The sequence below is a fragment of the Castanea sativa genome, chromosome 6 (assembly GCF_040712315.1).
Source record: "Castanea sativa cultivar Marrone di Chiusa Pesio chromosome 6, ASM4071231v1".
Classification (NCBI taxonomy): Eukaryota; Viridiplantae; Streptophyta; class Magnoliopsida; order Fagales; family Fagaceae; genus Castanea; species Castanea sativa.
The window spans coordinates 3,233,859-3,355,754 of record NC_134018.1 but is presented as its reverse complement, the minus strand read 5'-3'; the positions used below and the strand labels follow the sequence as shown (position 1 = coordinate 3,355,754).

The 121,896-nt window shown below is 31.5% G+C and overlaps 3 protein-coding genes, 4 long non-coding RNA genes and 1 pseudogene across 10 annotated transcripts; 3 read left to right on the top strand and 5 right to left on the bottom strand.

Annotated features, from left to right (window-relative positions):
• Positions 1 to 1,611: 1,611 nt before the first annotated feature.
• LOC142641035 (farnesyl pyrophosphate synthase-like) lies at positions 1,612 to 6,694 on the top strand. The gene is made up of 12 exons (XM_075815392.1): positions 1,612 to 1,816; positions 3,636 to 3,660; positions 3,758 to 3,873; positions 4,004 to 4,090; positions 4,177 to 4,293; positions 4,385 to 4,473; positions 4,578 to 4,629; positions 5,149 to 5,244; positions 5,478 to 5,522; positions 5,634 to 5,723; positions 5,817 to 5,888; positions 6,132 to 6,694. The coding sequence occupies exons 1-12, from the start codon at positions 1,706 to 1,708 to the stop codon at positions 6,258 to 6,260; spliced, it is 1,029 nt and encodes a 342-aa protein (XP_075671507.1). The 5' UTR covers positions 1,612 to 1,705; the 3' UTR covers positions 6,261 to 6,694.
• A 6,829-nt stretch (positions 6,695 to 13,523) lies between these two features.
• On the bottom strand, positions 13,524 to 36,089 carry LOC142640622 (disease resistance protein RPM1-like). 3 transcript variants are annotated; one of them, XM_075814798.1, is made up of 6 exons: positions 35,720 to 36,089; positions 27,000 to 27,076; positions 17,404 to 17,537; positions 14,411 to 17,293; positions 13,956 to 14,003; positions 13,524 to 13,853 (listed from the first exon to the last, which is right to left on the bottom strand). In XM_075814798.1, exon 4 carries the CDS (start codon positions 17,270 to 17,272, stop codon positions 14,456 to 14,458), a length of 2,817 nt encoding a protein of 938 aa, XP_075670913.1. In that variant the 5' UTR covers positions 17,273 to 17,293; positions 17,404 to 17,537; positions 27,000 to 27,076; positions 35,720 to 36,089; the 3' UTR covers positions 13,524 to 13,853; positions 13,956 to 14,003; positions 14,411 to 14,455. The 3 variants fall into 3 exon arrangements, with proteins under 3 accessions (XP_075670913.1, XP_075670914.1, XP_075670912.1); XM_075814799.1 differs by having other exon boundaries at positions 13,956 to 14,021; positions 17,404 to 17,497; XM_075814797.1 differs by having other exon boundaries at positions 17,404 to 17,497.
• A 16,063-nt stretch (positions 36,090 to 52,152) lies between these two features.
• On the bottom strand, positions 52,153 to 63,667 carry LOC142640623 (disease resistance protein RPM1-like). 2 transcript variants are annotated; one of them, XM_075814801.1, is made up of 5 exons: positions 63,588 to 63,667; positions 56,016 to 56,111; positions 53,029 to 55,911; positions 52,576 to 52,641; positions 52,153 to 52,474 (listed from the first exon to the last, which is right to left on the bottom strand). In XM_075814801.1, exon 3 carries the CDS (start codon positions 55,888 to 55,890, stop codon positions 53,074 to 53,076), a length of 2,817 nt encoding a protein of 938 aa, XP_075670916.1. In that variant the 5' UTR covers positions 55,891 to 55,911; positions 56,016 to 56,111; positions 63,588 to 63,667; the 3' UTR covers positions 52,153 to 52,474; positions 52,576 to 52,641; positions 53,029 to 53,073. The 2 variants fall into 2 exon arrangements, with proteins under 2 accessions (XP_075670916.1, XP_075670915.1); XM_075814800.1 differs by having other exon boundaries at positions 52,576 to 52,623.
• A 9,245-nt stretch (positions 63,668 to 72,912) lies between these two features.
• On the top strand, positions 72,913 to 80,600 carry LOC142640625 (uncharacterized). The gene is made up of 2 exons (XR_012845211.1): positions 72,913 to 75,549; positions 80,153 to 80,600. It is a non-coding gene; the product is annotated as an uncharacterized LOC142640625 (long non-coding RNA).
• On the bottom strand, positions 79,043 to 81,451 carry LOC142640626 (uncharacterized). The gene is made up of 2 exons (XR_012845212.1): positions 81,315 to 81,451; positions 79,043 to 81,212 (listed from the first exon to the last, which is right to left on the bottom strand). It is a non-coding gene; the product is annotated as an uncharacterized LOC142640626 (long non-coding RNA).
• Positions 81,452 to 88,694: 7,243 nt separating this feature from the next.
• On the bottom strand, positions 88,695 to 112,387 carry LOC142640620 (uncharacterized). Its single transcript, XR_012845210.1, has 5 exons — positions 112,270 to 112,387; positions 100,835 to 100,919; positions 100,671 to 100,748; positions 89,232 to 89,279; positions 88,695 to 89,129 (listed from the first exon to the last, which is right to left on the bottom strand). It is a non-coding gene; the product is annotated as an uncharacterized LOC142640620 (long non-coding RNA).
• On the bottom strand, positions 89,722 to 115,539 carry LOC142640615 (disease resistance protein RPM1-like; annotated as a pseudogene).
• Positions 115,540 to 117,007: 1,468 nt separating this feature from the next.
• LOC142639403 (uncharacterized) lies at positions 117,008 to 119,080 on the top strand. The gene is made up of 3 exons (XR_012845154.1): positions 117,008 to 117,017; positions 118,752 to 118,831; positions 119,031 to 119,080. It is a non-coding gene; the product is annotated as an uncharacterized LOC142639403 (long non-coding RNA).
• Positions 119,081 to 121,896: the final 2,816 nt, after the last annotated feature.

The window sequence follows — 121,896 nt, the reverse complement described above, 5'->3', positions numbered from 1 at the left end:
TTTAAAATGTGGATTAAGATTGCGTTTGACATTGACTGAAAAATGCAGTTTTTTTTTTTAAATTTGTTTTTACTATTTAACTTATTTTTGCAACTATTCATGGGTCCTATTGCATTTTTTGGTATTATTAATGAGTCTCACTGTACTACTTTAACTAGTTTTTAACTTTATCGATAGTGCTTTCAACAAAAAGTTAATAGTTTTAGCTAAATAAGCTATTTCCAAACCGATTATGTGGTGTAAATGTACTTAATATGCTTAAATTTAAATAAATAAAATTTTTGATATTCAATCCCCAGTTAACTCCACTTGATCTAACTTTGACTTACCCAACTCCTGATTAGATAAAGCGAGCTTAGGGAGGAGACAAATAATATCTATATTCAATCTTATTTTAACTTAATTTAACCTAACTTATTGTTAGATAGAAGAGGGGAAAGTGAGATTTGAAGGCCGGACATCGAACATCATGGAGGTGTCAATACTATTTGGCTTTCACTCGAAATCTCCGTACAACTAGAGATTGTAAGTTATATGGGCAAATTATATTTTCTGCTCATGAGACACCTTTAAAATTCTATGAACTAGTGTGGTGGATTGAATTTGGGAACTTTAGGTTTACGTTATGTCTCAAATCAATAAGCTCACCACCTAAATACTCTCAAAGGAGTCACATATCCACCTTTATGTGAGAGAAATATGTAATACATCGTGCTTATAATAAATTCATAACTCTTTGATAATTTGTTTTCCCAAAGATTACATCAAAAAATTTAGGGTAAATTCCACTAATATACCATGAGATTTTGAATAATATCAATTAGGTCCAAAACTTTTTAAAATTAGTAAATTTAGTTCTTAAACAGTTAGTTATTTTTTCTCAACTGTTTTAGGAATTAAACTAGCTTTAGGGATTAAATTAGTTAGTTTTGAAAAGTCTTGAATTTAGTTGGTATTAGTCCAAATTTGAAAGGGATGTAAATGAAATTTACTCAAAAATTTATTATTGAGTAGAAACACAATATCTCTTATAACATTACAAACTTTAATTTAAAATTTTTTAAAAGTATTTCAAACCAACTGTAATTACTTAATGATTGTTTTTTATTGTGGTAAAAAACATCATCTCCTTTTTAGTGTAGGGGTCCCAAAACCCATGCAGTATTGGATGTTACATTGATCGCAATTTTTTTTTGTAGGACACTGATCACAATTTGACGGTTTTTTGTTTTTTTTTTTTTTTTTTTAGTAAAATTTTTACTTTAATATAATCCAAGTGCATATGTATGAAGTTTATTTTTAAAGACTTGAACTCTAATCTTTACTGTCCATATCTCACAAATATTTATTACTTATGTAGTGACTATCACATCAAAAGTACACTGTAAAATTTGACAATTCAAATTCAAACAGTTGAGAAAAAAATTGTGTGAAATTTATTGTCCATAACATTGTACCATGATGAGATTAAGGTAATCCCAGACGAGCACTGGTGCACAATTCCGTGTGAACTAATTAGATACTGTTGTCCTATCAAAAAAAAAAAAAGAAAAAAGATACTGTTGAAAACTCGGTAATAACAACAACAACGACACGCGTCTCGACCGCACCATCCTTCTGTTTTTAACAAACACAAACACAAAAAAAATCTTCCTCAGTCTCTCACTCTCTCTGTACTTGTTTGTGAAAAAAGAAGAAAGCAACAATGAGCGATATAAGGTCGAAATTCTTGGAGGTATACTCTGTGTTGAAGTCAGAGCTCCTCAATGACCCGGCTTTCGAATTCAGTCACGATTCTCGTCAATGGGTCGAGCGGGTAATCTTCCAATTCTCTCTCTGTTTTCTCTCTCTCACACACATGCATATGCATGTGTATGCGTTATATTTGTATATATGTATGTATGTATAAGTGGGTGTTTCGTTATCTGTGATTGAGAATTTGGTTTGAGGCTAATTGGGTTTCAGGCAATATGGTGTATTTTGTTCGCTTTGTTTGTGAGTTTGAGCTTTTGGGTTTTGAGAAAAAAGCTTCATTTTTTTTCATTTACAGGGAAAAAAAAAGTTGGATTTTGTTAATTCTTTTCTTTGTCACTTTGCTGAGCAAAGGATATGGTTGTAGAATTTGGTGAGATTTTTTTTCTTTTTCTTCATTGTCTATATGATTGGTAATAGAGAGTAGGACTTCGGATAGGATACTATGGTGGAAAAGAATACATGTGACCGACCCTGATCAGTTTGTTGAGATCTATAGCCGACCCCAAGCTTTTGGGACTGAAGCTTGGTTGTTTTTGTCTATGTGATTGAGGGCTTTGGTTTCAGGCTATTGTGTTTCAGGTGAGGTGTTGTTTTGCTGTTTTGTTTGAATTTGAGCATTTAGGATGTGAATTTTGGGGTCTCTTCTGTGTGATTTTGATCCCTTTTGGGATAAAGCTTAGTTTCTTTCATGAAAAGAAAAGGTTCAATTTTTGTTGCTACTTTTGCAGGTTTTTATTATTTTATTTGTCCATTTAGTCACTGAGTTGATGGATTTAGAATAGGGTGCTGGTTTCTGGTTGGCCTTAGATTTTGAAATTTTTTTGAAAAGAAATTACAAGTCAAGTGAATATAATATGTTGTCAAAGAATTTGGCTGAAGAATCTAGATGTATATTAGTTTTTAACTAAGTTGGTGAGATTTTTTCTGCTGAGTTTGTAAAATATAGTAATATTTTGGGTTGTCCCATCTGGGCTGAGAACTTGGTGTTACTGTCAAAGTCAGACAACATTGTTTTGGACAATGGAAATTGCTGTTATTGAGTTTCAAATTCATTTTTTTAAGACAATATTTGTCTTATTGTGAAAATTAATGGTCTAAGAAGAAAAGAAAGGACTGTGGTATGTGGAACTACTTAGATAAGAAGTTTGATTTATCAAGCATGATACCAAAAATGAGCCATGGATGAGCAACCAATAATTAGCATGTTAAGATGGGATAAAGTTGCAAGATTCAAAGACCATAAAGCTCTTTTTTTCTTCTTCTTGTGGATAAATTAATGGAACTGCATTTAAGTGAAAAAATATTTGAGTATTGCACAAGTATTACTCCCCTGTTCTAGACAAAAATATTCATGCCAAATATGGGGTGAATACAGAAGGTTTTCTGACTGCGTTGAGACCTGGTATGACACATTGTTCCTTCCTGCAAGGTTTTTTTAATGCTCAGAAAATGATAATCATAACTTCAATAAATTCTGAACGGTATGGCCTTGGTGTAGTCTATTATAGTTGTGTGGATGCAAAAATGATCTTTCCTGTTTTGTTTTTGGGCATGTCAAAGTGCAGCCATCATAGAAGCTGTAAATGAAGACAAAGCCTGTACAACATGTGTGTGAGGATGTGTTTTTGCTGTGAGGCCATGCATGCACATGTATGCCCATGCGTTTTATTTTAATGTACTTAAAACTTGGGCTTAGACTGTGTTGCTTACTCATGTTCCTGTGGGCTTATGCATATCTGCTTATCTGTTCCAATGTATTATGTAATGGCATAGGCTTCTACTGAAACGTGCTCTTTAGCTGTTTACCAGTTCTTCCCACCCTTTAAAATATGTGTAGATTTTTACTATTCCTGATTGACTGTTTGCCCCCATTCTTGCAGATGCTGGACTACAATGTACCAGGAGGTGTGTGTAGAAATATGATATATAATCAATTGTCTACTTTGTTTAATTTAACTCTTTGTGCTAAAGCTTTTTCTCTCTTGGATTGGATTGTTGGCAGGAAAGCTGAACCGAGGACTATCTGTCATTGACAGCTACAAGTTACTGAAAGAAGGAAAAGAACTAACAAATGATGAGGTTTTTCTCACATGCGTACTTGGTTGGTGCATTGAATGGGTATGGCTACAGAATACTTCTTTTCTCTTTTGGGTGATCCTGATTTTATCACTCATGATAATTACTACAACAGTTGTTTCACTTTTGTTGCATCATAATTTTTGTCCCATCTTAACCATGAGTCTTGCAGCTTCAAGCATATTTTCTTGTTCTTGACGACATTATGGACAATTCTGTTACACGCCGTGGTCAACCTTGCTGGTTCAGGCAACCTAAGGTGCTTTAGTGAAAGTGAACACTTTCCTTCTTACTAAGAACAGCATGTTGATCATTTTTTCTGACTTCTGTAAATACTAATCCTAGGTCGGTATGATTGCTGTAAATGATGGCTTAATTCTTCGTAACCACATCCCAAGAATTCTCAAAAATCACTTTAGAGAAAAGCCTTATTATGTGGATCTACTGGATTTATTTAATGAGGTAGGATTATCGTTGCATATATTGTAAAGCAGGACCAGTGATTTTTCTTTCTAACCAAAGACCCATCATGCTATTTTTTATCTGTATACAGGTGGAATTCCAAACAACATCAGGACAAATGATAGATTTAATTACCACACTTGTAGGAGAGAAAGATCTATCCAAGTACTCATTGACTTTGTATGTCAAAATTTGAGATGGCTGTGATTTCAATATGATTTAACTTTGAATCATGTGTTGCTTTTTGTATTTTTGACATATCAATTATTTGTCTTGTAATGCAGGCACCGCCGCATTGTGCAGTACAAAACAGCTTATTATTCATTCTACCTTCCAGTGAGTAATTTTCTCATTTTTATGTTGACACCTGTTGTTGTTTATCTGATTGCTATTTTGTCTTTATTGTTAAACTCATTCAGAGAGGGTTTTCCATTAAAATCCATTTAAAAAGGTTGTTTACTGATGTTTCTTCAGAGTAAATCTGAAAATCTGTCAATTGTTTTCCTTTGAACTTGCTGAGATATGGTTAAAGTTTATTTCAACATGAACGTCATCACTTATGGAGCTTTTGGATGTTGATGCTCATATTTTCTAACAGTTGGTTATGGCCCGCTGAAGAAGTGATGTTGGTAGTGCTCCCCCCCTTGGGAGTGTTTTGAGTCCCAATAAATAGTTTGACTCAATAGTTTATATGAATATTGCTAAGTTTATTGATTTATGTTATTAAAGGATAAAACCATACAGCCCTTTTATAATTTTAGTATTTGCTCTTCTCTCTAAGAAATTCCTGATTTATCTCCAAATTTGTGAATCTTCTTAGATGTTTCATCCTTTATGATCACTTTGCATATACAGGTTGCTTGTGCATTGCTTATGGCAGGTGAAAGTCTTGAAAATCATATTATTGTGAAGGACATTCTTGTCGAAATGGGGACATATTTTCAAGTACAGGTAATTGTCTATTGCACATGAAAATCCTTAATTTCATTTGGTTACTGAAGAATAGCATAAAGATAATAGTATTTGTCAGAAGCATTACAGAGATGCTGTTCCACTCTTAACTATTATATCCAATGATTTCTTTCTTTTCATATCTTGTCAGTCATCTAACATCTTTTGTATTTTTCTGATAATTTGTTGGAGGTTCTCTAGCCGTGTTGATGATATTTAAACTTGTTATGTAGGACGATTATCTGGATTGTTTTGGTGATCCTGAAGTGATTGGAAAGGTATGTTATAGTCTATTCTTGTATGACTCCTGGTAATGCAATTTTCCTGAATATTCACCTATCTGTTACGAACGAATTAGAGACCTGACTGGTGGTCCTTTGAACTATTAGGTTGGAACAGATATTGAAGATTTTAAGTGCTCTTGGTTGGTTGTGAAAGCACTTGAACGTTGTAATGAGGAACAGAAGAAACTATTATATGTAAGACAACAGCATCATCCAACTTAAAATGTATGATATTTTGGGATTATATTTACCAGACTTATGTATGGTTTTTTTTTTTTTGGTTACCAGGAGAACTATGGGAAAGCAGATCAAGCACGTGTGGAAAAAGTAAAAGAGCTATATAAAGTTCTTGATCTTCAGGTTTCTCTCCCTGCCTTTTCTTAATTCCTTACATCTTTCTGAATCATTTAAAATAAAGAAAAGAAAAGGGAGGCTCTGTTTCTGAATACCCCTCAAATGAAAAGAAGAGATTTTTCGATTCCCTGATAACACATCGGAAAATATATTGAATTTTAAGACCTGCCATTTCTTTGTTACAGTGCATATACTGGAACTTAGAACCTGTCTTTTCTCATTCATGGTTTACGTGAGGTTATCTTGTAGGGTATCTTTGTGGAGTATGAGAATGAGACTTATGAAAGGCTTCTAAATTCCATTGAATCTCATCCAAGTAAAGCAGTACAAGCAGTGTTGAAATCATTCTTGTCAAAGATTTACAATAGGCAGAAGTAGAAACTGAGACAGAAGGTTCTACAGAGTTGATATCCTGTTCTCAGTTCTCACCATTAGCATTTGTTCTCTCCCTTTGGAGGAAGTGTTGGTATCTCCTATCTTTAAACATTTACTCTCTTTGTTCTGTTTTGGCTTCTAAAATCCTCTTTCTCTCTCTCGGAGTGGAAAATCAATTGCCTAATGGGTAGGAATCTCTGAATTCAGGAAGTTGTACAAGGATCTTAAAAAAAAAAAAAAATGCTATTAACAGTGTAGTTAAATTGTTATCAGTTTAACTTGTGGATTGCCTTTCTTATGTACTAGGTTCTAAATATATAGTTCTATTTCAAGTTCAAGCACTGGCTACTCGCTACCCTTTGGGACTATATATACTCTGTATGTTTATCAAAAGAAGAAGATATATGTATGTATGTATGTATGTATGTATGCTCACACACTATCTGTATTCTTCTGTCTTTGCTTGTCGTATCAGGCAAGTCAAAGTAGCTTGATGCTAAAAATTTAGCTGAAAACACACAAAAAGCTTATACATCATACTCAATAAACTAAAAGCATTTGCATTAGTTAATGCAAAATAGAAAAAATGCTCAATTTTACAAATTTAAGCTCCACAATCACACACATAATCAAGCTAAAGATGTGTAAATTTGTAAAGTTCTTACAGTAATTATGTAAATTTACACAGGCATTATTTATTTTGTATTCATTTATTTATTTATTTTTCTTTAGTTATTCTGAGAATGAAAGAAGAGAGTAAATGGTAGTTGTTGTGTGTGAAGAAAGAGAAATAATTAAAAAAAATCAACAAAAATTGTTATTTTAATGAAATGTAGCGTAAAATAGATAATATGATGTGGGGTGTTTGGAAAAGTGGGTGTAAAATAGGAAAAGTAGGTTCTTATGTTAAAATAGACAGAAATTTTTGTACGAAGTGATGCAAATGCTCTCTCTCTCTCTCTCTCTCCACCTTCAACCACCACAATACCAAATTATTTATTTGTTATTGACTTGATGTCGTTGGGTGGGAAGATATAAAAAAGTTATTTATTTATTTTTAGAGAGAGAAAAACATTTAAATAGGGTAGAGAAATAAATATTGAGTCTAATGTATGTGTCTATTTGTTAAAATAGCAAAAGTGAAGTTTTTGGAGTTAGTTTAGCTAAAATTTTGGAAAGGTTGATGTGAATGCTCTTAATCTTAATTAAGCATTTAGTATTTTTCTCACTTTGGATAAAATATACAATTACAACAATGAAATTTTAGGGTATGTTTGGTAATTGTTTTTTCCCCTTATTTTTTGTTGTCAAAAATAATTTTATATTTTTGAGACTAAAAAACTTGTTTAGCAACTCAAAATAGGCAAAAAAACAAAAACTGTTTTCAAAACTCAATTTAGGAAGGAAATTGAAAACATGCAAAAGGCAATTTTCAGCTTTTAATTTTTAAAAGTCAATGAAAACACGTATTTAATTTAATGAATTTATCTCATTTAATAAGTTAACATTAAAGTTCAAATTCTAATAACAACATAATTTAGTATTTTTTATTTTTTTATTCAAAAAACTATCTTTTTTAATTTCAACTAACCAAACATGTTTTTGATTTCAAAAATATAAGAAAATTGTTTTTTCTTTATATTCCTAAAAACAAGTTTTTGAAAATAAAAAACAAAAACTGTTACCAAACATAACCTTAGTCTCAAAATTTTGAGGTGAGTTTGGATAGAATCTAATGATGGGGAAAAAAATACATAATAATTCAAGTTGATTGCAAAATTTTAGGACTATAGCTTTGTTGTTGAGTTGAATTGGATTCTGACTAATTCAAATCCAATACAAAGTAAACTGTTAGATTTGGATAAAATCTTAGTATTTCTATCTGCTTATAAAAATAGAAAATGGATTAGGATAAAATCTTAGTATTCCTTTTTCTTGATGAAGAATCTTATCTTCTTATAAAAATGATAATGAATTTCAATTGGGAAGAAGATGATATACTAGTATAAGTGCAACGGTCACAAATAAGTATAAGTGTTTATGGGGTGTGGGGGGCAAAAATCGAGGTTCAAGTCTCCAGGAGGGAGCTTCACACACATGTACACTTAGATTAGGTTAGAGTAGAATTTCTATCTTGTAAGCAAAAAAAAAATTAAGTTAAGCCATTAATTGACATAATTTTTTTTTTCTTTAGAGAGTTATCCACATTAAAGTTTGTTGGCTATTTCACCTCAATGGCTAATACTATGGGGGAACATTTGGGTAAATCAAGGCAGCACAAAATAACTTACTCCATTCAATTCCTTACAAAACCTTATTCTATATTTTTGTAGGCATTAAAAAAAAAAGAAAAAAAAGCAAGGGTGACAATAATGAGCAAAAGAAAAAGAGTAGCATAAGTATAACTATTTGTAATATGATAAGTATACTTATCATGCATGTAAAATTTTAGGTCAATCTTGCTTTATTTACCAGCCAATTCAAAATTCATTTGTATTCAGAATCCAAAATAATAATAATTTGTATGCCAGATATTTTTAAGTTATATAAAAGACCTATAATTCTGTACATTGTTGGCTAAGGTAGTTCTTAATTTCCAAATTTCTTTATATCTAACAAGTATATGGTTTGTAGGGACCAATAGTTCCTTTTTTTTTTTTGCCTATATACAATTGAGATTTTCTAAGTTATAACTGTATCAAATATCAATTGAAATAGAGATTGTTTAACTGGTGAGCGTAACATATTCACATAGTATTACATTTCAATTGTACAAAGAGTATATACTTACCATAAAAAAATAAAATAAAAAAGAGTATATATGTACCCAAGGAAAAAGAAGATCGATGACAAAGCTTTGTACAAAAAGATATGACCAAACACTAAACACCTCTTCCCCGTTATAACTATTAAATTGATTTTTTTTTTAAAAGACCTAACAAATATAAGGTAATTAAGACCATAATTATGTAATAATACGTTTATTATATGAAGCAAGTCTTCAACATTATTTATTTGTTACTGAATTTTCCAAATTATCTTTGTGAGAAAAACATTTCTTATCTTTTCATGACTTATTTACATACTCTTGTGTTGTGTATCATTACATATATTAAAAAAAAAGTCATATATTTTAGAAGGTTTTGTTTCTTGGGTTACCGAAAGTATACTGAGTTTAAGATTACACAAGAGATAGAATTCTCCGTTCCTTCAAACTTTTTTATTTGGTACAAACAAGTGACATTCAATTTTAAATACTTATTGGACCGCAAGAAATTGTATTAGTTGTGTCAATTGGTACATCGCGTATTTAAATAGTAATAGTGCTTGAATAATAATAAAAATTAAGTAAAAAATTCACTCACATCAGTCTATGCAAAGTTGTGTAAAAATACATGATTGGTTGCTACAGCATCCCTATAAATTTACACTGACACTATTCATTTTGCAATTAGTTTGTTATGCTTTCTTTACGTATCCCGAAAATAATGGAAGATAATGAATGGTGGTTGTTGTGTCTGAAGAAAGAGAAATAATTAAAAAATCAAGAAAATTTGATACTTTAATGAAATATGGTATAAAATAGATAATCCGATGTAGGGTTTTTTAAAAAGCGAGTGTGTAAAATAGAAAAAAGTAGGTTTTTATGCTAAAATAGACAAAAAAAAAAAATTGCATAACTCATGTGAGTGCTCTAATTTAACTTATACAAACAAATGTATGGGCCGCAATGAGAGCAAGGTGTAATGAATGCCAGTATTGTTATAAAAAAAAAGTAATGAATGCCAGTATAGCAAAAGATAGTACCTAATAAACTGCCTTATATTTGTTTTTCTCCGTGGAGTAATGAAAATTAGTGGCTACAAATTGTTGCTTAGGTGTAAACCACAAATTTGTAACAACAAAATATAGGCAGTTAGAAGCAAAATTTTAGGCATCAAAAAGTATCATCTAATTTTATTCCATATTTCTCATGTGTAATTGTTCACTTCCTCATTGCGGGAGAAAGATCAATAGAAATTAAATATAGGTGAACTTTTCCTTTCTCACCCAGAAAGCAATTGATAGCAGCCAAGGGAGAAGAAAACTAGTAATTTTCAGGTAAGCTAGTAGTTACTCTAATCATTCACAATGTCAATTGCTCTTAACCAAGAATTTCTTTAATTTTTACTTTTATCTTTGGAAATCTCATAAGAATTAAGCTCGTGATCCTCCTTCATTGTCCCTTTAACTGCTATAGACCAATAATTTGGTTTTATCTTTGAAATTGATATTTGATGTAATATAACGCAAATTGTTTAAAAATGTAATATAATGCATATTACATATCACATTGTTATGATTAATGTTGGGATTACTGTCTTAATCATATTGTTATGATTCTCCAACTACCAATTTCTTTAGGGTACTTTTTCAAGACCATTTAAGCATTTCTCATTACTTGTTGGAAAAGTGCATATATATAGCCTGCATATTATAGAGAACTTATATACAAATTTTATTTGAACTATCCATTCACCAAACCAATCAAAACATATTATTCTGTTTCTTCTACAAGTCAAATTAGTAACACAGTCTTGCCACAAAGAAATAATTTTTGTGATACTATTGAAAATTGCAGCTTGTGAAATGCCATGTAAATGTAATATAGGAATTCAAATTCAACAACTTTTGTGATTGTTCATTTGATTTGTAATGTCTTATATTTTTCTCAAGGTTGCAATATACATAATATGGATGAAATTGTGGAGCAAAAGCCTCCAAAGATCAACATAAAGCAGATGGACCGGAAGATAAAGATGGCAGAATTTAGTTTGGAAGATTTGAAGCACTCTCATTTACTTGTGTCACCAACTTCACAAGGGAGCTCAGGCAAACAAAGTGCAAGGTGGAAGAACTGTCTTTGCTCGCCGACAACACATCCCGGATCCTTCCGGTGTCGACACCACCGGAATTCTAGCCTGCCCCGAGGAGGTTCCATTGGTTCCAACCTCTCTGCATTGGCTGCTAAATCAGGACCCATCAGTGACTCACTCCAAGCTCAGTAACTCTCTATCAAACATGAGGATAAAACCAACGACACAGTGATTTTATATTCATAATTCTCCTAATTTTTACTATGAGAATGTACTCACATGCGAACTTCATTCATTACTGTTAATGTTTGATTTGACTTTGTAAGAAAATCACATTGTGTCTTAATACTATTATAATGCAATATATATTCTATGATAACCAGCAATCCAGTAGCATTTACACTTTCATGGCTAAGAGCATATAGGAAAACATCCAAAATCATTTGGTAAATACTTGCATAGAGTCAGCCGTCAAGATGTTCACAGTGATAAGTAAATTTTTAGCAGAACTACAACTTTACGTTTCACATATTTGGTAAGGACAACAGATAAATTTCATTCAATACCCTTTAGTGGCAATGACAAGTTAATTTATGAACTCACACATTGACAAGTATTGAGAAAGAAACAAGGAAGATATAGTATATAAACCTCTAGGATTTGCAATGTGAAGTTAGGATTTCCTTGCCAAAAAGTCAGGTTGTCAGATTTTAAAGCTCTTTTATGGAGACACTTATCATTAACTGAATCCATAGTGATTTATACTAATTTAACCTATGTTGAGTTTATTAGTTTGAAGTGGACTAACGTTTTTATCATTGTGAATGGCATATATGGTAAAAAATTTCTTGTATGTTTTTTGAGATGAATGAGTTAAATTTACTGAAACAAGATCACAATACAAGAGGTTCAAAATAAGCAGCACAAGCTGAATCAACTGAGCAAACTAACAATACTTACCAAACATCAAAGCTAAACCTGCAAGGCTGCAACAAACTAGGCAGCAACAGAGAAAACTACTCAAAACAGAAAAGACAACACCAGATTGGTATGACATTTTAGTCTTTAAAGATAGTTGAGGACATTTCCCAATCCGAAAAAATAATCCTGTTCATTACAGTTTTCTAATTTCTTCTTTGGATGAATATAGAAAACATACACATACGATTTACTCTTTCACAAATTATAAGCAAATGTCTTTTCTGTAATTGTGATTATCCTTAATAACTTTACAAATTTGATCTCCTACAAGCCCATCAGGGCACCTTTGTAAATTGCATTTTCCTTGAGAAAGCGTGTGAAAGCTTTTATCTTTTATTCATAGCAGATTATTGGACAGTGCTCTAATGTTAGGGGGAATGCTTACACATTGTTGGTAGCTATGGACAAAACCGATTGGTTACTAGGAGTGAATGTACTAATAAACTTCTGCCAATGAGTTTCAACTTGCTATAGACTTTTTAAACTAAGTTCTTTATCAGCTAAATTAATCAAAACTAATCTTTCATTATTAGATTTCATAAAGTTCCTTTACTGATATCAAATGGTGATCCTGCTATCTGTTAATTAAAATAATCAAGTTATGACCTAGATGCTCTCCTCTTTTTTCTTCCTTTCTAAAGTGCCCCCAATGCTTCATTTTGTATGGTTGACCCCCCCCCCCCTGCCCTCCCCCAAAAAGAAAAAGGTAAAAAAGAAGAGGCTCATAATTCTAACATCATAAAAAGATCACACTGTGAATAAGGCAAAAACAAATTCTAGTTCAATTATTATTATTATTATTATTTATGAATGAGTTAAATTTACTGAAACAAGATCACAGTGTCAGTACAAGAGGTTTCGTTCAGAAAATTCTGAAACAACAAAGTCTTTTAGGGGAAATATAGTCTAACCTCCAAGTTAGGATTCCTACCAAAAATCAGGACTTAAGATGTCAAAATCTTTTGTGGGAGACACTCATCAGTAACTAAATTCATAATGTTTAATACTAATTGAACCTTTTTCAATTTTGTTGTTTAGAAGTGGACTTCATTTTTATCAATATGAATGAATGTTGCATATGGTAAAAAAATATCTAGTTTTTTTTCCTCAAATGAATGAGTAAAATTTCTTGAAACAAGAAAAACCATACAAGAAGTTCAAAAAGAAGCAACAACAGCTGAATTTATATATCAAATTAATAACACCTAACATACGTCAAAACAAAATCTGCAACAAACTAGGCAACAACACTACAGCAGCACAGAAAATTACTCAAAGTCAAAATGGCAGCACCACACCATACACAATATCTTAGTCTTTAGAAATAGTTGAGGACACTCCATAATCAGAACAAGAAGCCTGTTCGATACAGTTTCTATTTATTTATTTTCGATGAATAAAGAAAGAAAACATATACATCTAGTTACTCTTTCACAAATTATAAGCAAATGTCATTATATAGAATTTTTAGCTATTATATCAAAGCCATTACATGCCGTCATACCAATGAAACAGTTAAACCATTCTAAAGACAACAAATACAATTCAACTAAAACATCACTCTTTTGCGTAGCATAAGTTTGATACAGAAAAGATTACAAATTGTAACAATCTTGATACAGAAACAATAACACATTACAACAATATAATGACAAAGGCAACAATGAACTACTTATGTTTTGGCTGGTTGAGAAAGGAGCAGTATCTTGTTTGATCTGGCTCATGAAAATCCTTGAAACATTGGCATTTGAAGCTAAGCCTACAGTATTAACAAGAGCAATATAAATAAAAAGTTAAATGTAATAAAAATGCAAAAAAGAAAAAGGTCTATAATATGTGAAAGGAGGAAATTCAGGCTTACCAACTATAATTCATAGGCAAGTAAAACTTAAGCACTCAATCATCTTTCCTATCCACAATAAACAAACTTGGTAATGTGAATACTAACATTAGTAAAAGAGTTGTCTACAAATTAGAATTTGAACAATGCTTGTTGTCCAATTATTGCTTCATGCTACTCACAGTGATATCTATAAAATTCTTGATTAGTTTCAAGCTAATTGTCATAATAGAAGCAATTTATTTGTTAAAAGCAGTAGTATAAGAAAGAGGAAAAAACAGGGAAGGGGAACCATTAAATTTTCAATATGTTTCCAACCGGAAACATTGTTTATGATCATTTTCTGGGTTGAAACTGGTTAACAAAATGGAGAAGTGGCTTATAAAAAATGGTGCTTGTAATTGTTTGCGTGAAAGACTTTGGTAATTTACAGTAAATTTAATAGTCTAATAATGAATAAGTGGGTGGGCACATACTTGTAATTTTCTGAAAGTGGTGTGGGCACTTCAGTCCTCCACGAATCAACTTCTTAGACGCTTTAACAATTCTGAATCACCAAGCTTGTACCATTTGTAGTGATCTCCACTAGTCCTATAACTGAAATTGACAGAGGAAATATGCTTGACTTTCCCAAAATCAGGGCCTTCATCTGGTTGCAGACTAAGAACGAATTCGGTCGGCAGTTCTGTAAAAGACAGTTTTTTGAGGCTTTTCAGATGGTGGATGCCAGAGGGCACCTCCTTCAGCTGTGGGCAATCTCCAATTCCAAGTAATTCAAGAAAAGGCAGGGCACCTTCATCTATTATCATCCTATTTAATCCTCCAAAATTTCGAAACCTTAGCTCCTTGAGTTTCTGGAAGCTTCTTCCCTCAATATGTAATTGCTCACCTCCGTATCCATCGTGAAGCGAAAGACTCATCAAATTAGGCAGAGCTTGAAGGACCTTTAATGGATCTTCCATTAATTTTGACCAGTTTAAATCAATTCGAACTATACTCTTGAGTTTGGGAATCCATTCTGGCAACTTTTCTAGTCGCCCATATAGGGAAAGAGTTTGTAGGAGGAGAGGAGGAGAAGGCAGTGATTGCAAATTAAGAACTTCTTCCTCACTTGTTGCAGAAATTTCCAATGATCGAAGGTGGCTCATTTTTTGTATTGCAGTGCACAAATCCATCCCATTCTCTCTCTTCAATTTAGATATCGACAACTTCCTCAACTGTGCCAAACTTCCCAATTCTGTTATAAGTGCAGCGCTCGTGGCTTTAATTTCATAAAGCTTCTGTAAGGACTCTAAATGCCTAATTCCCTTCGGTATCTTTATTCCACGTCGAGTATCCATATTGTATTTAGTATCTCCGTTATAATTGTAGGCCACAAGATATCGTAGCTTACGAAGCCCACTAATCTCCACTGGAAGTTCAGACACAAGGGAACGTTTCAAATCCAACGTCTCTAGGTGGTGCAATTTACCTATGGACTTTGGAAGGATTTGCACTTTTGTATCTCTTAGGCTTAAATATCTTAGATGAAATAGGTTTCCCACTTCTTTAGGAATGTAATCTATAGGAGCACCTTCACAATCCATTATTTTCATTAACTTGAAGTTTGCAAAACAAGTAGAGAGAAAAGAATTAGGCACCTCATCTACCCCCAAAATGAGAATAGAACGAGTTTGAGAAGTAGTAATATTCTGCAAACGAGTGTTCACATTGTTCTGAATTGAGAGGCGTCGAGCTGATCTCTCAAAATTTGAGTATTTCGACATTGACATCAGATCAAAACTCAATTCCTCTGACCTTGAAAGAATTACCTCGTGCATCATATCATGAACTCGACACTTTCTAATTCTCCCAATAAAATCTTCCTTATCCACTTGAACCAAGCTTCTATGAATAAGCTGGTTCAAGTAGTCTTGTGCAACATCTTCCAATGCCATCCCTTTCTTTTTTTTTACAAAACCTTCAGCTATCCATAGCCGAGTTAGTCTTGCACAATTAATAGCACAATCCTCTGGAAACATTCCAAAATATAGAAAACATGCCTTGAGGTTGTAAGGAAGATCATGATAACTGAATGACAGAATTCTTCTAATACTTCTAAGATGGGAATTAATTTCAAACTCTGAACTAAGACTATCAAGAACTTTGCGCCACTCAGAGACTACCTTGGCTTTGGTTGAAAAAAGGCCACCTATAGCTACAATTGCTAGCGGTAACCCTCCGCATCTCCCAACTATGTCATGAGAAAACTTAGCCAAATCAGGAGGACATTGCCCCTCTTCACGTTGGAAGGCCTTCTTGCAAAAGAGCTCCAAGGCATTTTCAAATGGTAGAGATGGTAGCTTGTACACATAATAATCTAGAGATTCATTGTTGGAAGGTGCAACATCCTCATTTCGGGTTGTGATTATTATTCTATTGCCTTTGACATTATCTGGGAAAGCAAATTTTATATGGTCCCAAAATCCTGTATCCCATATATCATCAAAAATTACTAAATACCTTTGTTCACATAAATAGGTCTTCAATTCTTCAATTAGTGATGGCACTTTCATTATGTCAATTTCCCTAGGAGCAAACTCCCTCCTTGCCTTGTAGAATTGCTTGATCACCTCCCTTAATATCTCATCCATCTTGTATGGTTGAGACACAGTGATCCAAGCACGACAATCAAAGTGTGGTACCACCTTATTATTGTCGTATACTTTCTTGACAAGAGTGGTCTTCCCAAGGCCACCAATGCCGACCACTGAATACACCATGCGATTAGATGGTCCTTCTATCATCCAGTTTATCAATTTATCTCTATGAGACTCAATGCCCACAACCTCAGCTTCCTCAATGAAAAGAGATGCAATTCGAGGATCATTCCATGTGTCATTTATAGCATCATTGCTGGATGTGCTTTGCTCTATGGCATTAAAGCCATATCTTTCACCACTTTTTTTGATGTCGTCGAGTATCTTCTTGATACCTTGAATCTCAGAAGCTATCACATGTCGAGCTTTTAGGTTTGTGGTAATGTGAAAAATCTTCTGGAGGAAATAAAATCGTTGTCTTCGCTTGAGACCTTGTTTTGCAAAATGAAGTATGTATTTATCAATGACATCTTCTATGTGATAAGCTTCTTCCCTCACCTGTTTTACCCATGTCTTTGCTACATTGCTCTTGTCATCCTTCTCGGCCTTTATATCTGCATCCTTGAGAAAAGACTGAATCATTTCCATTTCACGTCTAATGCTTGTAACTTCTTCATGGACACCCTTAAGCGAATTCGCTTCTTCGATTAACAACGGAATCAAATTTTGTATAACTAGGCTTACTGCACTTTCTGCCATTTTCCCTTCTTTCTTGAATCACTGCCCATAGTTAATTGCATATAAACCAATAAGTTACCAATGTTACAGAAATAAAATCATATTCAACAGTAAATGGGGGAAAATTGGCTTTGTTTCACAATTAATATTACCTTGTGAGCAGGAAGGTCAAGGTCCTTGCTCTCAATAACTGTCCAAATTTGGTGCTCACTAAAAGAAAAACCGTGCAAGACCACAGCTGCTGCGCTGCAATAGAATCAAAGAATTGTTGCCTCAAGCTAGCATCCTACTTTTATAACAATAAGTCAATACGAAACACAAACACTACACACTACACACGAAAATATGTCAAATGATTGTAGTAAGCTAAATGGTCCAGCTCTTCGTATGCTTTGAATTGAAACCCAAATCAATATATATATAAAAGCAGAGACCTCATGTGAGAGTGCATGAAATTCTGCCACGTGGCACTCTAATATTGCATTTAACCTTTATTTACCTTTTTTCATTAAGTTTTTTTAACCATTACCCAGTAGATCATAGTAATTTCTTTTTACCATTATATAAATTTAGCATTTTTTTCCTCTTTTTATTAAGTTTTTTTTACTGTTACCAAATAGATTATAGTAACTTCTTTTTACTATAATGTGAGTGCATGAGGTTTTGCCACGTGGCGCTTTAATATTGCATTTAACCTTCTTTCTTTTTTTTTTACCTTTTTTCATTAAGTTTTTTTTAACTATTACCCAATAGATCATAGTAACTTATTTTTACCATTATATAAATTTAGTATTTTTTACCTCTTTTTATTAAGTTTCTTTTACTGTTATCCAATAAATTATAGTAACTTCTTTTTACTATTATATAAAATATGGGTTGTTCTTAACAATTAGACCCATTAGACCAAAATTTGTTCACTATAAAATGGACTACCATTTAAAAGTAGACCAAACCTTATGAAAAACTCAAGCATGGTTCTTACCTCACATATTATGACCCAAGTTTGACCATTCCCCCGTGTAAATCAAAGCAAAAACTCTTACCCTCTTACAAACTCTCTTCTTCCTCCCCCATGTATAGATGATACTTTTAGAAAATCTCATTCTCATGAAATCATGTCTTCATTTTTCCCCAATTTCAATTCAAGATGTTTTTGTCTATTAATAATGTTTTATGCAATTTATGCAGGCAAATTTCTGTCATTGACCAGTGCAACAAAAATATATATAAATCTTAAGATCCCTGAGGTTGTTGAAATAATTGACAAATGCATATTTCTAAAATTTATAATAACAAAAAAGTCTAATAAATATCATATACTATCTCACAAAATGCCATTAACTTAATATTTTCTTTTAAAAAATTCAATGATAGGAATGGTAAAAAACATGATCCTATACAAGAAAAACCAAAAATACATGCAAAACAATTTTCATAGAAGGATTTATCTTTAAATAATATGAAGACAATAGTAAAGATAAAATGTATTGAATGAGATCCTAAGAAACAAGTTTGTTAATCATTTCTAATTATACTCATCATTTATGTAAAAAAATAATAATACATCATATTATTTACATTAAAAAAATAATGCATATTAATTTCAAAGTTCTTTGCAAGATGTGAATTGCTAAGGTAATGCAATAATAAGTAATATTGATACAACAATAGATTGATATTACATTTTGTGCGTACTTTATGAAAGGAATGTCAAATTACAAGCAAAATCATTTTGGTATGCAAAATATGAAACAAAAATAAATCTTTTTATCCCAAAGTTAGAGGCACTCACATTAACTACATACTCTCCAAATATTTATAATATATTTATCTCACTATAACTACTATATATATACAATTGCAAATTACTTCAGATACATGATTTAAATTGAAGTTTTTGATGCAACTAACAAAACAAATTTTGTGATATTTGATCGAGATGCCGAGAAAATCCTAAATGAATCCACAAGAGATCTTGTTGAAAAATAAAATGAGGTATTACTTATTTAAATTATTGTAAAAATATTGATATTGGAGAACGAATCCCATGTGATTTGAAAAAAAATTAGGAAAAAATGGATTTCTCTACTTCATTTGAATGAATTCAATCTAAATGATGGTTTTGAATATTATATAGTTGCTAAGATTTTTTATGCACCTTCAAATGATAAAAGGTATGGAAGAAAAAAAAAAATACACTATTCAATATGCTATATTAATTTTTTTTGCTGCACTATTCCAAAATTAACAAAAATAAAAAAAATAAAAAAATTTACAAAAAATTGTAATATCATTGAAATTTAATATAAAAGCAAATATTATGAAAAATCTTAGTGACAAAATCCAAATTTTGTAAGATCCAATCAAGAGTCTCTCGATGCCAATTCATTAGTGATTAACACAAATGATGCAACGTTCAAAAGGAAAAAAAAAAAATGATGAAAGCTCAAAAATTGAACAAATATTGATGAACTAAACTTCAAACATTGAAGATGGAAAAACTGATGATGATAACAAGCATACCATACCGCAATAACAAAGATTGAAGGAAAAAAAAAAAAAAAGATTTCGTAATGAAGCTTTTTATTACATCATATAATAAAAATCAGTAATTAATATGCTTTTATCAACTTTTATTATACAATATTACTCTAAGTTGTTTTAATTATTGCTCATTACTTGAACAAAATAATTATAATAGATATATGTGTGCAATTTATAATTGTTACTTTTTATGATAAACTCATTACTAACAAAGTTTTATAATAAATATGCTATAATATATGTATAATATTTTCCAAAAAAAATTTACATAAAATATTGCAACGGTATCCGTACATCGCACGGGAAACTTACTAGTTCTTTGTAATGGGCAAAGAAATGTATATCATTATAAATAGTGGTACTTTCAAGAAATCTCTTCTTTCTCATATTAATTTAGATTTTTTTTTTTTGCTTATTCATATTAATTTAGATGTTAATTAGTGGGATTGGAATGAACCTAGTGCTTGGAGCGTTGTAATCTTTTACTTTTTTTGTGGCTAAGTTAAGGGTAATTGCCCCCTAGATCTTTCTAGCCATACAAGTTTTGGTCACGTTGGTTGTGCATTTAAATTGTAAGGTTTAAAGGCAAATATATTATAGAGTCATAGACTATGACTTACCATATTTTCTTTTACAATATTGGTAAAATTAGTCATTAATTAGTATGATGTATGAGAGAATATATATATATATATATATATATATATATATATATATAACTTTTAAATCAGTATGAAAAAAAGTCAAATCAAAGAATTTATAAATAAAAAAAAAACATTAATTTGTTTAAACAAGAGTAAAATTTAATCAGAATTTGTGTGGTGTTGGGTTTTTTTTTTTTGATTACTTTTTTTTCGGTTAAAACTGTGATTTTTTATTAGTTTTAACCAAAAAAAGTAATAAAAAAAATCCAACATTACACAAATTCTGATTAAATTTTACTCTTGTTTAAACAAATTAATGTTTTTTTATTATAAATTCTTTGATTTGACTTTTTTGTCATACTGATTTAAAAGTTTCATATATATACACACACACATATATATATCTGCGTGCGTGTGTGTATAAGAAAAAACAAACTTTGTTATTAAAAAAATCTTCATAGGTTATAAAAATAATATAAACTAAATAATAAAACTTCTTTTAAATTTATATAATTTCTTGGTAGTATAATGTTTATAGGAGCAATATTTTTTTAACTTTTTGAAATTTCTAAAATAGATTTTATTTTTGTTAGTTATTTCAAAAACTTATAGAGTGCCCCATTATATAAGGAGGAAAAATGTGTATATATATATAGTGTCCACTTGGCACAAACACAAACCTATAGAATAGAATTCTAATTATATAGTATATGATATCTTTTTTAGGGGAAACTTCAACAGTTTTATTAAAAATGAACTAAATCAGTATGATAAACATCTTCAACATTGGAGGAACATACTCCATCAAGACCGTGAAATTTATTATGAACGTTTAGGTGATAATAATTAAATGTTTGATTAGTATATAATTTCAAGACCGTGTCATTAGTTTTACATGGAATGACTCTTTGTGGTATACAAATTTTAGTCATAGCTTAAACAAATTCTATTACTTTCATTAGCAATGACTTATCATGGACAATAAAGTTAATTTTTTGGATTTTTAAAAATATTTGGTAATAAGGTTAATAATAATTTTAATGTCTTGTCTTATAATGAGTCAAATTGCAAAATTATATTTTATTACTTATAGCACTTGCATTAAGCCAAATAGAATTGTGTGAATAAATTTGTACTTTCTACTAACTATATAAAAAGTGTTTATATATTGCTACTTCTACAGTTACTTTGGTTTGGTTTAGTCAATTTTAGTCTCTTTGTGATCAGAACAGTGTGTTGTTGTGAAAAGCTAATAGTAATTTCACCGTAAGACCAAATTGTTTTAATGCAGAGGCATTTCGCGCGTGCTGGGCCTGCTGGCCTGGCCTCTTTTTATTTTTCCTTTTTCCATTTTCCTTATTTAACATCTATATGTAGTTTTGTAAATCATGTTTTGAGTTTATTTCCTTTTTTATTTTTAAAAATATTTATACGTGGTAATATAGTGTTTTTGTTACCTACACAACAAATTGTCATAATATTTTCATAATTAATGAGATGTTAATTCCTTATAAGACAAAATAAAATAATAAACTATCAAATCAAAACCAACCACAATTGAAAATAATTTTTTTTTTGGGTAAAAATGTTATAACAATTTTGGTGTTATCATAATATTTTTATAATTTATAAGGTGTCAGTTGCATATAAATAAATAAATAAATAAAAATATGAAATGTTATACAAGGACGTACTACAACTTAAAATAAAAGTATTGTTAAAATGTGAAATTTTGTTGTTGCTATATTATTTTCGCAACTGCTAAGGTGTAAGCTTCTTAAAGCACTCACATTAGCTCATGCAAAATAGCATAAAAGCCAAATTTTGCCCAACCAATTCCAAAAACCACCTACATCAACTTATGCATCTATTGTGCAAAATACATTTAAACTTTAATACTTATGCAAATATACACAAGCACTGTTGTTGTACATTTTAGTTTTTATTATTTCTTTGCATTTTTCAATGATGAAGAAAGAGAGTTGATGTTAGTTTTGTTGCTGTCACAATATTTTCATAATTGCTGAGCTGTGAATAGCTTACAGATCAAAATAAAATAAAATAAAACACTAAAATATCATACCATGAGCCATCACAACTTAAAATATTGTGAAAATGTGACATTTTGTTATTATTACAATATTTTTATAACCACTAAGGTGTAAGTTATTTATAAGTCAAAATAGAATAAAATAAAAACTTACTAAACCAGGACCCATCACAACTGAAAATAAACTTATTGTAAAAATGTTATGACATTTTGTTGTTGTTACAATCTTTTCACAACTACTTAAGTATAAGTTTCTTATAAGTCAAAATAAAATAATTAATTACTAGATCAAGATCCATCACAACTAAAAATAAAGTTATTGTGAGATTATGTTATGCACCTAAAAGTTTTTGGTTTAATCAATTTTGGTGAGTTAAAATTCGCTGTTTCATGTACAATTTTCTTCGGCTGCCTTTTTTTTTTGGTATTTTTTACACACCAACTTAGTTTCACTAAAAAAAAAAAATCTAGCTTATTTCTTAATGTTTGGATCAGTTCACAATTTCTCCCATAAACTTTAACCAAGAAAATTCTCCTTTTATATTTTGGAAACAAGCGAATACCCCCTATTGTTACTCTCTCAGTTAAACCCTAATGGAATCTTACAATACCCATTGTGCAATGTCTAAAGTTCTAAACTACCACTGCCAAATTATAATATATATCCCAAAAATTTCCTTCATGTTTTTTGTTTTTGTTTTATGTGGTAGTTATGCTTAGAAAGTTGGAATGGTAATATAAGGTGTTCTATTTATTACCTAAAGAACATTGATTTAGTAGGTTTTAATCTGCCAAACTTATAATTTTATATAATTCGATGACACATATGCCTTTTGTTATCTTGTTCTTTTTGTAAAAAAAATTATTTTCTTGCTTAAAATGTGTTTATTAAAAACCAAATAAGCTAAACATTATAGCTAGACGCATAAAATGTAGTAATACGACAAATAATGAACTATGAATAAAAATCTTCTTTGTGGATGATTGTAGGTATTTGATGAAGAGTTTTAATTACATATGGTATTATTCATTGCAAAAATTTAAATATTGTGACAATGTCTTAGCAAAACTTAGCTGCTTATTGTTGAAAGATGATACTCGTTATCATTCTTTTTTTTTTTATAACCCATTTGTTATCATTCATAGAATATTGTTAGTGAGTGGGTATTGCATTTAGCAAAGAGGATCTAAGAAATTATTATAATAAAATAGATATTCATCTATTAAATAACTACGTTAAGTTTGTATGTAATCAACATTCTTATATGAATGATTTAGCATTATATGACATATTTTTTAGTACATGGCTTCGTACTTCTCCAAATAGAAACTCTATCTTAAATTTCTAATCCCTAGAGGCATCACATGCCACTCAAACTAGTATTACTTATAATCTCATTAACTGTTGTAGGCAAGTGCCTTAAATATAGGAAATTTTTTTATTTACTCCTAGAGTATAGTGAAATGGTACCTCTTCCTTTCACATTTACATCCTTTCACATTCCATGAATGTGAGAAGAGTGAGCATTATTCTCCGTGCTTTGAAAGTACCTAAGAATTACTCTTTAATATATATATCGGAAGAAATCGTTTTTTTTTTAAAGTAATTTGACACCACAAAAAACTATTTTATTATTTGATTTTACTAAACACCCAATATCAGTGGTTTTATTTTTGCTTTCAACGCAATAAAATAATATAAATAATATAATAAAATAATATATCTACTACAATAAACAACAACCATCACCACCAACACAATAAAATAATATAACTTTTAATAAAATATTGTTTTTTCTTTTTACCTTCTTAGCTACCATGCACAGCCATATTTGGTTGTGCACTGTAGCTCAATAGCCAATTTTTTTGGCTATCCCTCCACCATTGCGGCATGTTTTATAGTATTGGTAGTGCTACAAATAGCAATATGACTTTTTAGCACCGCCAATATTAATGCTCTTTTTTTCCTTTTTTTATTTTTTTATTTTTATATATCAATATTAATGCCTTAGAATGTGAAAATAGTTACCTTTATATTAATTTTCTAACTTGCATCAGTGATACTTTGAGCTTTTGCATGAAGATAATGCCCCTTACAGCCCTTTTGAGGTGAACCAAAGTTTCAAAGCTTCTACGGATTATTATTTGCTTGAATTTTTCAATTTTAGTATCACTTAAGAGTTGTCTTAGAATCAGTTACTAACCCGCTGGTTTGGAAATTTTTTGAACACAATCTCTTTGATACTTTCAACGGTAGAGCTTATCTGTGACTTTAGGATTATGCTACTGCATCTTCTTTTTGCAATCAGGTTATGTTATACATGATATGTTTATATATATATTGATAAGTAGTTTATTAAGAGATTAAAATTAAGCCCTTGAACAAACTGTTTGTATATGAAAAATAATAGGCATATAAAAGAGTACAAATAAGATACCAACTTGGAGTAAGTTAATTGTTCAACTTGCAAGAAACTTACTTAAATATAAATTTTAAAAAAAAAGGTATATAACTATTATAATCAAGCTGATTAATTAAAAAAATGTAACACTAATATGAATTACAAATTCAATAGGTATAAAGATATAAGTTTTTCTCATCTAAAATTAAAAAATAATTAAAACAAATCTTGGAAAAAAAGTCTAGACTTAATTGAGCTCAAGCTTTCTCAAACAAAAAGGAGGAAAAAAAGGACTCAACCCAACTTGAAACTCAGCCTTTGCAAGGTCAATATCCCAATAAGATAAAAGTATTAAAAAATAAAATATCATCCTCTCATTCTCAGTTTGGTTAACGAGAAAAACGAACCCAAAAATTCTTATCCTTTCAAGTATTAGAATTTGTTTTTTTGTTGAGGTGGGTTTTAAGTTCCAACCAATTCCTGGTTCTTAGGGCCCTCAGTGCACAAAGCCACGACTAAGACCAACAAAAGCGATGCTTTTAAAGAAGGTAAATTTCTTTGTTCTGTTAAATGCTCTATGGGGTTATTATGTTAATTCCATGAAGGTTTTTTTTTATAAATATTTTCTTCGATCTCTCTCTCTCTCACTGTGTACTAGGTTCCTGGGTTTTTACTTAAGGGTCAAGGGTAGAAAGTAATAACTATTTCAGTGATAATGTTGAGAACATAACAATTTAATTATTAATGTAATGTATCATGTCAATTGTCATGTACACATCTATGGAATCTTGCCAAAAAAGATTATTAAGACTTTAGAGAAAGCTGGCCAAAATTATTATAATTACAATTTAATTATAGTCGTATTCAACCATGTCTTTTTTGTCATGCCAAAGCACTAGTAAAGGGGGCATTAAAGTATCCTAGGAAAACGTTTACCTTCCAAGAGAGAAGGATTCCTACCTGCTGAAAGGCAGGTGTCTATGGATTGTTAAAGTCCCAATGGTGTGTGTTAAATTACCGATTGTCCCAAAAGCTTAAGCTATTAGGAAATGGTAAATTTAATCACTTAACCATAAGTCTAACACTTCTCCTCACTTGTGGGCCTAAACTTTCCCTTTATAAGTGGGGGCCCAACAAGTGGGAATTTTTTTTTTTAATGGGAGGTAGTGTAAAGCCAGGGATCGAACTCAGGATCTCCTATTCTGATGCTATGTTAAATTACTGATTGTCCCAAAAACTTAAGCTATTAGGAAATAGTGAATTTAATCACTTAATCATAAGTCTAACAGTATGCACCTAAAATTAAGGGATCTGGCTATAAGCTTCATTAATATTTTTTGCATAGGTGAGATCTGAGGATTGCCACAAGCACCAGCTTGGCCAGCTCCCCAAAATGGATAATCCACATCTGTGATCTCTCTGCAGTTGAACGTATTGGTTCTACTACTTGAGTACCGATCATCAAATTAGTACATGAAGACACAGAAAGCTCCACGAAAATCAAGGTTGTGACAAACAAAGAAACAAGAAAAACTATAGACCATGAGAAAAAATCTGGGAATTCATTTTGGTGGTGAAAATATGTAGAGAAGTGTGTTATTGATTGGTAACCTGAGTTTGATACATTGGTTTTTTACTAGGAATATACATTTTATATAGTTATCCATTAATATTATTAGATTAAATGAATAAATTCACCGTCTCCTATTAGCTTAAGCTTTTAGGAGAATCAATAATTTGACAAATTTTTTAAAATAACAGCAGTGGAAAAAATAGAATTATAATTATTTGAACTGTCTAACCTTGCCCGTTAAAGTGATTCTATCCTAAGGTGCCCACTAAATTGAGTAAGGAAGAATTTCAAATGTAACAATGAATGATGCAATAAGCCAAAAGATGCAAAAGAAGAAATATCCATTGTCACGGTGTTTTTGATCATTTTTAAATCAGATTATTCTAAGAAATTTTGCAATTTTGGCTCAAGTTCTTTACTAACAATTCAAGAAAATTAGTAATGAAATGGGCTCGATTACCATGCTAAGAACAAATAAAACGGAATAAACATTTTGAGGTAGTCTCGATAAAAAGCATTAGAAATATGCAAGTACCTGCTCTTTAAATTGCAGTTCTGCTCTTTAAATGGCACTTTTGTTTCTCCTTAAGTAGACAAAGCAGCAATTTCAACCTGACCATAAATGAATGATAGTTATTCCCCACATAAAGTACATGCATGTCTAAAGGTAATCTTGCAAAAGAGCATGACATCTTACATTTCAAAATTCACTTAAAATGGAGTTTTCTTGTATGCTCAGGGCTCAGAAATAGAGTCCCAAAGATTTATTTTGCTTTGCAAGAGATCACATCTATGGCTAAGGATGTTTGAGGGAGGAAAGGAAAAAAATATGAAGGCCAGATTGTGCCATTGCTTTAGGGTAAAGGAATGGCAATTGGTGTTGAATATGAAACTAGTATTGCTAAGATTGGCAATCAAGTTAAAACCATAATATCAACACAACTATGAAACTTTTGAGGTGGTTCTTAAAGTTGCTAGCAGAAAGTTTATGTTAGCAAAATTTATAATAGATGAGTCCAATCAAATTTGAATTGCACCTGGTCGTGTAATTAAATTATTGGTCGGAGGTAAATCTTAGGAGTTTTCTTCCTTTGGCCAGGCCATTGGTTTTTTACTTGATAAACAAACTATATCTATTAACATTTTTCATTTTTTTTATAGGTTTGGATAATGGGTGTCTTTAAGATATTAGTTAATATGCTATGTTAGAAAAAAATTGATACTACTTTTATGAAAAATATAAAAAGTCGTTAAAAAAATCAATTTTTTTCTTATACAAAATTAAAAAAAAAAAAAAAAAAAAATATATATATATATATATATATATATATATATATATATATATATATATATATATATATATTCTAAACCAATACCCTTATTAAGTCATTTACAAACTTTTCCTCTTTGTTTATTGTGGCTTGAATTGAAATCATTGAACAATGTGCGCTAAACAAAAAAAAAAATTACAGTTGGACACATTTACAGAAACGTTATTTCATGCGCTAGCGCATATGAAATTTTTTTGCACATTCACATTTCACACTATCGGCACCTTGAAAGAAGATCAAGCCACATGCCCACTTGTCAACTTGGAAGAGTGGGTACATGTTATACATATTTTACTTTTCTGACAAACGTAACGTGTCCCAATAGTTATATAATTGAATTATATTTTTAGGTTATCATCTTTATTAATGTGTATTAATTAGTATTTTAATTGAATTATTTTTTTAGGTTATCATCTTCATTAATGTGTATTAATTAGTATTTTCTTGCCTTTTCCTCCAAAAAAAATTATTTTATTACCTAAAAAAGTTAGTATTTTATTGAATCTCTTTATGCGTGAAGAAGAACTACAAGCACTTGAGGTAGTGCTTCTAAAATACGGTACAAGACAAAAGACAGTTCTTTAGGATTGAGGATTCTCAAAGGAAAATTGTAAATTCATCATTTTGATAAATTGGCGCACATTGCACAAGCATCTATATAGTAGTGTATCAAATAGTTAGTATTTTCAAGATCACTACAAAGTCACTATCTTGTCGATACATAGCTTAACTCACCTTCGATTGATAGAGTTGTGTCTTGACAAATTTTCAATACAGTCTTGATTGATTAAGTTTCACGAGTCTAAATCTTTAATCAAGCCCCGTAAGTTGACTTAGAACTTGAAATTCAAACCCTACTTGCAAAAGTATGTAACGGATCATTATAGTTTATTGAAAACAAAAATCCCCCTCATGCATTTAGGGTTTCTTAACCTACTTTCTCAATTCACCATCATCTTGGTGACACTAAGGGTCTGTGTAGTTGGGGAGATTTTAAGGATGATGGAAAATGGGAGAGAGAAAAGTGAAGAGAAAATTGTTTTTGTGGGTATTTGATTAGTGAGAGGAGACAAGCGTAAATTGGTGGGGTCTCAGTGTTTTCTCATCAGACCCACCAAAATGCTATCTCCCCAATTTGGGGAGAAAATAAAGGAGTGGGGGGAGAAATGTAATTGTAGTCAAATGACAAAACTACTACTCCTTCTCATGTGCCAATTGTTTCTTTGTTGTTTTTCTTTCCCCTGGGCATGATATAACTCTGAACTCTCTCACTTTTTTTTTTTTTGTATTTTTTTGTATTTTTGGTTTGGTCAATACAGTATGGCATTCTGTTCTTCTTCTTCTTTTTCCTTGAGTTTAACTAGATGTGATTTTTTTTCCTAGGCATGATTTTTGTATTTTAATAAACTTGGGTGATTGTTTTTTTCTCCCAGTTTGTTGTTTGCTTTTTTTAATTGGGCATCATTTATTAATAAGGGCATAAGAATAAATTTATACAAAATCATTTTTCTTGGTTGAGATAAGTTTTAAGTTCCAACCAATTCTTGGTTCTTAAGGTTCTCTGTGCACAAAGCCATGGTTGAGGCTAACAAAAGTAGCACTCTTAAAGAAGGTAAATCCCTCTCAATTTCTCTATTCTGTTAATTCTTTATGGGCTTATTATGTTAATTCCATGATGGGTTATATATATATATATATATATATATATATATATATATATATATATATATATATATATATATTTTTTTTTTTTCTTCTATCAATCTCTGTGTGTGCTAGGTTCCTACCTTTTTGTTGGGTGGCTCACTTAATGGTCAAGAGTCGAAAGTAGTAAATATTTCAGTGATAATTAGGTGTCTATGGACCGTTAAAAGTCCCATAAGTGTGCACTTGGGGTTGGAGAGCCATCCAAAAATTAAGGGATCTGGCTATGAGCATCATTAAATTTAAAGTAGGGGATGAGAAGACCATATTCTCATGGCATGACAATTGGCATCCCATTAGAATTTGGATATAGGGTGATTTATGATGCAGCCAGCAGGCCTGAAACAAAAGTATGAGGGACAAAGTTTGGATTTGGAAGCCTGCCAAGTTAGATGACTTGGTTACCCTTTTGACAACAAGCTCTAGCTGCTACTCTTGTGTTGCCACCTATAATGAAATTAGAGTAAAAAGAGTTGGAGGTAGAGCGGTGGAAGAATCTTTGGCTTCAGCTAGCTATTCCTAGACATAGTTTCATAGGATGGTTGGCAATTAAAAGCAAATTACCAACTAGAGACAGGCTAGCTAAATGGGGATATACTAGTGATACTTTGTGTGTATTCTGTAGGGGCTGTATTTTTAGAACAAAGACCACCTATTCTTTGTCTGCCCTTTTGCTAGAAGATTCTGGATATCCTGCTAAACTAGCGGAAGCTTTGATACCAAATTGTTGAACAAAATAGAGGACAACATGTGCTAAAGATATTAAAAGAAAACTTTTAATTCAAAAATCAAGGAGTCCAATTTATTTTTCTTAAGTTTTTTATGCTCAATGAGTTATTAAGTGAGAAAACTATAGAATTAAAATTAATAAACCTATAAAAAAAATCACTTGCTAAAAAAAAAATTAGAATGTGAAAAGTCTAGGCAATGAAAGGGTTACTTGGGATGTGTAAGGCATAAAGTATGTAAATTTTAGAGGGGAGATGAATATCCATAATTGTGCTCATTATTACAACCTACTCTACAAGCATCCTAAGGGTGCGTGTGTGTGTGTGGGATTACTTTAAGATGTCAATGGTACAAATTGGTTGTCAACAGTATCCATATATTTGATCTGGTTGTTGATTACATCTCCCAAGGAATTTGTCCATACAATGCTCGAAAGGTAAATTATCAGTGAAGTCTGACATTCCAAACTTGTAAATCAAACTTCATTGTTGGAAAATAGAGTCTGAAAACTAACACATTGAAAAATCTATGTAATGCAAATATCAGTAACATGGTGGCTATCAAACAAGAAATCCATATATGCTGTTGAACAGCGCAGTGGGACCATGGACGGTGGGACAAAGACTCCTAGCGTGGAGGGAGGGATGCTACAATGGTTTTGAATTTTGATTTCCAATCGCTTGTCTCTCTCACTCAAAATGTTTTTCTTTCTTCTTCTTAGATTTTTAATTTAAGGGGTATATGAGCATTTTTTCCTACAAAATTTATAAATAACTTACGTCTTTCCCAAGACAGGACCAAGTTTGTTATTGCGCAAGCGATTGTCATTCAACCAAACGGTAATTGATCACAAAGCCATCGAAAATAGAACCCAACAAACAATCCCAACTCTCAAACTAAAGAGTATGGACCATTGTTTTTGGAGCGGAATTTGCCATACGGCCATGCCCATACACCAACGGTAATAAGATTCAATGCAACTCCAAATAGGCTGATCCAAGGCCCAAAGAGTCAGCCCAAAAGTTCACAAAAGAAACTTTCCTAACTGTCCATTTAATATACCTTGTTTAAAAGGGGCTGTCATCGTTCCAGGCTCATCCATGAGTCCGACCCATTAACCTTGAACAATTTTCACTTCATAGCCCAACCCAACTTGAAATTCCTAATTACGACGTCCTGAGAGCTCAATAAGATAAAATACTAAAAATAATAGTACCTAAAAAATTAAAAATAAAATAATAGTCATCTGTCTCATTTCTGTTTGGTTAGCGAGAAATCTCAGAGAGAGGGGAAAAAAAAAAAACCTGGAATATAGTGTCTTAGATTTCGCTCATCTTAGAAAGAAACCCACCTCCAAATTTTCGGTTTGTTCGAGAATTCGGTTTGCTTTTGACCCCTGCATTAATTGTTATAATTATGAAGTGAAGATTAGAGTGAGAGAGAGAGAGAGAGAATATTTATGTTTCATTAATGTCATCTTTTTCTTTCAATTTTTTTTAAAGAAAGAATTCCAGTTTGTACTATATGTACATGTGCATTTACCATGGAAGCTATTTTCTTTCCTAGACGTCTAAAAAGAAAAATATAGGGAGGTCTTCATATGATTTTATTGATGTAGAGAAAGCATATGTTAGGGTCCTTGGAGAGGTAATGTATTGACACAGAGAAAGCATATGTTAAGGTCTTTGAAGAGGTTATGTGGCGGGTCTTGAAAAAGAAATATGTTTCTTTAAAGTATTTAAACTTGTTTAAGGATATGTATGATTGTTTTGAAACTAGTTTGAATTTCCTATCGCTATAGGTTTGCATCAAGGAACACCGCTTAAGTCTATATCTCTTGCACTAGTGATGGATGACCTCACTAAATCAATTCAAGAGGAAGTCCCTTGATGTATGCCTTTTGCAGATGGCACAGTTTTAGTAAATAAAATAGACACGAAGTGGATGCCAAGTTCAAATTTTGTGAGACGCTCTATAATCTAAAGGATTTCAATTAAGTAGAATGCACGTATAATAAAAGTTGAACAAAGATGAACGTGCTGTAAGACATGATGGTCAAGAGATGTTAAAGGGAAAGAACTTTCAATATTTTGGATTAATAATTCCTAAAAATGGAGAGATTGAAAAGGTTGTGAATCATTGGATAAGAGAATGGTGGACGAAGTAGAGAAGTGAATCAAGTGTAGTGTGTGATTGTAGAATGCCTATTAAGTTAAAGGGAAAATTTTATAAGATTGCTATAGAACCAATTATGTTCCATGATACTAAATGTTGGGCTATTAAGAGGCCAAGTAATCATAAAATGAGTGTAGTTGAAATGTGAATTCTAAGATGGGTAAGTGAAAATATATAAAAGCATGAGATTCAAAAGGAGCAATTTGCTTAAAGATGACACAACTCAGGGCCGTCATATTCTACTATTAAAAGCCCATGCCCATGTACAAGGCAAGTGAAATTTTCATAGTAGAACTTGTAATCATACATTATAGGAGGTCAATTCTTACAACCATAGATTATGGTAAGATTTTGTAAGAGTGTGACATGGTAGGATTTTGTAAGAGTGTGACACTGGAAAAGCTTGGAATCGAGATTGCTATTCACAAATTTGGACGAACAAATTCCATCGATGTCCTCCTCCTTTGCAATACGGATTCTCTTGGTTTTGGAATCCATTTCCAAAACCCTGTACTTGTTCATAGTATCTATGGGGGTAATTTTTTTCTCACAGGCAAGTTCTGACGATTGCCACAAGCACTGGCTTGGCCAGCTCCCTAGAATGGATAACCCACACCTGTGATCTCCCAGCAGTTGAATGCATACATATTGGTACTACAACTTGAGTATCGATCATCTGTGCATAAAGACACAGGAAGCTCCAAAAACAAGGTTGTGACAAACAAAGAAACAAGAAAAGCAGTAGACCATGAGAAAAAATCTGGGAGTTCATTCTGGCGGTGAATATGCGTAGAGAAGTGTGTTGTTAGGGATCTGAGTTTGGTACTTGGGCTGGAGAGCCATCCGAAAATTAAGGGATCTGGCTATTAGCTTCATTAAATTTGAAGTAGGGGATGAGAAGACCATATTCTTATGGCATGACAATTGGCATCCCATAGAATTTGGATATAGGGTGATTTATGATGCAGCCAGCAAGCCTGAAGCAAAAGTAGAGTCTGTTTTGAGGGACAAAGTATGGATTTGGAAGCCTGCCAGGTCAGATGACTTGGTTACCCTTTTGACAACAAGCTCTGGCTGCCACTCTTGTGCTGCCACCTATAATGAAATTAGAGTAAAAAGAGTTGGAGGTGGATTGGTGGAAGAATCTTTGGTTTCTGCTAGCTATTCCTAGATATAGTTTCATAGGATGGTTGGAAATAAAAAACAAATTAACAACTAGAGAGAGGCTAGATAAATGGGGATATACTGGTGATACTCTGTGTGTATTCTGTAGGGGCTGTATTGAGAGCAAAGACCACCTATTCTTTGTCTGCCCTTTTGCTAGAAGAATCTGGGTATCCTGTTGAATTAGCGGAAGCTTGATACCAGTTTGTTGAACAAAACAGAGGACAACACATGCTAAAGCTATTAAAAGAAAACTTTTAATTCAAAATATTGGCAAGTTGACAATACACTTTGCAAGACACAAGTCACACTTAGACACACACGGCAACTTTATTTTTGCCTTTGCACTTCTCCACCACTTAAACTTTTACAAGACACACATCAACTTACAAATATCCTTGCACACACCTCACTTCTTTAGACACCTACTGACACTAGAAGACTTTTCCTTCAAACTTTTCTTCACACCACTCTACTCACTCTTGGTGCTTATGACACACGCTCAAGTGGAACCCCTTGGTTCCTATATATAGTTGCTGTAAGTCGGTTAAGCAACTGACATTAAATCTTCTAGGCCATTATTTTTTTGACAGTAACTTCACTAAGCTTCTCTGTCTAAGCTCTGTGCAATGTCAAAATTTTGTTGTTCAAAACTTGTAATATGCCTGATATGTCTTGGTTTTAACTGTTCTGCTGTCTCTATGCTGGTCATGTAATTCCTGGTCCATCGCTATGTATAGCTAGAGTTTGTTGTAGAGTTTTGTTTTGGTGTGTAAGATTTTGGTACCTTTTGTGTTGTTGGGACCATTTCCCTGTGTCTTTTTTTTTGTCCAAAATTCTGTTGTTTGTGTATCGTTTGGTTTTCTCAATGAATGTATACCGATTCACCAAAAAATAAAATAAAGATGAACCACACTTGTTAATCCTATGGAGAAGGAGAAGGAAAATGAAACTAGTCAAAAATACATAATTACTTTATTGATCTGATCTCGTCATGTCCATCCCTTGGTTCCCAATTTGTATACGTAAGTCTAGTGACAAAATATTTTTCACAAGTTTATTCATAATTGCTAATATGGTTTGTTGTGAGTTGTGACTAGTGCATAACAAAAGTGGTGTCAGTGGTAAACGTAGATGAAAGTGATGTTGCTCCAATCACAAAGTAGTTGTGAAACACATTGTGTCAAGCATCATTCATTTGTGATATTTTTATATTTTATGAGATTCCTGTTAATATTGAGAAATTGTGATATTTTCCTGTGGCTCACTAACGGAAATCCATTGTTTTCTGCAATTATCTATTAATTGACTTTTTTTTTGTTGAGATTAGAACATTTGATTATGTGCTTGTCTTGGAGGTCAAGATCAAGAGCTTGATATTGAGCTTGAGCTCAAACTCAACTTGACTAATGAATCAAGTCGAGCTCAAGCTTTTAGAATTTTCGACAAGCTTAAGTTTGAAATTGTTTGTAGGCTTTGATTGAGCTGGAGTGTGGTTTGAATGTGTTATTGTTATTGTCAAGCTGAGCTTGGAAATTCACTACTCGGCTTGATTTGATTACAGCCCTTGGACTAGTTGAAGTTCTACATATATTTCTATCTTTTTTCCAAGTGTTTTCTCAGCAAACAAATGTAGCATGACAAGGACATTATAAATTTGATGTTTTGTTCTTTGTACTAGAATATTTTCATCTTTTTTTATTGTTTATGTTTTGTTGTTTGTTTGGTAATGTATCAAGATGTTCTGTAATAAAAAAGTAAAGATGTATGACTCTGAATTTGTTGTTTATTTTGTTTGAATGGGTTATTGATGGTGAGCTTATGTATTGGGTTAATTGTGTGATTGGTTTTATATATGGATCTTAGAATTATGTGAATTCAGTATCTAGTCTTTCCCATTACACATGATGCTATCATAAGATGATTAAATAAGCCAAAAGATGTAAAAGAAGAAAAATCCATTGTCATGGTGTTTTTGATCATTTTTAATTCAGATTATTATAAGAAATTATGCAATTCCAGCTTAAGTTCTTTTCTAAAAATTCAAGAAAATTAGTGACAAAATGGGCTCAATTCCCATGCTAAAGAAAAAATAAAACAGGATAAACTCATTTCAGGTAGTTCAAATAAAAGGCATCAAAAACATGAGTACCTGATCTTTAAATTACACCTCTACTTCTTTAAATTGCACCTCTTTTTCTTCTTAAATAGACAAAGCAGCAACTTCAACTGAACATAAATATATGATAGTTATTCCCCACATAAAATAGAAGTACATGTCTAAGCTAATTTTGCAAAAGTGCTTGACATCTTACATTACAAAATTCACTTATTGAAGTTATTTTTGAATGCTCAAAGCTTAGAAAAAGAGTCCTATAGATGTATTTTGCCTGGCAAGAAATCACTTCTATGGCTAAAGATGATGAAAGGAGAAAATGAAAAAAAGCTAAGAGAAAGATTGTGCCATTGCTTTGGGGAAAAGGAATAGCAACCTGTAATTTCTCTTATTGCTCTATTGAGTTCTCTAGTTTTATAAAGACTACAAATAATGATGTTAAGAATTCCCTCTGGCTTAGTGGATGAATATTTTTTTTTCCTTTCTACTATAGTGAGAGACAAAAAAATTGACCTGCTTTTTTGTAGTCTTCCTTTCAAATTTTTTATTGAAACGTTTTATCTAATCGGTCATGGTGGAATGTGTGGAAAGTAACGCTTTCGAATTGTTGGCATATTTGGACAAAACCAATAAGCAGCTGTGAGTGAACGTACTAATACGGTAGATACTAATACGAATATTAATACTAGTATGAATTCTACCGATAATAAGATGCTAATTAGGATTTGTTATAAAAATGTAGTGAATATAGCATTTTTTGCCAATAAGTGTCAACTTTGCTTAAAACTAGGTTCTCCACTTGTCCAATTAAATTTAATTAAAACCAATCTTCCATTTGTAGATTTCATAAACTTCCTTTACCTTATCGGTTAGTGATCCATTTATATCTAGTAACCCCAAGTATATGTCTAGATATACTCAAAAGATATACATTAAGTCATTAAGATGCATAGTATAATTCTTACATAGGTTTTATTATCGTATACTCTAAGGGCATATATTAGTATACTATTTTAGGAAACTTTTTATAAAAAAAATAAAAAAGTAACTAACTGATTTGACAGCTTTTTCAGTTTTTCATAAAAATTTTTCTAAAGTAGATGATTAATGTGCCATTAGGACATACATTAGCCGGACCCTACTTACATATATAATTTGAATATTATTGATAGTCATTCTTATATATTTTTAAACTTTTTAAAAAGTCTTATAAGAATATTATTAGGTAGAAAATGTAAATTGTTAATTTTTAAATATTTTTATGTTAATTAATTCTAAACTCTTTGGTTTTTATATTGCAATAACTCATTTGGATGGATATTTATGATATGATTCCACATTTGACTTCAAAATTAAAAAAATAAACCTCTCTCTAAAAATAAATAATTTAGGACACATAGCGCAAAATAAAATTTCAATTGTAGAATCTATTTGGATTTTCTCTAAATTTTACCTATTAATATATATATATATATATATATATATATATATTATTGAAAACAATCAAATTATAACCTTGATGCCCTGTTTCTTCCCTTTCTAAAGTGCCCCTAATTCTTTATAATAAAATTAAAAACTCAGAAGAGACTCATAGTTGAAACATCATAACAATTTTATTTTGCAAAATCATAAAGTGCATCATCCCCCAACAAAAAAAATTCTTGTGAAGCTACCACAAGCAAAGGGGCCATTTCACATGTAAAAATATCAAATTAAAAAAAAAAAAATTCGCTTTACAACTTTCTTAATAAATAGTTGAAGGCCACGAGTTGCGTGGTTTTGGTGATGAATATATAATAATAATAATAATATTATTATTATTATTATTATTATTATTAATTGAATGAATGATAATTACTCAATTTTCAAAATTAAATTCACTTAATGGAGTTTTTTTGAATGATCAGACTAGAAATAGAATGTATTTTGCTTTAGAAGAGATCACGTCCATGGATAAAGATGATGAAGGGAGAAAAAAGAAAAAGAAAAAAAGAAGAAGATAAGATCCAGATTGTGCCATTGCTTTGGGGAAAATGAACAGCAATCCGTAATTTCTCACTCAATTCCTCTGGCTTTAGTGGTTGAAAAGAAGGCCTCTTTCATCCTTTCTACTGCAGTGAAAGACAAAAAATGGACCTACAGCTTTTTACTACTCTTCTTCTCAATTTTTTTTTTTCTTGAGAAAGTGTGAAACCTTTTATCTGTCATCGACTCATTGTAGAATATATGGTATATTTTAATGTTAGTGGGAGCTCTTTCACATTGTTGGCAGATATGGACAAGACCAATTGATTGCTGGGACTGGGAGTGAAGTGAAGACACTAATATGAATTCTACCAATGAGTTTAAACCTGCTGCAGACTTTTAACACCATGTTCCCCACCTGCCAGTGAAGTGAAGACACTTTAGATCATAGTTTGCAGACTTTTAAACCAAATCTTGGATTAGTAGATTTTTTCATAAAGTTCACTGTGTCAGTTGGTGATCCTTCAATCTAATAATGAAAACAATCAAATTATGATCCTGATACTCTTCCTTTTTTCTTCCCTAACTACCCACGGAGATTATTCTTCCCTTACTAGAAGGCTCCTAATCCTTCATTTTGTATAGTTAAACACCTTTCCCAACCAAACAACGACCATAAAATTTTAGTCCTAAATATTGTTAAAAGTAAGTTATGAATTTTTGACAAATTAGTTAAGGAATCATGACTTTTCAATTTTGCTCTTTCATTCTATTCCATCCAAAGATATAGTTTTTATTATTTTTTTAATTGACATATTTTTTTAAATTGCTTATATTGATATTATTTTTGGTCTTCTCTTAATATTTTTTGTTCCCTCTACTTAAATCAACTTACTCTATTTGTTGTATTAATTGCTTTCTTCTAAGTATGATCAAATCACCTCAAACAAATATTACTAATCTTCTCATCAACATGGGATACGAGATATTCCTGTTTTTAAGCATCTCTCTCTCTCTCTCTCTCCAACTTGGAACCATCACACTTAAAACTGTTCTGTCAATAAAAATCTGTAAACTATGATCTAAAGTATTCCCTCTAGCTTAGTGGGTGAAATAAAAGGAAAATTATTGAATATTTATAGAGTACCATAAATAAGTACTCTTTCGCTAACATAAATTGTGGGTCCCACCATGAATTTAATTAATGAGACTCACAATTATGTAAGAAATAAGAATATACATTTATAATATTTCGAAAGTATTCTATAATTACTCGAAACAAAGGAAAATTATTGAATACTTTGAGAGTGCCATAAATATGTACGCCCTCTACTCACATAAAATATAGATTCCACTATGAATTTAATTAATGGAATCCACAATTATGTGTGAGAGAGAGGAATATGCATTTATAGTAGTCCGAAAGTATTTTACAATTACTCCAGAGTATGTCAAGACATAAATAAAAAAAATTATTCAGATTAATATTATAAATTTAAAAATGTATTTGGGAGCTTTCTTGAATGATCAGGGTTTAGATACAGTGTGCCATAGATTTATTTTGCTTTACAAAAGATCACGTCTATGGATAAAGATGATGAAAAAAAAAAAGGATCCAGATCGCTTTGGGGAAAAGGAATTAGCAATCTGTAATTTCTAAGTCAATTGCTCTATTAAATACTAATTCCTCTGGCTTTAGTGGGTAAAAAAACTGGCCTCTTTCTTCCTTTCTACAGTAGGGGAGACAAAAATGGGCCTACTGTTTTTTGCTATTCTGCCTTTCAATCTATCATAGACTGAAAGTAGAGTATATTTTAATGTTAGTGGGAGTTGTTTCACATTGTCGGCAGCTATGGACAAGGCCAATTGGTAGCTGGGACTGGGAGTGAACGCACTAATAAGCTGAATTCTGCCAATGAGTTTAAGCCTGTTGTAGACTTTTAACATTATGTTCCCCACATCCCAAATTAAATTTAATCAAAACCAATCTTAAATTTGTAGATTTCATGATCAAATAATGATCTTGATGCTCTTTCCTTTTTTTCTTCTCTTGCTAGAAGGCCCCTAATTCTTCATTTTGTATAGTTAAACAGCTTCCCCCAACCAAACAACAATAAAATCTTAAATATTTTTGAAGTCAGGCATGAATTCTGTCAAAAGAAACAGGAATTTTCAGTTTTGCTCTTCCATTCTATCCAGATCCAAAGTTATAGTTTTTGTTACCTCCTTAATTGATATATCTTTTTTAATTGCTTCTATTGATGTTATTTTCGGTCTTCTTCTACTATTTGTCATTTCCTTAACTTAAATCAACTCACAACTCACTCTTTTTAGTGGATTAATTGTTTTCTTCTAAATACGATCAAATCACTTCAAATAACTATTCCACTTTCTTCTCATCAACATGGGACATTCCTATTTTTAAGCATATCTTTCTCTTTCTCCACGTCATTCTCCAACTTGGAACCATCACACTTAAAACTGTTCCGTCAACAACAATCTGTAAACAATGATCTAAAGTATTGCCCCTAGCTTAGTGGACAAAACAAAAAATGGCCTAGACCTACTAATCTTTTCTACTTTTAAATTTACCCACTAATTAAAGGCACCATTCATTTTCTATTCTCCTCTGCCTTTCAATTGTTTATTCTTGAGAAAGTGTGTGGAATCTTTTATCTTTCAACAATTGTAGAATATTCAATAGTGGACTTAAAAAAAAAAAAAAGGAATATTCAACAGTGTGCCAATGTTTAGTGGGAACGCAAAATACACTTTCTATGGCTGATCTAAAGCCCAGAGAGTCAACCCAAAAGTTCAGTAAAGAGTCATTCTTCACTGTCCATTTAGAGGTTGTTTGGTAAGTTAATTTAAGTAATGTTGTTTGAGTGTTTTTGATATATGTGTGAGTAAAAAATGTATTAAAATATATGTAAAGTTGTTTAAAATGTGTTGAAATGTGTTATAATTGATCTGCTGAACAGCCCTTTAATATCCCTTATTAAAAAGGGGCTGTCCTTGTTTAAGGCTCATCCATGAGTGCGACCCATTAACCTTCAACAATTTCCTTACCTTAAACTTCGGAACTCAGAAGGTATCTAGGCTTTAATAACCAAGGCCCATCTTTTCAAAAAAAAAAAAAAATACTAAGTCCCAAAGGTCATTAATGCATTTTGGCAGTCTCCAGCACTACTTGGAAACGGAGGCAATGTTTCTGGGTTTGCTAAATAAAGACCAATGCCCACCATCTTTTTTTTTTTTTGGCCCAATAACTTTATCTCACCCAAATAAGTTTATTAATTGGAAATGGATATATATTTCATTATTCAGATTAATAATATTAATTAATCTGAATAATGAAATATATTTCCATTTCAAATTTGAAAGTGTATATGGGTGAGATAAATCTGATTAATATTGTTCATAAAAAAAATTATTCAGATTAATATTATAAATTTAAAAGTGTATTTTCAGTATTTCAATATCATATCCTTAAATAATTTTAAATAACGAAAAATCAATACATTATCAAATTCGAAAAACAAAAAATGAATTCCAGTCATTTCAGGTGAAGCAGACGAGATCTTGTTCGGTATTACATAAGTTTTAGAAATAAATTATAGGTCTTGAAAGATGGTACACATAACAAAGTGTTAGCAGATGGGGTCAATAGTCAACCAGGAATCAAACCAGAAATTGAAGTGTTTCTTCTATTCCACTCTGCCAGTGTAGACCTTTCAGTAATAGGTCTTTCCATCGCAGGATAGATTTCCAAGAGTTAGATTTTGATTAGCATTTTTTAATAGAGATAAAAAATATCAATAGAAAAATTTACAAATGGAATTTTATACAATGATTGATTGGGTGCTATCTTCTTGGTAAACTTATATGTGCAGTACCAGTATGCACCGCATTCGTTAACAAAATATTAAAAGCATAAACCACAAATAAAAAGAAAAAACTCAAAACTCATAAACAAGACAAAACCAAAGGGGGGAATAAAATAAGCCAGGTAAAATTGAAAACATAGAGAGTGAGAGACTCATGGTTCCTAGATCACACCCACCTTTCATTAGTATCCATACATGATTGTACAAATGAACAAAACAAACTTGCAATAAAAACTTCTTTCTCAGAACAAATTTTGAAAAAAGTACATATGACATAAACCATATCTAAATTAAGAATCACTTACTACAACTTAAAAATTTCATAATTCCGTCTTCTATTGTGCACCAAACTTCTCTTGAGGTGTCCAATTTGCCATGTTTAGAACAAGAAAAAAAAAATAATTAAAAAAGAATAAAAATAGAATCACCCATTACTGATATTATGTTTTGATTGGGCTTCTTGGCAACCAAATGCAGCATGATTAAATGCAGCCTTCAGTTATCATTAACACTCCATGGTCGAAAGAACAAAGAAAAAAAAAATCCAAAATTTGATCATTTGGTAAATACTTATAAATGAAAAAGTGACAAGTTCAATTAGAGAATTCTTTACAAACTGTCACTTGTCAAGATTTTCATTACGATAATAAAATTTTTGCCCAACTAGTTTACATTTTATGGAAAATTATTAGGTATCCGAAGAATAAAATGATGTGATACTCTCTTCTCTCACATAAATGGTAGATCCCACCTTAAACTTAATTAGTGAGATTCATTATTATGTGAGAGGAGGGATTATCATGTTGTTCTACCTTTGGAGTACTCAATAATTACTCACATTTTACATCTCTGGAAAAGACCACTCTGCATTTCACATGCACAGCATGGAAAAAAGATAAATTTCATGTAAGAACAAGAGGCAATAAGAAGTTAATTTATAAACTCATTCATTAACAAGTTTTGAAAAAGTAGTAAGGAAGATATGATCTATCACTTTGTGGGAGTGTAGGATATCAAAGTATTTTAGGAGAGATTCTCACCAATAAATAAATGTTTAATACTAATTGAACCAATGTTGAAATTGTTGTTTAGCAGTGGACTAACATTTTTGTCATTATGAACGATGCGTATGGGGAAAAAAAACTAGTTTGTTTAGATGTCTATCGAAACACCAAAATACCTCTTTTGAAGTTTCTATTTAAATTATTGAATTACTATCTATAAGCCTAAGCTTCAACGTCAGATACTCCAATGAAGATTTTAGCATTTGAAACTAGAGAAGGGTTAGTGATGCTAGAAAAAAGAAACCCCTTGGTTCCAAATTGTTAAAGCAATAAGTAAACATTATCGAAGCAACACATCAAACCCCAACCAAAAGATCAATTTCATATTTTCCCTTCCACTATTACTTTCTGCTTTCTACTTTCTCAGATGCTGATAGCTTGATACTACTAGTAAAATCCTCACCCATGGCATGAACACCTTCACATTAACTGAGAACGCAATATACTTGTAATCAGGCAACCAAACAAACAGCACATTACTTTTGCTGGTAGTAAACCGAATGAGAACAATATTTACCATTCATTAATGAAAAGAGTATATGTTCACATCCTTATCTATACAAAATGTGATATATCCAGAGCTAATTTGATGAAACATCAACAGTTACCAACCAAACATCAAAACAAAACTTGCAACAAACTAGGCAACAATATTGCAGCACACATAAAACTAACGCTCCGTTTGTTTCAATGGAAAACCTTGTGTAAAGATAGTTTTCCTTATTTTCCAATGTTTGGTAGCATAAAAAAATATGAGTCAAAGGAAAACTATCTTTGGTCAATATAAAAAGTATGACTTATTTTTAGAGATTGTTTTCTATTAAATTTTTTTGGAAAACAACTCTATCTCACAGCAAGCTAAATAAGGGAAGTTAAGAGGTTGTTTTTCAACTTATTTAAAGTTGCTACCAAACATTGGAAAATGAGATAGTTTTATAGAAAATGCTTTTTAGAAAATGACTCATTTTCTAGAAAACATCATTATTGAAACAAACAGAGCGTAAATAAAATAGTTTTGACTGCACCACACCAAACACAGCATCTTAATCCTTTAAAACAGTTAGAGAAACTCTCCAATTAGAACAAAGAACCAGTTCGAACAGTTTCCTATAGGTTGTTTATTCTTTGGATGAATAAAGAAAACATACGCATATAGTTTACTCTTTCAAAATTTATAGGCAAATGTCAACAAATAGAATTTTTAGCTAAAATCAAAACCATTAAATGCAAATCTATCAGCAAAATACATGCCATACTTAATCAAACTAAATATTAAATACAATTTAAGTAAAACATCACCCGTTTACTTATCATGTTTACAATAGGTTCATATGCTTGATACAGTGAAATTAAAACATTATTACACTTGCACAGTAACGAAGGCAGCTTTGCAGAGGAGAATCAACCACTGTTGATATGGCTGATCAACTAAAAAGAGCAAGTACAGTGCCTGATTTGGCACTTGACAATCCTTTTAGACCACAAATTCACATTCGAAGATCCAAAAAAAAAAAATTAGAATACTAAAAAAAAAAAAACCAAACTCCTAGATAACAAAACAGCCAAAACAAGAAAAACCCAAATAACAAAAAACAAAATAACAACAAAAAGCAAAACGCCACAATCACACACAAAATCTCCAATATTTTACAAAAAAAAATAATGAAAATAAAAAGCAATAAGATGAAGAACCACAAAGAGAAATGTAGATTGGAGAGAATCGTACATATTCAGTCGGCATTTCATAAAATTCCAGACTTTTGAGGGCTTTTTAAAATGGTCTTGGCAAGGCCACCAATGCCAACAACCGAAAACACCATTCGATTAGGTGGTCCTTCTATCAACCAATTTATCAATTTGCGTCTCTATGAGACTCAATGCCCACAACCTCACATTCCTCAATGAAAAAGGGACGCCGTTTGAGGATCGTACCATGTGTCATTTATAGCGTCACCGTTGAGCCTTCCTTGTACTATGGCATTAAAGCCATATCTTTCACCACTCTTACAGAATCTCAGCAAGTCGAACCATCGGCACACGCACCTCTAAATCTCTAAAAACCTTCTCAATCTGCCGTTGGAACTCGAACGACCCGACGAAACCGGTGCTCCAAGACTACTAGATCGACCAGAAAAGGCTCTGAAATTACTTTAGGTAGAAGAATTTTTTTTCTCTCTATGGTGGAGGAAGTCTTGACTTTTGAGAAGTGGTTTGGGAGTTTGGCTTTTTATATGAAGTTTTATTTATTTTTTATTTTATGAAAAATGAAGTTTTTATTTTATTAAGATTTAATCAAAAGTGCTTGGGAGTCTAGGGGGAAAGAGTTTGCGCTACAGGTTTAGTAGCATGTTCTAATTATTTCTCAAAAAAAAAAAATGATAAGCTTTTACTGAAGAAGCTGATAAGTATGGGAAAATTATTAGGTACTCTCGGAGTACCATAAATGCGTACTCCTCCCTCTCACATGAATGGTGAGTTTCACCATAAATTTATTTAGTGGGACCCACTATTCATGTGAGAGGAGGGAGTACGCATTTATGGTACTCCAGAAGTACAAAATAATTTCGCGATAAGTATTTTTTTTAAGGAAAATTAATTGTAACTTAATTAATGAATAAGAATAATAATCTCTTATATTAAGATTAGATGAGTGTTTTTTTGAGAAAAAATAGAAAGAGGAAATGAAAAGTTAATGAATATTAATAATTAACTAATAAAAATTAGACAAAAATTAATGAATAAATTCATTCCAAACAGTAGATCTAAACAGTAGATGTATTTTTTTTATTATAAAATAGTAGATCTACAAATTGCATTTTCATAACCTTAGAGCTTGCCGCATCATTATTTTTATCTATATATAACATAAAACCAAAGTTTTTGACTCTTTGAGAGACTTACGTTAGAATTAAGATTAAAAATAATAATTATACTCCCTCTATTCCAATTTGTTTATCCTGTTTGAAAGTCAAACTTTTTAGGAGAACATTATTTATTGTCTTGTCTGCCTTATAAAAATGTATAAGTTTACAAAACTACCCTTAAATAAAATTTTTAGTTTATTTTTAAAGAGTTATTCTTAATGAGTTAACTAAAAAGGTACCCCAATTAGATTGATTTTTAAATATTTGTTAGTTTTCTTTTCAAATAGTTTTGAAAATAAAGTAGGGGTATAATTGGAACAGTAGTAAATTAATGACTTTTATTTTTAAAAACAGAAAAATATTTTAGGACATTCCAAAATGGAATAGAGGATGAGAGCTAAAAGGGTATGGGGCTGTTCAAGTATTTTTGGTTCGGTTTCTGCACTTCAATTTAGCAACTTTATAGAGTTGGCGTGGAAGATGATTATGATGGATCGTTATGATGAAAATGCTACTGCGTTAATGGGAACGATTGCTTGGAGGATGTGGGGCAACCGTAATGAAATACGCAATGGTGGAAAACGTCTTGGTGAAATGGAGTTGTGTCGTGATGCTTCAATATGGCTGTTGGAATTTCAGGAAGCTACTGCTGTTGCATTACCGTGGCTGTCTGAACCTGTGCTCCAACAGTGTTGGCTGCCTCCCTCTAATCAGTTATATAAAGTGAATGTGGATGGGGTTGTTTTCAAAGCAAGGAACGAATCTGGGGTGGGTGTGATAATTTGTGATGCTAATGGTTTGGTTGTGGCTGCTTTGAGCAAAAAAATCCATGCTCCTTTAGGTCCTTTAGAGGTGGAAGCCAAAGCGTTTGAATCTGGTTTGGAGTTTGCCAAAGAAGTCGGATTACAGGAATTCATTTTGGAAGGTGATTCTCTCAATGTGGTTCGTGCCCTTTAAGGTTTATCGCTTCTGTCAATTTCGGTGATGCCTATCATTTATGGGATTCAAAGTTCTACTAATGATGTTAGGAAAGTGTTATTTTCTCATGTATGTAGGACAGGGAATAAACTTGCCCATCTGTTAGCAAAACATGCTATTAGCATTGTTGACTTTGTGGTGTGGATGGAAGACAATCCGTGTTTCTTGGAACAAGCTCTCCATCATGATGTAATATTTTCTTCTGTTTAATGAAAGTTTTCAAGTTTGCTATTAAAAAAAAAAATGGAATAGAGGACAAACAAATTGGGATAGATGGAGTAATTTTTTTTAATTAGACCTCACGTTATAATTTTTTTTTAAAAGTACTCACTTTAGGTTTCAGAAAAGAAAAAGAAAAAAAAAAGACTCATGTAAAAAAAAAACTTTAGGATTAAGGTAAAAAGAGAGTGAGATTCCTATTAGGACTCTCTCACTATTTAGTTTAAAAAAAGACCACACGTTAGAATTTTTTTTTTAAAGGACTCACTTTAGGTTTCAAAAAAAAAAAAAAAAAAAAGAAAGACTCACGTAAAAATAAAAATAAAAAACAAAACTTTAGGATTAAGGGGAAAAAAAAAAAGAGAGAGACTCCTGTTAGGACTCTCTCACTATTTAGTTTAAAAAATTAATTTTTTTTAATAAATTAAAATGATGATATGGAAAATTGTAGGAGTTTCAAAGGTTTGGGTTATGTGTGTATATATATATATATATTAAATAATAAAAATTAGACAAAAATTAATGAATAAATTCATTCCAAATTAATTCTAACTAATCTTACATAGTTACACTAGTAGATTTTTTGAAGTTGTTCTTTTTTATTTATTTATTTTTGTGCAGAAAATCATATATTTAATATGTTGTTTAGAATTATTTAAGCCTCTATTTAATTATGTAACAATGTTTTGCCCCCAAAACATCAAACAATAATGGTAAATATATTTTACCATTAAAAAAAATTAATGACAAATATTTGAGATGGTAAAAGAAAAAAGAAAGACTAAATATAGATAAATAACCACGTCTATCACTTAATGATAAAGGAAAAACAAGCACTCATATATTTGAGAAATCACTGAGCAATCTTTTACATTGGGTCGAGTGTGAAACGTTCATTCAAAATCATAATTCCACATGCATAATCAAATCATGATAAGGATATATTTGTGCAACTTGCATGAAAAAAAGGCTTCTAATACAAATAAATCAAGAAAAGGATAACACCATCGCAACAAGTTTGTCATTGATTTTAGTCCACAAACTTTGAAGAACACATTTGTGCAACTTGCAAGAAGAAAACTTCAATTTTCTTCATTGAATAGCAGCCAACTTTACCTTAGGATTGGTCAATGTTGAATCCTAGAGAAGGTTCCAAAAAATTTAGGAAGGAGAATCAAAGTGAAAACAGAGATTGAACTTCGAAGTTTCAGTGATAAACATAACTAATGAAATGAGATAGGTTGAATGCTTCAAGGAAGATAAGGAAACCCAATGAAGGAAAACATGGTCAACCACATTCATTGGGAGGAAATGATTTGTGAAAGTAGTCTAATACTAAAGGAAAAATATGCTAAGTGCCAATATTTAGAAAACACCAAGGATAACTACATGCCTTTTTTTAAAAAAAAAGTAGAGTGACAAACTAGTATATTCTGAAGTGCTTAATTATTTCCAAAATTGTACCACCAATGAAAATTAAGAGATACCTTATGTATGAACGATGTACACAGAAATAAAGGTTGGAAATTATTTAATAGAAAATGTAAACATTTTACTGCTCATGTAAGCCAGGTACATCCTATACAAATGGTCCCTCTGTAAACAATATATAAGAGAAATTAGAAAACTGTTACATAATTCTTTGTTGGGATTGGGGAATGTCCTCAATGGTCTTTGTTGGGATTGCGAAACCAGATACATCATCCATAGGAGCCTCTACCACTAGAGACATAGACTTTCTCTTTTTTTAGTTCAGCAAAATATTTTCTAAGAACCTTAGCATACAATGTTGTCAAATGTTGTTTCACATTTCTCATGCAAAATTGTTCCGTTACTCTGTGGGGTGTAGAGAGAAGAAATCAATATTCGTGAACTTTTCCTCCCTCATCCTGAATGCGATTAGTAGCAGCCAAGGGAGAATTTTTAGGTAAACTACTTACTCGAAACATTTACTAAGTTAAATGCTCCTAACCTAGAATTTTCTTCTAATTCTCCCCTTACATAGCACTTATTACATTGTAAAATTCATAAAATAAAAATGAATTCTCTCAATTTCTCTTGAAATTCTTCTTTACACATTTAGATTAAGAAATCTTTGATTTCTAATTTTCCCCTGAGACCATACAACTTTTTTATTTTAAAAATATTATTCTTATAGAGGCATGAAGTAATATGTTTTTTTTTTTTTTTTTTTTGGGTTTGAAACGGTGTCGTCTCCTCTTTAGGGAGCACACGCGTTTATGAAACGGTGTCGCAAGACATAAAGGGTTTCACATTTTCATCACATGAGATTAAAAACAATCAGTTTGACACATGTTGCACGGTGATTGATCAGGAATTAGAAATAGTGGAGTTCGTTATATTTTTAGTTGTCACTGTGTAACGGCTAATTGAGTTAGTTATTGATATACAATTTCCTTTCTCTAAATTTTTATTTTGCACTATAAATAGTTGAGTTGAATTGGACCTTTGTGTAAATGTAATTATTCACTCTCATTCAATAAGATAGTTCCCAATTTCAATTTAGAGAGTGCACTTGAGTAAATTAGTCAATAAAAGTGTTCATAGATAAAGCCAAAAGCAACTAAATCAAACCAGAAACAGAAATATACTTCAATTCCACTTTGCCAGTGTAGACCTTTGAGTAATAGGTCTTTCCTTAGCAGGATAGATTTCCAGGTGGTGGATTTTGATCAGTGTTTTTGAATAATGAAGATTAAAAAACATGACAATAAATTTTCCAGAACTTATATAGAAAATTTAATTTGAACTGCCCATTCACCAAATCAATCAAAAAAAGTCAAATCAGTAGCACAGTCTTGCCATGAAAAAAAAAAAATTGTGATACTATTGAAAATTGCATCTTATGACATGCCATATAAATATAACATAGGAATTCAAATTCAACAGCTTTTGTGATTGTTCGTTTGAATTGTAATGTCTTATATTTTTCTAAAGGTTGCGATAGACATAATATGGATGAGGATGTGGAGAAAAAAGCACTCCCATTAACTTGTGTCACTAACTTCACAAGGGAGCTCAAGCAAAGAAAGTGCAAGGTGGAAGAATTGTCTTTGCTCGCCGAAGACACATGCGGGGTCCTTCCAGTGTCGATACCCTCAGAATTCTAGCATGCCCCAAGGAGGTTCCATTGGTTCCAACCTCTCTTCATTGGCTGCTAAATTGGGACCCATCAGCAACTCACTACAAGCTCAGTAGCTACCTATTTAACATGGGGATAAAAACAATGGCACAATGATTTTGTATTCATAATTCCCCTAATTTTTACTATGAGAATGTACTCACATGCAAATTTCTTTCGTTACTGTTAATGTTGATTTGACTTTGTACGAAAATCACGTTGTGTCTTAATACTATTATAATGCAATATATATTCTATGATAACCAGCAATCCAGTAGGATTTACACTTTCACGGCTAAGAGAACAAAGGAAAACATCCAAAATCATTTGGTAAGTACTTGAATAGAAATTGTCAGCCGTCAAGATGTTCATTGGCTCAAGTAAAACTTTTAGCAGAACGAATTTACGCTTAACATATTTGGTAAGGACAACAGATAAATTTCATTCAATACCCTTTAGTGGTAATGACAAGTTAATTTATGAACTCACACATTGACAAGTATTGAGAAAGAAACAAGGAAGATATAGTATATAAACCTCTAGGATTTGCAATGTGAAGTTAGGATTTCCTTGCCAAAAAGTCAGGTTGTCAGATTTTAAAGCTCTTTTATGGAGACGCTCATCATTAACTGAATCCATAGTGATTTATACTAATTGAACTTATGTTGAGTTTATTAGTTTGAAGTGGACTAACGATTTTATCATTGTGAATGGCATATATGGTAAATAATTTCTCTTTTGTTTTTTGAGATGAATGAGATAATTTTTTTGAAACAAGATCACAGTACAAGAGGTTCAAAATAAGCAGCACAAGCTGAATCAACTGAGCAAACTAACAATACCTACCAAACATCAAAGCTAAACATAAACCTGCAACAAACTAGGCAGCAACAAAGAAAACTACTCAAAACAGAAAAGACAACACCACATCGGTATGACATTTTAGTCTTCAAAGATAGTTGAGGACATTTCCCAATCCAAAAAAATAATCCTCTTCATAACAGTTTTCTAATTTCTTCTTTGGATGATATAGAAAACATATACATACGATTTACTCTTTCACAAATTATTAGCAAATGTCTATTCTGTAATTGTCATTATCCTTGATAACTTTACAAATTTGATGTTCACTAATAAAAAACCTGAAGTTGGAAGCCTGGAACTACTCCCCATTGATCTCCTACAAGCCCATCAGCGCACCTTTGTAAATTGCATTTTCCTTGAGAAAGCATGTGAAAGCTTTTATCTTTTATTCATAGCAGATTATTGGACAGTGCTCCAATGTTAGGGGGAATGCTTACACATTGTTGGTAGCTATACAAAACCGATTAATTACTAGGAGCAAATGTACTAATAAACTTCTGCCAACGAGTTTCAACTTGCTAGACTTTTTAAACTAAGTTCTTTATCAGCCAAATTAATCAAAACTAAGCTTACATTATTAGATTTCATAAAGTTCCTTTACTGATATCCAATGGTGATCCTGTTATCTGTTAATTAAAATAATCAAGTTATGACCTAGATGCTCTCTTCTTTTTTCTTCCCTTCTAAAGTGCCCCCAATGCTTCATTTTGTATGGTTGAACCCCCCCCCCCCCTTCCCCCTGCCCTCCCCCAAAAAGAAAAAAAGAAGAGGCTCATAATTCTAACATCATAACAAGATCACACTGTGAATAAGGCAAAAAAAAAAAAAAATTCTAGTTCAATTATTATTATTATTTTTGAATGAGTTAAATTTACTGAAACAAGATAACAGTGTCAATACAAGAGGTTTTGTTCAGAAAATTTTGGAACAACAAAGTCTTTTAGGGGAAATATAGTCTAAACTCCAAGTTAGGATTCCTACCAAAAATCAGGACTTAAGATGTCAAAATCTTTTGTGGGAGACACTCATCAGTAACTAAATTCTCAATGTTTAATACTAATTGAACCTTTTTCAATTTTGTTGTTTAGAAGTGGACTTCATTTTTATCAATATGAATGAATGTGCATATGGTAAAAAAATATCTAGTTTTTTTTTCCTCAGATGAATTAGTAAAATTTCTTGAAACAAGAAAAACCATACAAGAAGTTCAAAAAGAAGCAACAAAAGCTGAATTTATATATCAAATTAATAACACCTAACATACGTCAAAACAAAATCTGCAACAAACTAGGCAACAACACTACAGCAGCACAGAAAATTACTCAAAGCCAAAATGGTAGCACCACACCATACACAATATCTTAGTCTTTGGAAATAGTTGAGGACACTCCATAATCAGAACAAGAAGCCTGTTTGATACAGTTTCTATTTATTTATTTTCGATGAATAAAGAAAGAAAACATATACATCTAGTTACTCTTTCACAAATTATAAGCAAATGTCAATATAAAGAATTTTTAGCTATTATATCAAAGCCATTACATGCGGTCATACCAATGAAACACTTAAACCATTCTAAAGACAACAAATACAATTCAACTAAAACATCACTCTTTTGCGTAGCATAAGTTTGATACAGAAAAGATTACAAATTGTAACAATCTTGATACAGAAACAATAACACATTACAACAAATAATGACAAAGGCAACAATGAACTACTTATGTTTTGGCTGGTTGAGAAAGGAGCAATATCTTGTTTGATCTGGCTCATGAAAATCCTTGAAACATTGGCATTTGAAGCTAAGCCTACAGTATTAACAAGAGCAATATAAATAAAAAGTTAAATGTAATAAAATGCAAAAAAGAAAAAGGTCTATAATATGTGAAAGGAGGAAATTCAGGCTTACCAACTATAATTCATAAGCAAGTAAAACTTAAGCACTCAATCAGCTTTCCTGTCCACAATAAACAAACTTGGTAATGTGAATACTAACATTAGTAAAAGAGTTGTCTACAAATTAGAATTTGAACAATGCTTGTTGTCCAATTATTGCTTCATGCTATTCACGGTGATATCTATAAAATTCTTGATTAGTTTCAAGCTAATTGTCATAATAGAAGCAATTTATTTGTTAGAAGCAGTAGTATAAGAAAAAGGAAAAAACAAGGAAGGGGAACCATTAAATTTTCAATATGTTTCCAACCAGAAACAATGTTTATGATCATTTTCTGGGTTGAAGCTGGTTAACAAAATGGAGTAGTGGCTTACAAAATGGTGCTTGTAATTGTTTGTGTGAAAGACTTTGGTAATTTACAGTAAATTTAATAGTCTAATAATGAATAAGTGGGAGGGCACATACTTGTAATTTTCTGAAAGTGGTGTGGGCACTTCGGTCCTCCACGAATCAACTTCTTAGACGCTTTAACAATTCTGAATCACCAAGCTTGTAGCCTTTGTAGTTTTCTCCACGAGTCCTATACCCAAAATTGACAGAGGGAATATGCTTGACTTTCCCAAAATCAGGGCCTTCATCTGGTTGTAGACTAAGAACGAATTCGGTCGGCATTTCTGTAAAATACAGTTTTTTGAGGCATTTCAAATGGTGGATGCCAGAGGGCACCTCCTTCAACTGTGGGCAATCTGAAATTCCAAGAAATTCAAGAAAAGGCAGGGCACCTTCATCTATTATCATCCTATTTAATCCTCCCAAATTTTCAAACCTTAGCTCCTTGAGTTTCTGGAAGCTTCTTCCCTCAATATGTAATTGCTCACCTCCGTATACATCGTAAAGCCAAAGACTCATCAAATTAGGCACAGCTTGAAGGACCTTTAATGGATCTTCCATTAATTTTGACCAGTATAAAGTAATTTTAACTATACTCTTGAGTTTGGGAATCCATTCTGGCAACTTTTCTAGTCGCCCATATAGGCAAAGAGTTTGTAGGAGGAGAGGAGGAGAAGGCAGCGATTGCAAATTAAGAACTTCTTCCTCACTTGTTGCTCTAATTCCCAATGACCGAAGGTGGCTCATTTTCTGTATTGCAGTGCACAAATCCATCCCATTCTCTCTCTTCAATTTAGATATCGTCAACTTCCTCAACTGTGCCAAACTTCCCAATTCTGTTATAAGTGTAGCGCTTGTGGCTTCAATATTAAAAAGCTTCTGTAAGGACTCTAAATGCCTAATTCCCTTCGGTATCTTTATTCCACGTCGACTATCTATATTATATTTAGTATCTCCGTTATAATTGTAGGCCACAAGATATCGTAGCTTACGAAGCCCACTAATCTCCACTGGAAGTTCAGACACAAGGGAACGTTTCAAATCCAACGTCTCTAGGTTGTGCAATTTACCTATGGACTTTGGAAGGATTTGCACTTTTGTATCTCTTAGGCTTAAATATCTTAGATGAAATAGGTTTCCCACTTCTTTAGGAATGTAATCTATAGGAGCACCTTCACAATCCATTATTTTCATTAACTTGAAGTTTGCAAAACAAGTAGAGAGAAAAGAATTAGGCACCTCATCTACCCCCAAAATGAGAATAGAACGAGTCTGAGAAGTAGTAATATTCTGCAAACGAGTGTTCACATTGTTCTGAATTGAGAGGCGTCGAGATGATCTCTCAAAATTTGAGTATTTCGACATTGACATCAGATCAAAACTCAATTCCTCTGACCTTGAAAGAATTACCTCGTGCATCATATCATGAACTCGACACTTTCTAATTTTCCCAATAAAATCTTCCTCATCCACTTGAACCAAGCTTCTATGAATAAGCTGGTTCAAGTAGTCTTGTGCAACATCTTCCAATGTCATCCCTCCCTTTTCTCTTACAAAACCTTCAGCTATCCATAGCCGAGTTAGTCTTGCACAATCAATAGCACAATCCTCTGGAAACATTCCAAAATATAGAAAACATGCTTTGAGGTTATAAGGAAGATCATGATAACTGAATGATAGAATTCTTTTGAGACTTCTAAGATTGGAATTAATTTCAAACTCTGAGCTAAGACTATCAAAAACTTTGTGCCACTCAGAGACTACCTTGGTTTTGGTTGAAAAAAGGCCACCTATAGCTACAATTGCTAATGGTAACCCTCCGCATCTCTCAACTATGTCATGAGAAAACTCAGCAAAATCAGGAGGACATTGCCCCCCTTCACGTTGGAAGGCCTTCTTGCAAAAGAGCTCCAAGGAATCTTTAAATGGTAGAGATGGTAGCTTGTACACATAATAATCTAGAGATTCATTGTTGGAAGGTGCAACATCCTCATTTCGGGTTGTGATTATTATTCTATTGCCTTTGACATTATCTGGGAAAGCACATTTTATATAATCCCAAAATCCTGTATCCCATATATCATCAAAAATTACTAGATACTTTTGTTCATATAAATAGGTCTTCAATTCTTCAAATAGTGATGGCATTTTCATTATGTCAATTTCCCTAGGAGCAAAGTCCCTCCTTGCCTTGTAGAATTGCCTGATCATATCTCTTAATAGCTCATCCATCTTGTATGATTGAGACACAGTGATCCAAGCACGACAATCAAAGTGTGATACCACCTTGTTATTTTCGTATACTTTCTTGACAAGAGTGGTCTTCCCAAGGCCACCAATGCCGACCACTGAAAACACCATGCGATTAGATGGTCCTTCTATCAGCCAGTTTATCAATTTATCTCTATGAGACGCAATGCCCACAAGCTCAGCTTCCTCAATGAAAAGGGATGTCATTCGAGGATCATTCCATGTGTCATTTGTAGCATCATTTCTAGATGTGCTTTGCTCTATGGCATTAAAGCCATATCTTTCACCACTTTTTTTGATGTCTTTGAGTTTCTTCTTGATACCTTGAATCTCAGAAGCTATCACATGTCGAGCTTTTAGGTTTGTGGTAATGTGAAAAATCTTCTGGAGGAAATAAAATTGTTGTCTTCGCCTGAGACCTTGTTTTGCAAAATGAAGTAGGTATTTATCAATGACATCTTCTATGTGATAAGCTTCTTCCCTCACCTGTTTTACCCATGTCTTTGCTACATTGCTCTTGTCATCCTTCTCGGCCTTTATATCTGCATCCTTGAGAAAAGACTGAATCAATTCCATTTCACGTCTAATGCTTGTAACTTCTTCATGGACACCCTTAAGCAAATTCGCTTCTTCGATTAACAACCGAATCAAATTTTGTACAACTAGGCTTACTGCACTTTCTGCCATTTTCCCTTCTTTCTTGAATCACTGCCCATAGTTATATAAACCAATAAGTTACCAATGTTACAGAAATAAAATCATATTCAACAGTAAATGGGGGAAAATTGGCTTTGTTTCACAATTAATGTTACCTTGTGAGCAGGAAGGTCAAGGTCCTTGCTCTCAATAACTGTCCAAATTTGGTGCTCACTAAAAGAAAAACCTCGTGCAAGACCACAGCTGCTGCGCTGCAATAGAATCAAAGAATTGTAGCCTCAAGCTAGCAACCTACTTTGATAACAATAAGTCAATACGAAACACAAACACTACACACGAAAATATATGTCAAATGATTGTAGTAAGCTAAACGGTCCAGCTCTTCGTATGCTTTGAACTGAAACCCAAATTCTTTGTAATGGGCAAAGAAATGTATATCATTATAAACAGTGGTACTTTCAAGAAATCTCTTCTTCCTCAAATTAATTTAGATTTTTTTTTTTTTTTTTTGCTTATTCATATTAAACTAGATGTTAATTAGTGGGATTGGAATGAACCTAGTGCTTGGAGCGTTGTAATCTTTTTCTTTTTTTGTGGCTAAGTTAAGGGTAATTGCCCCCTAAATGTTTCTAGCCATACAAGTTTTGGTCACGTTGGTTGTGCTTGTAAATTATAAGGTTTAAAGGCAAATATATTATAGAGTCATAGACTATGACTTACCTTATTTTCTTTTACAATAGTGGTAAAATTAGTCATTAATTAGTATGATGTATGAGAGAATATATATATATATATATATATATATATATATATATATATATATATATATATATATATATATATGAAACTTTTAAATCAGTATGAAAAAAAGTCAAATCAAAGAATTTATAAATTAAAAAAACATTAATTTGTTTAAACAAGAGTAAAATTTAATCAGAATTTGTGTGGTGTTGGGTTTTTTTTTTTTATTACTTTTTTGGTTAAAACTGTGATTTTTTATTAGTTTTAACCAAAAAAAGTAATAAAAAAAACCCAACACTACACAAATTCTGATTAAATTTTACTCTTGTTTAAACAAATTAATGTTTTTTTTTATATATAAATTCTTTGATTTGAATTTTTTTCATACTGATTTAAAAGTTTCATATATATATATATATATACACACACATATATATCTGCGTGTGTGTATAAGAAAAAACAAACTTTGTTATTAAAAAAATCTTCATAGGTTATAAAAATAATATAAACTAAATAATAAAACTTCTTTTAAATTTATATAATTTCTTGGTAGTATAATGTTTATAGGAGCAATATTTTTTTTAACTTTTTGAAATTTCTAAAATAGATTTTATTTTTGTTAGTTATTTCAAAAACTTATAGAGTGCCCCATTATATAAGGAGGAAAAATGTGTATATATATATATATATATAGTGTCCACTTGGCACAAACACAAACCTATAGAATAGAATTATAATTATATAGTATATGATATCTTTTTTAGGGGAAACTTCAACAGTTTTATTAAAAATGAACTAAATCAGTATGATAAACATCTTCAACATTGGAGGAACATACTCCATCAAGACCATGAAATTTATTATGAATGTTTAGGTGATAATAATTAAATGTTTGATTAGTATATAATTTCAAGACCGTGTCATTAGTTTTACATGGAATGACTCTTTGTGGTATACAAATTTTAGTCATAGCTTAAACAAATTCTATTACTTTCATTAGCAATGACTTATCATGGACAATAAAAAGTTAATTTTTTGGATTTTTAAAAATATTTGGTAATAAGGTTAATAATAATTTTAATGTCTTGTCTTATAATGAGTCAAATTGCAAAATTATATTTTATTATTTATAGCACTTGCATTAAGCCAAATAGAATTGTGTGAATAAATTTGTACTTTCTACTAACTATATAAAAAGTGTTTATATATAGCTATTTCTACAGTTACTTTGGTATAGTCAATTTTAGTCTCTTTGTGAGCAAAACAGTGTGTGTAGTTACGAAAAGCTAAAAGTAATTTCACCGTAAGACCAAAACAAAACTTGATAGTTAATGCTGGCCTGGGCCTCTTTTCATTTTTTCCTTTTTCCATTTTCCTTTTTTAACATCTACATGTAGTTTTGTAAATCATGTTTTGAGCTTATTTTCTTTTTTTATTTTTTAAAATATTTATACGTGGTAATATAGTGTTTTTGTTACCCATACAACAAATTGTCATAATATTTTCATAATTAATGAGTTGTCAATTTCTTATAAGACAAAATAAAATAATAAACTATCAAACCGAAACCAACCACAATAGAAAATAAATTTTTTTTTTTTTTTGTAAAAGTGTTATAACATTTTTGGTGTTATCATAATATTTTTACAATTTATAAGGTACCAGTTGCATATAAATAAATAAATATTTAAACATCTTATTATTAATATATACTCTTTTGCTCCATAAACATCAAACGATAATGATAGATATTTGAGATGATTAAAAAAAAGGAAACCATGTGAATACCATCTACATATAATCAGTGCCCAGTAGTTATCTATCCAAATCAAATCTTTAAGATCTCTAATAATTCTTGTACAATCTTTTGGTACACTAACATCAATTAATAATGTTGCGTCCTAATTGGAGGCGACCATAGCCACCATGGTAGTATTCTATTGGCTGGGTTAAATGAACCATAACTACCATAGGCCCACCAGGGCAGGGGGTCAATGAACAATCAGTCCCTGGGTTAAATGAGAGTGGTCTGATAGTAAATTAACATATGCCAAGTGCCAACAACTATAGAACGCCAACAAACCCCATGGCCCAAGCCCCTGGCTCAATCCTCAATGTCCATTAGTGATCTCCTGGGTTGAGATAACAACTATGGTAATACCCAAGTAAGGAAGTCACATGTTGCTCTCTTTTACCATTTTTTTTATTCATAAATAAAATAAACCTAGAGTATGCCAACAATAAATCCATATAAGGTCTGGACAAAATTGGGCTCAAGATGGGACATTTTACTCTCACTCCATAGCCCAACCCAACTTGAAATTCAGCCCACTCACTAGGTCCAGGGCCCAATTAAATAAAATAAAACCGACCTTCCAACTTCCATTCATTTCGTAGTTCTATGTATGGGTTTCAAAAGCAGCATTATCAAAATGTTTTGAATTTGAAAATTTTGTTCTTTGTGCTCGAAGATTTTCATCTTTATTCATTGTTTATGTTTTGTTATTTTTCTAGTAAGTAATGTATCAGGGTGTTTTGTAATGAAAAAGTAAAGCTGTATGTATGACTCTGAATTTGTTGTTTAATTATGTGACTGGTTTTTATTTTTGGGTCTGAAATTTTTTTGTTATCTGATAATTATCTCAAAAAACTGCAAGGGGTTTCTCATATTATAGCATTGAAATAAAAAAGACAACCTTTTCCATTGATATGTTCTAAGTGATATTTTGGAAACACAAAGATATAGGTGTTACGTTTGGTAAAGCACTTGGCAGTTCGAACATTGGAAAATTCATACCAACTTACAGCTCTCATGACACCTTCAGGAGTTTAATTTTATTGCTTGCTGTGCTTTTCACATAAATACATGTTTTTTTTTTTTTTTTGAATATGGAATATGCAAGAGTTGAGAGCTTTCAGAGTGTTTGACTATTGCAAAGCAATGGTTATTCTTGGGTTAGAACTCATTGGCAATGTTGAAGACCCTTGGCTAGGTGGTTTTCACTTTAGGGACTTGAGAACCTTTATGAACAACTCTTCTGCAACAAAAGCAGTTTACTTTGTTTTAAGATGATTAGTTCTCAACAAGAAAATGGGTATTCTTCTTAATCTGAGGTTTTATTGTAACATTAGCTTTGAAGTACACACCTTTACAATTTAGTCCAAAGGTTGATGAGATTAGTCATGTGTAAGGGTGCAGGACAAAAACTGTTCCTATTTATATATATTACTCTTGCTACTGTATGACATTTGCTTCCCTCTTTTTTTTTTTTTTGGGAATTCTTTTAATTCTATTATATATGAATTTTATAATAATATTTATATTTTTTTCATATCACAAGCAATGGTAGGGAATGTAATTTTCTTTTGTCTATTTATTTTGAAATATAAGTCTACTTTTTTGGATAATCTGATTCCATATGCAAATCTACATGATACCTAATTTAAGATTTATCATAATGTCTTTTATGTTTCTTTTTCCCATTGCTAATTTCATCAATATTGTAACTCTTAATATACTCGATAAATTTTTTTTGTTTTTTTTTTGTCATTTCTTAAATTTTATTTTGGTTTTTTGTCAGGAAATGATTTTTATTGCTTGCTGTACTTTCTACACAACTACATGGATTTTTTTTTTTTTAGTTGAATATGGAATGTGCAAAAGTTGAGAATTTTTAATGTTTGACTATTGGAAGGCAATGGTTTTATGACAATTGAGTAATTATTTTTTAAATTTCTTCCCTCTCTTTGATTGGTAAATTTACACGCGCACCATTGGGTTAGAACTTAGAACTCATTCGCAGTGCTTTTCTTCTTTCGATTAGGAATGAAGACCCTTGGCTAGGTGCTTTTAACTTTATGGACTTGAGAACTTCCATGAACAACTCTTTTGCTACAAGAGCAATGAAACGCTGTAGTTCTATATTATTCACTCTGTTCTAAGATGATTAAATGGGTATCCTTCTTAACTTGAATTTTTATTGTTACATTATCTTTGAAATACACCTTTACGGTGCGATTAGTACTGTATAAGGGCACAGGACAAAAACCTAGGATGATATAATTAACAAATGGCTAGGAAATACTAGTTAGATTTTTCTTAGATAGAAGGTCACTTAAGATTGCGGAAGCCAGACCGCTAAGGCTTGGTGGCCAATTTTTTACTATTAATAAAAGAAGACACATATTGCATTCTAGCAAAACGCAGTCTGCTTCAGATACATGTCATTTGGCTTTGGTAAGTTCTCTTTCATATCTCCAATTATGTGTCATCCGTGTCTTTTGTGTCTCATACTGTGGTAGATTAGTATCAAGTGTGTGTTCAACGTAAAATCTACAAATTGGGCGATAAATTTAGCAATTTGACACTACAAAAAACTATTTTATCTATTTTACTACTTTACTTTACAAAACACCCAACATCAATGATTTTATTTTAACTTTCAACACAATAAAATAATATAAACAATATAATAAAATAATATATTTACTACAATAAACAACAACCACCACCACTAACACAATAAAATACCCTCTCAAAAAAAAAAAAAAAAACACAATAAAATAAAATACTCCCTCAAATTATTTGGCTTTCCCTCCACCATTGTAGCATGTTTTTTAGTATTGGTAGATCTAAAAATAGCAATATGACTTTTTAGCACCACCAATATTAATGCTCTTAGAATGTGAAAATAGTTACCTTTAGATCATGATTTGGCATTTTCTAACATGCATCAGTGATACTTTGAGATTTTGCATGAAGATATTACAGCCCTTTTGAGGTGAACCAAAGTTTCAAAGCTTCTAGGGATTATTATTTGTTTGAATTTTTCAATTTTAGTCTCACTTAAGAGTTTTCTTAGAATCAATTACTAACCCGCTGGTTTGGAAATTTTTTGAACACAATCTCTTTGATGCTTTCAACGGTAGAGCTTATCTGGGACTTTAGGATTATGCTACTAGCATCTTCTTTTTGCAATCAGGTTATGTTATACATGATATGTTTTTATATATCTATATATCTATATATATATATATATATATATATATGTATGTATGTATGTATGTATATTGATAAGTAGTTTACCAAGAGATTAAAATTAAGCCCTTGAACAAACTGTTTGTATATGAAAAATAATTGGCCTATAAAAGAGTACAAATAAGATAACAACTTGGAGTAAGTTAATTGTTGAACTTTCAAGAAACTTACTTAAATATAAATTATAATAAATAGGTATATAACTATTATAATCAATCTAATTAATTAAAAAATGTAACACTAATATGAATTACAAATTCAATTGGTATAAAGATATAAGTTTTTCTCATCTAAAATTAAAAAATAATTTTAAAAATCATGGAAAAAAATTCTAGACTTAATTGAGCTCAAGCTTTCTTAAACAAAAAGGGGGAAAAAAGGACTCAACCCAACTTGAAACTCAGTCTTTACAAGGTCAATATCACAATAAGATAAAAGTATTAAAAATATATATATCATCCTCTCATTCCCAGTTTGGTTGATGAGAAAAACGAACCCAAAAATTTGTTTCTTACATTTTTCTCATCCTTTTCAAGTATTTCAGTTTGTTTTTTTTGTTAAGGTGAGTCTTAAGTTCCAACCAATTCCAGGTTCTTAGGGCTCTCTGTACACAGAGCCACGGCCGAAGCCAACCAAAGCAATGCTTTTAAAGAAGGTAAATTTATCTATTTTGTTAAATGCTTTATGGGGTTATTATGTTAATTCCATGAAGGTTTTTTTATAAATATTTTCTTCGATCTCTCTCTATCACTGTGTACTAGGTTTCTGGGTTTTTGAGGTGCCTCACTTAAGGGTCAAGGGTAGAAAGTAATAACTATTTCAATGATAATATTGAGAACATAACAATTTAATTATTAATGTAACGTGTCATGTCAATTGTCATGTACACATCTATGGAATCTTGCCAAAAAAGATTATTAGGACTTTAGAGAAAGCTTGCCAAAATTATTATAATTACAATTTAATTACAGGCGTATTTCAACCATTTCTTTTTTGTCATGCCAAAGCACTAGTAAAGGGGGCATTAAAGTATCCTGGGAAAACGTTTACCTTCCAAGGGATAAGGATTCCAACCTGCTGAAAGGCAAGTGTCTATGGACTGTTAAAGTCCCAATGGTGTGCACCTCAAATTAAGGGATCTGGCTATGATCTTCATTAAATTTGAAGTATGGGATGGGAAGACCATATTCATATGGCATGACAATTGGCATCCTATTGGTACGCTTTTCATTAGAATTTGGATATAGAGTGATTTATGATGCAGTCAGCAAGCCTGAAGCAAAGTAGTCTGTTTTGAGGGATAAAGTTTGGGTTTGGAAGCTTGCCACATCAATTTTTATGGTAAGATTTTGTAAGAGTGTGACACTGTGGAAAAGCTTGGAATAGAATTTGCCATTCACAAAGTTTGGCGAACAAATTCCATTAATGTTGTCAACCATTTCTAAAAATCCCTGTACTTCATGTTCATAATCCCTGTACCAGGAATATACATTTTATATATTTAACTATTAAAATTGTTAGATTAATTGAATAAATTCATATTCTCCTAATAATTTAAGTTTTTGAGACAATCAATAAAAAAAAAAATTAAAATAGCTTAATGGGAGAAAGTTAGAATTATAATTATTTGAACTATCTAACCTTGCCCATTAAAGTGATTCTATCCTAAGGTACCCACTAAATTGAGTATGGAAGAATTTCGAATGTTACAATTAATGATGCAATAAGCCAAAAGATGCAAAAGAAGAAATATCTATTGTCACGGTGTTTTTGATCATTTTTAAATCAGATTATTATAAGAAATTTTGCAATTTCAGCTCAAGTTCTTTACTAACAATTCAAGAAAAATAGTAATGAAATGGGCTCGATTACCATGCTAAGAACAAATAAAATAGAATAAGCATTTCAAGGTAGTCCCAATAAAAAAGCATCAGAAATATGTAAGTACCTGCTCTTTAAATTGCAGTTCTGCTCTTTAAATGGCACTTATGTTTCTCCTTAAGTAGACAAAGCAGCAATTTCAACCTGACCATAAATGAATGATAGTTATTCCCCACATAAAGTACATCCATGTCTAAAGCTAATCTTGCAAAAGAGGATGACATCTTACATTACAAAAGTCACTTAAAATAGAATTTTCTTGTATGCTCAGGCCTTAGAAATAGAGTCCCAAAGACTTAGTTTGCTTTGCAAGAGATCACATCTATGGCTAAGGATGTTTGAGGGAGAAAAGGAAAAAAATATAAAGGCCAGATTGTGCCATTGCTTTAGGGTAAAGGAATGGCAATTGGTGTTGAATATGAAACTGGTATTGCTAAGATTGGTAATCAAGTTAAAGCCATAATGTCATTACAACTACGAAATTTTTGAGGTGGTTCTTAAATTTGCTAACAGAAAGTTTATGTTAGCAAAATTTATAATAGAAGGGTCCGATCAAATTTGAATTGCACGTGGTCATGTAATTAAATTATTGGTCGGAGGTAAATCTTAGGAGTTTTCTTCCTTTGGTAAGGCCATTGGTTTTTTAACTTGGTAAACAAACTATATCTATTAACATTATTCATTTTTTTTTATAGGTTTGGATAATGGGTGTCTTTAAGATATTAGTTAATATGTTATTTTAGAAAAATTTTGATACTACTTTAATGAAAAAGATAAAAAGCACCTTGAAAGAAGATCATGTCACATGCCCACTTGCCAACTTGCAAGAGTGGGTACATGTTATACATTTTTTTTCTTCTAACAAACGTAATGTGTCTTAATAATTATTTTCATTGAATTATATTTTTAGGTTATCATTTTGATTAATGTGTATTAATTAATATTTTATTGCCTTTTCCTCGACAAAAAATTTATTATTACCTAAAAATGTTAGTATTTTATTGAATCTCTTCATGAGTGAAGGAGAACAAGAAGCACTTGGTGCTTGTTGCTAGCAAAAAGTTTATGTTAGCAAAATTTATAATAGAAGAGTTCAATCAAATTTGAATTGCATGTGGTCATGTAATTAAATTATTGGTCAAAGGTAAATCCTATGAGCTTTCTTCCTTTGACCAGGCCATTGGTTTTTTAATTACTTAGTAAACAAATTATATTTATTAACTTTTTTCATTTGTTTATAGGTTTGGTTAATGGGTACTTTTAAGACAGTAGTTAATATGCTATTTTAGAAAAGTTTTAATACTACTTTTATATAAATATATATATATATATATATATATAAATTGTTAAAAAAATCAATTACCTTTTTTTTTTCTTATAAATTTTTTTAAAAAAATATGTCATAAATCATTACCCTTACAAAGTCATTTAGAAACTTTTTTTTTCCTTTGTTTATTATAGCTTGATTTTTTTTTTTAGGAAGTATTATAGCTTGAATTGAAATCATATTTTTTCAACAATGTCCGCTAAAATTTTCTTAAAAAAAAAAAAATTACCGTGGAACACATTCACATTATGGGCACCTTGAAAGGAGAGCATGCAACATGCCCACTTGCCAAGTTGCAATAGTTGGTACATGTTATACATTTTTCTGACAAACATAACGTGCCTGAATAGTTATTTAATTGAATTATATTTTTAGGTTATCATCTTGATTAATGTGTATTAATTAGTATTTTATTGCCTTTTCCTCAAAAAAAAAATATTGTATTACCTAAAAAAGTTAGTATTTTATTGAGGGTCATGTTAACAAATGCCTTTAGGGCATTAGTTAAGAATTCATTTTAGGAAAGTTTTAACATCACTTTTATGAAAAATGAAAAAAGCTGTCAAAACATTAATTACATTTTTTTTTTCTTTTCCAATAAGAACTTTCTTTAAATGGATTATTAATGAATGCCCTAAGAACATTCGTTAGCATTTCCCTTTTATTAAATCTCTTTAAGAGTGAAGAAGATCAACAAGCACTTAAGGTAGTGCTTCTAAAATACTCCATTTGTCCTACTTTGTTTGTCCTGATTGAAAAGTCAAACTTTTTAAGGGAATATCATTTATTGTCTTGTCTGCCTTATAAAAATGTATAAATTTACAAAACTGCCCTTAAATGAATTTATCAGCTTTTTTTTTTAAAAAAAAAAGAGTTATTCTTAATGAGGCAACTAAAAAGGTGCCCTAATTAGATTGATTTTAAAAAAAAATATTTGTTAGTTTTCTTTTCAAATAGTTTTGAAAATAAAGTAAGGTATAATAGGAATATTAGTAAATTAATTAATTTTATTTTTAGAAACAAGACAACATTTTGGAACATCCCAAAATGGAATAGAGGACAAACAAACTGGAACGGAGGGAGTATGGTACGAGACAAAAGACTGTTCTTTCCTATTGGGAGAGGGAGCCAAGGATTAGGATTGAGGATTCTCAAAGGAAAATTTTAAATTCATCATTTTGATAAATTAGCGCACGTTGCACAAGCATCTATGTAGTAGTTTGTCAAATAGTTGTATTTTCAAAATCACTACAAAGACTCAGAATTAGCTCAAGAAAAGGGAAGTTACTTTCTTGTTGATACATAGCTTAACTCACCTTCGATTGATCGAGTTGTGTCTTGACAAATTTTCAATAGAGTCTTGATTGATTAAGTTTCAAGAGTTAAATCTTTAATCAAGCCCATTAAGTTGACTCAGAACTTGAAATTCTAACCCTACTTGCAAAAGTATATAAGGGATCATTATAGTTTATTGAAAACAAAAATACCACTCATGCATCTAGGGTTTCTTCACCTACTTTCTCAATTCACCATCATCTTGAAGACACTAAGGGTTTGAGTAGTTGGGGAGATTTTGGGGATGATGGAAAATGAGAGAGAGAATAATAGAGAGAAAATGATTTTTGTGGGTGTTTGATTAGTGAGAAGAGAGAAGTGTAAATTGGTAGGGTTTGGGTGTTTTCTCCTCAGACCCACCAAAGTGTTATCTTCCCAATTTGGAGAGAAAATAGGGGAATGGGGGGAGAAACATAACTGTAGTCAAATGACAGAATTACCACTCCTTCGCATGTGCCAATTGTTTTTTTTTTCTTTCTCCTGGGCATGATATAACTCTGAACTCTCTCAAATTTTTATTTTTATTTTTTTGTATTTTTGTGTTGGTCAATATAGTAGGGCGTTTTGTTGTTCTTTCTTGAGTTTAACTAGATGTGATTTTTTTTTTACTTTTTTTTTTTTTCTGGGCATGAATTTTCTTTTTTAATAAAATTGGGTGATTTTTTTTTTCACGGTTGGTTGTTTGCTTTTTTTTTTTTTTCTTAATTGGCCATCATTTTGTAATAAGGGTATATAAGTAAATTTATACAAAGTCATTTTTCTATCTTCCCATTTTTTCTCTCAACCACACAAAAAAGTTTTTCATCCATCCACATTCCCACCACCCAACTAAACACAAATGAGGAAAATTAAAATATTTTCTATCCTCCCACTTTTTCATCCCTTTCCCATTTTTCATTCTCCAAATTTTCCATCTCTCCAACCAAATGAACCGTAGAAGTGAATATGGGAATTGATATTTCTAAAGATTGGTGATCAAGTTGAAGCAATAATACTGACACATCTATGAAATTTTTGAGGCAGGCTTTAAAGTCACTAGAAGAAAAGTTTGTGTTGGTGAAATTCAAAATAAAAGGGTCCAATCGAGTTGGAATTGCATGTGGTCACATAATTAAGTCACAACTATAGTCCAAAAATATATGGTTGCCCATTAAGTTGACTTATGACTCTGAATTTAAACCCTAATTGTAAAAGTATATAAGGGATCATTATAGTGGATTGAAAACAAAAAGAGAGTTTCTAAAAAGAAAAAAAAGAAAAAAGGAAAACAAGAAGAGATACCCTCTTTCATGCATCTAGGGTTTCTATACCTACATTTTCAATTCACCATCATACAAAAGACACCAAAAAGGAATATGAAAATTGGTATTGCTAAAGACTAATGATCAAGTTGCAGCCATAATATCAGCACAACAGTGAAAATTTTGAGGAGATCCTTAAAGTTGCTAGTAGAAGGTTTATGTTGGTGAAATCCATAATACAAGAGTCCAACCAGGTTGAAATTCTGTGTCACGTAATTAATTCACTATTGGAGGTAGTAATAGATTTTAAGGTTGATTTCTATTGTGAGAACTTCAATTTATTAGTGGGATTTTGCCTTGCGGTTAGAGGTAAACTGTAGGAGTGTTTTTTTCCTTTGATTAAGCCATTGGCTTTTTACTTTGTAAACAAATTGCCTTATGTCTTTATTTTACTGCACTTTGTGATCGGTAATTAGTTTAGGACACTGTTTCTATCCAAACTAGTTTGTAGAGAAACTCTTCAAATTTCTCCTATATCTTTTTATTGAATTTGAATTTTGAAAATTTAATTATTGGAATGCATGTTCTTTATGTTCTTAACACACATGTCAAATTTCGTACAAATCTGATGTTATTTATTATTTGAACAATAAACTTATGTTTTATACATAATTTTAGATCACAAAAACTTGAAATTTAACCATTTGATTGCTAACATATTTATTGATCTTTTATCTTCTTGAAAGTTTGTAAGTTTGGAGAATAAAATAAGAACATATAATCTAGCAATTAAATTTTCAAAACTTCCATTGGTTTACTGTGGCACAATTAACCTTGAATTGAAATAATATTTATTGAACAATGTGTGCAAAAAATAAATTACAATTGGATGCCTAAATATTGTCGATACATGTTATACTTTCGAACCTTGATTAAGGTGTCTTAATGTTTTAATTGAATTATATTTTTAGTTTATCATCTTGATTAAGGTGTCTTAATTAGTATTTTTGTGCCTAAAAAATTATTATTGGTATTGGGAGAGGGAGTGTAGATTAGGATTGACTGATTGAGGACTCATATTTATTAAACAATGTGCACTTAAAAAAAATTACAGTGGGACGCATTCACATTCTCGGGACATGTTATACTTTCTAACATTAATTAAGGTGTCTTAATTATTTAATTGAATTATATTTTTAGGTTATTGTCGGGGTAGATTGGTTAAAACACACATTTGGGCTTTGGGTCTGACTTAGTGGTACTAGTCTGTTCGAGCAGAGCCTTTGAAGCCCACAAGCCAGCTCTTGCTAGAAGGGTTGGTGGGGTTGTTCGAGGAGAGGCATCTCTTCGGTTAGGTCAAGTTAAGATCATAGGATACGTCATGGTGTTCAGAGAGAGAATTCTGGAAGGTTTGTTGGGTAAAGATATGTTCCACACAGTTATAGAAAGAAAGAACGTATGAGAAATATTAAGGGAAAAGACTGCTACCACCGCATTAAAGACCCTGCACCTACCTCTCTAGCCACATTAATGGGAAAATGATCTCTGAACAGTAATTATCAGCCTTCCAGCTATTGTTTGAAGACTTCCAGAGGGTGGTGGATAGGACAAGTATCTAAAGGGGTGATTTGTGCTACACATGGAATATGAAGGGAAGAAGAAGAATGATATAAGAAGACAAAAAGGGCATTAGAAAGGGGGATCGCTGAACAAATAAAAGAGAAAGAGAGCAAGAAAGCACTGTACACCTCATCCTCAATTTTAGTCTATTGTTCAAAGAAAGAAAGGCAATACAAGTTATCCTCGGCTTATGTCTGATGATAATTTCTGTTATTTGTATCTATTGATTTTGAAGATAGTGGCAATCTAGTCTACTTACCTGTTTTCCAATATCCATAAAACCTAGGTTTCAATCACACACTCTACAAATTTTATTGTATAAGGCTTTTTGGGCCTGAGTCCATCTCGTGATTGGACCGGGTACAAATTGTGCACTTACAGTTATCATCTTGATTCCTTCTCAAAAAAAAAAAAAAGGTTATCATCTTGATTAAGGTGTCTTTTATAATATTTTAGTGCCTCAAAAATTACTATTGGTATTTGTAGAGGGAGCCTAGAATTTTTTTTTTTTTTTTGAGAGACAGTTTCAATAATTTCAAACTCATTATCTTGATAAATTATAGTCTACAAGTCTCCTTCTCGCATGTTGCACAAGCATCTATGTAGTATTCAATAATAATAATTTTTTTTTTTGAAGACTGTAAAGTTACATTGACCATGAGGAAAGCAAACTACGAAAAATAAAGGAAAGTGTTAACGGATGCTATAAGAGCAATACTTTATGACCTATTTTTAAAAACATTTTATGAGAAAATAAAAAAAAAATTAATATTTTTGACAGTTTTTTGAATTTCCAATAAAAGTGGTTCAAGATACACCCATTAACATGACTCAAAAATAAAATAAACAGTTAAACATTGTAAAAATAGATATACTTGATCAAGATACAAACTTCAAATGATTCTAAAAAAAAAAAAAAAACAAACATCAAACATTAAAAATAGAATATGATGGGACAAGCCTAGTGCGTTAGCAAATGCCTTTAAACAAAAGTGATAAGTTGCAGCTTTGAGTACGGGAATTAGCCTTTCCAAAAAGACTAAGGGATAAGATTATCTACCATGACTTTTTTCAAACCCAAGAAAATAAATTTTTGTGCATTAGGTACAACTTCATTTTAAGGAATCTAATAGAAAGGCAACAATCAATGCTAGTCAAATCAAATTCTGTTTTCAACTATTACTTCTGTCTTTTTTTTTGGGGGGGGGGGAGAATTACATTTTACCCCCTAAACACATTTTACCCCTTAAACTATACTTCCTTTTACATTTATCCCTATAAATTATCCGAATGCACACTTACTTCCCTAAACTATACTCTCTTTTACACTTACCCCCCTAAACTATGAAAATGCATACTTTACCCCCTTAAACTATATCATCTTTTACGTTGACTCCCATAAACTATACCCCTTTTACATTAACCCTCATAAACTATGAGAATACACACTTACTTCTCTAAGCAATTATACCTATAGGATGGGGTGCAAAGTGTTACATAGGTAATACTTTAGGATGGTAAGAGTGTATACTCATAGTTTGGGGGGCAAGTGTTACGAGGGCAATAATTTAGGGGGGATAAATGTGCATTCAAATAGTTTAGAGAAGTAAATGTAAAATAGGGTGTAATTTATAGGGGTGAAGTGTAATTTTTTTAATTGTATGCCAACTTCCAAATACTGACAAAGATTTTTTTATTTTTAATTCTATATTTTTCTCCCTTTGTTTTTTCCAAAACTTCATCAAAGTATGCATCTTGACAAAAAATATTGTGTAAAAAAACTACATTTAATACCACCGAGGGTGGTAGTATGGTCTGGTGGTTATTCTTTTCCAAGGATAGAGCCGGGACTTTTATTGAGAGGGGCCAAAGTCTAAACAGATTTTTATTTTTTGAATTCTTTTAATGATGATCCAAATTTGTAGCCATTTATTAGCAAAATATCAATTCAAAATAATTATTTTTTAATACATTACAATGCAATTATCTATCAATATGAAGCTAGACATCTTTTACATCTCGAAATCATAGATTATTAATTCCACAATAATTGTCGCAGCAATTTCCACTTCAATTTATAAAATCAAAGAGTGTGTTAAAAAAACATTTTCAATTAATGTACAAAATAAAAGTGTCCAATAAAATATCATCTTTTATTTTGTTGTGAAACCCAATTTTGATAATATTTATGGTTGAAAATACCCATTCGATAGTTATAGTGGAAATTGGACGATTAAGTATAAGTACATATGTACAATCACTTTATAACCAAATTGGTGGGGTACTAATTTTCTAATCCTTATTAGCCATTGACACAATTAAAAAATATTTAACAAATTTAGAAATCCACATGTCGAACTACATTATGTTCTAGAATCATAAATTGTAAAAGTAATAATAGTTTTTAATGATTTGTGCATCTTGCTGCTAAAACTTGTTTAAGCATAAAAATGATCTAATCGGTAAAAGTGCTCAATTGTAAACTCATTTTACTAATGAGAAATAAAAAAAAAAAAAAATCTACTGGGTGGAAGTAGCCAACTTAATAATACCCAAATTTAAAAATCCCAAACTTTTAATATTAGGTTTCAAATAAACAAACAACCAAAGTGTCATACCAATAAATTTTTTTCATTAAAGATTTTTCAAGGGATTTAATTTTGTTTTGTTAGTAAAAAGAGATTCTTTTTTTTTTTTTTTGCTTGAAAGGACCACCAACAGAAAATATGGGTTAGATGACAATTTTAATTAATTTTGAGCTTTTTTTTGGTTAGATGACTATTTTAATTTTTGTATTTCAATTTTGGAGGGGGGCATATGAATTTTTCAACCAAAAACTTCAATAATATTTATAAATATCATAAAAAAATTTAAAAAATCCAGGGTATACCCCTCTCTCTCTCTTCCGCCCCGCCCCCCCCCCCCCCCAAAAAGGAAAAAATGTACTATGATGGAGTTTTATATTTACCATAAAAGGCAAGAATACCTTCGTCCTTGCGTGTCTCAATGCGTACTAGTCTAGTTCCTTCAATTATAGAGTTGGGATAACATCTTTGACTCGAAACTACTGAATATCCTACTCACTCAGACCCAACAAGTACGACGATACAATGGTAGCACCCACGTAGGAAAGTCACATTGACCAGTCCTTTTTACCTTCTATTTATTAAAAATAAAATAAAAACTCATTTAATAAAGATAGGTTCATATATTTTGCTCATTGGCAACATTATGCCAAATTGCCAGCTAACATTCACGTGGGACTGTGGTATACTCTCCTTTAAAAAATTATCTTCATCTAAATTACCGTAATCCCTCATTTCCTAGAGGAATCTACACATGTGAATTCTATGCAAAATACTTCATTACGTATCGTATATTAACAGTCTACTCTGTGAGTCTGTGACAAACTGCTTAAGATTATTATTAGTACATCACAATTAATAATTTACGTACCGTATATTAATAGTCTGACACAATATATTGTTTATAAACTATTACTCATATGAGTGTGCAACCAACCCGCCAAAATTACAATCCACTGGGTTGGGTCGGTTTTTAGGGCTTGGTGGGTTGGGTTGGGTTACAAAATTTTTTTGATAGTTGGTTGGGTTGGGTCCAGGTCATAAAATTTCAAACTCGTCAAACCCGACCCGACCCGACCCACCCATATATTTAATATATATTTAAAATATATTATATAATTAATAATTTTTTTAAAATAACCAACTTTTACTCCTATCCTATATAAAAGCCAATATTAAAGTATATTAGTTCATATATTAATGTATAACTAAGTTGGAATATTAATTCATATATTAATGTATATTTTGTTTATCAACTCAGGTGACAAGTGTGATATATTTTTTTCTACTCAATTAAATAATAATAGTAATAAAAAAAATTGTGTGGGTTGGGTAAAAAAATCTCCTTAACCCAACCTAACCCGACCCATGTACACCCTTAATTATTTACCCATAAGCTAAAGGCTTGTAGCCAAATTGACACCTCTCCATGCACCACAAGCTTAGAGGTTTAGGGGGAAAATGATTTGAGTCGTGGAGTTAGTAGCATGTTGTAATTATCTCTAAAAAAAAAAACTATGACCCATAAATATACCCCAAACTCAAACTCAAACTCGAATTTCAAAAACAAAATAGATCCTAAAAATAGAAATTCAAAATAGGTCAGTCACTCTTCTCTTATTAAATCCCTAGAGTTTAATAGTAATTTAGTCCATGTGCAGTTTATTTTTCAAAGGTGGACCAAATGTTTAATCGCTATAAACATTGCATACGGCAGATTTTTGTAATGTTTTTCATGTATAAATAATAGATAGAAATATAGTTTCTTCTTTCACTATTTTTTTTTACACCAAAAAAAAAAAATCTGGGTTTTGAGATGAATTCGGTGGAATTTAATTGTGTGTTGTTGGAATCTAGAATTGGATTCGTGAGTTTTGGTAGTTTTCTTTGTTGGCCGGGTTGGTAAAGATTGCTAATATATATTTGATCTGGTTGTTGATTACATCTCCCAAGGAATTTGTCCATACAATGCTCGAAAGGTAAATTATCAGTGAAGTCTGACATTCCAAACTTGTAAATCAAACTTCATTGTTGGAAAATAGAGTCTTGAAACTAACACATTGAAAAATCTATGTAATGCAAATATCAGTAACATGGTGGCTATCAAACAAGAAATCCATATATGCTGTTGAACAGCGCGGTAGGACCATGGACGGTGGGACAAAGACTTCTAGCGTGGAGGGAGGGATGCTACAATGGTTTTGAATTTTGATTTCCAATTGCTTGTCTCTCTCACTCAAAACGTTTCTCTTTCTTCTTCTTAGATTTTTAATTTAAGGGGTATATGAGCATTTTTTCCTACAAAATTTATAAATAACTTTTGTCTTTCCCAAGACAGGACCAAGTTTGTTATTGCGCAAGCGATTGTCATTCAACCAAACGGTAATTGATCACAAAGCCATCGGAAATAGAACCCAACAAAAAATCCCAACTCTCAAACTAAAGAGTATGGACCATTGTTTTTGGAACGGAATTTGCCATACGGCCATGCCCATACACCAACGGTAATAAGATTCAATGTAACTCCAAATAGGCTGATCCAAGGCCCAAAGAGTCAGCCCAAAAGTTCACAAAAGAAACCTTCCTTACTGTCCATTTAATATACCTTATTTAAAAGGGCTGTCATCGTTCCAGGGTCATCCATGAGTCCGACCCATTAACCTTGAATAATTTTCTTGGCTTGGACTTTAGAAGGTATTTTGATTTTTGTCTCTAATAAAAAACTAAGGCCCAAAGATCAATTTTTCATTTCAGCAATCTTCACTGTTTACCTCTACTTGGCTATGGAAATGGAAGTAGGGGTGTTTATGGTTCGAATTTTCCCCAATTTTTTCACTGAATCAAAGGGGTTGTTTTCCCCATAATAGGCTCCATTGCCGACTACTACACTGCACCGGCATCGGAGAGAGCACCAACTTCAGCAATTAATTACAAGTTAAATATGAGCATAGATATAGCTGCAGGTGATTCAATTAATGGTTATTTATTTATTTTGGGATAAAGAAGAGCTATATAATGCTGGTCAAGGCAAACGGAGACATTGAATTTCGCTCTCATTTGCTCCGAAGTTAAAGAAGCCAAAGATGTTTGTTTGGGTAGAAACATTCCATAAAAATTTGGAGGGGTTTCTAATTTTCTGCTAAGTTTGTTTGGATGATTTTTTTTATATTTCATTTTAATAATGTTTTTCGAGCTTTCTTGTATTTGGTACATGGTAGCAATAGCATTGAAAAATATGGTTGAGAAGAAAACTTAGGTTGGTCAAGAGAAGACAAAAGTAAAAATTTGGCCTTTGCAGCCTCTAGATAATAAGACAGCTTTGGTTTAAAAAGAGTATAGGTAGTTAATAGTCTTGTTGAAAATATTCAAGATTGTAGTTTCTCCTATCTATTGTAACTATTAAATATGTAAAAAGATAAAATACTATTTTCATTTCTAAAACTTCACTAATATGTTTTTCATCCCTAATATTGTTTTTCTTTCATTTTCAAACTTTGTAAAAAGTTTTTTCAATAATCTCTACTCCTTTTCTTTTTTTTTGAGCAATCTCCTCGTTATTTTCACTTCATAGCCCAACTCAACTTGAAATTTTGCCTAATTGCAACGTCCTGAGCTCAATAAGATAAAATACTAAAAATAATAGTACCTAAAAAATTAATAATAAAATAATAGTCATCAGACATCACCGCCCTTGTAAATCCAATTATATATATTCCATTCTGTCTCATTTCTGTTTGGTTAGCGAGAAATCTCAGAGAGAGGAAAAAATAAAAAACCCGGAATATAGTGTCTTAGATTTCGCTCATCTTAAAAAGAAACCCACCTCCAAATTGTCGGTCTTGTTCTAGAATTCGGCTTTCTTATGGCTCTCTGTACACACAGCCAAGGCTGAGGCCAACAAAAGCCACCCCTTTTCACAAGGTAAATCTGTATCCCTTTCTCTGTTCTGTTAACGATTTATGGGCTTCTTATTTGGAGTCTCTTAAATATTTTTAATTAATATTTCTTCTCTCTTTGTGTTTATGTGTTGTGTTTCTGGATTTTTGCGTTGTCTCGGGTTAAGAGTAGAAAGTAGTACCCTTTATGGATACTGTTGAGAATAGAGCAATTTAATATATACTATCATTTTCTCTTTTCTCTTTTTTTTTTGGCAAAGAAGGTGAAGGGGATTCATGTGGTTGAAATCTTTGTTCCTCCTTTGTTAATTATGATTTTAATATGTCTTTCCAAGTTCACATCTATGGCATTTGTTTTCATGTTAATTTTGTCCTTGAAAAATCGAATCAATGGTAGACACGAGTGAAAGTGATGTTACTCCAATTACAATAGTTATGAAAAATTTTGTGTCCCTAGGCATTACTCATTTGTGATATGTTTATTATCCATTAGATACCTGTTAATGTTGAGAAATTGTGATATTTTGTTGTGGCTCAAAAGAGGAAATCCATTTTTTTCTTTTATTATCCATTGTTTTTTTTTTTCCCTTGAGATTTAAAACATTTGATTATGTGCTTGTGTTCAAGCTCAAGTGCTTGATATTGGTTTATTATTTGTTTGGCATTGTATTAGGATGTACTGCAATACAAAAGTAAAATTGTTTGACTTGGAATTCCTTATTTGTTTATTGTTGAAAGGAATTATCGATGTTGAACTTATGTATTGGGTTTGTATGATCGGTTTGCTGTATTGGGGTCTTAGAGATTGTTTTGATTCAATGATTATCTCAAACAAGTGCAAGGGGTTTCTCACATTATTGAATTGGAATAAAAGGTGACATGTAATGTTTTGAGTGATTACACAGAGATGTGACTATAGTTTACCATATAAAATTTATAAAAAGAATTACAAATGTACATATAAATGGTAAACTAAAGTATTGAAATATATATGATGTTATCTTCAATAGCGCCGTTGAGTACAAATGTGTTCTTTGGTTGCAAAAGGTGCAATATATATATATATATATATATATATATATATATATATATATATATATATATCTCAACCTAAGTTAGATGATAAAATAAATGGCCAGGATATGAGTTAGATTTTTCCCATAAATAGCAGCAGGTACAACCCATAGTTAAGTATCCAAGTTCTCATTTGGACCAAATCAAGTTGAATCCCCTTCTTTTTTTTTTTATTAGTCTAATCCCAACTATAGGAGGTGCTTTACTTGATTACCACTTTTTAGGAATTTCTTGCTTTTGACCCCTGCATTATTTGTTATAATTATGAAGTGAAGATGAGAGAGAGAGAGAGAGAGAGAGAGAGAGAGAGAGAGAGAGAATATTTATGTTTCATTAATGTCATCTTTTTCTTTCAATTTTTTTAAAGAAAGAATTCCAGTTTGTACTATATGTACATTAGCATTTACCATGGAAGCTATTTTCTTTCCTAGACGTCTAAAAAGAACAATATAGGGAGGTCTTCATATGATTTTATTGATGTAGAGAAAGCATATGTTAGGGTCCTTGGAGAGGTAATGTATTGACACAGAGAAAGCATATGTTAAGGTCTTTGGGGAGGTTATGTGGCAGGTCTTGAAAAAGAAATATGTTTCTTTAAAGTATTTAAACTTGTTTAAGGATATGTATGATTGTTTTGAAACTAGTTTGAATTTCCTATCGCTATAGGTTTGCATCAAGGAACACCGCTTAAATCTATATCTCTTTGCACCAATGATGGATGACCTCACTAAATCAATTCAAGAGGAAGTCCCTTGATGTATGCCTTTTGCAGATGGCACAGTTTTAGTAAATAAAATAGACACGAAGTGGATGCCAAGTTCAAATTTTGTGAGACGCTCTATAATCTAAAGGATTTCAATTAAGTAGAATGCACATATAATAAAAGTTGAACAAAGATGAACGTGCTGTAAGACATGATGGTCAAGAGATGTTAAAGGGAAAGAGCTTTCAATATTTTGGATTAATAATTCCTAAAAACGGAGAGATTGAAAAGGTTGTGAATCATAGGATAAGAGACTGGTGGACAAAGTAGAGAAGTGAATCAAGTGTAGTGTGTGATTGTAGAATGATTATTAAGTTAAAGGGAAAATTTTATAAGATTGCTATAGAACCAATTATGTTCCATGATACTGAATGTTGGGCTATTAAGAGGCCAAGTAATCATAAAATGAGTGTAGTTGAAATGTGAATTCTAAGATGGGTAAGTGAAAATATATAAAAGCATGAGATTCAAAAGGAGCAATTTGCTTAAAGATGACACAACCCAGGGCCGTCATATTCTACTACTAAAAGCCCATGCCCATGTACAAGGCAAGTGAAATTTTCAAAGTAGAACTTGTAATCATACATTATAGGAGGTCAATTCTTACAACCATAGATTATGGTAAGATTTTGTAATAGTGTGATATGGTAGGATTTTGTAAGAGTGTGACACTGGAAAAGCTTGGAATTGAGATTGCTATTCACAAAGTTGGACGAACAAATTCCATCGATGTCCTCCTCCTTTGCAATACGGATTCTCTTGGTTTTGGAATCCATTTCCAAAACCCTGTACTTGTTCATAGTATCTATGGGGGTAATTTTTTTCTCACAGGTGAGTTCTGAGGATTGCCACAAGCACTGGCTTGGCCAGCTCCCTAGAATGGATAACCCACACCTGTGATCTCCTAGTAGTTGAATGTATACGTATTGGTACTACAACTTGAGTGTCGATCATCTGTGCATAAAGACACAAGAAGCTCCCAAAACAAGGTTGTGACAAACAGAGAAACAAGAAAAGCAGCAGACCATGAGAAAAAATCTGGGAGTTCATTCTGGCGATGAATATGCGTAGAGAAGTGTGTTGTTAGGGATCTGAGTTTGGTACTTGGGTTGGAGAGCCATCCAAAAATTAAGGGATCTGGCTATTAGCTTCATTAAATTTGAAGTAGGGGATGAGAAGACCATATTCTTATGGCATGACAATTGGCATCCCCAGAGAATTTGGATATAGGGTGATTTATGATGCAGCCAGTAAGCCTGAAGCAAAAGTAGAGTCTGTTTTGAGGGACAAAGTTTGGATTTGGAAGCTTGCCAGGTCATGACTTGGTTACCTTTTGACAACATGCTCTGGCTGCCACTCTTGTGCTGCCACCTATAATGAAATTAGAGTAAAAAGAGTTGGAGGTGGATTGGTGGAAGAATCTTTGGTTTCTGCTAGCTATTCCTAGACATAGTTTCATAGGATGGTTGGAAATAAAAAACAAATTAACAACTAGAGAGAGGCTAGATAAATGGGGATATATTGGTGATACTCTGTGTGTATTCTGTAGGGACTGTATTGAGAGCAAAGACCACCTATTCTTTGTCTGCCCTTTTGCTAGAAGAATCTGGGTTTCCTGTTGAATTAGCGGAAGCTTGATACCAGTTTGTTGAACAAAACAGAGGACAACACATGCTAAAGCTATTAAAAGAAAACTTTTAATTCAAAATATTGGCAAGTTGACAATACACTTTGCAAGACACAAGTCACACTTAGACACACACGGCAACTTTCTTTTTGCCTTTGCACTTCTCCACCACTTAAACTTTTACAAGACACACATCAGCTTACATAAATATCCTTGCACACACCTCACTTCTTTAGACACCTACTGACACTAGAAGACTTTTCCTTCAAACTTCTCTTCACACCACTCTACTCACTCTTGGTGCTTATGACACACGCTCAAGTGGAACCCCTTGGTTCCTATATATAGTTGCTTCCTATATATAGTTGCTGTAAGTCGGTTAAGCAACTGACATTAAATCTTCTAGGCCATTATTTTATTGACAGTAACTTCACTAAGCTTCTCTGTCTAAGCTCTGTGCAATGTCAAAATTTTGTTGTTCGAAACTTGTAATATGCCTGATATGTCTTGGTTTTAACTGTTCTGCTGTCTCTATGCTGGTCATGTAATTCCTGGTCCATCGCTATGTATAGCTAGAGTTAGTTGTATAGTTTTGTTTTGGTGTGTAAGATTTTGGTACCTTTTGTGTTGTTGGGACCATTTCCCGGTGTCTTTTTTTTTTGTCCAAACTTCTGTTGTTTGTGTATCGTTTGGTTTTCTCAATGAATGTATACCGCTTCACCAAAAAATAAAATAAAGATGAACCACACTTGTTAATCCTATGGAGAAGGAGAAGGAAAATGAAACTAGTCAAAAATACATAATTACATTATTGATCATCTTGTCATGTCCATCCCTTGGTTCCCAATTTGTATACGTAAGTCTAGTGACACAATATTTTTCACAAGTTTATTCATAATTGCTAATATGGTTTGTTGTGAGTTGTGACTAGTGCATAACAAAAGTGGTGTCAGTGGTAGACGTAGGTGAAAGTGATGTTGCTCCAATCACAAAGTAGTTGTGAAAAACATTGTGTCAAGCATCATTCATTTGTGATATTTTTATATTTTATGAGATTCCTGTTAATATTGAGAAATTTTGATATTTTCCTGTGGCTCACTAATGAAAATCCATTGTTTTCTGTAATTATCTATTAATTGACTTTTTTTTTTTTGTTGAGATTAGAACATTTGATTATGTGCTTGTCTTGGAGGTCAAGATCAAGAGCTTGATATTGAGCTTGAGCTCAAACTCAACTTGACTAATGAATCAAGTTGAGCTCAAGCTTTTAGAATTTTCGACAAGCTTAAGTTTGAAATTGTTTGTAGGCTTTGATTGAGCTGGAGTGTGGTTTGAATGTGTTATTGTTATTATCAAGCTGAGCTTGGAAATTCACAACTCGGCTTGATTTGATTACAGCCCTTGGACTAGTTGAAGTTCTACATATATTTCTATCTTTTTTCCAAGTGTTTTCTCAGCAAACAAATGCAGTATGACAAGGACATTATAAATTTGTTGTTTTGTTCTTTGTACTAGAATATTTTCATCTTTTTTTATTGTTTATGTTTTGCTGTTTGTTTGGTAATGTATCAAGATGTTCTGTAATAAAAAAGTAAAGATGTATGACTCTGAATTTGTTGTTTATTTTGTTTGAATGGGTTATTGATGGTGAGCTTATGTATTGGGTTAATTGTGTGATTGGTTTTATATTTGGATCTTAGAATTATGTGAATTCAGTATCTAGTCTTTCCCATTACACATGATGCTATCATAAGATGATTAAAAAAGCCAAAAGATGTAACAGAAGAAAAATCCATTGTCATGGTGTTTTTGATCATTTTTAATTCAGATTATTATAAGAAATTATGCAATTCCAGCTTAAGTTCTTTTCTAAAAATTCAAGAAAATTAGTGACAAAATGGGCTCAATTCCCATGCTAAAGAAAAAATAAAACAGGATAAACTCATTTCAGGTAGTTCAAATAAAAGGCATCAAAAACATGAGTACCTGATCTTTAAATTACACCTCTACTTCTTTAAATTGCACCTCTTTTTCTTCTTAAATAGACAAAGCAGCAACTTCAACTGAACATAAATATATGATAGTTATTCCCCACATAAAATAGAAGTACATGTCTAAGCTAATTTTGCAAAAGTGCTTGACATCTTACATTACAAAATTCACTTATTGAAGTTATTTTTGAATGCTCAAAGCTTAGAAAAAGAGTCCTATAGATGTATTTTGCCTGACAAGAAATAATTTCTATGGCTAAAGATGATGAAAGGAGAAAATGAAAAAAAGCTAAGAGAAAGATTGTGCCATTGCTTTGGGGAAAAGGAATACCAACCTGTAATTTCTCTGTAGATTGCTCTATTGAGTTCTCTAGTTTTATAAAGACTACAAATAATGATGTTAAGAATTCCCTCTGGCTTAGTGGATGAATATTTTTTTTTTCCTTTCTACTATAGTGGGAGACAAAAAAATTGACCTGCTTTTTTCTAGTCTTCCTTTCAAATTTTTTATTGAAATGTTCTATCTAAACGGTCATAGTGGAATGTGTGGAAAGTAACGCTTTTGCATTGTTGGCATATTTGGACAAAACCAATAAGCAGCTGTGAGTGAACGTACTAATACGGTAGATACTAATACGAATATTAATACTAGTATGAATTCTACCGATAATAACATGCTAATTAGGATTTGTTATAAAAATGAAGTGAATATAGCATTTTTTGCCAATAAGTGTCAACTTTGCTTAAAACAAGGTTCTCCACTTGTCCAATTAAATTTAATTAAAACCAATCTTCCATTTGTAGATTTCATAAACTTCCCTTACCTTATCAGTTAGTGATCCATTTATATCTAGTAACTCCAAGTATATGTCTAGATATACTCAAAAGATATACATTAAGATGCATAGTATAATTCTTACATGGGTCTTATTATCGTATGCCCTAAGGGCATATATTGGTATACTATTTTAGAAAACTTTTTATAAAAAAATAAAAAAGTAACTAACTGATTTGACAGCTTTTTCAATTTTTCATAAAAAATTTCCTAATGTAGATGATTAATGTGCCATTAGGACATACATTAGCCGGACCCTACTTACATATATAATTTGAATATTATTGATAGTCATTCTTATATGTTTTTAAACTTTTTAAAAAGTCTTATAAGAATATTATTAGGTAGAAAATGTAAATTGCCAATTTTTAAATATTTTTATGTTAATTAATTCTAAACTCTTTGGTTTTTATATTGCAATAACTCATTTGGATGGATATTTATGATATGATTCCACATTTGACTCCAAAATTAAAAAAACAAACCTCTCTAAAAATAAATAATTTAGAACACGTGGCGCAAAATTAAATTTCTATTGTAGAATCTATTTGAATTTTCTCTAAATTTTGCCAATATATATATATATATATGTATATATTATTGAAAACAATCAAATTATAACCTTGATGCCCTGTTTCTTCCCTTTCTAAAGTGCCCCTAATTCTTTATAATAAAATTAAAAACTCGGAAGAGACTCATAGTTGAAACATCATAACAATTTTATTTTGCAAAATCATAAAGTGCATCATCCTCCAACAAAAAAATTCTTGTGAAGCTACCACAAGCAAAGGGGCCATTTCACATGTAAAAATATCAAATTAAAAAAAAAAAATCACTTTACAACTTTCTTAATAAATAGTTGAAGGCCGCGTGTTGCGTGGTTTTGGTGATGAATATATAATAATAATAATATTATTATTATTATTATTAATTGAATGAATGATAATTACTCAATTTCAAAATTAAATTCACTTAATGGAGTTTTCTTGAATGATCAGACTAGAAATAGAATGTATTTTGCTTTAGAAGAGATCACGTCCATAAATAAAGATGACGAAGGGAGAAAAAAGAAAAAGAAAAAAAGAAGAAGAAGATAACATCCAGATTGTGCCATTGCTTTGGGGAAAATGAACAGCAATCCGTAATTTCTCACTCAATTGCTCTTTTAAATACTAATTCCTCTGGCTTTAGTGGTTGAAAAGAAGGCCTCTTTCTTCCTTTCTACTGTAGTGAAAGACAAAAAATGGACCTACAGCTTTTTACTACTCTTCTTCTCAAATTTTTTTTTTTTTTTTTTTTTTTTCTTGAGAAAGTGTGAAACCTTTTATCTGTTATAGACTCATTGTAGAATATATGGTATATTTTAATGTTAGTGGGAGCTCTTTCACATTGTTGGCAGATATGGACAAGACCAATTGATTGCTGGGACTGGGAGTGAAGTGAAGACGCTAATATGAATTCTGCCAATGAGTTTAAACCTGCTGCAGACTTTTAACACCATGTTCCCCACCTGCCAGTGAAGTGAAGACACTTTTTAGATCATAGTTTGTAGACATTTAAACCAAATCTTGGGTTAGTAGATTTTTTCATAAAGTTCACTGTGTCAGTTGGTGATCCTTCAAACTAATAATGAAAACAATCAAATTATGATCCTGATACTCTTTCCTTTTTTCTTCCCTAACTACCCGCGGAGATTATTCTTCCCTTACTAGAAGGCTCCTAATCCTTCATTTTGTATAGTTAAACACCTTTCCCAACCAACAACGACCATAAAATTTTAGTCCTAAATATTGTTAAAAGTAAGTTATGAATTTTTGACAAATTAGTTAAGGAATCATGACTTTTCAATTTTGCTCTTTCATTCTATTCCATCCAAAGATATAGTTTTTATTATTTTTTTAATTGACATATTTTTTTTAATTGCTTATATTGATATTATTTTTGGTCTTCTCTTAATATTTTTTGTTCCCTCGACTTAAATCAACTTACTCTATTTGTTGCATTAATTGCTTTCTTCTAAGTATGATCAAATCACCTCAAACAAATATTACTAATCTTCTCATCAACATGGGATACGAGATATTCCTGTTTTTAAGCATCTCTCTCTCTCTCTCTCTCCAACTTGGAACCATCACACTTAAAACTGTTCTGTCAATAGAAATCTGTAAACTATGATCTAAAGTATTCCCTCTAGCTTAGTGGGTGAAATAAAAGGAAAATTATTGAATATTTCTAGAGTACCATAAATAAGTACTCTTTCTCTCACATAAATTGTGGGTCCCACCATGAATTTAATTAATGAGACTCACAATTATGTAAGAAATAAGAGTATACATTTATAATATTTCGAAAGTATTCTATAATTACTCGAAACAAAGGAAAATTATTGAATACTTCGAGAGTGCCATAAATATGTACACCCTCTACTCACATAAAATATAGATTCCACTATGAATTTAATTAATGGAATCCACAATTATGTATGAGAGAGAGGAGTATGCATTTATAGTAGTCCGAGAGTATTCTACAATTACTCTAGAGTACGTCAAGACATAAATAAAAAAAAATTATTCAGATTAATATTATAAATTTAAAAATGTATTTGGGAGCTTTCTTGAATGATCATGGTTTAGATACAGTGTGCCATAGATTTATTTTGCTTTACAAAAGATCACGTCTATGGATAAAGATAATGAAAAAAAAAAAAGGATCCAGATCACTTTGGGGAAAAGGAATTAGCAATCTGTAATTTCTAAGTCAATTGCTCTATGAGCATCACAACAGTGGAGCTAAAAATTTAGATTTTTAGCTCCACAAACAATTATTTTACCTATTTTACCTACTCACTTTACAAAACATGCTGCAACAGTGGATCTATTTTAGTTTTCAACACAATAAAATAATATAAACATCACAATAAAATAATATATCTACTACAATAAAATAATATATCCACTACAATAAAATAATATATCCATTACAATAAACAACAATCACAACCACCCGCAACCGCTACCACCACCACCATCGACTCTTCCACCGCCATCGCAATTGCTACTGCCGCCCATCCTATACAAATGGTCCCTCTGTAAACAATATATAAGAGAAATTAGAAAACTGTTACATAATTTTTTGTTGGTATTGGGGAATGTCCTCAATGGTCTTTGTTGGGATTGCGAAACCAGATACATCATCCATAAGAGCCTCTACCACTAGAGACATAGACTTTCTCTTTTTTTAGTTCAGCAAAATATTTTCTAAGAACCTTAGCATACAATGTTGTCAAATGTTGTTTCACATTTCTCATGCAAAATTGTTCCGTTACTCTGTGGGGTGTAGAGAGAAGAAATCAATATTCGTGAACTTTTCCTCCCTCATCCTGAATGCGATTAGTAGCAGCCAAGGGAGAATTTTTAGGTAAACTACTTACTCGAAACATTTACTGAGTTAAATGCTCCTAACCTAGAATTTTCTTCTAATTCTCCCCTTACATAGCACTTAATACATTATAAAATTCATAAAATAAAAATGAATTCTCTCAATTTCTCTTGAAATTCTTCTTTACACATTTAGATTAAGAAATCTTTGATTTCTAATTTTCCCCTGAGACCATACAACTTTTTTATTTTAAAAATATTATTCTTATAGAGGCATGAAGTAATATGTTTTTTTTTTTTTTGGTTTGAAACGGTGTCGTCTCCTCTTTAGGGAGTACATGCGTTTATGAAACGGTGTCGCAAGATGTAAAGGGTTTCACATTTTCATCACATGAGATTAAAAACAATCAGTTTGACACACGTTGCACGGTGATTGGTCAGGAATTAGAAATAGTGGAGTTCGTTATATTTTTAGTTGTCATTGTGTAACGGCTAATTGAGTTAGTTATTGATATACAATTTCCTTTCTCTAAATTTTTATTTTGCACTATAAATAGTTGAGTTGAATTGGGCCTTTGTGTAAATGTAATTATTAACTCTCATTCAATAAGATAGTTCCCAATTTCAATTTAGAGAGTGCACTTGAGTAAATTAGTCAATAAAAATGTACATAGATAAAGCCAATAAGCAACTGAATCAAACCAGAAACAGAAATATACTTCAATTCCACTTTGCCAGTGTAGACCTTTGAGTAATAGGTCTTTCCTTAGCAGGATAGATTTCCTGGTGGTGGATTTTGATTAGTGTTTCTGAATAATGAAGATTAAAAAATATGACAATAAATTTTACAGAACTTATATAGAAAATTTAATTTGAACTGCCCATTCACCAAATCAATCAAAAAAAGTCAAATCAGTAGCACAGTCTTGCCATGAAAAAAAAAATTTGTGATACTATTGAAAATTGCATCTTATGACATGCCATATAAATATAATATAGGAATTCAAATTCAACAGCTTTTGTGATTGTTCGTTTGAATTGTAATGTCTTATATTTTTCTAAAGGTTGCGATAGACATAATATGGATGAGGATGTGGAGAAAAAAGCACTCCCATTAACTTGTGTCACTAACTTCACAAGGGAGCTCAAGCAAAGAAAGTGCAAGGTGGAAAAATTGTCTTTGCTCGCCGAAGACACATGCGGGGTCCTTCCAGTGTCGATACCCTCAGAATTCTAGCCTGCCCCAAGGAGGTTCCATTGGTTCCAACCTCTCTTCATTGGCTGCTAAATTGGGACCCATCAGCAACTCACTCCAAGCTCAGTAGCTCCCTATTTAACATGGGGATAAAAACAATGGCACAATGATTTTGTATTCATAATTCCCCTAATTTTTACTATGAGAATGTACTCACATGCAAATTTCTTTCGTTACTGTTAATGTTGATTTGACTTTGTAAGAAAATCACGTTGTGTCTTAATACTATTATAATGCAATATATATTCTATGATAACCAGCAATCCAGTAGCATTTACACTTTCACGGCTAAGAGAACAAAGGAAAACATCCAAAATCATTTGGTAAATACTTGAATAGAAATTGTCAGCCGTCAAGATGTTCATTGGCTCAAGTAAAACTTTTAGCAAAATGAATTTACGTTTAACATATTTGGTAAGGACAACAGATAAACTTCATTCAATACCCTTTAGTGGCAATGACAAGTTTATGAACTCACACATTGACAAGTATTGAGAAAGAAACAAGGAAGATATAGTATATAAACCTCTAGGATTTGCAATGTGAAGTTAGGATTTCCTTGCCAAAAATTTAGGTTGTCAGATTTTAAAGCTCTTTTATGGAGACGCTCATCATTAACTGAATCCATAGTGATTTATACTAATTGAACTTATGTTGAGTTTATTAGTTTGAAGTGGACTAACGTTTTTATCATTGTGAATGGCATATATGGTAAAAAATTTCTTTTTCGTTTTTTGAGATGAATGAGATAATTTTTTTGAAACAAGATCACAATACAAGAGGTTCAAAATAAGCAGCACAAGCTGAATCAACTGAGCAAACTAACAATACCTACCAAACATCAAAGCTAAACCTAAACCTGCAACAAACTAGGCAGCAACAATGAAAACTACTCAAAACAGAAAAGACAACACCACATTGGTATGGCATTTTAGTCTTTAAAGATAGTTGAGGACATTTCCCAATCCAAAAAAATAATCCTCTTCATAACAGTTTTCTAATTTCTTCTTTGGATGATATAGAAAACATATACATACGATTTACTCTTTCACAAATTATTAGCAAATGTCTATTCTGTAATTGTCATTATCCTTGATAACTTTACAAATTTGATGTTCACTAATAAAAAACCTGTAGTTGGAAGCCTGGAACTACTCCCCATTGATCTCCTACGAGCCCATCAGCGCACCTTTGTAAATTGCATTTTCCTTGAGAAAGCATGTGAAAGCTTTTATCTTTTATTCAAAGCAGATTATTGGACAGTGCTCCAATGTTAGGGGGAATGCTTACACATTGTTGGTAGCTATGGACAAAACCGATTAATTACTAGGAGCAAATGTACTAATAAACTTCTGCCAACGAGTTTCAACTTGCTATAGAATTTTTAAACTAAGTTCTTTATTAGCCAAATTAATCAAAACTAATCTTACATTATTAGATTTCATAAAGTTCCTTTACTGATATCAAATGGTGATCCTGTTATCTGTTAATTAAAATAATCAAGTTATGACCTAGATGCTCTCTTCTTTTTTCTTCCTTTCTAAAGTGCCCCTAATGCTTCATTTTGTATGGTTGAACCCCCCCCCCCCCCCCTTCCCCCTTGCCCTCCCCCAAAAAGAAAAAAAGAAGAGGCTCATAATTCTAACATCATAACAAGATCACACTGTGAATAAGGCAAAAAAAAATTTTAGTTCAATTATTATTATTATTTTTTATGAATGAGTTAAATTTACTAAAACAAGATCACAGTATCAGTACAAGAGGTTTCATTTAGAAAATTCTGGAACAACAAAGTCTTTTAGGGGAATTATAGACTAACCTCCAAGTTAGGATTCCTACCAAAAATCAGGATTTAGGATGTCAAAAATTTTTGTGGGAGACACTCACCAGTAACTAAATTCATAATGTTTAATACCAATTGAACCTTTTTTAATTTTGTTGTTTAGAAGTGGACTTCATTTTTATCAATATGAATGAATGTTGCATATGGTAAAAAAATATCTAGTTTTTTTTTTCCTCAGATGAATGAGTAAAATTTCTTGAAACAAGAAAAACCATACAAGAAGTTCAAAAAGAAGCAACAAAAGTTGAATTTATACATCAAATTAATAATACCTAACATACGTCAAAACAAAATCTGCAACAAACTAGGCAACAATACTACAGCAGAACAGAAAATTACTCAAAGCCAAAATGGCAGCACCACACAATACACAACATCTTAGTCTTTAGAAATAGTTGAGGACACTCCATAATCAGAACAAGAAGCCTGTTCGATACAGTTTCTATTAAATTTTTTTTTTGAAGAATAAAGAAAGAAAACATATACATCTAGTTACTCTTTCACAAATTATAAGCAAATGTCATTATATAGAATTTTTAGCTATTACATCAAAGCCATTACATGCAGTCATACCAATGAAACACTCAAACCATTCTAAAGATAACAAATACAATTCAACTAAAATATCACTCTTTTGTGTAGCATAAGTTTGATGCAGAAAAGATTACAAATTGTAACAATCTTGATACAGAAATAATAACACATTACAACAATATAATGACAAAGGCAACAATGAATGGGAGAAACAACTACTTATGTTTTGGCTGGTTGAGAAAAGAGCAGTATCTTGAATGATCTGGCTCATGAAAATCCTTGAAACATTGGCATTTGAAGCTAAGCCTACAGTATTAACAAGAGCAATATAAATAAAAAGTTAAATGTAATAAAAATGCAAAAAAGAAAAAGGTCTATAATTTGTGAAAGGAGGAAATTCAGGCTTACCAACTATGATTTATAGGCATGTAAAACTTAAGCACTCAATCATCTTTCCTGTCCACAATAAAAAAAACTTGGTAATGTGAATACTAACATTAGTAAAAGAGTTGTCTACAAATTAGAATTTGAACAATGCTTGTTGTCCAATTATTGCTTCATGCTACTCACAGTGATATCCATAAAATTCTTGATTAGTTTCAAGCTAATTGTCATAATAGTAGCAATTTATTTGTTAGAAGCAGTAGTATAAGAAAGAGGAAAAAACAAGGAAGGGGAACCATTAAATTTTCAATATGTTTCCAACTGGAAACAATGTTTATGATCATTTTCTGGGTTGAAGTTGGTTAACAAAATGGAGTAGTGGCTTATGAAATATGGTGTCTGTAAACTGTAATTGTATGTGTGAAAGGCTTTGGTAATTTACAGTAAATGTAACAATCTAATAATAAATAAGTGGGTGGGGACGTACTTGTGATTTCCTGAAAGTGGTGTGGGCACTTCGGTCCTCCATGAATCAACTTCGCAGACGCTTTAACAATGCTGAATTACCAAGTGGGTACTGAATGTAGTACATTCCATGAGTCCTATAACTGAAAGTGACAGAAGGAATATGCTTGATTTCCCCAAAATTAGGGCTTCATTTGGTTGCATACTAAGAACGAATTCAATTGGCATTTCATGAAATCGTAGATTTTTTAGCCTTTTCAAATGGTGGATGCCAGAGGGCACTTCCTTCAGCTGTGGGCAATCTCCAATTTCAAGCAATTCAAGAAAAGGCAGGGCACCTTCATCTATTATCAGCCTATTCAATCCTCCCAAATTTTGAAACTCTAGCTTCTTGAGTTTGTGGAAGCCTCTTCCCTCAATATGTAATCGCTCACCTTCATATCCATCTGGAAGCGAAAGATGCATCAAATTAGGCAGAGCTTGAAGGACCTTCAATGGATCTTCCATTAATTTTGACCACTCTAAAACAATTCGAACTATACTCTTGAGTTTGGGAATCCATTCTGGCAACTTTTCTAGTCGCCCATGTAGGCAAAGAGTTTGTAGGAGGAGAGGAGGAGAAGGCAGCAATTGCAAATTAAGAACTTCTTCCTCACTTGTTGCAGAAATTTCCAATGATCGAAGGTGGCTCATTTTCTATATTGCAGTGCACAAATCCATCCCATTCTCTCTCTTCAATTTAGATATCGACAACTTCCTTAACTGTGCCAAACTTCCCAATTCTGTTATAAGTGTAGCGCTCGTGGCTTCAATATAAGAAAGCTTCTGTAAGGACTCTAAATGCCTAATGCCATTTGGTATCTTCATTCCACGTCGAGTATCTATATTGTATTCAATATCTCTGTTATGATTGTAGGCCACAAGATATCGTAGCTTATGAAGCCCACTAATCTCCACTGGAAGTTTAGACACAAGGGAACGTTTCAAATCCAACGTCTCTAGGTTGTGCAATTTACCTATGGACTTTGGAAGGATTTGCACTTTTGTATCTCTTATGTTTAAATATCTTAGATGGAATAGATTTCCCACTTCTTTAGGAATGTAATCTATAGGAGCACCTTCACAATTCATTATTTTCATTAACTTGAAGCTTGCAAAACAAGTAGTAAGAAAAGAATTAGGCACTTCATCCACCTCAAAAAGGAGAATAGAATGAGTTTGGTAATTAGTATCACTCTGCAAAGGAGTTTTCACATTGTTCTGAATTGAGAGACGTCGAGCAATTCTATTAAAATTTGGGTAGTTCTGCATTGAGACCAAATGAAAATCCAATTCCTTTGACCTAGAAAGAATGACCTCATGCATCATATCGTGAATTCTACAACTTCTAGTCCTGCCAATAAAATCGACTTCATCCACTTGAACCAAGCTTCTGCGAATAAGCTGGTTTAAGTAGCCTTGTGCAACCTCTTCCAATGTTATCCCTTGCATTTCTTTTACAAAACCTTCAGCAATCCAAAGTCGAATTAGGCTTGCACAATTAATGTAGTAATCCTCTGGAAACATGCCAAAATATAATAAGCAAGCTTTGAGGCTGTAAGATAGATCATGATAACTAAGGGAAATAATTTTGGCAATATTCTTCAAATGAGGATTACTTTTTAGCTCTGAACTAAGACTATTATGAAATTTGAGCCATTCATTGAAAACCTTGTCTTTGGTTGACAAAACACCCCCGATAGCAACAATTGCTAGTGGCAACCCTTCGCATCTCTGAACAATAGCACGTGATAACTCAACTAAGTCAGGAGGACAATGCCCCCCTTCATGTTGAAACACCTTCTTGCAAAAGAGAACCCAAGCTTTTTCCAAAGGTAGAATTGGCAGTTTATACAAATAATTAGATGGAGCGACATCCTCATTTCGAGATGTGATTAATATTCTACTGCCATTTTCATTTTTAGGTAAAGCAAGTTCTATGCAATCCCAAAACTCTTTTTCCCATAAATCATCAAGAACTATGACATACCTATGCTCATGTAAATATCGCCTTAATTGCTCCATTAGTGTTATTTGTTCCATTGTGTCAATTTCAACAGGAATAGACTCCTTCCTCTCCTTGTAGAATTGCTTTATCATGTTTCTTAATATCTCCTCTATCTTGTATGATTGAGACACTGTGATCCAAGCATGACAATAAAAGTGTGTTGTCACCTCATCATTTTCGTACACTTTTTTTACAAGAGTGGTCTTACCAACCCCTCCAATACCAACTATTGAAATCACCATGCGATTCAGTGGTCCTTCTACTAGCCAATTTATCAATTTGTCCCTATGAGACTCAATGCCCACAACCTCTGCTTCCTCAATGAGAAGGGCTGCCATTCGAGGGTCATGCCATGTAACACTTCTAGCATTATTGCTTGGTCCCCCTTGCTCTATAGTGTTGAAGTGATAACTTACAGCCATCTCTCTCTTTTCCTTGAGATTATTGCTTATGTCTTGAATCTTAGAGGCTATAACATATCTTGCTTTCAGTTTTTTGGCAAATTGAAAAAAATCCTGGTGAAAATGGAAGCATTGCTTTTTCCCAAAAGGTCGTTTTGCAAAATGAAGTATGTATTCATCAATGACATCTTCTATCTGATAAGCTTCTTCCCTCACCTGTTTCACCCATGCTTTCACAACGTTGCCCATGTCTTCATCCCTCTCAGCCCTTATATTTGCATCCTTCAAGAAAGATTGAATAATCTCCAATTGACCTTTGATGCTTGTAACTTTGCTTTGGAAACCCTTCCGCAATCTCACTTCTTGGACTAACAATGGTAACACATGCTGTATAACTATACTGACTGCAGTTTTTGCCATTTCTCCTCCCTTCTTTTTCTTTAATTAATAAGTAGGCACTCCTAAAAAAAAAATCAATTATGCATGTAATTTGAGTTGAGTGCGCCGATTGCCTGTAGTCCGTAGATATTACTACGCGTACAGTTTTTAGCCATGGTGGTTACTGATTTATGCATGTAATGTAATTTATAAGGTGTGGAGTTGAATATAGCATTGACTATTGATGACTTGGTTATACAAGCCGTTGCTCTGTGCCAGGTATGAAAAAGTTTATTAAATAATATTTGACATATTTAAATAAATATCAATAAATAAAAATGTCAAATAAAATATTTTACGAAATAGATGAAAGAAACATAATTAAATTTGAATTTGTTTAAAGAAGAATGAATATATTATAATTCGATTTTGTTTTAATTTATGTTGGTTTGTGTTATTTTGATAAAATAGTAATTTTCAATAATTAGTTTTAACTCATATATAAAAAATTAAAATATACATTTTATAATTTATCAATCCCTCGTGAGGAACGTGATATATAGTCAAAAGTCAAAACCCAATATCTAAAGTAAACATAAAAAGCACAGCATAGAATTTAACTTCAATGAAATTGGCAAGGACCTATATATGTACCCAACATAATGTCATATAGGTTTCTAAAAAAAAAAAAGATACTCAGTGTTATTAAGTCGTTTTACATCAGTAAGGTGTGATATTGAGAAGGAGTTTATCACTTGTTCCGCGACACTAACTGCCGCATGCAGTTTTGGTGTTGGCGTGTGAGTGTATTCCCTTATCTCATCCCTTTCCCCTATATGTGTGTGTGTGTTTAAAATATATATATATATATATATATATATATAGGTTTATTATCTATAATATATAAATACCATATAACCGAATTTTTAACTTTTTGTTGACCTTTCCACAATGTGCAATATAAGCTTTAGTACTCCCACATTTTCCCAATTCATTATTATTTTCTTTATTTTGTTTATGTTTATTATTTGGTTTCTGTATGATATTATGCGCAACTGAATTCGTGAAAGGATTCAACTTTCTTAGGCTATGATACTATTCAAAGTGTTCTTCAACTTCCTCTTGAAGCAACATTTGCAAAATTAGATCCAAGCTTCTCTCAGCCTCTCCACGAATTCTACTGTCACCTTTCTCCCTTTGATTCCTCATCTCTAAAGCATGGTTGTCAAAATCCTGATTTGGATCCTATGATCCTACGATTTTACGATCCCACCTACCCAAAACGATCCGGATCTTTCAAAGATCTTTGCGATCGTTCAGAATTGGTAGGATTGTACGATTCTGACGATCCCAAATGACCTTGGTTTTTGTAATCTTCTTTAACTTAACAGAACGATCAATTGGACCTAAATGAAAAATAAAATCCCAATAGACCAAGTTTTTCCACTTTACAGTAGAGAGAGTGTCAGTTAGACCCAAATAAAAAATATCCCAATAGAGTGTCACATTTTGAGATTTTTGGCCTCTTTAAATGATGCTTACAAATGGATGTAGTGATATATGGTAATTATATCAATGAATGTATAATTATGTGATTATTTAATATGTCAATGTGTATTTTTTATTTTTTTTCTCAAATAATGTAGGATCTTATGATTTACAATCCAATCCTACGATCTATGATCTCACCTACCTCCCTGATTTTGATAACCTTGCTCTAAAGATTATAGATCTTTTTTTATACCGTAGCTATAATAAAATTTGGATTTATCCCGCACTCTGTTTTCCAAGTTAGTCTTGCTGGGTAATAGCCAAAGAACCCAACATGAATTTTATGAGTTGTGACCCAATTGTAGAGATACTGTCGTGAAAACTCTCCTACTCTACATGACAAAGGTCTCGTATTCTTTTCTTTCTATTCTATGCTAAGAGTTCCTTAACCTTTACTAGCTATGATTAGTTTTATTTCTTTCGCGGCTTCTATGGTTTGGCTATACCTAGGATAGTGGGATTACTTGGAAGTGGAAAATTACTTTTGAGTTGTGACCCAATTGTAGCTGAGTAATTACTTGAAAGTAAGAAACTTACTTGACCCATATGGTTATGCTTCATATTCGTAAATAAATCACTACTAAGAATAATTTAGCTTCTTTGGCAACTGGAAATTTTCTTGACAGTAAGTTATGCAGTATGTGTTTTGGTGCAGCATGTTACTTTTTAACATATGCAAATTGATGATTGTGATCATGTTAGATATAATTATAATGTAAGATTGTTGAGTCAATATGTGACTTAACAATATTACTTTTGAAGCAGACAATATTATGAGACACTTAATAAGGGGAAGCACTTAATAAGTTCGTGTTTTTGTGTATTGCACGGATTAGCGACTAATATATATATAAAATAAGAACTTTTAACCGTTTAGTGACTCTTAATATTGACACTTAACATTTTGGAAGTCCATATTTTTCTATTTTATTATTCAAAAAAATTATAAAATATATATATATTAATTTTTTTAATTGAGTTTAAATTCTATAAAGATTCTCTTCAAAACCTTTATATATATAATCGAAGATTCATAATGAATTCTTATTGTGGATTACTATAATTTTCAAGTTAAAAAAAAACAAAGACAAACAAAGAGAGAAGATCACATTTTGTTGAACCTTCTTATGCATCGTACGAGTTATTATCTATATATTTATATAATAAAACTTAGGTCCTATATATTGTTACAAGGAAAAAAAAATTCATAAGTTATAATTGCGCCAAGTGGTTCGAAGTATGTATTACATGTCATATGATGAACTTTTAGTCCTAAGAATGTTTATTTTAGATGAAACTCCATTACAAAAATACCAAATACCTTTATTAATTGTAAAGATAGCTTACTATAGGTAAAATGCTACTAATTAGGTTGTAAAAATCTCTAAGATGCTACTCAAAGTTAAATTGCATCTAAAAATAAAACTTATTGTTTATTTTAACTATTATTATGCTGATGTGATATATGGTATGACAAAAACTCATATATAAATTGTCAAGAGTATTGTAGTTTAACTAATTAATACATTTTAGTGTTTTTATGATATCTAGAGTTTCAATCTCTCATTTCCCGTTATAACTATCAATTTATATATATATATATATATAAATGGCTAAAATGCAAAATTGACCCTCTAAGTTTCACCTTTTATCATTTCAGTCCTTTAAGTTTTAGTTTTGTCATTTCAGTCATTTATGTTTTAATTTTTGTCAATACAATCCTCTGTTAGTCTTTTGTTAAATCCTCCCGTTAGCAGCTATTAGTCTCCTTGCAAGAAAAAAGAAGAAGAAGAAGTCTTCTTGCAAGTTGGAACAGAAAAAAACAATGGCATCAACTATTTGGTCTGTAGTATCTCGTGTGGTAGCTCCACCCCACACGCAGACGCCGGTCCTAGGTCCCCCCACACTCCGATGAGCAACGTTGCCATACCCGATCCACTTAACCTCACCTTCGCCCACTTCGAGCTCTGCATGTACCCGATCCACCAAGGCAAAACTCTCCCTCACGCTGGTGAAGCCCATCTCACCTCCAACATCTTCGATCCGTCGCTCCCATGTCGCCGGCAAAACACTTCTCTCAAACCCACCCTCTACAATACCTGATCCACCCAAGACCGATCTCGTTCTCGACCCACCTAAGACCAATCTCGTCGCCGCCGTTGAAGACCGATCTCGTTGACCTGATCTCCATCTCTTTCCTAATCTATCTCTCTTTCCCTCATCTCCCACTTTTTCTTCCTCCCTCTCTCTCAGTTTGACCAAGTTCAGCTTGTAAATGAATGGAGCTAATGGATTTTTTTTTTGTTAACTGTATATACTGAAATTTTCTATTACAAAATTTGTTTGGAATCTGATAATATGGTTGAGAAAATGTGAGAAATTAGTAGAAAATAGCATTTTTAAAATGCAAACAATCACCTGAAAAAATTTTCTAAAAACATTTTCATAATGCAGCCAAACAATTTTTATACTTATAAATAATTTTTCTATTTCTTACTGTCCAATTTTTTTTTCTTGCAATGAGACTAACGGCTGCTAACGAAAGACTTAATAGAAAACTAACAGAGGTTTCTATTGACAAAAATTAAAACTTAGAGGATTGAAATGAAAAAATTAAAACTTAAAGGACTGATATGACAAAATTTAAAATTGAATAATAAATTTGATAGTAAAAATAAAAGAACAACAATTACTTTTAAGTTACATGACAAAATGCAAATCATGTAAATATTATAAGAGATCATAAACAATTTAAAATAAACATCCAATTAAACTTCTTAAAACTTTTGATAATTGAGTTTTAATATGAGAGAGAGAGAGAGAGAGAGAGAGAGAGAGAACTATGTTAAAAATTTAATGTTCTTATAATGGGTTACTGCATGACGAAATTAAATCCTACATCTTGCAAAGCTCATATTGTACAAGTATGATGTGTATAGCCTAACTTTTATTATTAAAGAAAATTATAGTATATTATTACAAAAATTATATAATAAATAGTAAAAAATCTTTTAAATTTCTAGAAACTCTTGATAAAAAAAATTTAATAAGAGTAGTATTTTTTTTTTATAAATAGAACATAAAAAAACTGTTCCACTTGTAGCAACTATAGTAATTAATTCTTTAAAAAATACGAATTACAAATTCAATAGGTCTAAAGATATAAGCTTTTCTCATCTAAAATTAAAAAGTAATAAAAAATCGTTTTTCTTGGAAATAAAAAATAAAAAAGTCATTAGGCTCAAGCTTTATAAATAAAAGTAAAAAATCCAAAATACAAAATTGGAATTGACCCAACTTGAGACTCTACCTTTACAAAGTCAATAACCCAATAAGATGAAAATATTAAAAAGAAAATATCATCTCAATCCCTGTTTGGCTAACGAGAAAAATGAACCCAAATTTTCATTTCTTATATATATATATATTTTTTAAATTTTCTCATCCTTTTAACTCTCTGCGACGATTTTAAAGAAGGTAATCTCTCTTTATTTCTCTGTTCTGTTAGTGTTTTATGGGCTTATTTTGTTAATTCCAAGAAGTTAAAAAAAATTAAATTCTTCTCTCTATCGATGTGTGTACTATGTTCCTGGCTTTTTGGGGTGGCTAACTTAAGGGTCAAGGGTAGAAAGTAATAACTATTTCAGTGATAATGTTGAGAACATAACAATATAATTATAAATGTAATGTGTCATGTACACATCTATCGAATATTGCCAAAAACATTTATAAAGACTTTGGAGCAGTATTTCAACCACTTCTTTCTTTGCAGTCAGGCCAAAGCACTAGGGCAAAAAGTTTTATCTTCCCAAGAGAGAAAAAGGATTGGAATTTTTACACAAAAGCTGGGTCTCTTTGGGGGAAAAAACTTAGGTGCTTCAGGAGCAATGCTCCCTCCTCTCATATAAGGGGTGGGCCCCAAGCGTGGGTCCCACCATAGGGCCCACCCCTCATGTGAGAGGAGGGAGCATTGTTAGGAATGCTATAAGCATGTGGATAATAACTTTTGTATTGAGATTTAGTTAATTAGTTACAATTCCAAGCATGTTAATCACATTTAGCGCATATTGGAATTATTAATACACATGGGAAATAATAGAACCAATGTTAATCACATTTAGCACATGTTGAAATTATTAATGCACATGGGGAATAATAGAACCAATAGAATGAGGTCATGTGGGCAATGAGATTAGAGCTAATCTCCTATAAATACATTATTGTAATCCAATATGAGATATCAATGAAGAATAAATCAATTTCTTTGTACATTAATGCATCTCTCTCTCTCTCTTAATCTCTTTCTTTCTCTATGGAGGGTGACTATCTCAAATTAAGTCAATTTCCCTTCAATTCCCATCAATCCTCCTACAATTCATACTCATCCCCATTAGGAACCTCTGGGTTCCTAACAAGTGGTATCAGAGCCGCTGATCCGGAGATGAGCAATTGCGATCAAAGGAAACTTTTGAAAGAAATACAACAATTGTTGAACAAAGCCTTAGAAGAGGTCAAGGATATTTCAAAGAAGATGAAGGCCTTGGATGAATCTAACATAGCCATGAAGGAAGAGCTCTCGAGATTGCAAGAGGGTCTTGAGAACATGACGGAAGAGGAGTTACAATCTCTTGATTCAACGAAACTCGAAGAACAAATCAAGTTCCAAGAATCTAATGCTGTTGTTGTAAGCCGGGATATTGATTTTTGTGTCAAATTGGATGATAATATACATGTACACGCTGCCCTTGAAGTTCAATCAAAAGAATCAACAAAGAAGGTGATGATAATCTTTGAAGAACCAATTCTTGATGCACCATTGGAGGCTTCCATTCAAGAGTCTATGATTAAAGAATTGGCAATCCAAGTGTCGGTGATCCAAGAATCCAAAATATAAGCATCAACAATTTTAATGGTTCTAGAATCAAATGAAGGCTTGAGGATACAAGAACATTTCAAGATTCAAAGAACCAATGAGACCTTGAAGATTAAAGAACCATTGAAGGCTCAAGAATTTGAGCAAAGTTTGAAGATCTACGAAGAAGAAACCTTCATGTGCACGGGATCGCTTGTCAAAGAGACATGCATGACTATGGTGATCAAAATGTCACTACGGTATTGGTCCATTGGAAGATCTCTTTTGATGAAGATCCTATTTCACAACAACACCTTGTGGGCAAGGTGTTTTCAAGGGGAGGGAAATGTTAGAAATGCTATAAGCATATGGATAATAATTGTTGTATTGAGATTTAGTTAGTTAGTTAGTTAGTTACAATTCCAAGCATGTTAATCACATTTAGCAAATATTAGAATTATTAGTACATATGGGGAATAATAAAACCAATGTTAATTACATTTAGCACATGTTGAAATTATTAATGCACATGGGAAATAATAGAACCAATAGAATGAGGCCATGTGGGCCAATGAGATTAGAGCTAATTTCCTATAAATACATTATTGTAATCCAATATGAGATATCAATAAAAAATAAACCAATTTCTTAGTGCATTAGTGCATCTCTTTCTCTCTTTTAATCTCTTTCTTTCTCTGTGGAGGGTGACTGCCTCAAATTAAATCAATTTCCCTACAATTTTCATCAATCCCCCTACAATTCATACTCATCCTCATTAGGAACCTCTAGGCTCCTAACAAGCATTGCTCCCAGAGCATGAAAGAATTACCTCTCTTTGGGTAGCCTGAGTCCACTCCAACTTGTGGAAAGGCAGGTGTCTATGGACTGTTAAAGTCTCACAAGTGTGCACCTGGGTTGGAGAGCCATCCTAAAATTAAGGGATTAGACTATGATCTTGGTGCTTATGACTCAAACTCAAGTGGAACTCCTTAGTTCCTATTGAGCTCAAACTTGACTTGACTAATGAATCAAGTTGAGCTCAAACTTTTAGAATTTTTGACATGCTTAAGTTTGAAATTGTTTGTAGGCTTCGATTTAGTTGGAGCAGGGTTTGAACATGTTACTGTTATTGTCAAGCTGAGCTTGGAAAGTCACTATTCGGCTTGATTTGATTAAGCCATTGGACTAGTTTAAGTTCTACATATATTTCTATCCTTTTTTCCAGTTTTTTCTTAGGGAACAAATGCATTATAACTAAGACATTTTAAATTTGAGGTTTTGTTCTTTGTGCTAGAATATTTTGGTCTTTTTTTTTATTGTTTATGTTTTGTTGTTTGTTTGGTAATGTAACAAGATGTTTTGTAATCAAAAAGTAAAGCTGTATGACTCTGAATTTGATTTTTTATTTATTTTAAAATGGGTTATTGATGGCGAGCTTATGTATTGGGTTAATTGTGTGATTGGTTTTATTTTTGGATCTTAGAATTATGTGAATTCATTATCTAGCCTTTCCCATTACAAGTGATGCTATCATAAGATGATACAATAAGCCAAAAGATGTAAAAGAAGAAAAATTCATTATCATGGTGTTTTTGATAATTTTTAAATCAGATAATTATTAGAAATTCTGGAATTCCAGCTTAAGTTCTTTACTAACAATTCAAGAAAATTCATAACAAAATTGGCTCGATTCCCATGCTAAAGAACAGATAAAACAGAATAAACTCATTTTAGGTAATTCTAATAAAAGGCATCAGAAACATGAGTACCTGATCTTTAAATTGCACTTCTACTTCTTTAAATTGCACCTCTTTTTCTTCTTAAATAGACAAAACAACAACTTTGATCTGAACATAAACATATGATAGTTATTCCACACATAAAATAGAAGTACATGTCTAAGCTAATCTTGCAAAAGAGCATGACATCTTACATTACAATAAGTTTTTTTGTATGCTCAAAGCTTAGACACAGAGTCCCATAGATGTATTTTGCTTTACAAGAAATCACTTCTTTGGCTAAAGATGATGAAAGGAGACAAAGAAAAAAAGAAGATAAGAGACATATTGTGCCATTGCTTTGGGGAACAAGAATAGCAATCTGCAATTTCTCCATAGATTGCTCTATTGAATTCTCTGGCTTAGTGGGAGACAAAAAATATCAAACTTAAGGAATCAGTTTACAAATTTCTTAATAACTAGTTGAAGGAGGTGCGTTGCATGGTTTTGGTGATGAATTTATATAATATATATTTATTGATAAATAATAATTACTCAATTTCAAAATTAAATTCACTAAATGGAGTTTTCTTGAATGATCAGGACTTAAAAACAGAGAGCCATAGATGTATTTTGCTTTACAAGAGATCACGTCTATGGATAAAAATGATGAAGGGAGAAAAAGAAAAAAAGATGAGATCTAGATTGCGCCATTGCTTTGGGGAAAAGGATTAGCAATCTATAATTTCTAAGACAATTGCTCTGACAATCGCAATCTGTTAACAATGATCTAAAGTTTTCCCACTTAACTTTTGTGGGTTAAACAGAAATGGCCTAGACCTGCTGCTCTTTTCTACTTTTTAAATTTACCCACTAATTAAAGGCACCATTCATTTTCTTTATTCTCTACCTTTCAATTATTCTTGAGAGACTGTGTAATCTTTCATCTTTTAATAATACTAGAATATTCAACAATGGACTTAAAAAATATATATATATATATATATATTAGACAATGTGCCAATGTTAGTGGGAACGCAAAACACACCCTCTAAGGCTTATCCAAGGCCCAAAGAGTCAACCTAAAACTTCAGTAAAGAGCCATTCCACACTGCCCTTTTAAGTAAGGCTCATCCATTTTTCTCAACAAAAAAAGAAAAAAGAAAAAAAAGTTAAGGCTCATCCATGAGAAAAGCCATTTTAACCTTGAACAATTTCCCTGCCTTGGACTTCAGAAGGTGTCTCTAATAGACAAGGCCCGTCCTATCAAAAAATATAATACTGAGACCGAAATGTTATTTTTACAGAATCTGATTTATCTCCAATACTTTTTTTAATTTGAATCTTCTTTTATTTTAATAAAAAACTATCACATCACCCATTAACTAAATAAAAAGTGGAGATTAAAACCCACTACCACATCATTCTATCTCAAGAAGAAACTAAATAGATATCTAGTTAAAAAAATAGTGGAGGTAAGGTAAACCCATTTTTGCATTTAGGTAGTTTCCAACACCCACTACTTGGCAATGGAGGCAAGGTTTCTGGATTTTCTAAATAAAGACCAATGCCCACCTTCTTTTCTTTGGCCCAATAACTTCATCTCATCCAAATAAGTTTATTAGTTTGAAATGGATATATTTCATTATTTAGATTGAATTTTATAAATTTAAAAGCGCAAGTATTTTAGTGTCATATAATTAAAATTTTGGCTAAATTGCAAACTACACCCCTAAAGTTTGGAGGTATTTAAATTTTATATCTTGAAGTTTTAGAATTTGATTTTTACTCCCTAAAGTTCTATGTTGCTTGGACTGTTATGCCCCACCCCCCATCCATTTTTGTTGATGTGTTCACTAAGTGCCACATCACCTTGTCACGTGTGTTTCGTTGATCCAATAAAATTGTAACATGTGGATTTAAATATTACATATATTTCAATAAACTTTTAAAATCTTTAAAAGACTTGAAATAAATTTTTTAAAACTAAAATTACAGAAAATAGAAACAAGAAACCGTGTCTTAGGATACCCAATTTAAGATTTATCATAATGTCTTTATTGTTTCTTTTACCCACCACTAATTTCATTAGTATTTTAACTCTTAATTCGACTTTAAAAAAAAATTAACTTGATCTACTCTGATAAATTTATGCTCTAATGCATACATCCACAACCAGCGAGATGGTTATGTTGACTGCAAATAGCGTTGCCACACCACTAGGGGTATATTTGATGACTACCTCCGTGTTAAGTGTAATTGATGCAAATTTATTGGTAGAACTCACTTTAGAAAATCAGTTTGTAAGGAGAGAGTGTCCAAGAGCTTATATACACATGATTATACTTGCATTTAAGCCACGTGAGACACTTCAATTGTAACAATAATCTAGTTTTAGAGTACAAATGTATTCTTTGGTTGCAGGTCCAACACATAGATAAGCATCCTAGTTCTCATTTGGACCAAATTAAGTTAAATCCCAACTATAAGAGGTGCTTTACTTGATTATCACTTTTTAGGAGTTTATAAAGGAATGGAATGAAACTTTAAAATCATAAAAGAATTGAATGAATGAAATGAAATACATTTAATAGAATGGAATGAAAAAGAAATGAATGTGATGGAATCAATTGATCTTGTTTGAATGTTATAAAATAAAGGAATTGAGAGGAATGAAAAGTAAGTAATTTTACTTGGGAGTAACATAAAGGGAAAATAGTAGAATAATTTTATGACAATATTGCTTTTAGACCTTTATTTTAAACTAGGTATTTTGATAGTTTTAGTGATAATTTTATTAAACTTAATTCTATTTCCTCCGATTTCTCCCAATTTTGGGGGAATGAAAATTAGAGTTTTTGAGAGAATAGAGATTAATAAGGGTTTCCTCTTACCCATTTCATTTCATTCCACTTAAACATCCAAAACATCCAAACAATTGAATGGAACCTGGCCAGCCCGAAAACCATTTTAATTTTAATTTTTCATAATGTCTATGGTGGTAATATTTTAATTTATCTCAGGATTGCCGCAAGCACCACTTGAACGTAAGGGCACTATGACTAGAGAACCGATCATCAGTTCAATGCATAGACCATAGAGACACAGGAAGCTCCAGTAAAACCAAGGTTGCGACAAACAGAGAAACAAGAAAAGCAAAAGACCATGAGAAAAAAATCTGGGAGTTCATTTTGGTGGTGAAAGAAAATGTGTAGAGAAGTGCGTTATTGATTAGGAACCTGTGTTTGGTACTTTGGTTTTTTACAGGGAAAATACTTTTTTTTATTATATATTTAGCCATTAAAATTCTAAAATAACAGCAAATTGGGAGAAAGTTAGAATTAGAATTATTTGAAGAAATTTGTTTAAAAATACAATTCAAAATGAGAGAATTTGCTTAAAAATAAGGGTGACTCCTTGGTTGATGAAAAGATGGTGAATTGTCACTTGAGATAGCTTGACCTAATAAATTACCAATTATTTCACAACTTAAACAGTTAGAAAAGAATTAATTTAATCATTTAATGTAACATGAAAATGTCAAGTTTGATTTGGTCATTAGCCACTAGCAAGTGGTTTGATTGGAAGTGAGATAATGACCACAAACTTTCTTAAACCTAGTGCAAGCACTATAAGCTAAAGCTTCATTATCCATTAAAATAACATCAAACTGGGAGAAGGTTAGACTTGGAATTATCCGAATTCAGTATCTAACCTTGCCTATTACATTGATGCTGTTCTACGGTGCCTACCACATTGAGTAAGGAAGAATTTTGAATGTAACAATTAACGATACAATTAACCAAAAGATGCAAGAGAAGAAAAATTCATCGTCCTGACTTTTTTGATCTTTTTTTAATCTAATTATTATAAGAAATTATGCAATTCCATCTCATGTTTTTTGACAAGCAATTCTAAAAGAACAAATCAAACATAATAAATTGTTTAGCCACAAGCCTTGTAGCTCAACTAATTGACATTTCTTGGTATATCCATGACAGCCAGGGTTCAAATCCTCTCTTCCCTATTATAACCATTAAATCATCAAATATAAGAATAATAAGTTAAGGGTAATCCTAATAAAAACATAACAGTACCTGGTCTTTAAAATTTAAATTGCCCTTCTACATTTTAAATTGCCCTTATGTTCTTGTGTTTATGTTTAAATCTAGGTTTGTGCTCTTATGTGTTCTTGTTCAAAATGAATTAGATCTGAATTTATGTATTTTATTTTTTTTAATTTTGTTTTTTCTGTTTTATTTTGTTAAAATTGATAAATAAAATTTTTATATTTAGAAGCTGACATGGCATTTTTTAAATGCTAATTAAAAATTTTTATTATTATTTTAATGACCATGTCAGCATTTATTGTGCCAACAGCGCACTCCGTCTGCCAAGTAGATAATTTCCTTTAGTGAGATGATGGTAGGGACTAAAATAGAACGTGTTTTTCATTTTAAGGACTAAAAGCGGTAAAATAAAAAAAATATGGACCAAAGTGGAAATAGGGTGAAAATATAGGGATGAAATAATATTTCTACCTAAGATAAAAGTATTAAAAAATAAAATATCATCCTCTTATTCCTAGTTTGGTTAACGAGAAAAACGAACCCAAAAATTCAATTCTTACATTTATCTCATCTTTTCAAGTATTGGAGTTTGTTTTTTTTGTTGAGGTGAGTTTTAAGTTCCAACCAATTCCTGGTTCTTAGGGCTCTCTTTGCACAGAGCCACAGCCGAAGCCAACAAAAGCAATGCTTTTAAAGAAGGTAAATTTCTCTGCTTTGTTAAATTCTTTATGGGGTTATTATGTTAACTAGCATATAACTCCATGTAAACGCATAGATGCATTTAAAATTAAACAAAATTTTTAATATAAAAATATAAATAATTAGTCAAATTATTTTTTTTTAAAGCATTTAACACATGCATTCATGCATATATATAGATACATTTAAATTTAAAAAAATTTTTATTATAAAATATAAATAATTAGTCAAATTATTTTTTTAAAGTAAACGTAATTAGTCACTTTTAAAATTCCTACCTAAATTTAATACTACTTATGATCATTTTTTTTCTAATTTTTAAAAGGATAAAATGTGTGGTGATTTTTATTTTATTTATTTTTTGAGAAACATGTGATAATTTTTATTGAGTATATGTAATTGCTTTTTTTTAAAAAAAATTTATAGTTCATTAATATTAGATTCTTAGTATTTTGCACTCATTAACTCACCTGACACAAAGATTAAAAAACTTAAGTACGCACATGGTACAAGCTTAAGTGGATAATTATGGTATAGTTCCCACATAAATTTAGACACATGGTGAAAAATTGGATTATAATTTCAAATTCTAATTCAATTTTCTCTAAGCTTTACCTATTAATATATATATATATATATATGACTTATAAATTTGAATTTTTTTTTAGTTATATGTTTATGTTTTTTATGGTTTATTATATTGAACTCCTCGTTTTCTACACTAAAATAATTAATTTGACACAAAAATTTAAAAATTTAGATTAAAAGGGACACGTGGTGCAAAATTAAACTTTAATTGAAATTTAATTTTTACACTAAATTAACTCACTTGGTACAAAATTCTAAAATTTATATTAGATGAGACACATGACTCAAAATTAGACTCTAATTGAATTCTAATTTAAAATTTAATTGGATTTTCTCTCTGTTTTACCTATTATAATTATATATAGATTTCGTATAGGTTTTTTATAAATATTTTCTTCGATCACTCTCTATCACTGTGTACTAGGTTTCTGGGTTTCTGGGGTGCCTTACTTAAAGGTCAAGGGTAGAAAGTAATAACTATTTCAATGATAATATTGAGAACATAAAAATTTAATTATTAATGTAATGTGTCATGTCAATTGTCATGCACACATCTATGGAATCTTGCCAAAAAAGATGATTAAGACTTTAGAGAAAGCTTGCCAAAATTATTATTATTACAATTTAATTACAGACGTCAACCATTTCTTTTATGTCATGCCAAAGCACTAGTAAAGGGGGCATTAAAGTATCTTGGGAAAACATTTACCTTCCAAGGGATAAGGATTCCAACCTACTGAAAGGCAGGTGTCTATGGACTGTTAAAGTCCCAATGGTGTGCACCTAAAATTAAGGGATCTGGCTATGACCTTCATTAAATTTGAAGTATGGGATGGGAAGACCATATTCTTATGGCATGACAATTGGCATCCTATTGATATCCTTTCATTAGAATTTGGATATAGAGTGATTTATGATGCAGCCAGCAGGTCTAAAGCAAAAGTAGTCTGTTTTGAGGGACAAAGTTTGGATTTGGAAGCTTCCCACGTCAATTTTTATGGTAAGATTTTGTAAGAGTGTGACGCTGTGGAAAATCTTGGAATAGAGTTTGCTATTCACAAAGTTGGGCGAACAAATTCGTTTAATGCTGTCAACCATTTCTAAAAATCCCTATACTTCATGTTCATACTGCCTATGTTGGTAATATTTTTTGCACAAGTGAGATTTGAGGATTGCCACAAGCACCAGCTTGGCCAGCTCCCCAGAGTGGATAACCCACATCTGTGATCTCCCCACAGTTGAACGTATTGGTACTACTTTACACCTTGAGTACCGATCATCAGATCAGTACATAAAGACACAGGAAGCCTCATGAAAACCAAGGTTGTGACAAACAAAGAAACAAGAAAAACTATAGACCATGAGAAAAAAATCTGGGAAATCATTTTGGTGGTGAAAATATGTAAAAAAGTGTGTTATTGATTAGTAACCTAATTTTGATACATTGGTTGTTTACTAGGAATATACATTTTATATATTTATCCATTAAAATTGTTAGATTAAATGAATAAATTCACCATCTCCTGTTAGCTTAAGCTTTTAAGAGAATCAATAATTTGACAAATTTTTAAAAATAGCAGCAGTGGAAGAAAGTTAGAATTATAATTATTTGAACTATCTAACCTTGCCCATTAAAGTGATTGTATCCTAAGTTGCCCAGTAAATTGAGTAAGGAAGAATTGCAAATGTAACAATTAATGATGCAATAAGCCAAAAGATGCAAAAGAAGAAATATTCATTGTCACGGTCTTTTTGATCATTTTTAAATCAGATTATTATAAGAAATTTTGCGATTTCGGCTCAAGTTCTTTATTAACAATTCAAGGAAATTAGTAATGAAATGGGCTTGATGACCATGCTAAGAGCCCATTACCATGCTAAGAACAAATAAAATAGAATAAACATTTTGAGGTAGTACCAATAAAAAGGATCAGAAATATGTAAGTACTTGCTCTTTAAATTGCAGATCTGCTCTCTAAATAGCACTTCTATTTCTCCTTAAGTAGACAAAGGTACAATTTCAACTTGACCATAAATGAATGTTAGTTATTCCCCACATAAAGTACATGCATGTCTAAAGCTAATCTTGCAAAAGAGCATGACATCTTACATTACAAAATTCACTTAAAATGGAGTTTTTTTTGTATGCTCAAGGCTTAGAAATAGAGTCCCATGGATTTATTTTGCTTTGCAAGAGATCACATCTATGGCTAAGGATGTTTGAGGGAGAAAAGGCAAAAATATAAAGGCCAAATTGTGCCATTGCTTTAGGGTAAAGGAATAGCAATTGGTGTTGAATATGAAACTGGTATGGCTAAAATCAAGTTAAAGCAATAATATCAACATAACTATGAAATTTTTAAGTGGTTCTTAAAGTTGCTAGCAGAAAGTTTATGTTAGAAAATTTTATAATAGAAAAGTCTAATCAGATTTGAATTGCACGTGGTCATGTAATTAAATTATTGGTCGGAGGTAAATCCTAGGAGTTTTCTTCCTTTGACCAGACCATTGATTTTTTAATTACTTGGTAAACAAATTATATCTATTAACTTTTTTCATTTGTTAATAGGTTTGGATAATGGGTGCATTTAAGATATTAGTTAATATGCTATTTTAAAAAAGTTTTAATACTACTTTTAAGAGAAATATAAAAAATTATTAAAAAAATTAATTACTTTTGTTTTCTTATAAAATTAAAAAAAAAAAAAAGTTCTAAGCCAATACTCTTATTAAGTCATTATTAAACTTTTCCCCTTTGTTTATTGTGGCTTGAATTGAAATCATATTTTTTGAACAATGTTCGCTAAAAAAATAAAAAAAAATTACAGCAGAACACATTCACATTATCGGCACCTTGAAAGGAGAGCATGCAACATGCCCACTTACCAACTTGCGAGAGTGGGTACATGTTATACATTGTTCTAACAAACGCAACGTGTCTTTATAGTTATTTAATTGGAATTATATTTTTAGGTTATCATCTTGATTAATGTGTATTAATTAGTATTTTACTGCCTTTTCCTAAAAAAAATTATTTTATTACCTAAAAAAGTTAGTATTTTATTGAATCTCTTTATGCGTGAAGAAGAACAACATGCACTTGAGGTAGTGCTTCTAAAATACGATACAAGACAAAAGACAGTTCTTTGGATTGAGGATTCTCAAAGGAAAGTTTTAAATTCATCATTTTGATAAATTGGCGCACGTTGCACAAGCATCTATGTAGTAGTGTATCAAATAGTTGTATTTTCACGATCAGTACGAAGTCTTACAATTAGTTCAAGAAAAGGGAAGTCAGTATCTTGTTGATACATAACTTAACTCACATTCGATTGATCGAGTTATGTCTTGACAAATTTTCAATAGAATCTCGATTGATTAAGTTTCACTAGTCTAAATCTTTAATCAAGCTTGTTGAGTTGACTCAAAACTTGAAATTCAAACCCTACTTGCAAAGGTATGTAAGGGATCATTATAGTTTATTGAAAACAAAAATCCCCCTCATGCATTTAGGGTTTCTTCACCTACTTTCTCAATTCACCATCATCTTGAAGATACTAAGGGTCTGTGTAGTTGGGGAGATTTTAAGGATGATGGAAAATAGGAGAGAGAAAAGTGAAGAGAAAATTGTTTTGTGGGTATTTGATTAGTGAGAAGAGACGAGCGTAAATTGGTGGGGCCTGAGTATTTTCTCATTGGACCCACCAAAATGCTATCTCCCCAATTTGGGAAGAAAATAAAGGAGTGGGGGAAGAAATGTAATTGTAGTGAAATGACAAAACTACCGCTCCTTCTCATGTGCCAATTGTTTCTTTGTTATTTTTCTTTCTCCTGGGCGTGATATAACTCTGAACTCTCTCACTTTTTCTTTTTTTTTTGGTTTGGTCAATTCAGTAGGGCATTTTGCTCTTCTTCTTCTTCTTCTTCTTTTTCCTTGAGTTTAACTAGTTGTGATTTTTTTTCCTGTGCATGATTTTTGTATTTTAATAAACTTGGGTGATTTTTTTTCCTAGTTTTTAATTGGGCATCATTTATTAATAAATACATATAAATAAATTTATACAAAATTGTTTTTCTTGGTTGAGGCAAGTTTTAAGTTCCAACCAATTCTTGGTTCTTAAGGCTCTCTGTGCACAAAGCCAAGGTTGAGGCTAACAAAGCAACACTCTTAAAGAATGTAAATCCCTCTCTATTTCTCCGTTCTGTTAATTCTTTATGGGCTTATTATGTTAATTCCATGTAGGGTTTTTTTTTTTAATATATAAATATTTTCTTCTATTAATCTCTGTGTGTGCTAGGTTCCTACCTTTTTGTTGGGTGGCTCACTTAAGGGTCAAGAGTCAAAAGTAATTAATATTTCAGTAATAATTAGGTGTCTATGCACTGTTAAAAGTCCCATAAGCGTGCACTTGGGTTGGAGAGCCATTCACAAATTAAGGGATCTGGCTATGAGCATCATTAAATTTGAAGTAGGGGATGAGAAGACCATATTCTTATGGCATGAAAATTGGCATCCCATTAGAATTTGGATATAGGGTGATTTATGATGCAGCCAGCAAGCCTGAAGCAAAAGTATGAGGGACAAAGTTTGGATTTGGAATCCTACGAAGTCAGATGACTTGGTTACCCTTTTGACAACAAGCTCTGGCTGCTACTCTTGTGCTGCCACCTATAATGAAATTAAAGTAAAAAGAGTTGGAGGTGGAGTGGTGGAAGAATCTTTGGTTTCAGCTAGCTATTCCTAGACATAGTTTCATAGGATGGTTGGCAATTAAAAGCAAATTACCAACTAGAGACATGCTAGCTAAATGGAGATATACTAGTGATACTTTGTGTGTATTCTGTAAGGGCTGTATTGAGAGCAAAGACCACCTATTCTTTGTCTGACCTTTTGCTAGAAGAATCTGTATATCCTGTTAAACTAGTGGAAGCTTTGATACCAGATTGTTGAACAAAACAGAGGACAACACGTGCTAAAGATATTAAAAGAAAACTTTTAATTCAAAAATCAAGGAGTCCAATTTATTTTTCTTAAGTTTTTTATGCTCAATGAGTTATTAAGTGAGAAAACCCTAGAATTAAAATTAATAAACCTAAAAAAAAATCACTTGTTAAAAAAAAATTGGAATGTGAAAAGTCTAGGCATTGAAAGAGTTACTTGGGATGTGTAAAACATAGAATATGTAAAGTTTATAGGGAAGATGTATATCCATAATTGTGCTCATTATTACAACCGACTCTACAAGCATCCTAAGGTTATGTGTGTGTGTGTGGGGGGGGGGGGGGATTTCTTTACTGTAAATGTACTGATTTAAGAGAAATCAACTTAAGATTGTTGATGACCACTTGAATACAAGAGTTTTATCTATTTCTCTTATTTCACAACATGTTATCAGTATGAGTCTCTACCCAATTTCAAAAGGAAGTTGTACTTCTATTATTTTTCAAACATTAAAGGTTATTTGTGTTGTCTTCTCAACTTACCGTAAGTTTTTCTTTCTAAAAATCAGTGATTATCCTATTTCTTTATTATCAAGTTTTATACTTATATTTTTAGTGATTATTTTAACCAATTAAAATTTTATGGGATTCATGTTCTATATATATTTTGCTAAAGATGGTTAGTATGTTACACGTATCAATCACCTTCGAATATTAAGTTTGTGTAGTATTCTTTCGTTACAATTTTGTATAATAGAATTGTTTGTTTGTTTAATTACTTATGTAATTAAATATTTGAAATAGATGCCAAACCATACAAAACTTGAATTTGATACCTTGACATCTTTGAGAACTTCTTATAGTATTATTATTATTATTATTATATAAATACTAGTTAGACAAACTAAAATGGAGAATTTCACAATTAAAAATTTAAATATATTTTTTATTTATTTCAAATAAATTTATATTTATTTTATTAGTAAATACTGTATTTTATATTTTCAAAATATAAAAATATTATATATAAATTTGGTAAAATTTTAATATATATTCAAATATTCTTGTTTGTAAATAGATCCCATGTATGTATATGCAAGCATGACTTAAGCTAGTATTAGGGAATAGTGTGGGCCAATACTATCCATTTAAGGCCTGGACATAATTGGGCTAAACTTGGGACATTATGCTCTCACTCATAGCCCAACCCAACTTTAAATTCAGCCCAATTAAATAAAACATAAGAAAGGAAAGCAAAATAGAAAATCAGTCATCACATTCACCGCCCTTGAAATTGTAAATATTCTCATTCCTTGTTTAGTTGGCGAGAAAACAGAGAGAAAAACACGAACCTAGCAGGTAAATATCTCAATTTTGCGGTCTTGTTGGTATCTCTGTGCACACAGCCAATCCTGAGGCCAACAAAAGATACAATTTTACCCAAGGTAAATCTCTCTCTCTCTCTCTCTCGTAAAGTTTCTATTTTTATTTTATAACGATTTCTTCTCTCTTTATGTGTTTTGTTTTAGTGAGAATCTTCATTGACTTTGAGACTAGTGAATACACACAAATTCTAAGTTTCACATTCTGAGTGTCACAAATTTTGCACAAATTCTAAGTTTCACATTGTTATTTGTCTGGTAAGTAATGTATCAGGGTGTTTTGTAATCAAAATGTAAAGCTGTATGTATGAAATGGGTTTTTATTTTTGGGTCTGAGAGATTTTTTTTATTCAATAATTATCTCAAAAAACTGCAAGGGTTTCTCATATTATAGCATCGAAATAAAAGACAACCTTTTTCTATTGATATGTTCTGAGCAATCTTTTGGGAAACACAGAGATATGAGTGTTATGTTAGCTACATTGGACTATTGGCAGGTCAAACATTGGAAAATTCATAGAAACTTGGAGGCCAAAAATTGGACTAATTTAGCTAGGATGTGGTTTTTTTTTAGTTGAGTTGTAAGGTGTTATTTTCATCTTTCAATTAGGAATGAAGACCCCTAGCTAGGTGCTTTTAACCTTAGGGACTTGAGAACTTGCATGAACAAACTCTTTTGCTACAAGAGCAGTAGGGAATCACTGTAGTTCTATCTAATTTACTCTCTGTTTTAAGATGATTTGTTCTCAACAAGAAAACAGGAAAAGGAATATTCCTATTCATTTGACTTTTTTTTTTTTGTGTGTAACATTATCTTCGAAATTCGCATCCTTACAATTTAATCCAGAGCTTGATGGGATTAGTCATGTATAAGGGTGCTGGACAACAACTATTCCTATTTATAAATGACTCTTGCTACTGTATGACCTTTGCTTCCCTTTTATTTATTTTTATTGGAATGATTTTAATTCTATTATATATAAATTTATAATAATTATCTTTTTTCATATCACAAGCAATGGTAGGGAATGTTACATTTTTTTGTCTGTTTGTGTATAACATTTTGGAATATAAGTCTACTATTTTGGTTCATCTGATTCCAAATGCAAATCGACAGGATACCTAATTTATGATTTATCATAATGTATTATATGTTTCTTTTTCCCATCATTAATTTCATCAATATTATAAATCTTAATTTATTTGATAAATTTTATTTGTTTCTTGTCATTGTGTGAATTCTGCTCTAGCACACTGTTATTTTTGCAGGCTGTTGTTCTACTACAATCAAGATGCTGATGTTGACCGCAAATACTGTTGCCACCCTGCCTCAAATACCACTAGTTATACATGGTGACTACCTTCATGTAATCTAGCTTTTTAGGTACAATGATTTAGTGTGTGTTCTTTGGTTGCTAAAGGTGCAAAATAGAGGGCTCTTTTCATTTTATTTTACCTTTTTGTTTTAAAACCGAAGATGATATAACAATGACAAGGAAATGTGAGTTAAATTTTATGTATCAAAGTATTACTATTGCATGTTAGAAAATGCCAAATCATGATATGATGGTAACAATGAATTGAAGATAACTTTTACTGTTCACTGTTTTCACATTCTAACAATGTAACATCTGTAGAATTTACATTGAACACAATTGATAATAGATGAGAAAATTCTACCGTAGTATGAGACACAAAAGGCATAGATGACAAGTAATTAGAGATATAAAAGAATGAAGTTACCAAAGCGGTATGCCATATATCAGATGCAAACTACATTTGTCTAGAATGCAAGATATGTCTTCCTTTATTAATAGTCAAAAATTGGGCAAAAATCCCTATCGGTCCCGTTGCAGCAATCTTAGTGACCTCATTTTTCCATTGAAGTCCTGAAACAGCATGAAAACTTTCACTAGATTAGATACAGTATGCATATTAGGTCCATGCATTGACCCTCTATCTTCACTGCATACACATACATAACAGTTAAGTAGCATAGTTAAAATCAAGACCTAAAATCTCTCTTCAAAATACCCAATAAAATAGAACTCCAAAGAATGCACTTGTTCATATAGTACAGCATGAAGGAAGCTCTTTGTTCAACAAAAGAAAATTGAAAGAGTAAAAATTTCACGTCCAAATAATAACACCAAAAAGGAATGATGAAATAAATGAAACATATATTCTCTCTCTACCTCTCACACTCTAAATTCATCATCATAATTTTAACAAATAATGCAGGGGGCCAAAAGCATGAATTCCTTAAAAAGTGAAAACCAAGTAAACCAACATCGTTGGTTGGGATTCAACTTGATTTGGTCCAATGAGAACTTAGATCAAACTAATCTAGGGGTTGTACTGGCTATATGTATTTTTTTGAAGAAGGTAAATCTCTCTCTATTTCTCTGTTCTGATAATGCTTTATGGGTTTATTATGTTAATTCCATGAAGGGTTTTTTTTTTTTTTTTTTCACTCTCTATCTCTGTGTGTACTAGGTCCTTGGGTTTTTGGGCTGGCTCACTTAATAGATCTTTGTCACCCCAATCTTAGGATTTTCTTAGTGATTTAGTAGATGAAACCACTTGTTTCTAGTAAATTGAGTAAGAATTTTGAATATAACAATTAATAATACAATAAGCCAAAAGATGCAAGAGAAGAAAAATTCATCATCATGGTGTTTCTGATAATTTTTAAATCAGATTTATTATAAGAAATTCTGCAATTCCTTTTTAAGTTTTTTACTAACAATTCAAGAAAAAATTGAAACAAAATGGGCTCATTTCACATGCTAAGAACAAATAAAACTCGTTTTAGGGTAGTCTCAATGAATGGCATCAGAAACATAAGAGTACCTGCTCTCTAAATTCCACTTCTGCTCTTTAAATTGCACTTGTTTTTCTTCTTGAGTAGGCAGAGCAGCAACTTCAACCTGATCACACACGTATGATAATTATTGTCCACATAAAGTATATGTCTAAGCTAATCTTACCAAAGAGCATGAAATCTTACATTTCAGGAATAATTTTAATGGAGTTTCCTTGTATGCTTGGGGCTTAGGAACAGATTCCCATGGATGTATTTTGCTTTACAAGTAATCGCATCTATGGCTAAAGATGATGAAGGGAGACTGTGCCATGGCTTTGGGAAAAAGGAATGGTAATCTGTGTTTTCTTCTTCAATTTTTTCGTCAATACATATAAAGAATGATCTTCAACATTGTGCCAGTTGTTCATTTTGTTTTCTCCTCTGCCTTTCAATTGTTTTTTCTTGAGAGAGCGTGTCAAACCTTTCATCTTTCAATCATTGTAGAAAAGTCAACATTGTACCAATGTTAGTGGGAGCGCTTTCACAAAACCAATTGGTAGCTGATGAGTTTCAACTTTCAACTAGCTATAGACTTTTCAAACTATGTTCTCCACCTTCGAAATTAATCATAACCAATATTACTTATTTACATTGATGGATTTCATAAAGTTCTTTTCTTTTTCTTTTTTTCTTTTTTATCCTGAAAAATTTCACAATGTCGTTTTTTACTGTATTAGTTTTTTTTTTTTTAATCTATTAATGAAAACAAATAAATGAAGAGTTGATGAATATTCTTTCTGCCTAATTTCTATTATGGTCTTTGAAAATGTTCTCCCCCAACTGCACTAGTCATCTATGCCATTACGGATTAGGTGAAAAAAAAAAAAAAAAAAAAACATATGCCCACAAAAAAAGAATGTACCTCCTATATATAATTAGCAGTAGGAACTGCTGAATATTTCGATATTAGGAGTATTATATTAACCAATGATTAAAAAAAACCAACCCCCGAATAACATTTGATATAATGCTATCAGGAGGGAATTTATTCTTTAAAAAATGTATTGTTTGAATACATATTGAAAATAATAATAAAAGGAGTTTTCTGAACTTAGAAAATTAGGAGATCATTTGGTAACGTTATTTGAATTTTTTGAAAATACGTGTAGGTGAAAAAGTGTGTGAAACTATATATAATGTTGTTTAAAAACTGAAAAATATTACTTAAACTACCATACTAAACTGCCCCTAGTTTTTCTTGGAGCTAGAAAAAGGTGTCCATTAGTTTGTTATCTCAATTTACAAAGTAGAGAGATCAATAACTCACTATCCATGCAGCTCATCTTGTCTGATATTGTTGAGAGCTTAATAACCAAACAATATCGTGGACCCATCGAACTATCTCATTCTCCATCAACTATTCTTATCCTAATTTATTACACATGTGGTATCAAGAGCTTTATGACTTGGCAATATTGTATATTTCCTCTTGAAACCATGATTCCATGTGCACGCTAACTTGACTCTGGCTAGTAAAAAATTTTGAATGAAGATATTTGTGCTACTTGCTAGAAGAAATATTGCAAGAATTTGATCAAGACAAATATGGCATTATCGCAATAAATTTTACGTGGAAGAAATTTTGAGCCAATTAATGAAGACAAGTTTTTCATGGAAGGTACGTCCTTTTGTCATAGGCCTTTCATTTTACTAGTCTAGAATCTAGATATAAAGAAGATATTTGTGCAGCTTGCAAGAAGAAATCTTATACCATTTAATCTGGAAAAAAATGGCACTATCCAACTTAATTGAAGGGTTATCCAAAGACCAGCGGGGGTTGTAAATATTTGTATGGACAAATGGAGGAAAGGTAAGACTGACTCAAGAGTTGAGGGCTAAGGCGATAATCTAAGTGAGTTATTTTTGTATATTTATATATTAAATAAATAATATTTATTTAACTTTTATACTATCAATCTTTTTAATTTAAAATCTATTCCTCTTGCATTTTTAGAAGTAAAATTGTCAATTAAAATTTTGTATTCAAGTTTGTTAACATCTTCTTTAGAATTGATAATATGACAAATTCTTTTTTATATTTTCTTGTACATAATTTATTTTATGTATGGTTTTATTAATTTTAAATTTGAAAATTTTCCAATTTTATTGATATAGTCAAAAATAAATAAATTGTAGCAATATATGATTTTGGATTAGAATCTAGTGTGTGCGCGCGTGCGCGCGCATAAGTATATCAATTGGATTTTCTTTATTCATAAGGCTTTTCAAAACTATAGTTCTTAAAAATAAATTTAAATGGTCAATATTTGATTAAATTTAAAGTATATAACAATATAACTCGATTTATCAAATAATTATAGTCTCTTTGAGTAATTGAATCACTCAATAATCTCAATCTTCATAAGCAAGGACCAAATTCGCTTAAAATCATATATTTGACAAATCATGGAATAATATTTTACATTAGATTTGGGGTGACATCTTTAATCCTTCAATCATAGAAAAATAGTGAAATTGAAATGGGTGAGTCAATACTAGCATGCCAACTTGCAACTTGCAGGGAGAGTTGGTACCAGCTTTCCTTTCAAAATCATGATTCCACGCACAGCCAACTCTTGACTCTTGCTAGCCAAGAGTCATGAAAGAAGAAAAGTCTAGTACAAATTAAGCAATACAATTAAGGATGGAACCATCCAACAGGTTGTCATGGAATTTAGTCCTTAGTATTGAAAGAAGATATTTGTACAACTTGCATGAACAAAATTTTAATTTTCCACATAGAAGAGCTGCCAAATTTACCTTAGAATTAGTCAATGTAGAATCCTAGAGCAAGTTCCATAAAATTTAGGAAGGAGAATCAGAGTGAAACAGAGACTGAAGTTTCAGATTGATAAATAGAACTAATGAAATGCGGTAGGTTGAATGCTAAATGCTCCTAACTTAGAATTTCTTCATTATTTATTTTTATTTTTTATTTTTTGTATTTCTTGTTTTGAGATTTTCATAAGAATTAAGCTCATGATCCCCCTTCATAACATCCTTTAAGCTTTAACAGCCATTTACCAATACTTTTGGAGTTATCTTTGAAATCTATATTAAATCAATTCAATTCAATTCAATATATATATATATATATATATATATATATATATATATATATATATATATATATATATATATATAAGCAGAGACCTCATGCGGTAGAGCATGAGGTTCTACCCAGTAGAGCCTTTTATAATTAGCTCTTTTATTTAAGCCATCTAGCTTCTTCTTCTTTTTTCCTTCTTTTTTTCCTTTTTTATTTTTTATTTTTATTTTTTGGTTAAAAATTATTACACCATATCTGTTATTACTCCTCACTTCTCTCTCTCAATTTACAATATAAGATTAAAATCACGTTTAAAGTTTCTCAGTTGATTATAAAATAACGTTTCAACTTTTAAGTATGTCTCTTACGAAACCCAAACGTCTCCTTAATTACACAAGCTCAATTATTTTTACCTCTTGCTATTCTGAGTTCTGACCCTTCTCATTTCCATCTCAATCTCCCATGTTTCCCATATATTTCGTCAGACAACCAAAAAACCAATATTTCCTGAACTGTGGTTGAATCTCAATCTTAAAGGATTTCGTGAATGACTTCAAAAGGTCTCAATTCCACTACGGAGATGTTCTCCATGCTTGGCACAACATCAACTTCAACAGGTCCCTAAATCTCTCACTTTGTTTCTCTAAAACTAAATTTTTATGCTCTTTCTCTTTCTCATCTCCTTTTTTAGAAAAAAAAAAAAAAAAAAGATTATTACCTGTAGCATCACAAAGATTTTTGCTACAAATTTTCAAAATTAAATGAATTTGAATTTTGGGTTTCTATGCGGTCTTTTAACATTTGGAATGATTCCAGGAATATAGGTCTGACCTAGAAGATCAGCCTCAAGCCAAACGGTCGACCTGTCAAGGTAATAAGAGAACCTGCATTTGGGGTTTTTTATTTTATAAATTTTTTATTGTGTAGTTAAATTCTTTAAGAAAACGGTTTGGGTTTTTTATTTTATAATTTTTTTATGGTGTAGTTAAATTATTTAAAAAAGAAATCAGTAAGAAACTTCTTTTTTTTTGAAACAAAGAAACACAATTTCTATTAATTTGTTAATCCATATCCAGATTTCTGTAAATACAAATGGATCCCACAGATCGATGATTGAAGCCAAACGCATAATCTGCTCATGACATATAAAATTTGAGGAACAAATACTTCAGTGTCAAGAAGAAAGTAAAGGCTCAAGTTTTTTTTTTTTTTTTGTGTGCAGCTAGAGTTGTCCAAGGCTCTAGGTAATTGGCAGTGATCTTAGGTCCCTGACATTAGTCATGCAAGATAAGTGTAGGTACATAACTAGAAGTCTAAGGTAGTGTATTTGATACAACATATGCAGAGGCGTATGTGTTCATGACTTTTGTTGGATGTTGAAGAAGCCAAAAGATTTTCTGATGGTAGTTAATCAAGGTAAATTTATATCTGGTAGTTCAGCAAGGGCCGGCTCAATGGTACAAGCCATTGATGTGGCCACTTAAGGCCCCAAGTGAAAAAAAATGCCCCTAAATTTTAACCAATAGTATTAATTAAGCCAAAATATTTACCAATAAATAAAATAATATTTTCTTATCAAATAAAAAAAATGTTATGTCCACAGCATTTTTCACAATATTTTTACAAAAAAATCTTAATAACATATTGTTAAAGGTTGTTATTGACAGCAAAAAAATAATTTTAGTGGTGGGTTTAACTAGAAAACAAGAAGCAACTTAACACCTAAGATTTGTCATAAAAAAATATTTTGAATGTAGCACTTCTAAAAGAAAAAAGAAAAGGAAGAAAGCAATTCACAATATTTTTCACAATAGTAAAGTTAGCAAACTTTTACTAGTTTTCAACTAGATTCACCATTGCAATCACTCTTTTACTCACTACTATCAATCTACCACATCAACAAATGTAAAAAGTTTTGTCAATTTTTTTTTTGTGTTTATAAACTTAAAAAAAAAAAAATCTATGTAATTTTATGTATGAAACAAGATAACAAATTTTCGCCTTAGGTCCCCAAATGCATCAAGCCTCCCCTGAGTTCAGCCAAATCCCACAAATCAAATGAATGAGTTATGATACTTCTAAGCTTCTGAAAGTGGCTTTCCCTAATAGAATACCTTTGTGGACCTAAAATGCATAGTCAGTAATCTCCAGACCAAGAAGAACCAATTCCCAGAGTTGTAGGACTCTATAATCACTATGAATGGCAACGGAGTAAAAACTAATACTACAAAATCATATATAACTACATACCATAACTGCCAAAAAAACCCAAGCTAAAGTGTCAACCTTCTATTATGTATGGCTACTGTAGGTGAGGTTAAGCAGTGTATTAACCGTTGGTCATTATTATGCAAGAAGTAGAACCCAACATAAATAATGTTATAGTTGGTCTTAAGTAAAAAATTTAATCTCTTAGCCAAATTTCTGGAGCCCTTTGCCATAAGGAAAAAAATTCCTTTTGTTTTATGCCTTTTATCTATTTTTTACTGCCTATTCTCTTCCCTACTCAAAAATTTCATGTGTTTTATGGTTGCCTTAGAAATTTTCATAATTTTTTGTTCTAGGTATGCTAGAGCTTGCCAGATGCATATTATCATTTTTTTTTTGTTAATACTTATGCTCCTTAAAAATTTTATAAAATGAAATGGTTAATCTTAGTTCTTATCCTTTCAATCTTTGAATTTTTTTTTTTTATTATTATTTTTTTACCTTGGTTGGATCATGGTCCCCAAAGACTCAAACAAATTTCCAAAGATTGCACTGTTTGCACCTATCTCACCTCAATCAGTTGTGCATCAAGTGTTGCTCAAAGATGGAGGGTTGGCATGCCTATCTCACTTCAATTAGTTTTTTATCCTCTTAAGTTTTGTCAAGCAGCCTAAAAAACTAGTGTAACTACTGATTCTTTAATTTTTATATTATTATTATAGTTCTAGACTATGAACCAGTTCAAATTAGAAGTTGCAACTTAGCATTTGACATTCTTTGAGTATTTTTGAAAAAACTATTATCATATTTTGTCACTACCGCTTCTTTTTTTGACTATGTGAAATTCTTTATGAATTTATTAGTTCTCCAACTTGGATTATGATTGCAATAAAGTTGATTTATGAATCAAAATTCAGTGTCATTTTTTTAAATTTTGTTTCAAGCCTTAACAACAGTGTTCGATTACTACGTAGGCAATGCTTTTATAATTGATGACATATTTGCACTTGGATTGAAAATTCATGGTGGCAAAAATTTCCCTTATGTGTGGGACATATTTAGGGTATTAGTTCTTGGTAAGTATTCTGTAAATTTTGGAGAAACACATAGTGAGAGTTCCAAGTAGAAGTCTTGGTCTTGGTGCCAAAGGATAATTTCTTAGAGCATTTGGCCATAGATAATGTGTATTGGAAGCTTCTAGGATGCTAAAAACGCATTATAAATGATTCATTACACTACTATTAATAAGTTCAACAATAGTGAGATATCACTCTTTCATTTTCTTTATAAAGATGGTTGTTGTTAAACAAAAATATCTTCCTTTTGAACTCTATTCCTTAATGATACAAGGATTGAGAAATTATGTGTTGGGCATAATTTGGTGGTTTACATACAAGGCTTTACTACTCTTAGGAGTACTCTAGGGTATATTTGTTAAAAAATCAATATCATGTACCTCCTTGACAATTAGTAT

Excerpts from the sequence above, each read along its gene's own strand:
- LOC142641035 (XM_075815392.1), top strand. The coding sequence starts at position 1,706 with ATGAGCGATATAAGGTCGAAATTCTTGGAGGTATACTCTGTGTTGAAG. Across the intron at positions 3,874-4,003 it reads TTGGTTGGTGCATTGAATGG|CTTCAAGCATATTTTCTTGT; the intron begins GTATGGCTACAG and ends TGAGTCTTGCAG. Across the intron at positions 5,724-5,816 it reads AACAGAAGAAACTATTATAT|GAGAACTATGGGAAAGCAGA; the intron begins GTAAGACAACAG and ends TTTGGTTACCAG.
- LOC142640622 (XM_075814798.1), bottom strand. The coding sequence starts at position 17,272 with ATGGCAGAAAGTGCAGTAAGCCTAGTTATACAAAATTTGATTCCGTTG.
- LOC142640623 (XM_075814801.1), bottom strand. The coding sequence starts at position 55,890 with ATGGCAGAAAGTGCAGTAAGCCTAGTTGTACAAAATTTGATTCGGTTG.